Genomic DNA, 144,179 nt, shown 5'->3' with positions numbered 1-144,179 from the left:
GTAGCAATATGGTTATCACTTTGTGTCCTCACCCAAATCTCATCTTGAATTGTAATTCCCATAATCCCCACGTGTCAAGAGAGAGACCAGGTGGAGGTAATTGAATCATGGAGGTGGTTCCCCAGTGCTGCTTTCATGATAGTGAGTGAGTTCTCACAAGAGCTGATGGTTTTATAAGAGGCTCTTACCTGCTTTGCTCAGCACTTCTCCCTCCTGCCGCCTTGTGAAGAAGGTGCCTTAGTAACTTCTCCTTCTCCTTCCACCATGATTGTAAGTTTCATGAAGCCTCCTCAGCCATGTAGAATTGCGAGACAATTAGCACAAACAAATCATTATTTTCTTCTTCTTTTTTGTTTTCTTCTTTCTCCTGACTAGATGTGATTGTTTTCCTTATATAATAACTAAAATGAATTGCTGTCGCATATCTCCATGACACTTAATGATCTAGATCTCATTTTTGCTTAATTAAGTTAACATGAGTCAACTCAGGTTTTTCCCATCCAATTCATAATTTTTTTTTTGCCATTCAGCACTGTAAGTATCTCCTTTTCCTTTCTGGCTGGTATCCACTTAGGGAGTTATGAAGCATCGAGGCATCGTGATTCAGCGAAGCTGGTACTGGGTCCTTCCTGTGCTGACGTTGCTGAACTTGCATTATCTCATTACCCATGGGACCCTCTGAATCTTCTGCCTTCCCATCTGGTTTTCTGTTAGGGTGTCCACACTGACCGCTGCTATTACCTCCTTGAGGTACTTTTCAAAGCATCTTCAAGGCCACTAGCATTTTCTCTATGCTGGCATTTTCATGCCTCCTCCTTGGGTACACAGGAAATAGCTGGCTGTGCTGCTGCACCATCTGAGGACTTCTGGAAACTCCATGAGACCATCAGAGCTCCCCGGTCACACTGTCATCCTTGGTCACTTCTGCTCCACTGCTTGGCTTGATTTTCCAACTCTCTCATTTTCCCTTCAGCTTTGTCCCTTTTCTATGTAGTCCAGAGAGTGAATTTTTTCATTTTGGCAGAGAACACATTTTTCTTCATTTTCATTTTGTTTTTTAGTTTTAAGATCAAAACCTTGCAGATAGAATCAAAGCATCTGTGCCTTCCTTGCTGATCTTTCCCAATCCTTCTCCGAAGGAAAGCCTTATCCTCAAGTTGATTCATAGTTTTCCTCATGCAAAGTTTTATACCTTTAAAACATATATTTATCTACGTAAATTCTATCTACTGTGTTGCCTGTTCTAAAGCCTTTTATTTGTGGTACTGCGTCACAATGCACATAGGATTTTTCTATTAGTTTTATTCATTTAACATTATGGTTTTAAGATTATGATTATACATGTAGCTCTAATTCTTCATTAATAATAATCTACAAATATCTTCTAACAGTCAGTGGCCTTATTTTTTCTACTTTATTTGTGATATTGTTTGTTATGCAGGTGGGCTCGTAACTAAGCTCTCATCTCTTGGCTTCAAACTCACTTCACCAGCAACAGGAGATTTTACATTTAACATATCAAAAATGTCATTGTTTTCCTGTATGATTTATATTTTTGTGACTTGTCTTTTAAAAAATTTCCTATCCCAGTGTCATATTTTCCTACATTTTCTTTAAAAACTTTAAAGGTTTGTCCTTCACATTTAGTCCTTTTTTGAGTCCATCTAGAAATTATTTTTGGATATGGCATTAGGTAAGGATCTATTTTATCCTCACATGCACTATCTCTCTTCAGCCTTATTTATTGGATAACCCACCTTTCCTTTACTGATGTGTAATATTGCTGTCATGTTTCCTTTTCATGTAGCTATAGTCTGTTTCTGGGCTCTCTGTTTTGTTCCTTTGGCTAATCTGTGTGTCATTAGACAAATATCATAGTATCTTATTACTGTAGCTTTATAATGAACTTTGACATATGGTAAGTCCCCCCTCCTTAGTCTTCCTCAGAATTATCTAGAGTCCCCTTAGCCATTTACTTTTTCATATTAATTTTAAGATCAGCTTATCTCAAATTAAAAAATAACAAGAAATGCTTTGAGAGTCTAATTAAATTTATGCTGTATTTTTATTTCTCAGGGGACAAATTAGATATTTGTAAGATTATATTTTCTATACATGATCATAGTATATTTTCCCATTTTTTTCAATCTTTTCCTCCTATGTCTTTTAATAATATTTCGAATTTATTAAAATCCCAAGTAGCTGGTTTTTTGAAAAGATCAACAAAATAGACAGGCCACTAGCCAGTTTAATAAAAAAGAAAAGAGAGAATAATCAAATAGATGCAATAAAAAATGATAAAGGGGATATCACCACAGATTCCACAGAAATACAAACCACCATCAGAGATTATTACAAACAACTCTATGCACATAAACCATAGAGTTGGATAAAAAGTCAAAACCCATAGAGTTGGTTTATTAAAATCCCAAGTAGCTGGGATTATAGGCATGCGCCACCACACCTGACTAAGTTTTGTATTTTCAGTAGAGATGGGGTTTTGTCATGCTGACCAGGCTGGTCTCGAGCTCCTAACCTCAAGTAATCTGCCTGTCTCAGCCTTCCAAAGTGCTAGGATTACAGGCATGAGCCACTGCACCTGGCTTTTTTTTTTTTTTTTTTTTTTTTTTGAGACGGAGTTTCGCTCTTGTTACCCAGGCTGGAGTGCAATGGTGTGATCTCGGCTCACTGCAACCTCCGCCTCCTGGGTTCAGGCAATTCTCCTGCCTCAGCCTCCTGAGTAGCTGGGATTACAGGCACACGCCACCATGCCCAGCTAATTTTTTGTATTTTTAGTAGAGACGAGGGTTCACCATGTTGACCAGGATGGTCTCGATCTCTTGACCTCGTGATCCACCCACCTCGGCCTCCCAAAGTGCTGGGATTACAGGCGTGAGCCACCGCGCCCGGCCTTGTTCTTATTTTCTTTTATTTTTTTAGACAGGATCCCTCTGTCACCCAGGGTGAAATGCAGTGGCATGATCCTGGCTCACTGCAACCTCCACCTCCTGGGTTCAAGTGCTTCTCCTGCCTCAGCCTCCCGAGTAGCTGGGATTACAGGCATGTACATCACACCCAGCCAGTTTTGTATTTTTAGTAGAGACAGGGTTTTGCCATATTGACCAGGCTGGTCTCAGATGATCTGCCTTGGCCTGGCCTCAAGTGATCTGCCTGCCTTGGTCTTCCAAAGTGCTGGGATTATAGGCATGAGTCACTGCACCCAGTCGACTTTTATAAATTAATATAAAAGAAGTATTTTTAGAAAGATGATATGACATTTTAAAGTGATTTACAGTTGATAAGATGGATGCTGGCCTTTAATGGAAAAGTTCTGAGCTTAGGTGACTTGATACTTTAAAGACTTGGCTTTCCCACAGATCTCTTGACTTTCTTTTGCAGAATAAGTGCATATAACTTCTGATTCCTTAGTATAAGTTGGCCCATTAATTAATGGATATCAGTTTACCAATAATTCAGTAAGCCTCCAATGAAAACAGCTATAAAATTCAAAGTGGTCTCTTTTTTTTTCATGTTTTTAAAATCAAGCAAATTTTTATCCACGGGACAGGCCTAAGTCTATAATAAGATGCAAACAACTTTAGTTAGAAGAAATAATTTGTCAACCTAAAAAAGAGGCTTAGAGAGACAGACAAGATCTCTGGAAAAAAAGATTTTAATTGCAAATTGCAAAGGGTTGCAACTGGGGATATACATGCTATGAAAATCATAGGCCCACAGAAGGAAACTCAGGACAAAGAGAAGTGTTTAAAGACATGGAGAAGCCCATGCAAAGCCCTGCTATGAAACAAAGCTTGTTGGTTACAAGCTCTCATTGCAGGAGTTGCTGTTGGTCCATCAGGGGAGAAAGCCATTGCTGTGTGACTATCCTGGTCCAAGTGCACTATCTGAAATACTGCAGGCCAGAGGAAATTCCTGTGATGAGCTCTTCTTGCTCTGTTTACAAGGCAGAGCAAGCAGGGCAGGCATTTCAGAAATCACATATGACAGCCTCTTCTTCATGGCCCTCTCTGACTTCATTTTGGTTAGGGTTTTCTCATAAATGCCTCTATTTTATTACTGTTAACTTCCACATGTTGTAGGAGTGACTTCAATGAAAATGGTGGAGTAAGGACATCTACAACTCCCTCATCTATAAAAACCGGGAGAAACTGGCAAAAAATATTAGAATAAACTTTGTCAGAAGTCTGGAAATTAACAAAAGGCTCCTGGCAATCCAGAAAGCATTTATTTAAGAAAAACAACTGAATCTTAGTAAGAATAGTGAATTTGGTGACGTTTAATTTGCTCAACATTAGTCCCCCTTCATCCTATAGGACATGTTCCAAGACCCCCAGTGAATGCCTGAAGCTGCAGATAGTCTCCAATCCTATATATACAATTTTTTTCCTAATAAATTTGCCTATGATAAAGTTTAATTTGTAAATTAAGCACAGTAAGAGATTAACAACAATAATTAATAATAAAATAGAACATATAACAATATACTGTAACAAAAGTTACGTGAATGTGCTCTCTGTCTTTATCGCTTCTCTCTCTCTCTCTGTCTTTCAAAATATCTTATTGTACTGTACTCACCTATTTGCAGACCATGGTTGACCATGGAAAGTGAAACTGTGAGTAAGTGGGGGACTAGGTTTTTTTACTTACCACATGGTAAAAAACACTAGGAGCTAGGCAGCCACTGAAGGGGACAGAACAGAACAGGGTTAGAGCTCCTTCAAAGTTTAGGATCAGAGGATTGTCGTTATTTGGCTTTTCCTTTTGTTCCCTTGAAGACATCACTTGCAAAGCTCTCTTTATTTCACCTGATTCAGAAGTCATTCAGTGGAATCTCCTTTTCTTCAGGGACATTTATGGAAAAGATGAGAAGCAACTGTTAAACTATGCAGCTGCCTAATGAATAACAGTAGGACAAACAATAGGTTAACCAAAAGCATAAAAGGAAAATTGTGGAAAGAGATGTCCATATAGAGGACTTGAAAAGCTCTGACCTGTTCCTGGAAATGTAGAAGATGTGCTCTAAAGCTGTGTGCATGGCCAGGGCCATGCACATTTTAAGGGAAGACCTGTGAAAGCCCTAGGCTCTCACCTCTGTCTGACCTTGAGGCTCTGCGTGAGGGAAGTGAAGGGTAAGGCAGAATTGTCAACTGCCAGTCTGAGTGTTGAAGAGGTTCTCCACCCTTGGCAAAGTCTAGGAGACCACCAGTTCCACACATCTGAGGAAATCTCTTTCCAACCCATAACTAACAATTAAACTGACAGAACAGGGATACCACTGGCCACAGACAACAAAGAATTTAGACTAATGCAGAATAAGTTGAAAAAATTCATTAACAAACAACAACAACAACAAATAGCAGCAATAAAAAAAACACTGGGAAGGAAAATCTGATTTTCAGAGTTGCCATATTGTGCTATCTAAAATGTCCACATTTCAACAAAACATGGTAAGAAATAAAAGTATGACTCATACACTGGGAAAAATAAGGGCAATCAGTAGAAACTGTCCTTAAGGAAGCCCAGACATTGTGCTTAATAGAAAATACTTTAAATCAGTTATTTAAAATATGTTCTAAGAACCAGTTTGAGACAAGCCTGGGCAATGTAGTGAGACCCTGTCTCTACAGAAACGTGTTAAGAATTAACTGGCATGGTGGCATATATTGGTAGTCCTAACTACTTGGGAGGCTGAGGTGGGAGGATCCCTTGAGCCTGGGAGGCAGGGGTTGCAGTGAGATGAGATTGCACCACTGCACTGCAGTCTGATGACAGAGTGAGATTTGTCTCAAAAATAAATAAATAATAAATAAATAAAATATGTTCTAAGAACTAAAGGAAACCAGGTCTTTAGAAACAAAGGAAAGTGTGAGAATGATGTTTCAATAAAGAGAAAATATCAAGAAAAAGGTAGAAATTGCAAAAATGAACCAAATGGAAATTCTGGATTTAAAAAATACAATCACTGAACTGAAAAATTTATAAGAGGTTCCAAACGCAGATTTGAGCTGACGGAAGTAAGTAAGCAACAAATTCGAAGATAGGTCCGTTGAAATTATTCAGTCTGAGGAACAGAAGAAAGAAAAATGAACAGAGCCTCAAAGACATGTGTGACACTATTATGAACTGAAAGTTTGTTCCCCTCAAATTCATGGTGAAATCCTGCAACCCCCATGTGATGGTGTTGGGAGGTAGGGCCTTTAGGAGGTAATTAGGATTAGATGAAGTCATAAGGGTAGAGCTATCATATTGCCCTTACAAAAGTCACGAGAGAGCCTTCTTTCTCTCTCTGCCCTTCTGCCATGTAAGGATATAGTGAGTACACAGTTGTCTGTAAGCCCTAGGAAGTAGGCCTTCACCAGGCATCATATTTACTGGCAACTTGGTCTTGGACTTCCCAGACTCTAGAACTGTGAGAAAGAAATGTTTGTTGTTCAACCCACCCAGTTTATGGTATTTTTGTTATAGCAGCTAAATGAACTAAGACAGACACACCATCGAGTGTATCAACATACATATAATAGGAGTTACAGAGACAAAGAAGGAAAAAAAGGGAGCATAAGAATGTTTGAAGGAATGATAGCTGAAAACTTCCCAAATCTGATTAAAAACTATCTACACATCCAAAAAACTCAACAAATTCCAAATAGGTAAACTCAAAAAGATCCACACCTATACACATCATAGTCAAACTATCAAAAGCCAAAGATAAAGACAGAAAAACTACCCAGAAAGTGAAAAAACAACAAATAAAATTTTTTGCAAATTTTATGTCTGATAAAGATTATGCATCCAGAATATTTAAAGAATCCTTATAACTGACTGATAAAAAGACAAATAATCCAATTAAAAATGGCAAAGGAGCTATATGCATCTCTAAAGAAGATATATATGTATAGCCAATAAGCACATGAAAAGGTGCTTGACATCATCAGTCATTGGGGAAATGCAAATCAAACCACAAGATACCACTTCATACCCACTTGGATGACTATAATATAAAGGATAGAAAATAGCAAGTTTTGGAGAGGATGTGGAGAAATTATATTTTATATATTATATGCATTATGTATTATATATTATGTGTATCATAATATATATATTTTAATTGTATATTATATATCATGTATTACATCTTCATTTTATATATCAACAAAAAAAAATGAAAAAAGTACTGTAGTTGCCAACACAATGATAAACATACCTGTGATACAAACTTAAGCAAAAGGAGAAAGACCTAAAACTGCAAGTTCACTGCAAGTGTTGCAGTGTAGGTGGAGGGAAAAACACAGCAAAATGAGTAGTCTTCTGCTGGAGAAATTAAAGGTTTTCTGAGGTATTACTTTTTAAATAGGTGAAAATTGAAAAAGGAAGTAGGAGCACTGCTCTAATTAGTTATTTTGGCTTTCCTTGAACATTGCTACACCATAGCATAGATGCATGATAGTCTTGCATGTACCTAATATTCAGTGGGATTGATAGCCGACTCAACCTAATTACAGGCTAGGTTTGGATATCCAATGTTAACTTATCAAATTACCAGAAAACAGAAAATTGTGAAGTTAATCACTTGCAAATGATGTATTTTAAAAATTTTGATTACCCAGCACATCAGACATTTTCTTTCATATTGGACATCAGTCTTGTAATGGTCCTGAGCTATAATGGATGGATACACGCACAGTGAGAGAATAGAAGGAGAAAAGAAAGAGATGGAAAAAGAGTGTAAGTGGGGAAGATGGGAATAACTAAGAAAAGCTTGATACGACATGTAGGGGCTACTTATGTGCTTGATGAGAGTTAAATTCTGAGTAAGGGCTGTGATGAGAACCTGCCAATGGATCCCTGTGAGTTGGACTGGAGCTTTGATGTTAGGACGATTGACAGCTCTCAAATCCTACATAAAATGCAACCACTTTTCATTTCTTTTGAAGCAAAAGTAATTTACTTCCTCCCTTCTAGAACCATGTAGCCCAGATTTCCTTTCATTATAAAAATTTTCAAATATTCATAAAAACACAATAATACAATAAGCCTCTATCTACCCGATTTCAGTTATCCACATGTCAGTTTCATTTCATCTACCCATCCTTTTGTGTATTTGTTTTACGCAGGGGCAATTTAGTGCAAATCCTAACACCATAGTATTTCACACCAAATTACATCAGTAGGCATTTCTAACTGATAAGAACATTAAAAAAAAATGACCACCATGCCATTATCCCACCTTAAAAAATTAATTAAAAATTCTTCATAAATGTTCGATGAGCTTGACACTTCTCATAGCATCACATGAGTAGACACGTAGTGCCTGGTTATCCTACTTTTAGTAGTGCCAAGATGGAACAGTGGATCCAGGTGTTGTCACCCTGATTTATTCTTATAAAGTTCTTCATCGACACTTCACCCAGTGGTTTCAGCATCCATTGAGGATTGTGGCCTAAAATTACTCTAAATTATTTACTAATTGTATCCTTCCACCTGCTTTTATTAGTTGGTATCTACACAGAACTCACATCACCTGTTTGGTTACCCTGAAAAGCAGTTCATGCAACAGGGACAGGACAAATGCTTGAATCTTTCCCTTTCTTTGTCAGGATCCCTAGTAACATCGAAGATTGACCAGTAAATGTCTATTTTTTTTAAAGTATCCTTATAAACATGGATTTTTGAATCAATGGCAATTTCAGTCTACTGCATTAATTTTTCATGCTTAAATTGTTCCATTTTTAGCCAGTGGGAGGGAGGCCCTTCAAGTTGACCCCTGGCTGCCTTTGATATGACCCACTAATATTGAGTTTCTCCTCTAGTGGCACAGTCAGGACCATCTTGTACATTTCTTGCCCTGGGGGTGGAATCAGCCATTCCTCAAAGAACCCTAATTTCTTTTAGTGAGAAATAGTATTTAGAGACTACAATTCAGGCATAAAGGTCACTCATTGCTATAGGCCGTTTCAGCTAACAGATCTAAGATGCACACGTCTTTTTAGAAACAAAGAAATAACAAAGTACTGATATTTCCTATTTACTTAGGAGATTACAGGATTTTCCCATTATTTCTTTGGTTGTACAGTATCTTTTTTTTTTTTTTTTTCTTATAGCCTCATAGCTTTTTCTGCCTCCCTGAATTTGGTTGGATAGGTCCAAGACCTAACCCCACAGTGGCTTCAGATCCTTCCTTTAGTCCCCTCCCCATTTTTCCATCGGAGTACCTCCCAGCTCTGAAATGTAATGGAAATGTCTGATAGTTTCCTCACTAGAACTAACGGAGTGGAAATGAAATGAATTTGAGGGACTGTGCTGAAAATCTTCCTATTCCAGCCCGGGCCAAGGTCATGGGAGCCATTGGATCCCATAACACTAACATTTCCATACAAATACCTCACAGCTTTCCCAGGAAATCACTCCTGCCAGAAATGCCTCCCCAGCGAAATTGCAAGCAAAAGTAATTAAATGAGCTTGGTAGTCAAGAGCATATCGCCAGACAGCCCATCTCTGATAGTCCTCTGAGACAAAGCTGAGTGTTTTTCCATTCTTTCTTTCTTAAAAAAAAATGAGTCAGGTTGAATTACGTTCTATAGCAACTTCCACCAATGAAGTTGTCATGGTTACAGGTGAACTGGAAAGTAAGCAGTGACAAGCTGGGCTTGGAGTCCCTGAGCTACATGTCTTAAAGATACATCCATTTGTCTTCTTGTCCTGGCTAGAAAAGCAATGCAAATTAATAGCATTTCCCAGCAAGGTGTAGCCTATGGACAGATGCAGACCAGGGGAAGATAGAGCCATTGGGCTCTTCAAATAAATGTTCTCCTCCAGAGCCCAGGGTCACATTATTCCCCCATGCCTTCATCTGCCCATGCATGGGGGATGGGACTGAATCACTGTGTGTTTGCAGCTTTACAAATGGAGGAACCGTGAGCCACTCACAGGAATTCTCCTTAGATTAAAAATGGAGAAATAATATCTCCCTCTCATCTGTGGTAGTGCTGTCCAATAGAAATAGAATGCAAACCACAAATGCAAAACATGTATGCAATTTTGCATTTTCTAATGGTCACATTTTAAAAGGTTAAAAGAAACAGGTGAATTTTAATAATTTATATTTAACCCAATAAATCCAAAATACAATTTCAATATGTAATTAATATTAAAATGAGAAATTGTACATTCTTTTTTCATACTAAATCTTTGATTTTTGGTGTATACTTTACACTAAAGTCACTTCTCAATGTATTATAAACTCTCATGGAAATACCTGACCTATATTGAGGACTCATAACTTACAGTTGAAAAAGTTGATTCACATACTCCAGTTAATCCAAACAAACTGAAGGGTTTTAAAATAACAAACTGAGTATGTTCTAAATATTAAATTTAAATGAATTAAATTGAAATAAAATTGAAAATCTAACTCCTCCATCTCACTAGCCACATTTCAAGGACATGTGGCTGGTGACGACTCTATTGGACAGCATAGGTCTAAGGCTTTGCTACTCAAAGTGTGGTACCAGATCAGCAGCATCAGTATCATGTGGGAGCTTATTGGAAATGTGTTCTTGGGCTCCACCTCTGACCTGCTGACTCAGAATCTGCATTTTAACAAGATCCCCAGATGATCCTCATGCACACTACAGTTTAAGAAGCTCTGCTTTAAAAAAAAAAAAAAAAAATCTAAAACTCTTAATGTGGCGCTTAAGGCCCTTGATGAGCTGACCACTGGTCCATTTTCCACTCTCATTTCTCATTCTCCAAATCCATTTTCTATCTCTTCTTTCACAATTTGGTATCTCTGTTCCTACTGTGCTCCACTTATGTGGAAAGCTCTCTTTTTTTTCCCCATGGACTCTCACTTTCCTTCCAGACCCATTCAGATGTCCTTTTCTTTGAAACCTTTTCTGATCCTTGCATTCTGGCAGTGTTAAACATCATTTCTCCTCATTTTGTATGACTCTATACCTTTGCTATAGAGTCCTGTTTTTGCAGCCTGGCTTTAACACCTTTTTACTGTGACATCTTGGGCAAGTAACTCAACATCTCTGAGTTTCACTCTTTTCAGTGGAGAAATGGAAATTATAATACTTCCTTCATGAACTTGTGGGGACAATAGATGCAATAATATTTCCATGTAAAGATATCAGTAGTGTCTAAGTCATGGGGCATCTTTGGTCACCTATCACTTATGTAACATCTTGGACAGTCACTTAAGACCATCAGGCCTCAGTTTCCTCATCTGCAAATAAAGGAATGTGACTAAGTGTTAGAGTTTCAATGTGTGCTCCTCCAGAACTCAGGTTGAAATTTAATTGTTACTATGGCAGTATTGGTGAGTGGGACTTTTAAGAGGTGTTTAGGTCATGGTATTAATTAATGCCATTATTGCAGGAATGGGCTCACCCACTCTTAATCTTGTTCCCTCTCTCTTTTTGCCCTTCTGTCATTTGATGCCTTCTGCCATGGTATGGCACAGCAGGAAAATCCTCACTAGATGCCAGCAACTTAATCATGAATGTCCCAACCTCCAGAGCTATGAGCCATACATTTCCTGGTCTTTATAAATTACCCAGTCTGTGGTATTCTGTTATAGCAGCACAAAACAGACTAAGACACTGGAGTTCTGAAATTATGTTTCTGAATTACATTGTTCAGTGTGAAATTTCCTTAAAGACATTAAATGATGCTGAAATTTTTGCTCCTTTCAGATTATGTGAGCACAGTCTTTAATTTCCCAGAGTTTGCTTTTCACCCATCTCTTTGGCTCTGCTTGTGTTTGATTGACTGGTTAGAATATCAGTCTGTAATACCTATCCCCAAGAGCATAGGTGGGATAAGCAATCTTGTTAAGAAGCCATACTCTACACATTTTACATAGTCTGAAACCATTCTCATTCATAATAAGTGCATATTTGACATGTCCAATCCAATGGATATTAAAAAGGAAACATCCATGTATGATGGTGTCAAGTGCTCAAATTAGGCCAAGAATGGTTTGTTGGGATTGTTCATGAGGCCCATGGGCCAGTGAGGTCCTTTGGTGAATTCCATCACCACTACCTTCTTCAGGGGTTTCTCCCTCCAGCCCCAACTGTCATGCCCATGTTATTGCTAAGCAGCTGCCATTTTATGATATGATCCTGACTTTCCCTACTTCAAGCAGTTGCTTGCTCCTGGAGAGGCACTTAATCTCTTCCTTGAGACTTTTTAGGAATTGGGAAATAGAGTAAGTTCCTCTTTGTTGGCCTGGCATTTCCAACATAAACCTTAAGGATTATGTTTTCTACCATATGGTGGAAGTTGATCTATGGTGAAGGGAAGAAAATGAAGCCAATATCTAGAGAGAAGCTGAGACAAAAGATGGAGCACACCCATATGGCCTCACTCTTGCTCTTTCAGGATTTCACGAGCCAATAAATTCCATTTCTATCTATGTTCATTCCAGCTGGATTTCACTTACTTATGACCCAGAAACTCTGAATTCTTCTTACACATGAGATCCTGGTGTGGTTGGCTGGTTAGCCTTCTGCCCTTGCCACAGATATTGGGAGTGCTGATCAGGCTGTCCAGGGAAGGATGCCCTAGACCTAGATCATGGCCTGGCATCCCAATGGCAGCAGCATCCCTATCATGCAGCTGTTATTTCAAACCATTAGGACACAAAGCTCTTAAGCACCTGGGTTACAAAAGTAGCTCGACTTGTTCCAACTAATTCTGATGCTGACCCTGTCGGGAGAGAACATCAAGCCAGGAGACACAAGTGTCCAGGCCCCCAGCTTCTACATTTCTCCATGTAAATTGAAATTCAGATCCATGGTTTGCGGATATCAGTCTTTTGTGAGGATTATCAGGTTAAATCAATTCTCTCCAATTGACCATTTCTGGGTCAAGTGCAAGATAGTTTCTGGACTGTAAGTTTTTGACACACTGAGTCTGACAGCTTCCCAGAACAGCAGCACCCTGAGGCCTTTTGCTGTTGCTCAGCCTTCCTCTCCTGGCACCCACAGCCCCATCACATGTCTGGCTTCAATGTTCCTGCAAGCTCCTCAGCCTTGTTTGTTTATTGTTTTTAGAAGCTCATATAGTTGTCTTTTTTTTTTGAGACAGGGTCTGCCTCTGTCACCAAGGCCAGCTCACTGCAACCTCTGCCTCTTGGGCTCAAGCAATCCTCCCATCTCAGCATCCTAAGTAGCTGAGACTACAGGCACATGCCACCATGCCTGGCTACCTTTGTTGTTGTATTTTTTGTAGAGATGGGGTTTCACCATGTTGCCCAGGATGGCCTTGAACTCCTGAACTCAAGCAATCCACCTGTCTATGCCTTCCAAAGTGCTGGGATTATAGGCATGAGCCACTGCACCCAGCAGAAAAGTTCTTACAGTTTTCATATGTCAAGAAGTAGAACTTCATGAAGGAATAGATATTAACATTTTTAAACACAGAAAGAGAAAAATGTTTAGATGAAGAGGTTATCATTTCTAAGTCACAAACCTACATAAGGTATTAGGGCAACTCAAAATACTACAGCTCTGGAATCACTGTGCAGACAATACAAGATTCTAGGGGGTAATTTGATAAACTATACAATGGAATTTTTTTTTAAATCCTCTCCTCCTCCAAAATTCTTCTAGGTTGACCCCAGCTAAGAAGTGGATCTGAATGTGAGGTTTAGAGGCTCGCTTGCTATTAGGAAGAAAGGAATACAAGGGAAGGGTATGGAAAATGGATGAGAATTGTTAACAAGCAAACTTCCCTGCAACTATACCATCCATATGAATTAATTATAAACAAAAGTAGTGTGATAGCATATCCCTAAAATGGCTCCTCTGGTCTCCCTGGCATGATATTCACACTCTTGTGTAATCTCCTTCCATTGAGTGCATCCTGGACCTAGTGAATCACTTCTACCATGTAGAATATAGCAAAAGTTTTAAGATTACACTTCCCAAATTAGGTTGCAAAAAGACTGACTCTGTCTTGCTAGTCCTCTCTCACTGTCTCTCACAGCCTTTGCCCTGGAAAGCCAGCTTCCATCTGTAAGCTGCTCTATGAAGAGGCCCATGAGGCAAGGAACTAATGTCCTTGGACAACGGCTGGAGGACTCGAGGCCTCCCATCAGCCACGTGAGCAAGCATGGAAGCAAATCCTCCCCGAGTCAAGTCTTCGCATGTAACCAGTGGACCATGATCCAGACACCTTGATTATAGCCTTGTAGACACCCTGAGTCAGATAATCTTCATTCAGAGTACTGACCCATAGAAATTGTGAGATAATGAATGTTTTTTGTTTTAAGCTGGTAAGTTTTGAGGTACTCTAATACAGATGACTAATATAAATGACAATGTGAGCACCAACAGAGACCCCTACCTACTTCTCCAGCCTCACTGTTAACCACTTTTATCCTGTGCTCCAACCATAATAATTTAATTATCTTTTTTTTCTTTTTACTATTTCCTAACACTCTATTTTCTCTGGCTCATTAGTAGGTTTCTGCATACTCCATACCTTTTTTCCTGATATACTAATCTTTACCACCATCTCCCCAACTTCTTTGTCTGTCTAATTCCTACTTATTCTTCAACTCTCAGCTTAAATATAAATTCCTTTGGGAACCCCTCCCTGAGCCCCCAGGTCTAGGTTAGTACTTGTAATAGTGCCCCCATCACATTCTGTGTTGTATTAATGTTTGCTCAGAAAACTGGCTGTCCACCAACCCTAATAGGCAGTGTTTGGCACCATGGCAGAGACTGTGTCTGCCTTGCTCATCACTGCCTTGTGTCTCCTGAAGCAGGCACAGAGCCTGGCATATAATAAACTATCAATAAATATTTGTTAAACATTGTTGAGAACTAGGAAAAGAGGATTGTAAAGAAGGACGATGGACTGGAGGCTAGAGTAATTAGCACCCCCAAAAAGTAATCAAAGCAACAAAAAAGGAGACCCAAGCTTGGGATATTTCTGAGAGTAGAGCTCATGGGATAGGAGTTAGGTGGCTTAGCTGTGAGTAGGGCAGTTGCAACTGTTCTCTGAGGTTCACACAGAAAAGTGGGTTGCTTTCCATGGATGCCCGGAGATGAGAGAGAATTTAGGTGGGATGTTGTGATCAAATCTGGGAGTGAGAAAGGAGGGAGGCTGCATGGAATAACATGGCGGGGGTGGGGGACTTTAACTGGATCTTCACACCAGGAGTACCTGTCTTGTCACAATGTTGAAACACTTTCAGATCTTCTGGTTATGATATTCTCACACGGCAGAGACATTTGGAAAATGTGCAAAGCATTTCTGGGGTCTTAAGATGTGTCATTTGCCAGCTTTACCATCCAAGTCCAGTTCCATCATCTGTCTTGAACTTCAATTTTCTGACCCATAAAATAAGATGATTCAGCTAAATCATTGCTAAAGTCCCTTTAACCTCTAAAATAAATAATTTCTCTATGATCTGAAAGAGTGAGCAATTGGCTCACATTACTGGCATAAGTAGATTCTCCTCAATGGAATAAAACATACTAATTTTAAACAAAGTAAAAACATGCACCATAGCAACAAAGAAAATTAAGGGCTTATTAAGAATAGAAAATGATAATTTTACAACGTCTGCGTTCATCTCTAAAGCACTTAAAGGAAAGTGGTTTGGGCCAAGACAGATGAGTCAGCTCCCTCATTCCAGTGTATTTGTGATTACCCATGAGAATTGCTGTCACTTTCTTAAAGACTCCTTTTGCCCAGACACTTGTGATCTATGGGTAATTGAAAAAGGCAGGCTACAAAACAAGGCACACAGAATGACTTTTCTTGGCATGTTGATGTACCCACACAAAGAAAACCTTTTAGGAGGTGATATACCAAAAGGCTAACTGCAGTGCTTGCTCTCTGGATGGTTAAATTAAAGGTAATTTTAAATGATGTTGTTTTAGCTTATATGGATTTTGCTTTTGCCTATGAAGAACATATTATTACTACCCCTTCAATAAGGCAATTACAAAAGCTTTGTCAAAACTCCTTTTATTTCCAAACTTGCACATCCTGAGTAGTATGAGCCTTGCAGAAAGAAGACTGTGTCACAGACATCACTTTATCAGCAGAGCTCCAGCAATCTGCGATGTGAGCAGGCTAGAGTCCCCGGGGCCTGCATCCAGGACACTCTCCACCTACAAGCATGTCCTTGATGTGCCCTTGGAAAACAGAGGGATTATTTCCTCACTTTTTCAGAATTTTGTATATGTAGAACTTTGATTAGGCAAAGGAGGCCTTTTCCAGATTTTAATTATTATGGCATCCATAATTCTTTTTAAACACATTTTCCAAGACTCAAATAAGATGCACTATAAGTTGACTGTAGACACTTTGGAGAATATAAAAAAGTAAAAATAAAATAGAAATAATCTACAATCTTACCACTCACGAAAACATGTTTCATCCATTGAAATATGTTGGAATATATCCTATTTTTTTTTTCTTTGCACCCTCCCAAACTTACACATGCAAGTGTCTTGATGTGACCAGTCATGTCCTATTTTTTCATATAAATTTATATCTGAAGCATTCTTCCATATAGTTGTTTCTCAAAAGCATGGGTTTAAGTGGCTTCATGAGATGCTATCATATAGATGTATCATAAGATACTTACTCTTCTATTCTTGGACAGTTGGGTTGAATTCTTTCTTTCTTTCTTTTTTGGTTACTGTAAAAATAAAGTTATTGTATTTTTCTGGATTGATGTTTTTGTCATGATGAAATGCACTTCTTTGTCCCAGTGATATACTTCTTGGCCCCTTAACACGCTTTATCCTCAGTTTCTGTTTGGTTAATGCTTGCAGTGTTTGTAATGTTTTCAATCCTTGTGCTTTCTTGTAAGCAGCATATAATTGAATTTTATTTTCCTTGATCTAGTCTGACCTTCTTTGTCTTTTAACGGAATATTGAGTTCATTTACATATAAACTTGACTGCTGATATCTTAAGGGTTTAAATCTACAATATTATTATTTGCTTTATCTCTGCTATGTTCCCCTTTTCTCTTTTCTTGTCTCTAATTTAATCATCTTTGTTGTTATTTCATTTTCTCCCCTGTTAAGGTTTATTAGTTATCTGTCTTTTTAGTGGTTACCCAAGAGATTTCAACATGCATCCTTGACTTTTGGAAGCCTAATATAAATTAGTAATCTCATCATTCTTCTTCAATTTTGTAAGGTTCTTAGAAAATTATAACTCAACTTACTCCTCTTTTTTGTATAATGGTTGTCATATATTTTAATTCCATATGTTCTTTAAACCCCACAAGAGATTATCATTAAAGTGATGTTCTACAGTCAATATCCTTTCTATTTATTCACATATTTACCTCTACATTTTTTCTTCATTCTTTCATGAGTTTCCATACTTCCATTTTCGATTATATTCTTCTGCCTGAAAAACATTGTCACTATTGCTTTTATTACAGATCTGATAGTGGTAAATCATCTCAGTTATTGTTTGTCTGAAACTGTCTTTATTATCTCTGTATTTTTGAAGGTTATTTTTGCTTGGTATAGAATTCTATATTTGTAGTTATTTTCTTTCAGCATTTAGAAACATTTAAAATTTTAAATTAACATTTTATTTAATTTGAATTTTATTTTATTTTATTTTTTAGAGACAGGGTCTCCTTCTGTCACCCAGGCTGGAGTGCAGTGGTATGGTCACAGCCCACTGCAGCCTCAAATCCCTGGGCTCAAGTAATCCTCCTGCCTCGGAGTCCCAAGTAGCTAGGACTACAGGGGTGCACCACCATGCCCGGCTAATTTTTTACATTGTTTTTGTGAAGAAGAGGTCTTGTTTTGTTGCCTAAGCTACTTAAAATTTTAACAACTTAAAAATATTTTATTTTAAAAAGTTTAAATGTTTAAAGATACATTTTGATTTTCATTATTTAAGAAGTCAGTTGTCGTCCATATTATGACTTTTTAAAATACAGTGTGCTTCTCTTTTTTCTACCTTTTAAGATTTTTTCTTTATTTTTGTTTTACAGCAGTTTTACTATGATTTGCTTACGTATGATTTTCTTTGTAGTTACTTTGCTTGGATTTCATTGTGTTTCTTAATATCTTTAATCAAGTTTTATGTCTTTCATCAGTTTGGGAAAATATTTTGCTATTTTCTCTTCAAATATTACTTCTGTACCATTTCCTCTTTCCTTTACAGAGTTCTGATTACATACTTATTAAATTTTTTTTTTTTAACTATCTCCTATTTGTCTCTTAAATCTTTTCTATATATTTTTTATTTTTTCTATCTTCATGTGTTATCTGGATATTTTCTACTAACTTAGCTTCCATGTTACTAATTCTCTCTTCAGATACATCTAATCAGCTATTAAACCTATCTAATGTGTTCTTAATTTTCTGTATTATATTTCCCAATTCTTGGATTTTCTTTAAATATGTTTAAAAATAGATTCCAATTCTCTGGCCAAGTTTTTCATTTTGTCATCTGCTTTCTTAAACATATTAATAACAGTTATTTAAAAGACCATGTTTAATAATTCTAATATCTGGATCACCTCTGGATCTGTTTTTATTGTCTGATTTTTAAAATTTCTGTTGTCTCTTGATATCCTGGGAATTTTGGTTGAATGTGAAACATGTATAACATGTTGCAGAAACCTTAAATGAATGTTTAGCTTATGGCAGGCAGTTAGAGTTAGGACAGATCATTTTAATCCAATTGCAGATTGAGGGTATCAGTTTTTATGAGGTCTGATTTATTTTTAGCTAACCTTTACTCCCAGGTGTAGGTCTCTAGGGGTTCCATCTGAAAGCCTGAGTTATTTATCAGAGTCTCTCTTTTTTAGTGGGACTTCAAAACCATTTTTTATCCCCCATCTCTCTGAGGCTGGAAAATCTGTTAATCTCTTCAACCTCTTAGCTGACTCTTTCTGCTCAGTTTCTCTAAGACTTCACTGTTGATTTTGTGAATGCCTTGAGAGAATAAGCAGCTCATATCTCTGTATTGCTCTTCACAAAGCATCTCAGTCTCCAAGTCCTAGCTGTCTTAACAGCTCTGAACTCTAATTTTTGTCTCTTCAGCCCCTCTTCAGGCTGCTGACAGCTTTTCTCAGATTCTGTATCACTTAAAAGCCTCTTTTTGTTGCTTAGCGTCTTTGGCTACACAACTCATGAATCCACAGATCTTTTGTTTGTTTGAGACAGAGTCTTGCTGTATCACCCAGGCTGCAGTGCAGTGGCACAATCTTGGCTCACTGCAACCTCTGCCTCCTGGGTTCAAGCAATTCTCCTGCCTCAGCCTCCCAAGTAGCTGGGACTACAGGCACATACCACCACGCCCACCACAAATTTTTGTACTTTTGTAGAGATGGGGTTTCACCTTCCCTACAAGACCAGTCTGGGTTGGCCAGGCTGGTCTCAAACTCCTGACCTCAGGTGATCTGCCTACCTCAGCCTCGCAAAGTGCTGGAATTACAGGCATGACCCACCACACCTGGCCCAATCCACAAATCTTTTGAGGGGAAAACAGCACAGAATGTCAGATGACCTTATTTGCTGTTTCGTATATCCTGAATCTTGAATCCTCAAGTTGAGGCTGCCTTGGTAACTTTCCAATCCCAAAACAGATTTGCTTGAGTCTGGGCTTTCTAGCTGTTTTCAGTAAGAGGTTTTTTCCTGCAATAAGCTAATCTAGCATTACCCTCTTTTTTTTGCTACTCTAAATATTATTTCAATTAACGTCTTTATACATAAACCTTTATCTATATCTCTCCAAATTCCTTAAGATGGATTTGCCATAATGGAAATTTCTGAGTCAAAGAGTATACATTTTTAAGGCTTTTGATACATATTGTCAAATTTCTTTCTAGAAAGATGACATCAACTTACATTGCCAGCAGTACTGTGTGAGGTAGCCCAACCCAAACTGTTAATTGATTGCTATATCATATAGCATGCCAAGCTTTATAATAAGCAGATAGCTTCAAATGCTTGGAACCAATTTATTTTTACTCTTTAAATCGGAGTCAATTACCCAACATTTGTTGAAGAGGAAAGCAGATGTAGGTATTAAAAACCTACAATATGATTGACATGTTACATATGTTACCAAAAAAGTTCTGTTTTGTAGGTATAGTTCATTACATCAATGTCCCAATTCCTGACCTGTCTCTGTATACATGTTCTTTTCACTTTTAAGATGCATTTATTCAGAGTTCAGCAATGTGGCTTTCTTTGGCCAATGGGATTGCTGACTGACATGATACATGTGAAAAAGCATTTATACCATTGGGCCAGTGCTCTTGCAGTTTTGCCGTATCCATTAAAATGACATGGTTCCCCCAGCTTGTTGGCACCAGGACAACAGGAAGAGATGTATTGAGCAGAACCATGCCAGGTAAACTTCTCCAGCCAACCCACAGATGCATGAGCAAGCCCAGCTAGGATCAACCGAGCCAGACCCTGCTGACACACAGACACATGAGTTATAATCATAAATGATTGTTATTTTAAACCCCTGAATTTTGGGATAGTTTGTGGGGCAGCAATAGATAACTGATAAGAAGGCATCATTGCATACATTTTACGAAGGAGAAAACTGAGGCTTAGATAGATTCAAGTTTATAGCCAACCTCTGTTACATACTTACTTATTTTATGCCAGGTACCTTTCTAAGTGCAAAGCTTATGTTATCATGTTAAGTCTCCTCGTAACCTATGAAATATATTCTATTACTATTATTGCTGTGTTACAGATGAGGAAACAAGTAATTTGCCCAAGGTTATGCAATTAGTAAGTGAAGCCAGGTGCCTCTTATTCCAAATTCCCTATTTTATCCACCTCATTATGCTGCTTCTACTAAACTAAGTATAAGAGAGTGGAGGTGTAGCAAAGATAGGAGGTTAAGTTAAAAATCCTGAACCCACAGAGTTTACAACCTGGACAGGAAGACAAGGTGTATACACAAAACATTCAATAAGGTAGTGTTACAACATATCAGTGCCAAAGGCTTTTGAGGTCATGTCTCCAGCTCAGCCCACTTCATCTGAGCTCCACACATGGTGATCTGCAACTCTGTGCTTAACATCAATCTCTGTTTCCCACTCTGATACATTCTCTGCCTGACAGCTAAGTTTGTTTTTGCACATCTATCTTTTAAAACTCAAAATCTAATCATATTGAATATTGAGGACATTATGCTAAGTGAAATAAGCCAGTCACGAAAGGACAAATACTGTACGATCCCCCTTATGTGAGATACTTAGAATAGGCAAACTCATACAGACAGAAAGTAGGAGGGTGGTTTCCAGGGGTTTGGGGGAGGGAATAATGGGAAGCTTTTGTCTAATGGGTATAGAGTTTCAGTTTTACAAGTTGAAAAGAGTTATGGACATGGATGGTGGTGATGGTTGCACAACATTATGAATGCATTTAGTGTCACCAAACTGTATACTTACAAATTGCTAAGATGGTAAATTTTGTTATGAGTATTTTACCATAATAAAAAAAATTTGGAAGAAAAAAGTGAAATCACTTCCTAGCTTAACACCCTTCAATGGCTTTCACTGCTCTGAGAATAGAGACCAAAACCGTGAGTACAGCTCCCACAGCACTGCGTGCTCTGTTCCGTGCTCACCTCTTCAGTCTCGTTCAGCTCCAATTCTCCCACTTGCTGTTTACCTCTTGATCTCTAGCTTCACTACCAGGGTTCCTGGTGCTGAGGGCCTTTGCACATGTCATTCTTTCAGCATAAACTGCTTTCCAGAGTGCTCCCACCTCTATTTAGATAACTCACAACTTCTTCAAAGTAGCCCTCCATGGTTTCTCAAACAGGAGCACGATTTCCTGCCTTCCTCTTTTAGAGCTCTCAGTTCTGTTCTTTCACTTCAATTTGTCACTGGTTTTATTATATACTTTTGTGCTTATTTAATTAACTTTGGTCTTTCCTGCTAGATTTTGAGCTTCAGGATATCATGGACGGTGTCTGTCTTATTCTCCATTGCAGCTACCACAACTGGCACAGGGCTTCATATGAAGTGGTAGATTAATCAATGGATCAATGAGGCAAAGTACAGTAGATGCTGTTGGCTCCTACCACATCCCTTCAGCCCTCCTCACTCCCTCATATATTGAAGGCTTTCTAAGGAAAGTACCTGAGATTCTCCATCTGAGGGCTTTCTCTGGAATGTTCAGTCTATAGGTGTGGGGCAGAAGGAAGTACCAAGACTCTTGAAAACAGTTCCTGCCAAGACGGATGATAAAGCCACCCCACTACCCCAGGGTGGCTCTGAGGAGCACCCTACACAGTCTCCAGAGTTTCCCACTGGACTGAGCCACCACTTCCTGCAGGGGTGGATTTAGTGTTTGGCTTCCTTCCCTTCCTTGTCTCGCTTCTCACTCCCTGGTTAGCTTCTTGGTATCACCTCTCAAATAAACCAACCGAAGAGAATGTTAAAACAAATGGATGTCATGGGGAGCAGGGAGAGTTTCCTATGCAGGGGTGATTTGGACACTTTCTGTGCAGCACCTGGGATGTTAATTGGACTTTGCAAGCCTGGAATTGGAGAAGGAGCATGGATGAAGCTCTGTTTGCAAAGCTTCAAAGGAGAGGTGCAGAAAATGAGCAGGCTGTATTGGATCTCCTTCTCTGCCCAGGGAATAAGTGACTTTTCTGCTCTAACAAATTGTCTTTGTGTTGTTTTAATAATTCTTTTCCATCACCTTCTGGAACCTTCCTTTTCCAAACTGGTGAATTTTAATGTAACAGTGAGATCATTTGTTCTTTAGGTCACATTGCCAAATCAGCCCTATTACTATTTTTGCTTTTACAAAATGTCTCTTTCACAATACAGGATCAAATACTTGACAGAATTACAAAATATGGGACAGAGCAAATTAAAGAGCCTGGTGTCCAACCCTCAAAGTCAGGCCAAGGGCTGGCGATTTCTCCTGTGAACTAAGGAGGAAAGTGGTCATGGAAATCTGATCAGAGTAGGACAAATAGAAGGTTTCTTCCCCTTCACCCCAGAGTCATTTAAAATGTCTGTCAAATGATTGCCCCCATCCACCTTGGCTGTGAACCAGCAGATTAAATCAGACTAGAAGAGGTTTGTTTGTTTGTTTGTTTTGGATTTTTGGTTTGTTTTTCTTTTGTTTTTAGTTTCTTTTTTTTTTTAAATAAAGGAAGAAAAGCCAGAAAGCCTACAGCCTTCTCTTTGATGGATGTAATTCAGCCCAAATGTACATTGCAGATTCTCCAAAACGCTGATAAATATCCCAAATGATATATTGCCTGTTGAAGCAAACTGTTGAAGAATGGTGTTCCCTGTGCAGAACTAGGGACCCAAGACTCCCTCTTGATTTGGTGCAAGAGTTCCAGCAGTGGGCAAGGGAGCTCACATAGCATCTGGGTGAAAGTCAACTCACCCATAGGTGTGTCTGCGCAAGCTAACTAATCTGCAGATGTATTCTTGATAGAATTTGTGTATGATGTACAGCAGATTATTTAGGTTGTTTGAAAAAAAAAGCTGAGTCTCAGTGAGAAACTCATAACTGAGCATTCATTATTATCTTCCAAGCTTTCTAAAACATTATCCAAGGCAGAGACTTTATCTATCTTGTTATTTTCAGAGTTTTTACCTGGATATAATGTATCCTCCAGTCCTGTACCTCTTGATGATGAACAAAAATGTGTGCAGGTTGATGGAGATACACAGTGGAAACTAAGTCAGGGACTACAGATGACTCCGGACGTCTTGTGAAGAGGTGACTTGTTCAGAGTTTCAACAGGTGGAGTCAATGCTAAGTGAAGGTGGTCATTCCAGTAGAATGAAAAGACATTGAGGGAGAACTGAAATGGACCCACACTAGGGAGAAAATTAAAGGTCAACACTTTCATTAATGGGTTAGCCATCTATCTATCTATCTATCTATATCTATCTATCTATCTATCTATCTACCTATCTATCTATCATCTCTATATCTATCTCTACCTCTATCGCTATCTATCTTTACCTCTATCTCTATCTCTATCTCTATCTATCTCTATCTCTATCTCTATCTATCTCTATCTCTATCTCTCTCTATCTCTATCTATCTCTATCTCTATCTCTATCTGTCTCTATCTATCTCTATCTCTATCTCTATCTCTCTCTATCTCTATCTATCTCTATCTCTATCTCTATCTCTATCTATATCTATCTCTATCTCTATCTCTCTCTATCTCTATCTCTATCTCTATCTCTCTCTCTCTATCTCTATCTCTATCTCTATCTCTATCTCTATCTCTATCTCTATCTATCTCTATCTATCTATCTCTATCTCTATCTCTATCTCTATCTCTATCTCTATCTCTATCTCTATCTCTATCTCTATCTCTGCTCTCCTTAAGCCTTAGGTTGGAAATCCTCTCCAGCCTTGAAGGACAAACTGAAAAGATACCTCCCTATTGCCATACTAGTTAATATGTACTGAACCATCACTATATGATAGACATTGTGCCAATAGCTTCCCAGGCTTATTCTATTTAATTTTACACTGCCATATACTAAGATAAAGAAAAAAGTCTTAAAACATGGCAATAGAATTTCTCTTATGAAAGGAACTGTCTTTTGAAAGCATGAAGTATTTGATGAGTATAGGATATCACAAAGACTGGTTCACTGAGTGCTCCCTCCAATGCCCTTCCACTGTGCCCTCTATGCTGGAGGTGGAGAACTACAAACTCCATCTCCAGACTTTGTACAGCCAAGGTTCCACCTGAGACCCAGGCTCCACCAAGCAGAAGCAAGCAGACGTAACTTGGAAGAAGGAAAAGAGTTCCACAAGGTGGTACTCTGCATGGGGAAATGGCAGAGAGGAGTTTGGCTTCTCTATGGATGGTAGGGCAGGTCGCTTCCTGCTCATAGGAGGGGCAGCATGATCCTGGGGCCAGGATGGCAGCTGTTCCCTCAGCAGTTTGGTTCTCGGACACTGTGGTTGTAGGACTTGTTCCTAGAAGCCCCGTCTAGAGTCTGTTTCTTCTTCATTCCAGTGAATTTGTGAGTCACCTGACATCCCTTGATAAACCATCTTCTGCTTAAGTCAGCCAGAGTGGATTTTGTTGTCTGCAACTAAGAATGTTTCTGACAATCAAGGCAGAAGATGAAACCTCAAGAGCCTGGGTCCAGGTAGTGCTGAGGCTTTAGAGAGCAGCAGTGACTGCCCTGCATAAGGCACAGAGAAAGAATTTTGTTGAAAAAGCCAAGGGCAGGAGGAGAGAAAGGCAGACAGCACGCACAGCATGGAGGAGAGGAAGCGGCAACAGAGGCCTCCATCGTGGTTGCAGATGAAGAGCATCTAACCTGGATGTTGTTTGCTATGTGGTTCATGGCACGTGACACATCCCCAGCTCTGTCAGTTCTTTGGTAAAGTCTGTTACTCTATGACTCTCACAAATGCTTTATGTAAGTGAGGGTTTGTTGCAGGAACTAGCGAAGCAGCAAAGTTTCTTTAGACTGATACATAATAGCAACCATGATGCAAGTCCACTGAAGTCATGGGGTGGCCTTGTGACCAACCAGGCCAAGAAGCCGGAAAGATCCAAGTGTCTTTCCCTGATTCTCAAGGAGCACGAAGCTGCCAGCTGACATTTGTGCATCATGCCTGCACAGCATCATTATTTCCATTTTCTGAATGAAAAATTTGAGGCTTAAAAGGGTCATACAGTGACTAAGGTATTCATGGTTAGACCTGCCTGATTTCAAAGCCTGAGCTCCAACCATTCTCCAACAATCCCCCTCATAGTAAGCTGCCAGTTTAGCCATAAAGCCAAATTAAAGTACCAGGAAAAAGCATATGATAAATACCAAGCCAGCAAGTAGAGTATGAAAAGGTGACAAGTCCCTGTGCTATCTAGTCCCAATCTGGGGATCCCTTACTGTCTGGATGGACACTGCAGAGTTGAGGGTTCTCTCTGAGCTGCCTTCCCCTGGCCTTTGCTCTTTGTGGCTTTCTGATTTCTGATCTCACCTTCTCTTGGGTCTCAGGTGTGGGTTCCCTCGTGGTTCTTTCCAAGACCACCAGCAATGTTGTGGCCCTGGTCATACCCTTGGCTGTATTCTTTGCTCCCTAGAGTCCTTCAAAGGCAATGTTTTATCCCTCAAGAGCTTGAAAGATGGGAAAGAGAGAAATTGCCTTTCTGTCCTTTTTCAATACCCTGTCTTTATCAGTTTGCTGCATGCCTAACACTGATGGAAACCTTACTTAAACTGGATCAACCAAAAAGGAAAAAAAAAAAGAGAGAGAGAGAGAGAGAAGGGAATTGATTGGCTCATGTTTCTGAAAATCCCAGGGATTTTAGCTTCAGGTACAGTTGGATCCAGGGACTCAGAGGGTCTTTCATTCTTTTACTCTCTTTCCTTTTCTCCTTCATCGCTTTACTCTATTTCTTTTATTCTCCAGTAGAGTTTCATTTTAGGTGTCTCTTGGCATATTCCAGGCTCACATCCTTAATGACTCCTGAAGAAAGGGGCTTCTCTTTCCCAGGAGATACAACACAAGTCCTAAAACTGATGCTGAATGTCCACTTCTGAACCAAATCCTGCAGTCAGGGTATGCCGTAATGGCCAGGACTGGGTCATGTCCCACCCCTCGCACTGGGGATGAGCCCAACCTACTAAACCACGTGGACTGAGATAGAGGAATGGCTTTCCATGAGAACTCCAGGGAGCATCCCCACAAGGAGAACAGATGCTGGCTGAGCTAAACAAGAAACGTCCACTGTTCTGCCTTTACTTCCTTCTCTGCACCCAGTCTTCCCTTCTCCTTCACCATACAGTCTGTTCAGAGCATCATTCCTGGGCTCTGTTGGAATCTATCTGAATGCATCTCCTCTATTTCTCAGTGGAACTTTCCAGATCATGGCTCTGTGAGCGACATGCCCCAGCTTGCTGGCCATGCCTGCCCAGTCTTGGCTCATCTTATTCCCAGTGGTGGGCACAGTGCCTGCCACAGTTACAGTGTTTGGACAATGTCTGTGGCCTAGCTGGATGAGGCTGGGGGAGCAGAGAGGCCACTGAGCTCTTTTTCATTGCTGGGGTGGACCCAGAACAATGTCAGGGAAAGACTCCAGATTCCAGTATGACAGAGCTGTAGTGTTGGGATTTCACTTGACTCTGCTGCTTCTTTCAAGTTGCTAAATTTCTTACAATAGCGTATGCCAAATGGCTCACCATACATGAAATGTATCCCTTAGTTGAAAAGGGCCCCAGAGCCAGGTCTGGGGAAGGAGAGAAAGAAGCCAGGGTAGGTCCTGCTTGGGAGTGAGATAGAGGAAAGATGTCCCAGGGATGATGCTGTCTCCCTACCTGCTAAGGCCTGTGATGTTTTCATGGGGAGAGGGGAGGATAGAGCTGGCACCAGCTGTACTCACACACTGTTACTGACATGAATGTATAGCACAGAACAAATTGAGAATGCTTCACTGGGATGACTCTCAAATGAAAATCTCCACTCCACTGTGGCTGTTTGAACAGTGAGGGCTGTAAAAATGGTCATGTCCCCTCATCTTGATCATATCAGACCTTTGAGCCCTTCTTTTCTTTCTTTCTTTTTTTTTTTTTTTTTTTGAGGCAGAGTCTTGCTCTGTTGCCAGTTGCCAGGCTGGAGTGCAGTGGTGCAGTCTCAGCTCACTGCAACCTCCACCTCCCTGGTTCAAGCAATTCTCCTGCCTCAGCCTCCTGAGTAGCTGGAACTACAGGCATGCACCACCACACCCAGCTAATTTTTGTATTTTTAGTAGAGACGGGGTTTCACCATGTTGGCCAGAATAGTCTCGATCTCTTGACCTCGTGATCCACCCTCCTCGGCCTCCCAAAGTGCTGGGATTACAGGTGTGAGCCCTTCTTTTGCAAATGCCTCATGAGTTTGGAAAAAGTACAAAGCCGTGGTTGGATGATAACCTAGGGATTTTTCCTCCCCATAGGTGGGGCTGTTCCCATACAAATCTCCAACAATGCCCTTCCAAGGGTCCTTTTGGGATTTCATTTAGCAGGAGTAGTTGGTAAATGGAGCCACCAGGGACCTAAAGAGCCACTTGCTTTGAACTACTATATTAGTGCTGTGTCCTTACAGCCAGCCAAGCAGGGGCCCCACAGCACACAGACCCAGTGCGAGGACTGGGCAGCCCCAACTCATGAAATGCCAACTTAGTGCTACCGGCACTCCTCTGAATATGGAAAATGACTGCTGTCAACTGGGTAACAGTGATGGCCTCAGAGTGCCTGAGAATCTAGTTTAAGACAGACAATCTCCAATAAGCCGACCTAGAAAATTCCTGTCACCACTGCCCCTACACCTCTCTGGGTCTCAGTTTCTTCCCCGGAAAATGAAGGGTGGACTCCGTTGTCTCCAAGTCTTGAGTGTTAACAGCCACACACTAAGCTTTGCCTTGCCTGCTTCCTCTACCTGGAAAAGTACAAAAAGAAAACAGTTATTTACAGACCCTCGAGCAGCCCTCTTCAATCTTGGAGATGGTCTGCCTGTCCACTGACTTCCTGTTGAATACTTACTTTGGGGGTACTGCAGCTACAGGGGAAGCATTTGTGTCATCTCCTACTTTTGTGCTTTAGCTCAGAAAAGGGAGCTTCCACCCATACTTCTGCTCCCTGTCTCTTCCCACCTCCCTCTTGGGAAAGGAGTTGATAATCCAATGGATCCAAGCCTGACATTCACTGGGGCATTACACTTAGTACAAATGCATTTCCATGAGCCCTTTCCTGCTGCAAGTAACAGCTTGTAGTGTGTAAGTGCATGCACATATGTTAGAACACATCTCCAGGATAAATTCCCAGCAGAGGAATTTCCGAGTCGAGAACAAATGCATTTAAATTTTTAAATTTCTGATTGTCCTCCAAAGAGGCTGTACCTCATGGCAGAGGGTGCTAGTAATCTACCCAATGTCTATACTCCCTTAGTAATCAAAAAACTACATATCTGGGCCTCTCTTGTAAGTGAGTGGCCAATAAGATGCAAGCAGACATTTTGAGTAAGACTTTTAAGAAGGTCCCTTTGCTTCTGGACCTTCCTCCACTTTCTGTGTGGATCTCTGTCTTAATGACAGGAGCTATAGAAACCTTGTTATAACCTCAAGGATGGAAGTTGTGTACTAAGTACAGGGATAAGAAGGGCCAAGTGGGCTGGGGGCGGTGGCTCACGCTTGTAATCCTAGCACTTTGGGAGACTGAGGCGGGTGGATCACGAGGTCTGGAGTTCGAGACCAGCCTGACCTACATGGTGAAACCTCGTCTCTACTAAAAATACAAAAAAATTAGCCGGGTGTGAAGGTGTGCTCCTGTAATCCCAGCTATTCGGGAGGCTGAAGCAGGAGAATTGCTTGAAACTGGGAGGCAGAGGTTGCAGTGAGCTGAGATTGTGCCACTGCACTCCAGCCTAGGTGACAGAGCAAGACTCTGTCTCAAAAAAAAAAGAACAAAGAACAAAAAACAAATGAGCCTGGGTCCCTGAAAGCCCTTGTAGAGGCTTCAAACAGTTCTGAGCTGTTTCTCATAAGTAAGCAAACAAAGTCCTAATTGTTCTGAGCTGTCTCAGTCAGGCCTCTACTGCTAACAGCTCAGTGCAGTCCCTAACTGATTCACAGACTTTCTCACTAACAGTGTGTGAAAGCACCTTTTCCCATACACCCTCGCAAGTGCTAGGCCTTCCAATGTATGCTATACGTATATATTTATATAGATGGAGTCTCACTCTGTCATCCAGGCTGGAGTGCAGTGGCGTGATCTCGGCTCACTGTAACCTCTGCCTCCCATTTTCAAGCAATTCTCATCGCCTCAGCCTCTCACATAGCTGGGATTACAGGGGCCCAGCACTATACCCAGCTATTTTTTTTTATTTTTAGTAGAGATGGGGTTTCACCATCTCTGGTCTCTAACTTCTGACCTCAAGTGAGGCCAGGCCAGGCCTTGAAAAGAATGTGTATTCTGTTGGTGAGTGAAGTATTATGTAAATATCAATTAGATTAGGTTGGTTTTAGTGATGAGCTTTTCTGTATCCTTGCTGACTTTCTGTCTAGTGTTCTATCAGTCATTGAGAGAGGGATGCTGAAGTCTCCAATTACAATTGCAGAGTTGTCTGTTTCTAATTATAGTTCTTTCATTTGATTTATTTTAAGGCTATGTTGTTAGGTGCATCCACATTTAGAATTATGTCTTCTTGGTGAGTTGACCCTTTTATCGTTACATATAATTATCCTTTTTTGTTCCTGGCAATTTTCCTTGCTTTTGATTCTACTCTGTCTGAAAGTAATATCACTACTTCAGCCTTTCAATTTATTATCATCTAAACCACACTATTCAGCCTTTGCAGTCATTCACAATTATTAGAATTTCTTGGTTAGAGGCTTTTGACTGCATGTTTTTATAGGCTTTTGGCTGTGTGGCGAATTGCCCTGCATAAATTTACCAACTTAATACCTCAACATTTGGGCTAACTTAAAATAATTATAAATTAAAGGCAGGGCTTTCCCAATTTGATAGAGAGAAATCTTATAACTCTATGGAGGTGGAGTTGGTGGTGGTAGGTGCATCTCTAGATGACTTAAATTCAAAAACAGTCAAGAGATAATAAAAAAGAAGTCAAGGGATCTAAAATTCATAAATCGAGAAATAAGGGCATATGTATATTCGGAGAGTTCGCGGGGAATGCCAGATGCCACAGCCATAGTAGCTGCCCTTGAGGACTGGACAACCAGGACCAGACAGTGGGATAAAGTGACAGCTGGTTAATGGAATGGTGCTTTTGTATTTAAGTTCTCTGTAGCATTACAATTTTTAAAAGCATGTAGACGTATTAGTTACTTTGACTTTACGAATGACATTTGGTTGTTGTTTAAACTTGCATTTAAATTTATTATCAGAACTCCCATAATCGTGTAATCCTAACACCAAGTGAAATTCAGCCTCTCCGGGCGCAAATTGTCACTCCCAACATTCCTCAGGCTGGTGGTGGCGCACGCTGACCTCGGATGCAAACTACACCTCCCAGGATTCCGCGAGCCAAGCGGGTGGTTGTGGCTGAGGTCTGGGCTACTGAACCCGAGGTTCTGCGCACGCGCACAGTCTCCTTCCCGGGCTCGCCCTCCGGGCAAGCGCACGGCGAACACCTGCAAGCCCGGAGGCAGAGGTGGCTGTGAACCCGGCGGCGCAGCCGAGCCTGCGCCGGCTGCCTGGGCCTCCTGGGCCAGGAGCTGGCGCCGGGGGCGGCGGCGGTGTGGGAAAGCGGTGCCGCGGTGGGGCCTCCTGGATGCGTCGGCGGAGGTGGCTTCAGTCCCGTGGAGCCCGGGCTTCAGGTGAGATGCGCGCGCTCCGGGCTGGCGCGGACTCCGTCACCCGCTTGGGGCTTGGAGTGGAGAGGCAGAACCCCCGACCCCCCTGAAGGGGACGACACGGTGCCCGGCTCCGGGGTGAGGGGGAGGTTCTAGGACGCCTTCGGGAGCCAGGAGAGTTTGCAGAGCGGAGGAGTGACGTGTGAAGCTAGCTGAGGGAGGCGCGGGAGGTGGGCGGGGTGGGGGTGGACCCTCAGGGTCGGGGGCCTAGGGCCGGGGCAGCGCCCTCAGGCATGCCAGCTGGAGCCCTCAGCTCGAGGCGGGCACTGGCGTAAGGTCCTCAGGCCCTTTTGCTTGGGGAGGTGATGGGTGGTGCGCATTTGGCGCGGGTGGTGGGCAGCCACGCGAGGTGCCCACAGAGGGCTTGAGCCTCCCGAACTGCCTTGGAAGGCAGAACCCGGGCAAGCCTGCGGCTGATCCCTGAGCACGGGCCAGTAGGGCACCTGCCATGTGTGTCCGTTGGTAAGAGCCTGCCACGGCCTGCTTGGCAGTGCTAGGGTAGCCTCTGAAAAAGGAACCCAGTGAACTCCTGACTCCACATGTGTGTGTAGGAACCCACCTCCTGCTCACTGATGGGAATCCTCTGCTAAAGTATGTGACCCTGAGACCGGAGTCCTGCACCAGGTGCAGGGCGACCAGTGTCCACTTACTTTATGCCAGCCAACACTGAGACCCTACTTTTGGGAGAAACAAGGTTCTGCGTGGAAAGGGATGACTTCGGGGTTGGGGAGAACTTGGTAGGACTTAGTAGCTAAGAAATAGAGGAGGGTTCATTCACCAAATGTTTACTACAATATGTGCCCAGCCCTCAAATCCTGGTTCTCCTCTAACTAGCTGTGTGCGCTTGAGCAAGTCACTTATCCTCTCTGAGCCTCTGTTTCTTTTCTGTTAAGTGGGGGTGAAAAAGTACAGTGCCTTTATCATGAGGTTGCAGTGAGGATGAAATGAGGCAATGCCAGGCAAGTGCTCAGCCCAGTGTGTCTAACAATGAGTGTGCAGCAATTATCAGCAGTCGTGGTGACTAACGATAGAAAGTGTTAGAGGTGCTTGGAGTCCAAGTTCGTCTTTATTGGGACTAGCTGCCCTCTCTGGCTCTCATGGATCTTGCAGATCTTCCGTCTCATCCTTTGCTATTAGTGATGAGGAATCTCAGTCTCAGATGGTGGCAGAGCTAGAAAAGGGCATAGGTCTCCTCATCCTCAGGGATGGTCAGCACATTCCTTACTGAGCCTTCGGCCCCTTGGAGGAGGAGAAGAGGAGAGTGGAGATCTTCAGCAGAAAGGATGCGGTGCTGGTAGCTGGGCCCACTGTGGCCATGTAAGCATGCTAGTTGGCAAGTTCTTGCTCTAAGCCTTGCTTTAGAAAATATTTAGCAGTAAACAAAGCCCTCTAGTAAATATTGTGCTAACTAGAAAATTAAATTACCAAATCCCCCATTCTCCAAGGGTCCTTGTCAATCTCAGCTTGGTTATCAGTGGGATACTTTGCCCAGGACCTGCCAGTCAGTCATGTGATTCCTAGGGTTTCTTAAATTGGATGAAATAATGAATGTAAAAGGCAGAACCTGCAATTGTCATCATGGGCTTTGGAGTCAGCCTTGGTTTTAAGTCCTAACCCCTCCACCTAATCACTGTGAGACATTGTGCAATTCACTTAATGCCTCCAAGCATACTTCCTTAAATGTGAAAGTGAATTAATAGCACTTCAGGTTTGTAGTAGGAAATAATTGAGATAATGCATGTAAAGCAGTTAGCACTGTGCCTGGCTGAGAGTGAAAGCCACTGAACAGGAGCTGTTTTACCATTATTATGATTAATAATAATAATATAAAAATAATTGTCAGGTATGGTGCTTTGCCTATGCTGTCTCTTTGAATTCACAAAACCACGCTGTGAAGTAGGCATAGTTGTGTTTTTCAAGCCAGGAAATGAAGGCTTGGAGAGGTTAAGAATTGGCCTAAGGTCACATAGCTGCTAAGTGACAGGGATGGGAACTCATATACTGGAATCTCCAGCTCCAGACCTGGTGCTGTTTAATTTTCCTTCTCTGCTGCCCATCGTCCTTGCTTTTCTTGCATTCTTGAAGCCCAGTTAGGACCTGAGGCAGCCTCCAGTGTTGCAGCAGGGAGTCTTCTCACACCACATGGGTCAGAGGCAGGACCCTGCAGCCTGGCTATGTGTTTCCTCTTTCTGGCTGGTGTTGGATGCATGGTGAAGCTGTAGGGGATAGTTCCTGAATGAGTTCACAGGAGGAGGTGTTAGGAAGAGGCAGCCCAGGCAAGCCCTGTGGCCTCTTTAGGGTCTCGTCACTGGACGGCAGGGCTGGGTGGGACCTGGGAAACTTGTGTATGAGAAGAAATGCCCTTGTTTAGCTCCTGGCAAGTGTTCTGGGGCTGCATAATTCTCTGGGCCTGATCTCTGCTTTGCGAAGGAGAGCAGCCCTTGAGCTGTGGATGTAAGGAGAAGGAGCCCCAGACTGAGAGCAAGCATGCTGCCATTTTAATCCTGGCTGCCTGTGAAAGCTCACACTGCTTCTCAAGACCTCTTTTATGAAATAAAGAGTTGGAGGAAATCATCTCTAAGGGCTCTTGTAGCTCTAAAAAGCAGTGGTTTTGTAATTCTAAATTGATGGCTTAACCCTCTTAGCAAAGCATCAGGGCACATGGGATAATTATCACCCTAGTATATTACCTAGATTCTCCGTAGGGTGAGAGAATGACCACAGCTCCCTAAGCCACCTGCCACAGCCGGGTACTCTCTGCCTGGCTGGGTGGGGAGGAATTACAGCAAGAAGCCTTGGGTTGCTAAGTTACAGTCCAGGGCCTGTGGTTCTGCATTTCCAGGGCCATCACACCTGCTTTGCCCTTGACTAATAAAAACTCACTGCTCTACAGTCTGCTCTGCTTCTCTGCTATCGAGTGTTACTCCAGGTCTGATGACAGATGAGCACAGTACTTAAGAACAAAACCTCTGGAGTGAGAGACAGGTTCAAATCCTAGTTCCCCTTCTTGATCTTTAAGACCTTAAGCAAGGTACTTAACCCCACTAAAACTTGGTTTTCTCATGTTAAAAGAAAGTGGGATTATACTGGTACTGCTTTGGAGGGTGAGGCTTAAATGAAATAGAGCCAGAAAAGGGCTTAAGACAGCACCTCTTGCAGAGTAGGTGCTCCGTAAAGTAAGATGATGAGACCATTCATCTCTATCCCCTACCCAGAGGCCAACATCCTCTTTTTCTTAGCTAGCCTGAGCAAGGATCAATCCTTTTGTTTTCTCTGGCTTCCCGTGTCCTCACTGGTACATACTCCAGCACCTATAAGAGAATCAGATCTTTCACTCTGCCAGTGGTGACTGCCATTGGTACAATCTTATGCTACAAATTTCTCCGTTTTGTCCATTTTGAAAAGGCTAAGAGAGGGCCCCTTCTTTGCTGTGTAGTTGTTCCTCAGCCCTGAGCCAAGCCTCAGGCAGGGGTTGGGGACCTGGTCTGCTATATTGCCCAGTGTTGAAACACACCTCGGGGTCCTTTGATAGTGGAGGTTTGTGGCAGGAATCATGGCACATCCTGGAGTGGCTTCTGGAGTTGCCACAGTCATACTGGGTCCCAGAGCTTCCAAGTGAGTCACACAGTAGCCATTGTAAGGAACTGGAGAAGCTGTCCAACTTTACTCTGTTCAGGGGCTCCTTTCTCAGGGGACCTGTCTCCTCTCTGCTGGCCTACAGGTATGGCCATCTCCTTGTCCCCCACTGGTGGTTGCTTTAGACCCAGGCTCCATCCTTAGTCCATTTAGCTGTGGCTAGGAGACCTGGACTTGTTTCTTGCCACTCCCACACCACAAGTGTGGGAAGGAGTGGGAAGGAGTGGGTTGAAGTGGGTTGGGCAACTCCTTCCTTGTGTGGGAAGGAGTGGGTTGGGCAGCTTGTCTCAAAAGGGGGCTTAGAGTCTGGCAGGCTTCTCAGTCTGCCCCAGAGCTTAGGTTTGCTTATCATCTTAGCAAAATGATTCAGAAAAGAAAGATAATTTGTATACAGTTATCCTCCTCAGGCAGACCTGTTCCAAGACCCCCTACAGATAGCCAAATCCAAGGATGCTCAAGTCCCTGTTATAAAATGGTGTCATATTTGCATATAACCTATGCAAGCCACCTGTCTACTTTAAATCATCTCTAAATTCTTTATAGTACCTAATACAATGTAAATGCTATGTAAATAGTTGTTATACTATATTGTTTTTCAATTGATACTGTTTTTATTGTATTTTTTTTTTAATATTTTTAATCCACAGTTCGTTGAATCTACATATGCAGAACCTGCAGGTACAGAGGGCTGACTGTATAGAGAATGATAAAACAAAGATTGTCAAATTGGCAGTTGGTGAATCTGAGTAAGAGTTTGTCCTGTACATGCAAATTTTTTGTAAGTTTAAAATTATTTCCAGATGAAAAGAAGATCACAGACCCTGTAGCCAGCCTACCTGGGTTAGTCTTATCATTGCTTCCTGTGTAAACTTGGCTTTCTAACCTCTCTGAACTTTGATTTTACCATCTTTAAAATAAATATCATCATTGCAAAGTGAAGAACCTGGCACCTAGTGATTGGCCAGTGGATGTTAGCTATGATAATAGGAAAGCAAGGAATTGAGGGTGACACAGTGGTAATGGGACCAAAGAAAAACTCAGCCTAATCCTGTTGCCTCCTTCTGCTTGCTGATGTGGGTGTCTGGCAGGGACCACTAGTGACCAGGCCGCTATAAAGCATCACCTTGCAGAAGGCTTTGCAAGTAGCCACCTGAGCCCATAGGGCTCCACTGGTGAAACCCAGTTCTCCTGGCAGCTCTGGCACTTCTGTGCCTGCCCCGCAGCCTGGGCTCCCCGGGCTCTGCCTGTCTGGGTATGCAGTGTCCATCGAACTGCACATGGCTTTGGGCCTGACCGTCACTGCCCATGGCTTGGAGGCCTCATGGTTTGCTGGACATATGTGAGAACTAGACAGTGATGCTTGCTGTGGACAGATTTGTAGCAGTCATGAGTGATGGGGACATGTGGACACATAACAGAGATGCTCATCTTGTCCTCCGCCAGCACCAAAACACCTCCAAAACCTTGCTAAAAACTCACTAACCCTCCAGCCAGCTTCCCTGGACAATTTCCTGTTGTGCACATTTCCTCGTGTTTCTTTGTGAATGTTTTATGCTTCTTCCTGTAGTGGGTGTCTTTGGACTCTCGTGATCAATTCAACCCTCTCAAATTGGGCCTGAGGGTCCATCTGGATCTATGTACACATTGAGGTCTGAGAATTCCCTGTAAGAATTGTTTCATCTGATTTTGCAGTTTCACCTAGAATACCTGGTGTAGGCATGTTCTGCGTTACTTCTGTGAGCTGCACAAACAGGTTCCCACCGTTCTGTTCCCTGTTTGTGTCCCTGTTTATGACCTCATTGGTACACAGTGATGCCAGAGAGGACCAATACAGGCACATGTCACTTCCAGGTGACCCATTTGTGCTCAGCAAAAGCCAGATGACATGGCAGGCTGTGTTGCAAGCAAAGGTTTCTCCATTATTTGGAGGCTGAAAACTGGTGAAAGGGTTGCAGATGAGCTGGTGGAAGGCAGAACGTCCTGCCCCACACTCAAGCCTTGGTTTATCCACACTAACATCGCCTGTCTCACCGAAGTAGTACAAACTTGAATTCTGTTGGAGTTTTTTCCTCCTTTGAACAGATTCCTTTTCTGTTGATAAGGCAATATAGTCACAGTCATCAGCTATTGACAGTGGATTAATGTCTCCAGCTTTGACTTTGCTTTGCTCTTTATTCTAAAGCAAGAAGATATGACCCATGTCAAAGTTTTAATCTAAGAATGTGAACGATTAAATGTTAAATATGCCTTAATATTTAAACTTGTTAAGTTTTACAAGAACCACTCAGAGGCTGCCAAGATTTTGCCAAAGGGTAAATACCTTGGTCAGAAAACCTGATCTATAAATGCCTGAATTTATCAATAGTGTTAGGTTAATATTTAATTTAGGCACAAATGTAAGCATTATGTTATTAATACCAGTTCCATGTACTACAGACAACCAAAAACAAAAAAAAAAAAAAAGGAGAGGGAAAGAGATCATTCTGAGGATAAGCTTGAGTTAGTGAAACATGTATACTCCTTACTAATTCACAACATGTAAGACAACACAGGAATACAGGACTGAAAGCTTCCACAATCCAGCACTAGTACTTCAGGCTGCATTTAGGACAAAAATGCTTTTCAGTGACAAAATAAGAATTCTATAATTTTCAATTGGAAGTGTGAACAATCCTTAAAAGTCAAATTGCTATAAAAGTAATATAAAACCTTCTATGCTGTTGCTGACCCCTTCCTGGCCTGGGCCCTGCCTGCTCTTCTGCAGCCTGGGTCTGACAGGTGCTGGCCGTCTGGTCCCTCCACCTCTGTAACCCTTCTCATGGAGGAGTGATCGGTGAGCAGCTGGTTCTGGCAGTCATGCAACTGGGAACCCTGGCACAGGCCATGGTGAGACCAGCAGGATGGGGGATTTGCTTTAGACCAGAGCTTGCAAATGAGCGTCTGTTTTTATCAGGCAGCAGTGAGGCCAGCAGCACCAGCCTTTGGTGCATACTATCTTCACTCAATTTGAATAAGTGCCAGAAGTTACAAATTAGTACATTTCACACTTTAAATGGACTTCTTGCTTCTCTAGGTAAACAGAAGAGTATTGCTATGGACTCAATTGTGTTCCTCCCAAATTTATATGTTGAAGCCCTAACCTCCATTATGATTGTATTTAGAGATAGGTCATCCTATCTCTAGCTTAAATGAGGTCATAAGGGTGGGGCCCTAATCTGATAGAACTGATGTCCTTATAAGAAGAGGAAAAGAGATCAGAGTGTTTCTCTCTCTCTCCCCCCACCTCCTTCCCCCCACTTCCTCTCTGCTTCCCTTTCTCCCCACTCACCTGCCCATCTCTTCCCTCCACCCTACACAGAGAAGAGGCCATCTACGAGCCAGGAAGACAGGCCTCACCAGAAACCAACCCTGACAGAACTGTGAGAAAATTCTGTTGTTTAAGGCACCCTGTCTGGTATTTTGTTACGGCAGCCCAACCAGACTGATACAGATAGGTCCCAGCAGGCTGTTTTCCTGCCATTCCCTCGTCAGCTGACATTTGGTGTTCAGTCACCAGTCAGACAGCCCACCCTCAGCTTTACTTTCTCCATTGGCTCCGGCCCTAGCAGGCATGTGAGTGTGCACCTCCTACTCTGGGCCCAGAATTCCTAGGGCTTTTACTCCTTATCAAACTTTAAGGCCTTTATGGACTTTTCTGTGCCCATGTCTGGGGCCGGCCAGGACCCCAGAAGTACAGTCTGTACCCAGCACCAATGACTAGCCTCACATGGTGACCCCCCCACAGGTAAGTGGCCCTACCCCAGCTGCCCAGCTGTTACTGGGGTCTGCAAGTGCGACAGCAATATTGATGCCATCCTCTGATGCTCAGAACAGCTGGGATCCTAGAAAGGAGGATTCATAAAGTCTGGGAATCTGATAACATTTAGCTGCTCTTGGGAGCTTAGTAAAGTGGTTTGGCGGAGTGAGTTGGTGGCTTCCTCCTGTATGCCTCAGTTTCTAAAGGGATTTTCTAGGCATATTTTTAATCTCTTGTTGATTTTTTTTTCTCTTTCTTTTGAAAAAATTTTTGTTTATCATGCTTTGTCCTGGCTGAGCCACTAAGCTCTTTGTCCCCACTCCAGTTGGGCTCTAAATTTGGTGCCCAACACAGAGGAGGCAGAGGCAGATAAACATGGTGGTGTTGGAGAACCCACCCTGGTCTGTGTGGTCCTGGAATGCTGAGAAGATGAGGTCGAAATGATGCCTGGGCTGTTAGCATAAGACAGTGCTTAGAATCCATGGTCAAATCCTGCCTTCATTCTGTACACGCTAAGGAACTTGGACACATTTACTTAGCTTCTCCCAGCCTCTGTGTCCCAATCTATAAAGTGGGGTAATAGAAATAGTGTTAGTCTCTTAATATTGATTTGAAGATTGAATGAGAAAATATACATACAGTGTTCAGTACACTGGCTGGAGCATAAAGTGTTGGAGGCTGGTGGTTTTGAGTGTGTTTCAAGGTAAGAGTGGGTTCCTATTTAATAGCTGTTGGTAATCTAGGAATCAGTTTTAGGTGCTGATTGGATCCTTGGTAGCAGGATGGGACAGGAGGTACAGCACAGGAATCAGCTGCTGGTCCCGGAGCAGTGGAGGGGCCGAGTAAGAGGGTTTGAGTAAGAGGACTGATGGGAAGAGGCAGCTTTTCCTAGTTTGATTTCTTATGCTTTTCTAAAGGAAAGGAAACAAATAAAGATCAAGGTTGTCAGGTCCCCTTTGAAGCTTTTTTGTCTCCTTCAAGAGTTTCGCCACTGAGCACTGTGATCACATCTACCCAGCATTCACTCATCTTCCCTTCTCCCTGCCCCGTAGCCTGATGACTCTCAGCTGAGGCATTCCCTGGTCATTGTCATGGGTCCAGGAAGGCACTGGGCTGCAAAGCACGGTGGGATGTGTGTGCCCTTATTTGAGCTCGATCCTTCCTGATTGAGTCCTCTGAATGCCTGAGGTATTTCTCTTCTCTGCCCCTTGCCCCACTTTAATGAAGACTGAGTCTTCTGTATCTTGAGGGTGGTTTTCAACACAGTCTTTAGAGTCCAAGAACACTGGGTTAAGATCTAAGCTTCACACCTGTTGTAGCCTGGGGCAAATCACGGAACCTCCCCAACCTCTGGTTCTCCATCTAAAAATAAGGAATAATGGTACTTCATAGGGTTGGGGTGAGTACATAGTGGGACACTTTAGGGCGAGACAGCAGGAAGCACTGAAGCAGGCGGCTGTCCTGGCTTGGAGCAGGGGTAAGGCTGGAGGACCCTTTATTAGGGCACCTGTCATGTCCTTGCCCAAGCAGGAAAAGAGCTGATTTGTTTTCTTTTTCTCTGTATGGAATGGCTCATGTCAAAGACCATCTGTCTTGTACAGATCCCATCTTGTTGGAGGCTCTGTAAGTCCAGAGGGTGGTGGGGTCCTTTGCTCATCAGTGACCATTGGGCCTTCATGCCCAGAATCAGCCTCGGTTTTCATAAAGGCACTAAGAAGAGACAAAATGTATTATCCTATGTGGCCCATGCCTCTTAAGTGCCACCTCTTATCTCCTTATGACAAGACTCTGTCTGGGCAGCCCTTGTCTCTGAGAGACAGCACAGGTAGAGATGCTTGGAGTTGAATCCTGGACTGTCAACACATGGCCCAGCCGTTGAGCCTTTCTCTGGATGGAAAATGGAGACATACTGTACCACCCTGCTGAGCAGGGCTAAGGAAGGATTTAGCGAGGTTGCGTGTGCATGTGAGGGACCTAGCATACCACATAGCATAGTGTAGCAGGAGCTCAACAGGTCTGGGGTGCCAGCCAGATCTGACTGCAGACAGGGCGAGCCTGTGTGACTGCTCACAAGGGGGTTCACGGGGAGACAGGATTAAAGAGAGCAGGTGTGGGAGAGGCACATTCCAGCTCTGCTTTTGTGCTCTTAGGGTAAGTCCACAAAGGAGGGTGGGCTGCTTAAGACTGAGAGGGAGTTCCTCATCACTGCACAGTCAGATTTCTTGTGATGCTGGGATCCTGGCCCCTGCCCATTTTAGCAGAGCCAGGAGATAGATGAAGTGGGGCATGGAGGCCTGAAAGAGTAGTTACCCCTTGTCACCAGTGCCCAGGGGAGACTGTTGGTGCACAGAGCTGTCCTGAACAATTAGCCATTAGGACCAAGCAGACAGCACCAGTCAGACCAGGCTGAAGTTCTCTGGAAGACAGCGGCTTAGCTCCAAGTCTCTTCAGTCTCCAAGGCCAAAGATGGCCCCCTGGGCTCTCTCTCACTCCCCTTGCCTCCCTGCTGCTGTTCTGTTGTCAGTGAGACTGGCAGCCTCTCCAGGCTGCTGTGGCCCCACAGCAGTGAAATTGGCCTGGAGAGAGGGGAAATCGCTGGGTCTGTTGTCCAGTAAGCAACTTAGCCCAGTTATTCTTCACCATTGTGAATTTTCCTCCTAGAGAATTGTGTGTTTATTATCCAGGAACATTTCGATGTGGTGATGGGGAAAGGCCTCTTTATCTTCTTTTGGGCTGGAGATCCGATTAATGTACTCCTTGCCTCCATCTGTTATCTTTTGAAAACCTTCCTGAAGATTTTGCATGGTTCTTCAGTTTGGCTGGCTGACGCAGGCTGTTGGGAGGAGGGGCAGGTGCCACAGGCATGTGGGAAACAGACTGACAGTGTTTTGCAGTGACCACTGACTGCCCAAGTACTTGTTGGCTTCCTCCTACCATACTTGGGCTACCTACTTCACCATAGGTAGAAGTGCAAGGGTAGTTTTCCATGTCTCCACAGTGACAAAATTCAGTAATATCTATGTTTGTTAAGGTTCCCCTCTGGATTCAGGACTAGATCTGTTATTTAAAAAAAAAAAAAAAGTCTCCCTGAGACAAGGATTCAGTAGCAAGTAGATGATTTCTGTTCTGTCCCAATAGACATGTAAACATGAATGGGAGTGGGAAAGTGAGAGAGGGAAGGGAAGGCAGCCAAAAAGGATGTGCATCACGCTTGTTACCATTGTGGACAGCTGGGACTTAATCCCACCGGGGAACCCTGGGAACCAGTGTAGAACATGTCTCAAAGCTAACCTGCCTGGCGGGTATGGGAGTGGTGTATTCACCAGACAGTGGTGTAGGTTGCCTGCTCATAAGTGGTAAAGGTGGTAGAAACCCCCAGGCAATCAGAACTCCAGGACTTATGTGCTAACCACCATGCTGTTTCTAGCAATATGTTGCTCTGACCATCCCCAGCAAAACTTTCTTCCCATTTTCCCCCTGGAAGGGTAACTCAGAAACCTGAAATACCCAGTGCAAGTCCATGCAGGCCAGTCTGTCCTGCCTTCCATCAACACTATTCTGGTAGGGCCTGAGAATGGGGATAGGAGGATGGGGGTTGGGAGGGGTTAGGAATTGGGAGGTTGAGAGGACTTAGCAGCTAATTAGAAGCAGCCCCCTTGTCCCCCAGTCTCGAAGGCTGGTCTCTGCTTAGTTGCCAATTTGCCCCAAAAGGCTCTCACCCCATGTTTCCTGGTTTATGAGCTTTGCTCTAATGCCTTGATTTCAGTGCTTTGCTGAGATTGGCCACTGCATATACAGCCAGCCAGGTCCAGATGTGGACCCTAGACGTCTGCCTGTGGCCACTGCCCCATATCCCCACCTGCTGCCAAACCTGTGTAAGAGAGGGGCAGGTGGCAGAATGATCACTAGAGAGATGGTGAATACTTGGGGCTGAGATGCTCAACTTCTCATGTTGGAGGTGAGTCTTTCCTCATCTCCGTAAGGGTCTTGCTATCTGATATTCCCTGGGTTTGTCTGTTTTGGCTTTAGCTTCTGTTGGAAGCTATTCTTTGATCAGGGCAAAATGTGTATCAGCTCATAGGGTATGCGTCTGCCTCCCATCTCTCCAGAGAGGGCCTGGTTTTGTTTTTTCTGAATTTTAATTTATTTCTTGTTTTCTCTTCCGAATTCTCTTGTTATTTTATAAATGGTGATTTCTTTAATTCTCTATTGTTTCCTTTTTAACTTATTTATTATGTCAAGCAAACACAAAAGAATACAAACATATAAAGAACCCCATCATCTTCCACAGTGATCAGTATCCTACTGTCCGGTTCTGTCTGTCTACTTGCTTTGTTTGCTGGAGGATTTTAGAGCAAACTGCATTCATGTCCTTTTACATGTCACATTTATAAAGACTCATGTTCTTAGCTGGGTGTGGTGGTTCATGCCTATAATTCCAACATTTTGGGAGGTTGAGGCAGAAGTTCAATACCAGCCTGGGCAACATGGCCAGACTCCTTTCTCTACAAAAAAAAATTAAAATTAGCCAGGCTGGTGGCCCATGCCCATACTCCTAGCTACTTGGGAGGCTGAGGTGGGAGGATCACCTGAGCCCAGGAATTTGAGGTTGCACTGAACTGATATTGTGCCACTGTACTCCAACCTGGGTAAGGCAACAGTGAGACCCTGTCTCAAAAAAAAAAAAAAAAAAGGAAAGACTCATGTTTCTTATCTAATTAAAAAAAAAAAAAAGACTCATGTTTCTTAAGTTATCTAATTTATTTTAAAAATAAAAAACTTAAAATAACTTTATTTTGAATAAATTTTAGACTTACAGAAAAGTTACATAAACCATTTCTTCCCATTTCCCCTAATATTAACATCTTACAGAGCTCAGTATAATGATCAAAACCGAGAAATTCACAGAACACATTAAGCCACAGACCTTATTCAAATTCTGCCTACTGTCCCACTAATGTTCCTTTTCTGGTCCAGGATGCAAACCGGAATCCCACACTGCACTAAGTTGCTGTGTCTCCTTAGTCTCGTCCAACCCGGGGCAGCTCCTCCATCTTCCCTTGTCTTTTATGACCTTAGCTCCATAAGTAATGGCCAGGTATTTGGTAGAACATCCCCCAATTTGGGTTTAAGATTTTCTCTATTAGCTAACCTACAGACCTTATTCAGAGTTAGAACTGCAGCTAGAACCAAGGATCCCCATTTAGAAATATAGATAGAAGTTACGCATTTTGGGTAAGGAAACCACAGAAGTGTGTTCCTGTCTCAGTGCTTCATATAAAGAGGTGCGTGACGTCAATATGTTATTACAGGTGATGTTAATTTTGATTACTTGGTTCAGGGCATGTCTGCCAGGCTTCTCTACTGTAGTTTCTATTTTTACTTTTGTAATTAATATGTACTTCATGGGGAGATACTTTGAGACTATGCAAATATCCTCTCTTATACTTTTCACCTGCTAATTTTAGCATCTATCAGCAGATCTTGCCTGCAACAGTTATTACTGTGCTGTTTGCCAAATGGTGATCTTCTATTTCCATGACTGCTTCTACATTTTTAAATTGGAATTCTCTAAGGAAGATCTGTCCCTTCTCTCCTAATTATTTATTCATATCAATATTGACTCATGGATATTTTATTCTATGGGTTATAATTCATTACTATTACTTTTTAATTTTGGTACTAAAATTGTCCAAGATTTAGCTGTTGGGAGTTTTCATGCTGGCTCCTGTGCCGTTTCACTGTCTCCCCATCATTTTTTTAAAAATAGTTTTACAAAATGTTCCAAGCTCATCTTGTACTTTCCCTGCCCTAGCCCTGGAATAAACTGTTTCTCCAAGGAGCTCTGGTTCCTTTTTGTAGAGAAGGATTTTTAGAAACTGAGATCTAGGTACTGGGTATACTGATTGTTACAGCACTGCTATTGTTTCCAGGCCCTCTTGGTGAACTGAACTAGGGATGCCTGTAATTCCAGCCATTTTCTTAGCTATGACAATTATCAATAAATACTTTGCAGAGAATCAGTGTCTGAAATTAGCACCTTGCTATTTTGTGTGTACAACAAGTGTTTAAACTGCGTTTGACATAGTTCCTCTTGCAAATGGCAGTCCAGTCATTCCTTTAGGGTATACACTCACAAATATTCCCACTGTTCTTCCTGCTCGTGTTCCTCCCTGACGCCTTCCTCCCTGTCACCCCGGTGTGAGTTCCTCTTCAGTTCCCTGGCCTAGATCGGAGCTGAGGACCTCAGGGTGGTCTCCCTTCCACCCCCTGGTGAGACAGTCTCTCCTCCCTGTCTTTCCATTCTCTTCTTAGACCTTTTTGTCCTTTTTCTTATTTTCTTCTTTTTTTTTCTTCTCCTAACCTCAAATATCAATGAACTGTCTCTCTTCCTGGGCTCTTTCTAGCTCCTGGCTTCTCCTCTTTCCTCCTAGAGAGCACATGTTAGAACTCCAGCCGAGGATATGTTTCACTGGGCACACAGGTGTTCATTTTCTCTTGAGAAGAACTGTCCATACCATGCTGGTTTTTATGGCAGGACCATGGGACACTGGTCAGAAATGGTCATATCAGCACCTTAATGTGGTTCAGCACAGTAGTTCTTACCTGGTGGGGTTGTATGGAGAATGTCCAGTTGGGGGCATGCCTATTTGAAAGGGCATATGCAGTGATATAATTTTACATTGAAAAGTAAAATATAGAATAGATGTTCATATAAAATACCAACTTCAGGAAGTAAAGGTTGATGGAATCCACTGGTCTTGAGGGGCAGATGTTGCAGAGGAGAGTCTTATGAATGAGGGAGAAGAGGATGCTGAACTTTACCAGTCAGTTTGGGGCATGAGAGACAATCTCTTTATCATCAATGGGTGTGTGGGTTGGAAAAGACTGAGGAAACTCTGAGTTTAATTAGCTTTCTTAGCTTCAGGGTTTCTAGGCTCATGGAGACACTCCCCTAGAGATGAACAGGGCTGACTGGAGGTGCTATTAAAACCCAGCTAAGAAGGCAGACACAGAGCTCTGGCCTCTCACCTGTGGCTGGCCCAAAAGTTCTCAGTCTGTGTTCCACAAGAGCCTTGAAGACCTGAATGAAGTTAGGGCCCCACTACATTCTCTCTGCAGGGCCCTCAAGATAGCTGTGACTTTATGCTCTTCTCTCACCACCAAGAAGGCCCATTGAGATGTGAATGGGTGGAAGTTTTAGTAAAGGATGAGCTTTGAGTTGGTAAGAATTTATTTAAATTTAAATCATCTGCAGACTTTGGGACTTGAATTGCCATCAGGAACATGCTCCTGTGCCCCCTTCATGCAGAGTGTGACCCACCAGCTTCCTCTGCACGTTCCCTTCTAGGCCCCCCATTCTAGCACTCAGGCTCTCCTCTCCTGTACTGAATGGGGAAACGCTGAGCTTGGCAGCTCCTAATTGGCTTTTCTACCTCTGTTCTCTCAGAGAACCTCCAGGCTGCTCTGCCCCAAGACCTGTAATAGCTCCCCATTGCCTATAGAATACAGTTCAAACTCCTTGATCTGGTATAACAGCCTTAGCTGATTTTTCTAAGTTTTTCTCCACTTCTTCTTGTGAACTATCCATTCCAACCAGGCTGAACTGTGTGGTGTCCTTGGGTCACATTCCCTGGACTGCCTCCTAACCCCTGCATTTGTCCTTCAGAAAGCTCCAGGAAACAGCTATACCAGTGGACTCATTTGCTCCTCAGGAGGGGTCTGGCACTTCCTGCTGGCAGGGCTCATTGAAGCCCACCTTCTGCCTGTGCTGCCACACTTCAGTGACCCTAGTCCTCATTCCCTTCTGGTAAATGGCACCAGTGTAGAAAATTTTCGCAGATCCTCTATTTGACTGCTTTCATGTCTCAGGGGAAGAAAAGGTTTCTTAGGGAAAGGGCTTCATTTACCCAAGTTATAGAAGAGTCCAGGGGAAACTGATGCCAAATAATCCCCCTGGGCAAGAGCACAGAGCTCAAAAACAGGAGACGCAGCCAGACCCCTGCATGTTTGCCTCACACACAACACTTTGCAAACGGGTTCTTCCTCCATGCCAGTTAGAATGTTCTGGCTGTGGGAAGCCAAAATCCCAACCCACCTGGCTTCAGCAATCAGGAAAGTTACCATTTCTCACAGCGGGACATCCAGAGATGGGACTCGGAGATGTCACCGGGTCCTCTGTGTCTCTTTGGCCATGACGTCCTAGGCATTGTCTTTGCCTCAAGCTGGTTTCTGCATGGTCAGCAGATGGCAGCCAGCAGTCCTGGGACAATGCCTTCTTTTTCTGTCCCGTGGGTGAGAACATGGCATGCAACACCTTATTCCTCAGTTGGATTGGTCCCACTCAGGTAACTTGCCATGCCTGGGCCAGTAACTGGACCCAGAAGTAGGCTCTGCTGGCACCCCACCTGAGATGGAAGGTCTGGGCTTCTCCGAGCTTCGTGGGTGTCAGCAGGAGGGTGGCTCTCTGGACACACTGGGATGGTGTTAGGAAGAGGAAGAGGGCAGTGGACGCTGGGGGAAGCAACACTATCCATTACATCATCTCTCAGTGCACTTGACCTGGACACCCAAGAAGCAAAGGGTTGGTGACTAACCAGGTCCAAAGTGCTACCGATGACAGTGACAGCGTTCACTGTCTGATCTGTCTCCATCTTCCTTGGAAGGAATCTTCCCCTGCTTAGCTTTTAAAATCCTTTGTTTGAAATGACTGTGATGAAAAGTGACAATTCCTGCCTCAGTACTGATCCGTTTTTGCTTTGAGTCAGATAAAGGCGGCCAAGTGTGTCTAAAATGTTTTAAAATGCCAATGTTTTGTCTATATCCCAGTGGCCCTTTATTAACCATCTGGTGCCTTAAAACCTTTTTCTTTTCTTCTCTGCTATATACTGCACCTGTTAGGTTGAGCCTGATGGAATGAAACTGTGGTTTTTATATGTGAAAAGTGGTTGAGTATCACCATTCATGAAATTCAACTAATACATCATTTCTGACCTCCACAATCCTATAAGGTGGGTGTTGTACCCCCATTTTCGCTGATGAGGAGCTGAGTTCAGAAAGGACATGCAGTAGGTTGAGGAACTGGGGTTTGAACTGAGTCTTCTGTCTTTTTATCCTCAAACTTACCCAGACAGTGCATATCCTTTCCTGGGAGCTACCTGCAACCAGTAGTGCACTGGAAGCTCAGAGCCAGGCTGGTTTGGGAGACGATGTGATAGCTACTGATGGATCCTTTAAAATTATCTGCAGAAGAGCAAACCCACAAGTCAACTAGGGAGTTGGCTTCCCGAGACTGAGGTGTTCTGACTCCTGGATCCAGTCCCCACCCCTCAAGAGGGTTCGAGCAGCTCATCCACATCAGACTGGCCCAGGCCCTGGATGGAGCCAGGCAGGTGGATGGCAAAGCGGAGACCTAACCTCATGAGAACCTGAACACAGAAGCTGCACAGCCAGGCCTGCTGGTGACCTGCTGGCCTCCCCAGTCATCCCCACTGGGAGGCAGCACTACAGCAGGTGTGTTTTAGAGCACTTCCATTCTTAATCCTGATTTGCTGTGTGACATTGGACAAATTGCTTCTCTGAGTGAAATGAGGACTTGCTTAGTAGTAATGGAATTCCTTCTTAAGAGCACAGAACCGCTTTTTCAAATGAATTCTTATGGTCCCTATATTAGTTTTCTAGAGCTGCTGCAACAAATTGCCACACATTTGGTGGCTTAAAATGAAAGAGATTTATTCTCTCCCAGTTCTGAAAGCTAGAAGTCCAAGATTGAGGTGTCAGCAGACCATGCTCCCTCTGAAGGCTCTAGGGGAGAATCCTTCCTCGCGTCTATTTTGCTTCTAATGTTTTTGGTCATCCAGGCTGGTTCTTTGGCTTATAACTGCATCACTCCAGTCTCTGTCTTCATCTTCACATGACCTTCTGTTTCTCTCTGTGTCTTTTTCTGTTTCTTTTAAGGGTAGTCGCATTGGATTTATGACCCATCCTCATCCATTATGATCTCATTTCAAGATTTTTATCTAATTGCCTGTGCAAAGAGCCTTTTGCCAAATAAGGTCATCGTCTGAGGTTCTGGGTAGACATGATTGCCTGAATGGGAGTCACCTCTCCTTTCTTCTGAGAACAAGAAAATGAAGCCACTCCTTTGTATCCTGGCTTAGCTGTCCTTATATTTATTGCTGGCATCCTGTTTTTCACAGTTGATTGCTAAGCAGGTGAGAAGCTAAGGTCAGCATGATGCTTTATCCTGATCATCCAGGCACCCAGGAGCCAGAGAGGCATAGCAACATGTCCAGTGTCACACAGCAAAGTGACAGACCTGATCTGAAGTTCTGCAGGGTTCTGGCTGGAACATTTGGCCCCTTGTCTTTCCCCTATAATACGTGATAGGGAAGATTCACATGTATAGCATACTCCTATGGGCATATGGGTGTTGTTGAAACCCAAAAGATATTTTGTAGTGAAGTAAAGCGGAATAGTAACTCATACCAGCTGTTGCTATTAGTAAGGCATAACTAACACGTAGGCTGCTCACTGCTGCCCGCAGCTTAGGCAGTGGGTTTGTGGGTTCTTGTACCAGCTAAACAGTGATCCTCATCTTCCTGACTCAAGATGTATCAGAAAGCAACTCAGTGATGGTGATGTGATTATAAGGATAACATTGAGCCTACTCTAATTTATATACAAAAGAAATAGGAAAACATTTCCAAGCTTTTAAACTTACAAGTGGTAATGTGATTCATGGACTGCTTCTTTGGTTAAGAGCTACTTGATTTTCCTCAAATCTGTTTGTAACCCAGAATCACCTGGGAGCTTGGTTAAAAAACAAAACAAAACAAAACAAAACAAAACAGATGCCAAGGATACCTCAGGTTCTGGTCAAAATGAAGTAGACAAATTTATCCGAATTTCTCTTACTAATATAGCTAAAAACACTGGACATTATATATAAAACATTGAAAGACTGAAAGGTGGAGAAAAGAGTGGACCAACTAGGGACCCTGGAACTCACAGAACAACATAATAGTGAGTTCTCTGGGTTTTCTTCTTGCCTCCTATATATTCTACCTTGGGTGCTAGAGAAGCCCACAATCCAGGAATGCCAACGAGCCTAGAACAAAACAAAGCCCCAAGGAAGCTTGGTCTCTTTTGTCAAAGGACTGAAAGGAGGAGCCTTCTAGCAAAACATTTTTTTTTCTGTAAATATCCCATTTCTGCAAAACACCAGAGAAAATTGCCTCCCCCCTCCACCCCTCAGTTTTACTAAAGGCCAAATGGATAGTGTATTAGTCTGTTTTCATGCTGTTGATAAAGACATACCCGAGACTGGGCAATTCACAAAGAAAGAGGATTATTGGACTTGCAATTCCACATGGCTGGGGAGGCCTCACAATCATGGTGGAGGGCAAGAAGGAGCAAGCCACATCTTACATAAATGGCAGCAGGCAAAGAGAGAGCTTGTGCAGAGAAATTCCTGTTTTTAAAACTATCAGATCTAGTGAGACCCATTGACTATCGTGAGAACAGCACAGGAAAGAACCCCCCTACCCATGATTCAGTCATCTCCCACCAGGTCCCTCCCACAACATGTGGGAATTATGGGAGCTACAAGGTGAGATTTGGGTGGGGACACAGAGCCAAGTCATATCAGATAGCCTAGACTTCCTCCTTTGCCTAGTGGTAACTGGCTACCCCACACCCTCCCCGCTTGATGGGAAGCCTAGACTTTGACCACCAGGGCCTAGTAGTAGCATACGTCCTTCACCACCATAGTCCCCTTGGAGCCTAGACTTCCATCCACACCCCAGGCTGTTAGTGGAGCCCAACTGCAGAACCTGGGTTTTGACCTACACACACACACTCTGTGCTGAGTATCCCACACCCTCCCGGCCACAATGGTGTTGGTGGAGGCTAATAGAGAGCCTGGACGTCCACCTTCACCCAGCAGTAAAGAGTCAGTGCTCTCCTTTCCTCTGCCAGCACAGTTTTAGCAGAAGCTACTAAAATAGAAGATTTAAGTAAGATCCAGAGTATCATAACATTATAACCGAAATTTCCAGCAAAAAAAAGAAGTTATAAAGAACTGAATGGAACTTTTAGATAGGAAAAATAGAGTAAGCAAAATTTTTTAGTGGATGGGCGTAATCGAGAATGGAGAGGACAGAGGAAGAATCAGTGAACATGAAGCCAGAATGATAGAAATCATCCAGTCTGAACAACAGGGAGAAAAAATACTGGAAAAAAATTAACAGAGCTTCAGAGACATGTGGGACAATATAATTTTTTTTTTTAAATCTAGCATTGGTGTAATTGGAGTCCTAGGAGAGTAGTGTGGGGCTGAAAAAATTTTCAAGGAAATAATGGCTATTTCCCACATTTGGGGGAAGGCATGAGCCTACAGATTGAAGAATCTGAGCAAACCCCAAGGAGGATAAAACCAAAGAAACCCATGCCAGGGCACCTCAGAGTCAAACTTCTGAAAACTCAACATCTTAAGAGCAGCAGGAGACAATGCATCACCTCCAGGGGAAAAACAATTTGAAGGGTGGCAGTTCCTCATCAGCAGTCACAGGGGCCAGAGGAGGTGTGACAGCATCATTTTTCACATACTGAAAGAAGGAAAATCTGTACTCCAAATTGTATTCCCAGTGAAAATATCCTTTAGGAATGAAGCTAAAATCAGACATTTTGACATGAAGGAAAACTAAGAGAATGTGTTGCCAGGAGGTCCAACCCTAAAAGAATGGCGAACTAACAGAAGTTCTTCAAAGAAGGGATGGAGGAATGGAAGGAAACCTGGAACATCAGGAATGAGGAACAAACATAGAGTAAAAATATGGGTGAATATAATAGATGATCCCTTCCCTCATGAGGAAATCATACTGGACAGTTGAAGCCAAAATTACTGTCCGATGTGGTCTCATTATATGTAGAGGAAATACGTAAGACAACTATATTATAAAGGAACCTAGGTGGAGGTGAAGTTTCTACATTTATTCAAAAGGTAAAATGTCAATACCAGTAGAGAGTGATAGTATGATGCCTAGAGCAACCACTAGAATATCTATACCAAGAGATATACTCAAAAACACTACTGATAAATCAAAGTGGAATTCAGGTAATTCACAAGAAGGCAGGAAAAAAAGAAACAAATAATGCAGATGGCTGAGCCATACTCCACACCTACTAAATCAACTTCCAAGACTACTGCCTGGGAACAGGGATTTTTATTTAGCAAATACTCCTGAGGATTCCAATAATCAGCCAGGCTTGAGACTATCTGGAGTAGACCAGTATTTTTTAAATAGCAAGTTGCCAACCTCATTAGTAGGTTGGAAAGTTAATTAAGATGATTATGGGCAGCTTTTTTTTTTTTTTTAATTACCTTAGAATAAGAGTGTACTAGAAAAAAAAGGTGGTGGGAGGAAGCTAGAGTGTATTCTACCTGGTCAGGGTAATTCTCATTTCCTGAAATTTGGGATTATATATTCATATATGTGGGCCCAACCTTTGGATAAGAGTAGGCCAGAAGAGATCTCATGCCTCCGGGAATGGCCTTCAACTAAGTAATGCCCGACAGGAGTTAACAGACACACATCCCAGCTTCCATACTATACCCAGCATATGATCATGGGAGGAAGACCGTGCATGGCATTAGCTGTTCATTAATGTGCCCTGTATGTATTGGCTTTGGTCCCTTCTCTGTCTCACTTTCCCTTTCTCCTACAAACGTTTCATAGGATAATTTCTCAAAATGTTTAGATTCAAATCCTTGCCCTTGACTCTGCTTCTTAGAGAACCTAGCTGAAGATACCTTCTCTTTCTGGGCACGATTGCACTTTGATTTTTTCTATTGCAGGGAGGTGGGAATTGCCTCAGGACCTAGTCACTGACAGTGCAGTGCCTGGCAGGTGTCAGGTGTTACCTGTGCTGCTCCTGTGTCACTAAGGATGAGCTTCTTCCACTGTCTGAATAATCCTGGGTCCCAGAGCAGGCATGATACCCTTCACAATATTGAAAGAAGAAGGAGGAAATGCCCATCCCTAGCCAGGCCTCTCTCTGTTGGTGTGTGTGTGGGGGAGAGGCCATTTAAAACCCTATTGGGTTTTTTGCCTCAGTGTACAAAACATTTTTCAATGGTGACACCCAGATACAATTATCTTACCACTGAGGGGATGAGATTCTACCCTCCTAAGGGATTCTAAAACTCAGCAGGCATGATTTCTAAAGGAGCTTTAAGCAAGAGCAAAGCTTAGCTCACCTACCCGTGCTTACATGTGTGTGTCTCCCAGAGGCGGAGTACCAGAGTCTCAGTGTGCAACCTGGGAACAGAGTTCACAGGTCTCCGATGCTAGTTGTTCTCATTTAAGGAAGTCATTACCCGGCAGTCCAGGAGTGTCAGGCCCCTGCAAGGGATTTTCCTGTGGCCTGTCATCATAGATATCTCTCTTGGTTAGCTTTTGCTGCAGCAGTGCTTCAGCACAAACAGCCCCAGAATTTTAGGAATGTTTAATCAGCTGTTGGTCAGCTCAGATGTCTATGTGTTGGTTGATCTTGGCTGGGTGTGGCTGATGGTGCTGCTGCTCTTGGCTGGGCCCACACTGTCATGGAGGATCAGCTGAGCCAGACAGGATATGGCTGTATCTCACTCCTCTTAGGGCCAGCAAGTTAGCCTGAATACATTCTTCTTATGGCAGTGTCATAAAGAGGTCAAAGCCAGCCCAAACACTTTCCAAACCTTTGATTATGTTCTGCCTGCTGACATCTCAGTGGCTAAAGCATGTTAAGTGGCTAAGCCCAAAGTTAGGTGTGGGGATGAATTCTCCAACATGCAGGCAATGGGGAGGGAGTCACTATTTTAAACAGCGGTCTAATCTATGCCTACCAACATGCACACTGGCTGCAAGGATCCAGTGCTGTAGCAGGCACACAGAGCCTTGCACGGTGCCTGGCACATAGCAGGAACTTGTAATGATGCCAGGCAGACTGTGCCAACTCCTTTTTCTTTTCCTTCTCTCCTCCTGCAGGCTTTCACCAGTCCTTGGGATGCCCATAGGGATGGGTGAGGCCCGCCTGGCCTGTGGTGCTTCCCAGTGGCCATCATCTCACTAGGGCCGCACGGTGGCATTAGGATGCACCTCTCAGCAGTGTTCAATGCCCTCTTGGTGTCAGTGCTGGCGGCGGTCCTGTGGAAGCATGTGCGGCTGCGTGAGCATGCGGCCACACTGGAGGAGGAGCTGGCCCTCGGCCGACAGGCCCCAGACCCAGCGCCAACACTGAGGATTGACTACCCAAAGGCACTGCAGATCCTGATGGAGGGCGGCACACACATGGTGTGCACAGGCCGCACGCACACAGACCGCATCTGCCGCTTCAAGTGGCTCTGCTACTCCAACGAGGCTGAGGAGTTCATCTTCTTCCATGGCAACACCTCTGTCATGCTGCCCAACCTGGGCTCCCGGCGCTTCCAGCCAGCCCTGCTCGACCTGTCCACCGTGGAGGACCACAACACCCAGTACTTCAACTTCGTGGAGCTGCCTGCTGCTGCCCTGCGCTTCATGCCCAAGCCAGTGTTTGTGCCAGACGTGGCCCTCATCGCCAACCGCTTCAACCCCGACAACCTCATGCACGTCTTCCACGACGACCTGCTGCCACTCTTCTATACCCTGCGGCAGTTTCCCGGCCTGGCCCACGAGGCACGGCTCTTCTTTATGGAGGGCTGGGGCGAGGGTGCACACTTCGACCTCTACAAGCTGCTCAGCCCCAAGCAGCCTCTCCTGCGGGCACAGCTGAAGACCCTAGGCCGGCTGCTATGCTTCTCCCATGCTTTCGTGGGCCTCTCCAAGATCACCACCTGGTACCAGTATGGCTTCGTCCAGCCCCAGGGCCCGAAGGCCAACATCCTCGTCTCGGGCAATGAGATCCGGCAGTTTGCACGGTTCATGACGGAAAAGCTTAACGTGAGCCAGGCAGGAGCCCCGCTAGGTGAGGAGTACATTCTGGTCTTTAGCCGAACTCAGAACAGACTCATCCTGAATGAAGCAGAGCTGCTGCTGGCACTGGCCCAGGAGTTCCAGATGAAGACAGTGACAGTGTCCCTGGAGGACCACACCTTTGCTGATGTCGTGCGACTGGTCAGTAATGCCTCCATGCTGGTCAGCATGCATGGGGCCCAGCTGGTCACCACCCTCTTCCTGCCCCGTGGGGCAACTGTGGTGGAGCTCTTCCCATATGCCGTCAATCCCGACCACTATACTCCCTATAAGACACTGGCCATGCTGCCTGGCATGGACCTCCAATATGTAGCCTGGCGGAACATGATGCCAGAGAACACAGTCACACACCCTGAGTGGCCCTGGGACCAGGGGGGCATCACCCACCTGGACCGGGCTGAGCAAGCCCGTATCCTGCAAAGCCGCGAGGTCCCACGGCATCTCTGTTGCCGGAACCCCGAGTGGCTCTTCCGAATCTACCAGGACACCAGGGTGGACATCCCATCCCTCATTCAAACCATACGGCGCGTGGTGAAGGGCCGGCCAGGACCACGGAAGCAGAAGTGGACAGTTGGCCTGTATCCAGGCAAGGTGCGGGATGCACGGTGCCAGGCGTCAGTGCATGGCGCCTCCGAGGCCCGCCTCACCATCTCCTGGCAGATCCCATGGAACCTTAAGTACCTGAAGGTGAGGGAGGTGAAGTATGAGGTGTGGCTGCAGGAGCAGGGAGAGAACACCTACGTGCCTTACATCCTGGCCCTGCAGAATCACACCTTCACTGAGAACATCAAACCCTTCACCACCTACCTGGTGTGGGTCCGCTGCATCTTCAACAAGATCCTCCTGGGACCCTTTGCAGATGTGCTGGTGTGCAGCACGTAGTGAGTGGGCCACAGCCTGGCCTCGGGAGGGTGGCTCCTGCACTTCAGCTTCTCTGGGCTCGTTAATCCCACTGTGGAGACTTCTATTGTCTATTTATTGAGCAGGCCTGTGCCTCCCTGTCATCTTGTTACCTCTGGGGTGTGGTGTCACAGCACTTCTCTCTGCCCTGGAGATATGGGACGCAACCCCCGCCTTCTCCCATCCTGAACATTCATACCCCTGGAGAAGTTCCTTAGTAAGGAGGAGGAAGAGGAGAGGAAGGAAAGAATCACAAGGAACCTCTGGCTAGGTGATCCTGATGTTTCCTACTGAGTTTTTCTGGTATCCAGATTTCTGGAAACCAAGTAATCATGTGCTATTTGATTGGGTGGTTCATCTGCTTCCATCCCAGTGAAATTTACCCATAGCCCAGTGAAAGGTATGTTTGGAACATTCATTAAATGATTCTAAGCATCTTGGTCAAGTTTTCTTATTGGATGGGAAGAAGGGGGGCTGGTCATCAAAACCCAAGTGCCCTTTAATCCTGATTGTTAGCTAGGGAGATGTGGCAATGGGAAAGTGTCTAGAACGGTCAAGTGAGCAAGCTGGTTGGATTTCATCTTGACTAGCTGAACTAATATCACAGTTCCACCTACATGGGATGAAAGCCTAGAAGTAGGTGGGAGAGGGCTGAGGGGAGGAAGAGCTGTATCCACCATGGGTTTTTCTTAGGCTCAACTAGACATTCAGACTCGCAAGAGGACAGACCATACCTGGCATCGGAGGTGCTTAGAAGGATGGAGATAGATGCTTAGTGTGCCAGCAGGACCGTGCCAGCAGTTCCCTTCCACAGGAGCAGTCTTCACATCAGTAGTCCTGAAGGCCACCTTGGTTCAGAAGCCCATGCCCTATAGGAGTCAATGTGTTTTCAACAACCCACAATCAGAGTTCGCAGGGCCCCTCAAAGACATGCCCAGTTATGAGTTTCTGCACTTGGGGACGCCTAAGGCTATGGTTTCTTACCAGATGGTGTAGATTATTTGTCCTTCCAGTCCAGGTGTAGTTTATCAATCAGAGGTCAAAAACTCCCATGGGCAGTTTTGCCTAATACCACACCTGACATTCAGCTAACGCTTGTCTGGCTTCCATGGGAGCAGAGCTAGAAAGTTCGCCCAAGATGAAGTCTGCCCTGAAGAAAGAAGTTTTGGTCTTTTTGTTGTTAGAGAGACCTGCTGCAGGTCTGACTCCTATAAAGGGGAGAGGGAAAAAAGCCGGGGAGTGGAGGTGGAGCCTCAGTCTGTAGCTCCGTGCTTTCTATATGGCACACCTTTTAACCAGGCTGATGGGGAGTTCCTGAGCTGAAGGTGTCCATTAGATAAGTATCCCCACCACGCTAATCAGCTGGGAGCCCCAGTGGGAAATGTGGCCTCTGCATCAGTACCTTGGTGAATTCAGCACAGCAGCTGGGCCATCCCATGTTCTGTGCCACAGGAGATCTGAATGATGCATTTTCATGGTCACCATGCATCCTTATGTCATTCCTTTTACCCAGAGTATCTTTCTCCCTAACTGTAGCTTCCATCTGCCACCACCATAAAATGCCATGAGAATCCACACATCAAGACTCAGCTCAAAGCCAGAGATCTCAGACACTGCTGGGGCTGGGGGAGTGAAATGGTACAACCACTTGAAAAACCATTCGGCAGTTTGTACTAAAGCTGAGCACTTAGCTGCCCTCTCTCTCAGCAATTCCACTTCTTGATATACACCCAAGAGAAATGAGTGCTTATGTCAGCAAAAAGACATGTCTTAAAACGTCCACAGCTCTACTCTTAATAGCCAAACAGTGTAAGTGTTTCAAGTGTCCATCAACAGGTATATTCACACAATGGACACGACAATTTTAAAAAGAATGAAGTGAACTTTCAGACCACATTGAAAGAAGAAGGCAGACTCAAAAAGGCAGACATATTGTATGATTCCATTTGTATAAAGTCCTAGAACAGGAATACAAACTTACAGCGATGGAAATCAGAATGGTGGTTACCAGGAACGGGGGTAAAGACTGGAATGGACACAAGGACACTTGGGGGTTGCCAACATTGTGGTCTGGATGGTGGCTGCACCGTGGACATTGAGAAAAGTCATCATCCTGCTTACACGGTAGATTAGTACACTTCACTCACCTCCATGCTTTCTGTATCGCACACCTTGATTAAAAAAGAAGACCACTCCGCACAAGGGCCAGCTCTCTTGAAAACCCAGTATGTCACACCTACAAAGCCCTAACCCTGCTGGTCCCACCACAGTCTCCAGGGAAGCACTTACCTCTCTCTGCAAGTCATTGCTCACAGGCTGGGAGCTCAGTGAGGGTTTGTGACGTGGGTCACAGCCAGGGGAAAGCTCATGGTTCCTTGGCTCCATGAATACATGCATCTCTGCTTTTATCCAAACTGTTTTTTACAAATTGGGAATCTGCATTATGTGAAACTTTGCCCCCTTTTTTTTCTCTTTAACATTGTAACATGAACACTTTGCCTTGTCACTGATGACTATTCTTTGGAAACAAGACTTTGGTTAGCTAGAAAACATTGTGTAGAATCACTGGGAAATCAGCCTCCTTCCCCCAGGCTCTGTGGAGGAGCTGGATCTATGCCCAGCAGCCCAGGCCACCCCTTGACAGCACTGAGTAGTAGCAGCATTTTTTCTTTTACTGCTGCTGCTTTAAAAAAAAAAAATTTTTGGTGTTTATGGTGAAATAGACAGATCTTCTGTGTAGTTACATGAGTTTTGACAAATACATACATCCATGTAACACACACACACTTACATGATAGAGACCCTCTCTATCATCCCCATATTCATAGGGGGATGAATATATAAATAATTTCTTATGACTCATACATATATGTATATATATATAGATATTCGTATATAAATATACAGAAGTGATAAGAGCTTATGTAACATTAAGGGCATTTACATTTCTCTATCCTGTTTATTATAAATCTTCATCTTAGCAATTAAGAACCTAAGAGCTGAGGTCTGGGATACACAAGCAGTTACTAGGCCAAAGCCTGTCACAAGTAGCCCAGTGGGTCCCTGGGCCAGAGCTCCTCAGCCTTTGGCCTCTGCTCCTCTTCCCCCTGACCTCCACCATGAGTCAGCTCTGAAAGCATCCTGCTGGCTGCAGGTGGGGTGGCAGTAGGGAAGTGCCAGGTCTGGGCAGGGGGACCAGATGGGAACTTAAACCCACAAGGAAGGCTTCAGGTGTTCCTCAGCCCCTGACCAGCCTCCAGCTGTTCCCACTCAGCCACAGCCTGATATAGTCAGGCTGTCCAGGTGCACCAACCTCTGCACCAGGCCCTGCTGGACAGTCCGTGTGGCCCACAGCTGACGGAAGATGTAGTTAAGCCAGGGTTTCCACCCTTCAGGACAGGAGGGCAATTTCGGGCCTTGAAGTAGTCCTCTTCCAGATACAGGGAAGGACAGAAGGGAGGCAGAGATGTGCTGCCACCGTTGGTCTCTGCAGGAATGCAGCCCTGCACCCTCCCAGTCCACAGTGCTGGTGACGATGATGGTCTGGCCAGGCCCCTGCAGTCAGAACCAGAGGCAGCAAACCAGGCTGCATCGGCCTGTGGACCAGCACTGTGGGCCTCCCTTCAGGAGGGTGCAGGTTGTGGGGCCCAGATCCCATCCCAGCAGCAGCATAAAACCAGGCTCGCAGTCAGCTCTGGCCACACTGAGCCTGTGGGAAAGTGAGCGGGCAGAGTGAGTTACCTTAAAAGGACGTGGGGTCTGGGATACGCAGGCAGCTACTAGGCTGTGTCATTTCTGTTTTCATTATTTTTATATATGAATTTTTGAAAGCCAAATAAATTCCAATTAACATTTTTAAAAACACACCCCTTCCAAACAGCAGTATAGTCAGAAAGTTGTGTGGGTCCTTTAATCACAGGAGTTTCACTTCTCTTTTCAAAGAAAAAATTTCATGAAGTCACACACAGCTAATTTAGAATTTGAGATAATTCCATCCTGGATCCTGGGAATAAAAAGTATAAGAAGATGTAATCTTTGCCTCTGGGAGCTTACATCTAGTGGAAATAATCAAATGATGTGTTTTTGAGTGTTGTACTTTCAGACTTTTGACTGGTTCAAGTAGGTTAACCTTTTCCTAGGGTTGCTAAATTTAGCAAACAAAAGTAAGGTGCACCCAATTCAATTTGAATTTATGATAAACAATATTTTGAAATACTACCTTTTCCTAATGGGGGTGGGGGTGGATTACTGTATAACCATGAGGCTAACAAACCCTCAATATCCCCAAACCATTCCCATTTTCCAAGTTCAAATATAAAGACATTGGTGGCAAGGGAAGACTCAACCACACTTCCACTAAAACAAGAAATAGCAACAACACCAAATGCCAGCAAACATGCAGAACAGCTGGGTTTACATTCATTGCTGGTGAGAATGTAAAATGGTACTCTGTGAAATAGATGAGCAGTTTCTTAAGAAACTGAACATATACTTACCCTATGACTCAGAAATTGGACTCCTGGGCATTTATGCCAGAGAAATGAAAATGTTTACCCAAAAGCCTGTACACAACTGTTCCAAGCAGATTTATTTGCAATAGCCAAGAATTGAAAATGACCCAGATGTCCTTCAATGGGCAAATCATTAAACAACCCGTGGCACATCCATACCATGGAATACCACTCAGCAACAAAAAGGAGTGGGTTACTGATACATCAACAACTTCGATGGGTCTCAAAGACATTGTGCTGAGTGGAAGGAAAGCCAGCCTCCAAAGTTTACATCCTGGGTGGTTCCATTTATGTAACATTCCTCTTGAAATGATAAAATTATAAAAGTGGAGATCAGATTTGTGGTTGCCAGGGATTAGGAATGGGAGAGAGTGAAAGGGGTAGGTGTGATCTTTGTGGTGATGAAACAGTTCTTTACCTTGATTGCTGTGGTGATTGATGAATGTACATGTGATTAACAGGACTGTGGAATCACACATATTGTACCAATGTTAAGTTCTTGGTTTTAATATTATGCTACAATTAAGGAACATGTAACTATGGGGGAAACTGGGTGAAGGATACACAGGACCTCCCTGTACTATCTTTGTAACTTCTGTGAATTTATCATTTTTTTTCAAAACAGAAAGTGTTTAAGAAATCCTTGGAAGATCTGGGAGAGAGTGCTCCAGGATAGGCCTCAATTCTGTGACCACCACAATCCCGGAGGCTGCTGCTGGGGCTGTGAGCTAAAGAACCACAAATGGAGCTGGGATCTAGGGATCAGGATGCTGTCAGCAGTGTCACAGCCATCTCTCAACCATCACAAAGCTGGTGACTGGGCACTAGAATCACCGTCCAGCCCCACCCTGCCAGCCTCCCACTCTTGGGACCCAGAAAGCTGGCAAGTGGATACAGAAGCCTGCTCTAGAAAACCTCTCATCTCCACCACTTTGCCTGTGAACCGAAAATAGCTAAAAGGCACAGAAGGATGTCCACACAGGAGGACGGCCCTCCCAGGAGTACATCTGAATGGTAGAATCTAATTTGCATCCAGAGCCCAGCTGCAAGGGAGTCTGGGTAATGGAGTGTGCAGCTTTTCGGTCTCAGCAGTGCAGGAAGGCTCCATAGAAGGAAGGTGGGGTGGAGACTGGGCAATCCAATCCCTGACATTCACCATGGTCACTCACCAGAACTAGATGTGCCTTCATGTGGGCAGCAGAACTTCCATGTGGGCAGGGGAGAGAAAGGATGCATCCATTCATTCCTGACGTGAAAATCATCGAAGAGGCCTGGGATCCTACCCCACTGTTGTATTGGGTGCGTGATAACAGGACTGTGGAATCACACATATTGTACCAATGTCAAGTTCTCTTAGTTCTGATATCACACTACGATTAAGTTTTAAATGAAGCTGCAGTCATGAGAACTGGCAATCAGATGTCCAAGAAGCAGGTCACCCTTAGCATTCCCTTTAGGCACTGCTTCTTGAGTCATGCTCCCTGTACCCAAGGTGATGCCCAGTGCACCACTCACCTGACACATGAACACAGGGAGGCAAAGCCCTGTTTCCTGGTGTTATTCAGAGTCTGTGGTATACAATGATCCCATGGGAAATGTTGCTGGGAAAACACACAGAAGACTGTAAAAATCCATATCCTCATATCCATCAGCTTTAAGTGACTTTACTAATACCTACACCTTGAGGGGCACTGGGCCTCCGTTCCCGGGTGCACCAGGGACCCTCCAGAGCTCACCCACCTCAGCCTGCTCTGGGTCAGGGGGCATGCCTGTGGTGGACCTCTCACTCCACCTTCTATGCTCTCCCTGCACCTGCCTCAAAAGGCCAGATGTTCCCTAGGAGTCCTTACGAGGAGCTAGGTCCTACAGTGGAATTTTGGACACTAGCAGTAGGTCAGCAGGGTCAAGTTAGACTTTCCTAGCATTTCTCAGATCCTCACATGTGGCTCCTTCTCCATCTACAAGTAAGCCTGCTTCCTTTGTGCAGGCCAAGCCCCTTCCCATCGCCAGCACCCATCCAACCAACACCACCTCTGGGGTTCCCTGGGCCTGACTCCGCCATCTCCCTGAGAGGTGCTACCTCCTCTGCCCTACAGCCTCCCACGGTGGACACTCCTGCTGTCCAGTGCTCTCCCCTACCCAGCCTCTTCCAAGTGCACTAGACCCTTGACCCCAGTGCTATTTTCCTGCACAAACTGGGTGTTACCTCTGCTGCTGTGTGAGATGTGTTGAGTTTCCACCTAGAGACATCTTCCTCTCTGGTGACATTGCCTTGGAGACTCAGTGATTCTTCCCTGGTTGCTTGGACAAAACCACCCAATGTGCCCTGCCCAGAGGTCCCAGAGGTCCCAGAGGCTGAGCTCTCAACCACCCCAAAAGCCTTCAGCCCCTAGACCCAAATGCCATATCTCCAGACTGCCAAATGAGCACCCCCGAGCAATGCTAACCAGGACCCAAGATAGGTCAGGAGAGGCCTCAGGCACCTATGCTGGTCCAGGGTGGGGAGGGGGGCGCAACAGAGGAGGAAGAACTCCACAGTCCCTCGGAGAGATCGTAAGAAATCCCCTTGGGCTTCCTGCCCATTGAAGAGGCCTTGGGCCAGAGTAGGTGCATGTGTGAGGGGAGGAAAGACCCATGTCAGTAGCAAGGCAGGCTTCAGAGCCAAAACCTCCTGCCTGGGCAAAAGGAAGATGGGTGGTCCAGGAGGGGGATGGAGGAAGTGCACCTGAGCCAGCCAGCATGCCTCAGAGGGCCGGTGGTGGCCGTTCACTCACCCACAAGCCCAGGCCAAGGGGAACTATCTCGAGATAGTCACAGAGGTCCCTCCTGCACTTCTGTGTAGGCAGGGCTCTTCCTTTGACCCCCTTTGCCAACAGTGCTTTGTCTACACTCCCAGGCTTTCTGTGTCCTCAGTTACGGGAGACATGCTTCCCAAACACAACACCAAGACACACGCTCTGACAGCCAGACAGAATATGGAAGATTGGGCCTCTCTCCAAACACCAGAAACCTGGGGCCACCACAGCATGGCCTCTTACTCCTTCCAAAGTCTATGTTCTCTGTGGGAAATTTCCTTGATAATAATTGTTGAATAAGTGAATAAACGAATGTAAGAAGGAAGGAAGGATGCTATAGTGGTTGGGACCAATGGCTCTGGAATCAAACAGACCTGGGTTCAAATCCCAACTCCATCAGTAACCTGCTCTGTGACCTTGGGCAAGTGACCCACCCTCTCTGAGCCTTAGTTTCCTTATCTGTCAAACGGGAACAATAATGCCTACCTTGTGGAGTTGTGAGAGTTTGAGATAAGGAAGTATCTAAAGCTTTTGGCATAGCGTGAGACCACTGTAAATGTTCAGAACATGCCAGGTGGTGCTTATGGCTGTCTTAGAGCGAGCTCCTCCCCAGACAAGCTCAATGTTGCCCATTCACAAGGCAGTGCAAGGGTGACAGATGTTCCAGTCAGGGACGGAGGGACAGGCTTCTCACAAGCAGAGTGGTTTATCGTTCCCATCATACCCTTCGAAACATCATGTGACCTGCGCAATCCGTCATCCCATACCACCTGCTTCCACCACCAGCTCCACTGGGATAAGTTACAGCTCCTGGCAGCTGCCTCCCTGGAGTCACCCAGGCTCTCTTCTATTGAAGAAAAATGACCATATTTCTCTCCACCAACAGGGGGCAGCATTTTCTGTCTGAGATTTCTGCAGGGAGCAGATGTGGCTTCCCCACCCAACTCTCTTCCCTAAGTGGACCTGAAATCTTGAGACCCCCTCTGGCACTCCTCAGGGGGATCGTTCTTTCCAGCGGCTCTCCAAAGCAAAGAGCCCTGAATTATAGCATTTACCGATTTCCATAGTATAAATACTCCTACTGTGGCAGATTCCAGGCCACCAGTGTGACCACATTGAATGCGGAGTTGAAAAGAAATGCATAGCAGTGCACAATTACATGGCATTTCCACCATAAAGATAGATATACAATAGATGTAAAACCTCAAGACCATAGACGATAGCAAAATGTAGTAAAATAATTGTAAGTGGTATATTTTGAATACTTATTTTGTTTCAATGTAATTTATTTAATAGTAACTATATATAGTTTTTTTTCCTCCTTTTTAATACCCCTCAATTGGGATACGCTTTTTAAAAAAATAATGAGGTGGGACCTCGCTATATTGCTCAGTCTTGAACTCCTGAGCTCAAGCAATCCTCCTGCCTCAGCCTCCCGAGTAGCTGGAATTATAGGTATGCACTACCACTACCAGCATACAGTTTAATTTTTTAATAATGGCTGTACTTTACAACATAAGCTCTTGCAAGCCAATATGAACAGACTACAGTATTTCACTGTGGCAGGCTGAAACAATGGCCCTCCAAAGATATATTTACTTCCTCGTCCCCAGAATCTATGAACACTACCTTAAATGCAAGAGTGAATATTATTTTATTTGGCAAAAGCGATATCTAAGAATCCTGAGAGGAGGCTCTTACCCTGGATTATCCAGGTGGACCCCAACTCGAGTAACAAGTGAAGTGTCCTTGTATGAGAAAGGCAGCTGCTCCCATCTGTGTGGCCTGAGGCAAGACACCCCTCTGCTCTTCCTCCCCACTGCCTGTGCCATTGGTTCCTTATCTGTAGAGTAACGATAATAAAATTGGGGTTGTTGTAAGTCATTCATGAGATAATCTGTGTAAAGCCCTTAGCATTAGTTATTACAGGTCTGTCCAGAATCTCATACTCACACCCTGGGGGCCAGATGTGATTCAGAATTCTGACTCTTTCAGCTTGAGAAAGGGGATATGGTGCACATGCCATGCATTATGCAGTGCCCCCAGCAGAGTCCGAGGTTACACCCGATAACCAAACACATTGCTATTCCTGCAGTAAATTGTATAATTATTCACACTAAGTGGGACATGAGTTTTAGCACCAAACATATAAAAAATGCTTTTGATTTTCATGCTCTGGGGAATTGTTGGAATTGCATCTAGAAGGTTATGAACCTGTGTTACTATCATCAGCCACGCGCCCCCCCACCCCAGCTTGGAAACCATCATTTTTCTTGCAACACTTCATTCGAGGATGCAGGAGGAGCAGTTTGGACCTGGAGTGAGGTCTGTCTGGCAGCACAGAGGCTGGCAACTGTGATTGCCTCAGCAGAGCCTCTCAGGCCAATCTGCCTGAAGTGGAGCATATCCCCCATCCCACCCCACCCACGGCAGACCCATGGCAGCTCCGACCTTCACAACCTCTTCTAAGATTGGTGGGAACATCCTGATTCCTGGCTGTTTGCTTCACTTGGTACACGGTTCTCATTCCAGAGGGAACAGCTGGGCAAGCAGCAAGCACTGAGGCAAAGAGGCTTTCTTGAAAAGGATAAAAGTGGATGACATTTCCAGTTTGCAGGAAAGACACTGTTAATAGATTAGACAGAACTTTAACAAGCAAAGAGCCAGATGCATGTGAATGTGCTTGGCCAGGAGTTGCAGTATGAGTCACCCCGGTCCAGAGAACTGGCCCTGCCACATCATTGACAGACAGTTCTTCTTCTGCTAATCCTTCTGAATCCAAAGAGGAACTGTCAGGGTGGCTGGGCTGGGGAGTGTGGTGGGAGCATCTTTTAGTGGTGGTCTTGGAGGCAAGACTTGCTAACACAGTTCCTGCTGGGTTTGAAGTCTCACCCGTCTACCTACAAGCTGGGTGACCTTGGGTGACCCTATATGCCTCATCCGTAAAATGGAGATAATAACAATCACACCTCCCCATGTGGTTGTTGTGAGGCTAAAAGCTTTGATCCACATAAACCACCTAACTCAGGGAGCCTGCCCTTCTCCCACTCCCAGGGAGGAAGAGGTCAGCATTGATGAGAGTGCCCAGAAATGGTGTCCTTGCCAGGTGGGCTAAGGAGGGAGAGCTGGGCCCTGTGACACAGTGCCACAAGTGGTTGGTGTGCACTGGGCAGACCGAGAGGGGCCGCTCGATATCTGCCCACACGCCCCCCTGTCTGTGCTGAGCAGACCTGTTTATATTAGCACACAAAAGGGCTTAGTGCAAGCTGGGGCCTTGCTCACTGACAGGAAGAGTCTGGCTTGGTCTTTTCAAAGAGAAATTCTACACACACACACACACACACACACACACACTAGACAACCCTGCCAGGCAGATTGCCTCTCCTTTCTTAGGTGGCCACCCCTGCTCCATTTCAGTGTAAAGGAATCCTGCTCTCAGGATGTGGCTATTTGCCTGCCCTTCCGGGTGCCAGGCTGCTGCCTTCACCTGCATTACCAGCTAACTTTGTTTAGTCCTCACAGCCAGACAGTGTGGAAATCAACAAAAACTAGCCAAGGGAGAACAGACAGGGGCTTGCTACGGCAAGGGGGTCAGCACCATCACTTGCATTTGGCAGGGACTCCGAGGCAGGCACGGACTGGGAAAGCTTTATAGTGAGAAAGGGAAGGCTCCAGGTACACCCTGATTGGAGGCTGCTGATATGGGAGACACTGGAAGTGAGCAAAACAGAGGTAGGGCATCCTAAGTAATTGGTTAGGGGAGCATATTTGGCTTTCTCTGATTGGTCCTGAGTGAAAGTAGGGACAAAAATAAGGAAGCTGGCAGTCACTGATTAGGTGGTTGGGTCTCTGAGCTGGTTGCTACAGAGGTGGTAGCATAGAGTTTTATTATTATATGTAGTTTGGGCATTGTCCACTTGCATGTTCAGTCTCTCAATGGCAAGACAGGATGAGATCTGTTTTATCTCAAAAGGGCTGGTTAAGTCACAAAGTAGAATGAGTCTCATCCTGATGTGAGAGCCCCAACTCTGCTTTGCAATGAAATATTTCCTCATATTCCTTTCTCCTTGCCATTTTCTAGGATGACAAGTGTCTCACTCCCAACTCTGGATGAGTGTAGGTCTACCAGACAGAAGGCAAAGCAGAGGCTGTTAAACAGAAACGTTGAGACCAGGAGGAGCAGCATAACTTGATAAGGGTATCCTTGGAAAGAACTGAGAACACAGGAAGAAGAGAGGAGAAAAGACAAAAAAGTCAAAGTCAAATAAACATTGGTGACCTTAAGAGAAATGCCTGAACTCTCTAAATCCAAACTCCCTTTTTCAAGGGCCTGAGTATTGCCCAGGACACTTCTATATTTCTATCTCCACTGAGTATGCCAGGCATGTTGGTTGACTGCAGGCCCCTACTACCTATCTCCCACACTAGTCTGTAAAAGATCTAGCAAAAGGCACAGGGCCCAGATGGTTTTATGGGAGAGTTCTATAAAACTTTTGAGGAATAAATGGTTCTTATTTAAACTGTTACGAAGCATTAAAAAGATAATAAAATTCTGAACTTATTTTATGAGGTATGTTTAAATTTAATAGTAAGACAGACATGGAGTGCCTAAAAAGGAAAACCTTATGAATGTATATGCAAAGATTCTAAAAATAAAATTGGAAAGTTAAATTCTGCAGTTCCCAAAATATTAACATACCTCAAGCAAATAAGTTTATTCTGATAATATAAAGATTATTCAGCATTAGAAAATAAAGGAGAAAAACTATATTTCCAATAGATATTGAAAAGGGCATTTACTAAAATTCAATCCCCATTCTTGATTTTTGAAAAATTCTTTTAGTAAGCTAAGGATAAAAAGAAACTTCCGTAACTGGATGAAAGATATTTATCAGAAATGATTTCTTTAAACTTGATAATACTTAATAGAAACCACAGACTTGTTCCCATTAAAGTGAGGAATAAGATGTGGATGCCTACTATTGTCGCTATTATTAGTCAATTTTCCTCCAGAAAGCTCCCAACCTAAGTAATATAAATAAATGAGAAGAGTACACACACACACACACACACACACACACACACGTGAAATATAAATGTAAAACTATCATTATTTGAAAATATTATTTTCAGAGACAAAAAGAAAAAAATAAAAATAAAATATTATTTTCTACTTAAAAACTGTTAAGATATGGACCTAAAAGTCTATCTAGGAAAATCTAATCAAGAAATAGAACTCATTCTCAATAGGAATAAAAATTACAAACTCTCTTTAAAATGACTTTATTTGTTGAGGAAAACTTTAAAATGTTACTAGAGGCAGAGTGTGGTGGCTCATGCCTGTCATTCCAGCACTTTAGGAGGTTGCGATGGGCAGATGCCTTGAGCTCAAGAGTTCAATACCAGCCTGGGCAATATGGCAAAATCCCACCTCTACAAAACAATATAAAAATTAGCCGGTCATGGTGGCGCACCTGCTGTCCCAGCGACTCAGACGGCTGAGGTGGGAGGATCACTTGAGCCCAAAAGTTTTAGGCTGCAGTGAGCTGAGATCTCGCCACTGCACTCCAGCCTGGGTGACAGAGCAAGACCATGTCTCAATAAACAAAACAATGTTGCTAGAGATTATCAAAGAATAGGTGGATTGATAAACCAAGTCCCTGAATGAGCACACTCAATATTCAAATATGTCAGATTCCCATGATTTATAAATTCAATATAATCACAATCAAAACACCAACGGGATTTTGAGGATAATAGGAGAGGGGTGGCATACTTCATAGACTGACATTATCATATGAAAGACAAATGCACAAAAATAGCAAAGGAAAAAAACTAAAGTAGAATAAAAATACCTCAGCCTACCAGATAGCACAAAAAAAAAAAAAAAAAAAGGAATAAAGTAACTTTAATTAAAACACTGTCATACTAATGCAGGAACTGAAAAAAAATATCAGAACAGAGTTCACAAATGGACCTCCATGCATATGGGAACTTAGTATCTGATAAGAGTATACTTACACAGCGATAGAGAAAGAATAGACTATGGAATAATGCTACAACTAACTATCTATTTTAGGGGAAATGAAACTTGTTAGATCCATAACTCACACCATTCTCTGCTTAAAACCACATAAAATAAAGGCTTTATATATGAATTTAGAGGGAATCTATAAGAAATATATATATGAAAATATATAAGAAACACTATGTCATATATAAGAAATACTGTATAATACTAGAATAAAACACAGGAGATTATTTCAATATTCTTGAAGTGGTGACAGCCTTTCTAAGAAGGTATGAAACTCAAAAGACTTAAAGGGAAAGTTAAACGAATTTGACTCATGGAAATTAACATTTTACACTTGGCAAAAGACTTCATAAACAAAGTTAAGAGACAAATAACAGGCTGGAAGAAAACATTTACAACATGTCAACAGAGAAAAGACTGATTACACTCAATAGAGTCAAAGATTTCCAACAAATTAACAAGCAAAGGGCAAACTTCTTAAAAGAAAAGGGCAATGCAGAAAAGAAAATACAAATGTCTGGTAAATAAGTGGAAAGATGACTTCATTCATGATTAAGGAAATACAGTTTTAAAAACAGGTTTTCCTACTAAAAAGACCAAAAAACCCCAAGAAGTCTGAGAATGTCAAGTGTCACTGAGGGTGTAGAAAAATAATCAGTTCCCTATCCTCTTGGGAAAAATGTAAATTGACACGACCATTTCAGAGAGCAAGCTGGCAGTTTCTCTCAGAATACTGAATGCCCATACCCTTTGCCCTAGAAATTCTCTTATGGAAATCTAGCTCGCAGAAATACTTGCACGCCACACAACCATGTTCATGGCAGCAATGTCTCCAATTGATGAAAAACTGGAGCTACTTAAATGTTCATGATCATGGGACCAGCTAAAAAAAATATGATACATCCCTGCCTTGGAATTTCATTCAGTCACCAATAAAGATCGGGTCCATTCAGATGGTTGATACAGAATATAGTTAATAAAGTAAAAATATAGTGAGTTGACAAAGAAAGCATGACCACACTTCTATTTTTAATTTGCATATACTGTGACCATGAATAATACACACATATACACACCACTAGAGGGTTTGTGGGACTTGTGCTTTTTGTCATATGCTTGTATTATTATGAATTTGTTTTTACTGAGCATGTATTACTTTTAGACTTCCATAATTTTTTAAATTAAAGAACATAACTGAGTAAAAATTGAAAATTTAAAGTCTATAAAAACGAATGCATTATGTTTCATTTCTTAGGCCTGAGTCTACTTTCAGCCAGAGCAACTCTAGGCTGCAAGTGTAGTTCTATGAAGATGGTACCTTTATTAGGTTTGTCTCATGTATCGCATGCAGGCGTGCACACATGCCACACACACCTACACACCTCTACACCTCTACACACACACAGCGTTCTCCAGCTCTGCATATGCATGTGCGTCACACATTATTACAGTATCTTGAGCAGCTCACAGAACATTTTTTAATGTATTTGATAATATAAGGGAATAAACAGCCAGAGCCAAGAAGGCAGAAAGGAATGCATTGAGATTGAAAACCACATGCTACCTCCACCATCCCAGGCAGGTGAAATATCCTGTGACATCCTTGTGCCCCTCTGGCTTCTGGCTTTTCCTATTTGTCCTCAAGATGAGTGAGCCCAAGAAGATGTGGCCGTCAGGATGGATGCTCATTGACTCAGGGCTATGGTAAGGCTCACAGGTTCTCGTCCCTGAAGAGTGTGAGGTTGTGCTTCTGGATATGTTCTAGCAGCACCTGTCCTCGCCGCTCCAGGGTCTGGAGGACCTGCTTCAGCCCCTGGGCCCCACCTTGGCTTTCCCAGAACACAGGGTCCATCTGCAGCGACTTAAGCAGCATGTTCTGTAGACATCCTGATGTGAGAACCCTCACAGCAGACTCAGGAAACCTGGAGTGAAGGCCCCAGAGCCCCACAACAGAAAGGAAAAGCAACAGTGATCTCAGAAAGTTTCAATAACAGGCGAAGCCAGATGGCCAGAGCTTGCATAGCTGAGGAACTCCGGCAAAGTCACCCTGCAAACTCCCCAGGCCTGTGCCCACTATCTCATTAACAGAGGACCCTTTGCCTGGCTCTGCTGTGAAGGCAGGGGATAGACCTTTCAGATGGGTCCCATCCTACACAGAAGCTAGGTAAATAAATTCTGCTATCCCAGGCTCCACTTGGCAAATGCAGAGCCAGAAAAAAATCCTAGGAAGGCAGAGCTGCCTGACAAGAATGAGCAGGAATGGATAGACTCTCCCACCTGGAACACGGGAAGGGCTAGCCCTCCCACACCCCAGCGATGCAGCTAGTATTCTGCAGGCACAGGAGGGCCTCTGGATATAGGGGTAGGTCCTGCAACTGTAACCCCTGTCAGCTTTCCCAGGGCTTTCCACCACAGCCTAAAGTTCTGATCCAATAGCTTCTGTCTGATGGACCGTGACCTTCTCAGGGCCACAGTTCAAGGTCCCACGGTTTGCAGCAAGGCCATCAGGTCTCAGTCCCGTGAACTTCCACCCAACCCTTTTGACCCTCACCCATCTATGCCCTCCAGCAGCCGGAAGTTCAGCTTGTCCTCGGGGTGCTGAAGGTCGCCGGCATTATCGATGTAGACCAGGTGAGATGGATCACTGCTCCGGACCTCAGGGAAGAGGGTGGACAGAGACAGAGGTGGGTAAGGGTGCAGCTATGGCTGGCACCTATGGACTTGTTCAAGATTAAGGAGCTGAGAGCCCTGAGCTGTCAGTTCCCCAGTCCTTCCTAACAGTCCTCACAGATGAACACATACTCTATGCTGAGCACTGTGCTAAGTGCTTCCAGGCATCCCCTCAATTAATGCTTCCAGTAACCATAGGAAGCAGGTACTAGTGTAAGCTCTATTTTACAGAAATGGTGGCACCTTCTTTAAGTTAGTCAATTTGGACAAAATCACACAGCTAGTAAGTAGCTGGCCTGTTTTAAACCTGGACCCATAGGGCTAAGCCACAGCACCATTGCTAAATTGCAAGGCTGAAGGACTGATCCTGTTTTGGTGGCTGAAGGGGTGAGGAGCATGTCTGGGAATCGGCAGGTGCTGAGGTAGCTTCCTCCTCGGGTCCATTGTCTGTGTGAGGCATCGCACATGTGCTGCTCACACATGTACACACACTCACCCCTTTGTGCCACCTGTGCCTGTGCCCTGAGCATCCCCTGAGCATCAGTGAGAGCACACAGTGCTGTCTTTTATCCTCAAAAATCACTCACAATACTCTGTTTCTACAGATGAATTTAGCAGCTCCTAATCCTTTTCAAAACTAAAATCAGCACCAGAGAATTCTTTAGTACCTTAAAGAATATGGTGTGGCTGTGAATGGGAGGCAATCTCTCCTGGCTCCCACTCCCATGCACACACTCCATTCCCACATCGTCTCCGAAAGTCCATGGGCATTTCTCACAATCCTCTCCAATGGCCTAGGCTTAAGCTATGAACCTCTGTTTCCAGGACCTTAGCTTCCCCTCTCTCTGCCTCTTCTCCTTTCGCACCCTACTCCACATGTCAGGATCACCTTTTTCTCAAAGGGTGATTCTTTCCTCTGAAAACTGCCTTCCTAAAAGGTCTGTGAAAAGCCTGCTTACCAGGGGTAAACAATGGCGTTTAAAGTTTTGCCTGTCCAGGGGATGCTTACCTTTGACCAGGGAAAAGGAGAGATGGCTCTGGAGGCAGGGGAGGAGAATTCCCAGCACCACCACTAGGCAATCCTCGCATCCGGGTGATGTGGCCGGCCTGAAGCCCAGCCCTGGACACCAGGCTGACAGCTCCCCTCCAAGAGCAAAGGGAGGCTGCAAGGACACTGTGCTTCATTGCAGGACAACATAGAGAAACCCTTCCCTGGGGGAAGCACCTTGCTTCTTATGCAGGAGAAGTGGCTATTCTGCCCTCTCCAATGGCCTCAGCACATTGCTTCCCACCCTAGACTCTAGTTTTGATGGGAGCAGCACCAGCCTGTGAGCCACTGGGGTCTTGGGTTCATGCCCTAATGCTGCTACCATATGGCCCTGGAGATTCCTTTCCCTCCAGACTGCAATTCCTCATTTACTGGCACAGTGAGGATGCTGACTAGACACACCATTCTCGAACTCTACTTCCAGGAGCCCCAGTTGTTTCCTGGAGTCTCTTAGGGGCAGTGGAGACAGTGAAAACAGGGCTCCAGCCCGCACCCCACACTCCACCTCAGACTTTCTTAAAGCTCCATTTTGTCAGTTTTATATATTGCAGCCTCCTGGAAATATTCAAACAACTGGTTCTGCTGCTAAAAAGAACAAGACTGGGAAACCCCAGCATTGAATGATCTCTGAAACTTGCTAACAGCAACTTCTGCAGGAGACAGGAAGACCCAGGTCTGGGGTGACAAGGGGATGGTGTGGAGGAGACGTACCAGGATGTGGACCAGCCGCAGCTCGGCCGGGTTCCGGCACTTATCTCGGAGCCCCTCTTCCACACAGGGGTCTGAGGGCTCAGGCTCGAAGCCACAACAGTAGCGATCCAAGCGGTCGTGGACCTGTGGAGACACCCAGCCTTTGGTGGGGTGCAGCAGGGGGCCTGCCTCCACCAGGTACAGCATGGAGGCCACCTGACCTGCTGTTTCCTACATGACCCTGGGGCCACAGCAGGGGTGACCCTCAGTGGTTCTCTGTGCTGGTCATTACTAAATGGGGCTTCCACTTTCCTCCTCTGGCCAGCTCATTCTGCACACCAGGAGCTGTTTACTCATGCCTCAGGCCAGTGTAGATTTTCACCCAGTGCCCACAGCTTAACCTACACCATTGCTCTTGAGCCTAGCGTGGCACCACTGGGGCTCTGAATGCTGACTGTCTGCCTGTCTACTTTGGGAGACTCCACATCACTCTATTTTTTCTTTAAGCAGCAAATGCTACATCAGGGATTCCTCCCTTCTTTAGAGGTGTAAGTCCTTTAATGATCATCTCAGCAGCTCCAAGTGGACAGCTCTTTCACCCTGCAGCAGACCTGAATCAAGCCGGGGAAGGATGAGGGCATCCTTAATGTGGTGTGTGGTCAGTTCTGAAGAGCTTTGCCACCCTTCCCCTGCACAGACACATACAGATGACACCCACAGCATTTTGGAGTGCATCAGAGGATTCCTAGAATCATGCTTCCCACTCACTTGCTTCCAGGATGCTTTCTTCAGAAGGAAAGAGTCACAGCCTGCAAGTCAGCAATAGGAAGAATCATGGGTCTGCCCCAGCCCTGACCTACATGAGGATAGGATCCACTGTGAGCATCTAGGACAAAGAGGTTGAGGATGGAGAGACATACAAGCGGAAGTGGTAGAGTCCTCTGAGGACGGTTAGGGGAGGGCTTGCTGTGGGGAGAAAGACAGGAAAGGGAGAATAGTTGAAGTGAGGAGTTGATTTGGAGAAGGCTTGGGAGATGCTAGTAAGTAGATGAAAGATGAAGTGAGGGCAGCTGAGCAGCAGGGAATCACCAACACACACAAGATGTGTGAGCCAGGGAAAACTCATTCTCTTTTCCTTTTACAAAAGAAACTTGGTTTGATGTAATACCTTGAGGAGTGCTTAGGGTAGATGGTGAAATCCCAGGAGGTCTGGATGTGGAGGACTTGCTTTTCATGGGACAAGAAGAAAAAGTTAGTTTCTTGCTGTGGAAGGGGGAAGACAGAGGAATAGAGACAGTGAAGGGAAGCAGGAAGCAGCAGGAGGCTGGGGCTGTGAGATGTGCCCTCCCGTTAGTTCTCTATCCTTCAGTAAAGCTGCCGCTCTTGTGAAATGTTTGGTGGATACTGAGCTTTGAGCTCAGGTTTGGTGGCAAGTCAAGGTAGTGCTCATGGCACATGAAAGAGAAGGAATCCCTCCACTACTTGGGATTTGTCCAAATACTAGGAAGGGCTCCAGACTTCACAGATTATGGGACCAGGCATTTTAGTCATTTTCTTAAATCTTCCAGGTGGTGATGAAAGTCAGTGAGGAGGCCTTGAGGACTTCTGGGCTCTACCAATCAGGACAGTGAATCACATAGATACCTAACACTCAGGCTGCAAAATGTACTAAGTTCCTGAAAGAGCCTGATTTGGGGAAGACCTAGATTGGACATTCTGATCTCATCTTTGCAAAATGGCCAGTCTGAATTAGAAAGCCTGGGAACACCACTGAAAAGGAAGACATCAGCCTGGGAACCTGGAAACCCAGTACGAAGGGAGCAGAGCAGACCTCATTTCAAGAAAATTGTCATTATTTGACCCGTCTGGTGATTCCCTAGTAAATGCCACTGAAAGGCATGGCTTTTGTGGTTGCCCAGTACTAAAAAGCCTTTTCCTAAAAGGGTAGAGGACATTTGTTGAAAACATTTACTGGCAAATGTTTCAGCAGCATGGCTGTCTGAGGCAAATGGATCACAGTTGGGACAAACAATAGATTAACCAAAAGGCTTTAAAAGAAAAAGATAAGAAATGAAATGTCCAAGGGGCTGTCAAAAGCTCCAGTATGTCCCTGGAAATCTGGAAGGCCCCATACACGTGTGTAGGACTGTGCACATGTTCAGGAAAAAACTGAAAAGACCCTAAGCTCTCACCTCTGGCTGACCTTGAGACTGTACAAGCATGAGTGAAGGCAAAAGCAGATTTGTCAATTGCATAGATACGTGTTGGAGATGCCTCAATAGACAGAGAGCCCTTTGGCAAAGAGTAGGAGACTTATTGGCTTCAGAAATTCATGAAAATATCCTGCTCAGTCATCAGCTGATCACTGAACTAACTGAGCAGAAATTTCAGTGGGCATATAAAATAAAGAATGCAGATGAATATAGAATTTGTTCATAAAAACAAAACAAGCAAATCACAAAGAAAATAACTACAAACAAAAATAACTACAACAAAGAGCAACAACAAAAATCCTGGGGAAAAGAAGAATCTGATTTTCAGAGTGGCTACGTTACATTATTTAAATACTCTGTTTTCAACAACAAAAAAAATGAGACAGTCAAAGAAACAAATATGGCCAATATGCATGAAAAAAAAGCAATCCATCAAAATTGTTCCTGAGGAAGCCCAGATGCTCGAGAAAAAATTTAAATTAGCTATTTTAAATATGTTCAAAGAACTAAAGGAAACCAGGCCTAGAGAAGTAAAGTATGATAATGATACCTCACTATAAAGACTGCATCAATAATGAGATAGAAATTATAAAGAGAAACCAAATATAAATCATGGAGCTGAAAAGTACAATAACTTTTAAAAATTCACTGAGAGGATCAACAGCAATTATGAGCAGGCAGAAGAATGAATCAGACAACCTGAAGATAGGTCAACTGAGATTATTAAGTATGAGGAATAAGAAAAAAAAATTAAGAAAATAAACAATGCCTCAGAGACTCATGTAACACCATTAAGTGTATCAATATATGTATAAGAGGAGTTTTAGAGGGAAAGGAGGAGGGTATGAAAATACTATTAGAATAATTAATGTCCAAAACCTCCCCAAATTTGGTGAAAAGCATTGATCTACACATCCAAGAGGTCCAGTGAACTCCAGTAAGATAAACTGAAAGAGACCTACACCTAGTATAAAACTGTCAAAAGCCAAAGATAGAGAGAATCTTAAAAGCAGGAGGAGAGAAGTCACTCATCACATAAAAATGATTCTTTCAAAGAGTAATTTGATATCAGATTTATCAAAAACCATGGAGGCCAAAAGGCAGAGGAATAACATTAAAAGTGTTTAAATTAAATTTAAAAAAGAGAGTCTGTTAACTAAGAATTTTATATACAGCAAAACTATCCTTCAAAAATTAGGGAGAAATTAAGACATTAACAAAACAACAGCAGAGTTTATTGTCAGCAAGCCTGTTCTACAAGAAATACTGAAAGGAGGCCTTCAGGCTGAATGAAAGGAAACTAAGTAGTAACTTGAATTAATATCAAGAACTAAAAAGCTCTGTTCAAGGTAACTACATAGATAAACATAAAAGACAGTATAAATGTATTTTTTCAATCTGGACTTCTTTTTTTCCCCTCTGATTAAAAAAAAAAAAACCTACTTAAAGCAATAATTATCATCTATGCTGATGGGCAAAAAATGTATAAAGATGTAATCTGTGACAAGAATAGCCTAAAAGTGGGAGGGGGACAGATTTACATAGAAGGAAAGTCTTTTTACACTATTGAAATTAAACTGCTGGTAATCTGACCTAGATTGTTATAAACCAAGATGTTAATGGTATTCCCAGGGCAACCACGAGAAAATAACTACAGTTCTAGTCACCAAGAAACCTCACAAAACCAGATGTCAAGAAATTAGACAGCATTCAATAGTCCCAAGTACTGTCCCCAAACATTATTTTCTCTATTTTTACAGTTAAACATGGAGAATTCACACCTCAGGTCTAGACAGGCTAAGGGCATTTCTGTGAGGCCACATTAGGTAGCAGTAGACCAAATGGATTAAATACATCCACTGATTCTAGTAAAAAAGCAAGTTTAGCCCAAAGGCCAAGGCACAAAGCCCAGAAGATTGGTCCAGCTTGGCAAAGAACCACAGCCCTGTTCATGCAATGAGCCTATTAGCAAGACCTCTTGAGAAGGACTCTCTTTACTGCTTTGGGCTCCTGAATTTTGGATAACCAATACCCAATTTTCCTTCTTTCCTGTAATACCCAATTATGAAAAATTTCAAGCATATAGCAAATTTGAAATAATTTTATGGTGAATACCCATATACCCATCACCAAAAATCTACCATGAATATTTTATTATACTTTATGACATATATAACCATCTATACATCCCTATTTCCATCCATTAAGTCATCTTATGTCTTATTTTTTATGCATTTCAAAGTAAGTTGCAGACATCAGAAATTTCCTCCTAAAATTTCCCCTAAATATGTTGGGATTTGTTCAAATCCTAGGAAGGGCTCTAGACCCCACAGGTTATAAGACCACTCATTAGATTTCCTGGTTTTCCTATAAAAGAACCAATCTTCCCTACTAGATACAGTCTGGTGGCATCATCAATCCAAGTACCCTGCACGCCCAGCCATGAAGTGAGGTTGGGGTCCAAGCTTCCCTAACCATATACTCTCCATCCTTACCCTGACTCTCCAGACTTCCCAGGCTTCCCTTTTTATTCCATTCCCTGAAGTCCTTAATGTCTTATCAAATATAGATTCTTCTATTGCTCATGTTAACCAGAGTTAATCTCTGTTGCTTGGACTCAAACTCCCTCCAAGTGATGTACCCCCTGAATTTTCCTTCTTCCAGGTTAAACACACTTAGGTTTTGAAACTATGGTAGATGCTTTTGATGTCCCACACCCATGAACCTGGGATTCACCTACAGAAGGTCCCAACCATACAGTCCCCATATGTAGAGGTACTCTTGCCCATAACAGGCTTGACTCACCCATGCAACAGGCTGAAAGTGCTAGAAAATCAATGCCCCCAGGAGTAAGCTTCAACCATTGACTTATGGCAGTTAGTGTACAAATATCATAGCCCCTCACCTCCCAGTGGAATGATACCCTACAGCAGCATTCTACACAGTCTGTCAAGGGTCCTCATCTGGGTTCAGCCTCACTTGCCCATAGTGGCAGCCTGCTCTTTACTGTACTCTTCGCTGGCTTTTCTTCCTTTCCTGTTTCACTTCCCCACTTGCTCACCAGGTTTCCTAGGACCACCTCCCAAATAAATTGCTCTGTCCAAATCCTAGTCTCAGGGTCTCTTTTTGGGGAACTGAAACCTAGATAGAAACCCCTCACAGTCCCTATCGCTGTCATGTAACCAGGCTCTTGGTCAACTTTCTTGTCATACTTTAGTACCTAGCATTGGACACAACAGCTGAGAATCAAGTTATAGAGCAGCACAGAAACATCACCAGATGCTAAGACTGGATTAGCATCTTTGCCAATCTTATCATATTGTTGACATCTATTGTGTATGTCCAGACGAGCAAGTCTCTCTCTCATATGTGTCCATTCAGCCAGGGCTTCATTAACTTGCATTTATACCACTGACTCACAGGCCCTTGGTAAAAGACTTTGCATTTAACATTATTCCATTTCCTCCTTTAATCTTTCATTGCAACCAATTGAATCTTTTTTTGGATGGTTTTGCTGTCACATTCATTTGCTTTTCCTGCCCCTACCAATTTTAGGTTGTGTCCCAGCCAGATCAGTAAGCCACTATACCAATGGGAGTGTTTTCAGCCACAAGTAACAGAAAAAGCTGACTCAAAATGGCTTATGCCATAAGGAAGATTGAGATTATCTACAGCAGGAAGTCTTGAGGAAGGGCAGGCTGGTTGGATTTAGCAGCTCCATATTGTCATGATAAGGACTTCGGTTGCTTTCTGCCCTCCATGTTACCACCCACGATGTTAACAGAATCCCAATGTTGTCTTAGGATCCTTGAGGTAGTTGCTGTGGGAACATGTTTCCTTGTTCCTGTCCAGCAAGAGAGAGAAAAGAAGAGTATGAGAGAAAGAGAGAGAGAAGAAACCTCCCCCCTCAACAACCATGGAATAGAAAGCCTTCCCTTCAGCCAAATAATAGACACACATTCTTGGACCAATAGCAATCAGTGGAAGATGTTAATGCACTGCTCCAACCTCTGCCTGTTACCCATTTCCAAAGTCACTTCCACATTTTCAGGTAACTTTATAGCAGCACCCCACTCTCTGTGGTACCAATTTGTTGCATTAGTCCATTTTCATACCACTATAAACAACTGTCCAAGACTGGTTAATTTATAAAGGAAAGAGATTTGATTGACTCACAGTTCTGCATGGCTGAAGAGGCCTCAGGAAATTTACAATCGTGGAGGAAGGTGAAGGGAAAGCGAGGCACCTTCTTCACAAGGTGGCAAGAAGGAGAATGAATGCAGAAGGAACTACCAAGCACTTATAAAACCATCAGATCTCAAGAGAACTCACTATCGCAAGAACAGCATTGAGGAAACCACCCCCATGATTCAACTACCTCCACCTGGTCTCTTCCTTGACACGTGGGGATTATGGGGGTTACAATTCAAGATGAGGTTTTGGGTGCGGACACAGTCAAATCATATCACCACCATATATGAGCCTACTCCATGCTTTCATATGCACACCATCCTTAGCTAGAGCCACCAGAGGCTGCCAACACAGTGGTTTAGTGCAGAGGTCAGAAAATCTCTATGTAAAGGACCAGAGAGTATATATTTTAGGCTTGGGAGGCCATACAGTCTCTATCAAAACTACTTAAGTCTGCTACTATAGTGCATATCTTATAGATAATACATAAACAAATAGGCATGGCTATATTCCAATAAAACCTCATATGCACTGAAATTGAATTGCATATAAATGTAGGTGTCCCACAATATTGTTCTTTCAACTTTTTCAACCACTTAAAAGTGTTAAAACCATTCTGTAAACAGGTAAGGAGTGAATTTGGCTGCATTGTGGGCCATAGTTTAGTTTGTGACCCTCAGTTTGAAGTCCAGATGAATTTGGGGAGGAATCCTGCCTCCACTATGTCCTGACTATGTGACCTGAGGAAATTACTAATTTTGCTGTGCCTCAGTTTTCTCATCAACAAAATGGGGAGATGATACTGCCATGGGGCCGTGTCGAGGACCACACAGGATGTAAAGCAGGAGGAGGTTGTTGTGGAGAGTTCCCAGTAGTCTCTGGCCCTGGAAGGGACAAGTCAGCGGTTCCCTCCTAAAAAGCACTGGCCTCACCCCCTACTCACCCAGCACTACAGGTCTGAGAACAAGAGTCTGACATAAAGTAAGTTATGATGGTCTAGCATCATAACTTCCATGCACAATCCTAGTGTTTGGAGCATGGATATATATGTGAAACAGAAACCCACCATTTGAATTATCTTGGGTCAGGAGAGCAAATGTCAGGGCAGTTCTAGCAAACCTGAAAAGCAATAATTACTCTGAATTTTGCTTCACACCCATTGCATGGCCAGCCAAACCCCCTTGTTCCCACCAAACCCTGTTCCCATCTCAAGGCCATTCTGTGCAGATTTAAACTTGCAGCAGCATTCATTTCCAGAGGAAGCTATAAGAAATGCTGGCCCCCCAGAATCTACACCCATTTGAATGTTTCACAGTGAGGGCTTGGCTGGCACACTTGCCAGTTTGATTATTCTGCCACACCGTCTTGCTGGTTTTTTCTACAGAAGAGAAATTAGGTTTAAACAGTAGCAGACTAGCAGCCAAACAAGACCAAGCTTAACTTTCATTCCCATATTCCTTCAAGATTTGATTTTTTTCCCCTTTTTGAAAACATGAAGAGATACCAAGAAAAAATGATAATCCTTTACAGTTTGGATTTTCTGGCAGTGTTACATAATCAGGTGGACTGAAGTTTTTGTTTAGTTTTAGTTAATCTATTGTAGTGCCCTTACTCTGTACCAGGTACCATCCTCAGTGCTTTACATATCACAAGTCATTTGACCCCTCCTAGCAGCCAAGAGGTAGACACTGTTATGATTTCCATTTCAAAGAGGAGGCTGAGTAATGAGTCACAGAGGCTGAGTAATGTGATCCAGTCTCTTTTTATCATAACCAGAGACTTAATTGAAGGTTTTGGATGCAAGAACAAATTGAAGCTCATGACTGGCTGCCAGTACGAATGATGTAGTAGGGTCTTCACATGAGGACTGTGGTCACTGCCTCTGTGACCTCCCAAACAGGACACCTGGATGGGACGAGATACTGCAGTCTGCCAAGGAGGGATACCAGGTCCAGCTGTGGAGGCAGGAAGATCCGGGGTGAAGGCCAGCACAGAGTGTGAGAGATGGCCCAAGTCCTCCAACCAGACCTACCAGGCTCTGGGACCAAGACTTGGGTTCCTCAAGAAGTGCCTGATCTGGGTCTGGTAGAGTCCAGAAGAGCCACCTGCTGTCTCTGGTGGCCCATGACCCCAACGCAGGGACCCTTCCCCAAACTGGGAGCAGTCATAGGACTGGGGACCTCAGGGTGGAAAGGGTAGTTGCTGGCTAGCAGGCTTACTGCCTGGGGGTCAGAGAGTTGCAGCATGGTTAGAGGCAGGAGGAGAGCCAACTCCCCTTCCCATACCCCAACATCTCTCTCCTAGGAGGGCAGCAGGCTGGTCCCATACTGACTGGCTGGCTGTTGAAGAATTTGGTGAGGCTTTGGGGAGGTCAGCGTGTGGAAAAGGAGGGAGTTACTCAGCACTGACTCTCACTCTCCTCGAAGACTCACCTTGCTGTGCTCCTTGCCTTTCCACATAAATCTCATGAGAACTCTCTATCACAAGAACAGCATTGAGGAAACCACCCCCATGATTCAATTACCTCCACTTGGTCTCTTCTGGCATCTTCCCTGGAAGCCCCTGGGAAGGAACATCTAGACTGCCTCATTTTCCCCAGTCCCGAGGTCAGAAGTCTCAGCACCATCTTTGGAAGCCAGTGAATAAACCAGCTGATGGGCTTTGAGGAGCTGGATTGAGAAGGACTATAGCTTATCTAAAAAGACATCTGTAGATCCTCTTAAATATTAAACATCAACACAAAACTCAGCACCCATTAAAAGATGAATCTACCACAGCAAAGTAGCTTCTGACCAAGAAAGCTAAGATGAATCACCTTTGGAACACTGTCACAAAATGTCCCCATTTTAATAGTTTGGGGGGCAAATATGGTGACCTCTTCCACAGATACCCAAAAGGCATTTGATAAAATTACACATCCACTCCTGATAATGAAATTCTTTTTTGTTTTTGTTTTCTTTTGAGACAGGGTCTGGCTCTGTCACCCAGGCTGGAGTGCAGTGGTGTGATCATAGCTCACAGCAACCTCCACCTCCTGGGCCCAGGAGATCCTTCCCCCTCAGCCTCCTGAGTAGCTGGGACTACAGGTGCATGCCATCATGGTTGGCTAATTTTTAATTATTTTTGTAGAGACAAGGTCTCCCTCTACTGACCAGGCTGGTCTTGAGCTCAAGCAATCCTTGGGCTCAAGCAATCCTCCCACCTGGCCCACTCAAAGTTCTGGGGTTGCAGGCGTAAACCACTGCACCTTGTCTGAAAACTCTTAATAAGGTAGGAATAATGAATAGTTCATCATATCTTCAATGAAAAGCCAGCATGGTATTTAATGGTGAAACACTAGAAATTGTCCCAAATCGGTAAGAAATATGTCATGTCTCTGGGGCCAAGACTCAGGTTCCTCAAGCAGTGCCTGATCTGGGTCTGGTAGAGTCCAGAAGAGCCACCTGCTATCCCTGGTGGCCCAAGACCCCATCACAGGGACCCTTCCCCAAACTGGGAACAGCCACAGGCCTGGGGCCTTCAGGGTGGAAAGTGTTGGGATTACAGGCATATGAGCCACTACACCTGACCTGAAAACACTTAATAAACCAGGAACAATGAATAGTTCATCACTTCTTCATTCAAAAGCCAGCATGATGTTTGGGACTAGAAATTGCCACAAATCTATAAGAAATATGTCATGTCTATCATTCCATTAATATTTATCATTGCTCTGTGGCACCAGCAAATGTAATGAAGGAAGAGTAAGAAAGAAGATGAAATGGAATGACAGAATCCCATTTGTTACAGATGAAATGATGGCATGCAGGGGAAGCCCAAGAGGATAAACTAAGCAACTGTTAAAAGCAAGATGAAGTCAGAAGGTGGACAGTGGCAAAATTAATATGCAGAAGAAATAGCCTTCATATGGACAAAGAGCTACCAGCTAGAACATGTAATGAAAGAAAATATCCTATTTCCAATGGCCACAAGAAGATAAAATACCCAGGAATAACCCAACCTGAAAGTGAAGACCCAGCTGAAGAAAACATCAAAATGCTTCTGAGGAAGAGGAACAGATGGAGAGACATAACCTGTTCTTGGCTAGAGTAACTACATTTCAGGATGTAAATGCTCTCTATATTAATCCACAAAAACTTAATTTGATTTCAAGAAAATCCAAAAAGAACCCGGAAAGGGAAAGGAAGTAACAAGCTGACTCTAAGTTTCATATGAAAAAAAGTATACGAGAATATCAAGAAAATTCTAAAAAAAGAGCAGTGAGAAGGACCAAGCCCTACTAGTTATTAACATAAATATAAAGCTCAGTAATTCAAACAGCGTGACTCTGGCATATAAATAGACCCTTTCCTGGAACAGAAAAAAGTCCAGAAATAGACCTGTATACATATGGAAATTGGCTTTACTGCAAAGGTAGCCTTTCACATTGAGAGAAAGATTGATTATTCAACAAATGGCACTGTGGGACATTTGGGTTGCATTCTGAAAAAAAAATAGTTGTTTCATACCTTATCCCTTACTCCAAAATAACTTCCAGATGGATCAAAGATATATCAAAACCATGAGAGAATTTTTAAAATAACCCTGAAATGAGAATAGCCTTTTAAAATATAACACACGAACCTAGAAATCAGAGAAAAGCTTGATCATTTTAACAATGTACGTTTTTAAACTTTCTGCGCGGCAAAAAGACTATAAATAAAGCTTAATGACAATTGAATCTAAGGAAAATATTAAATACTACAATGGAAAACAAAGGGCTAAGTTCCTTAATCTATAAAAAGCTCTTAAAATCATTAGGAAAAAGACCAACAACCCAACAGAAAATGGGGCAAAGAACCTGGATGGAGCTGGAAGCCACAATCCTAAGCAAACTAACGCAAGAACAGAAAACCAAATACTGCATTTTCTCACTTGTAAGTGGGAGCTAAACATTGAGTACACATAGACACAAAGAAAGGAAGCACAGGGGCTGCACAAAGAAGGGAACATCAGTCACAGGGGCCTACTTGAAGGTGGAGGGAGAGGATCGAAAAACTGCCTGTCGAGTACTGTGCTTAGTACCTGAGTGACAAAATAATCTGTACACCAAACCCCCATGGCACACAATTCACCTGTATAACAAACCTGCATACGTACCCCTGAGCCTAAAGTCAAAGTCTAAATAAATAAAACTTACCTGGTGACAGATTGTGCTGCAAGAAAAATACATGCTTAAAAAAAGGAAAATGGGGCAAAGAATATGGATAGTATTTTTGTCTTTTGTTTTAAAAGGCTTTTAAACAGAGGCAGGACTAGGATGAGACAAAAAAAATCAAGAGGTACTCACATTTCATGTTGTGCAAATGGAGGGTCAGCACCCAAGAGTGAGCATACTCTTAATTTTTTTGCACCTGGGAAACCTCCCTTGCTTCAAGTGTTAGTTTTCTATTGCTGTGTTAAGAAATTACCATGAGCTCAGTGGCTTAAAAGAACATATGTATGATTTCACAGTTTCTGTGGGTCGGGAGTCTACCACACTATTGCTAGGTTTTCTGCTCAGGGTCTCCCCAGGCTACAGTCAAGGTATGGACCAGGGCCATCTCAGTCTAGCTCAGGGTCCTTCTCCCAAGCTATTCAGATTGCCAGCTGACACCATTCCTTGCAGTTGGAGGACTGAGGTCCTCAGGGTTGCCAGGGTCCTTCTAGATATCTCCTCTCCCCATGGTTAGTTCATAATGTGGCTGTTTGCTTTTTTCCTTGAGGCCAGGAGAAGACTCTCTCTGGGGCTTCACCTTCTTTAAAGATTAGGTCAGACCCACCCAGGATAAGCTCCAATTTGATTAACTCAAAGTTAACTGACAAAGCTAATCGCTGGAGTAATATTCCTTCATATTTGAAACTGGCCCAGTTTTCCAACCAGCTGGATGCCCATAGAATTGAAGCTTAAGAAACTTACATTTGTACAATGAAATGTATCCGCTGCTTGTCGACCCGCTCCTCTTCCTTACCCTCTCGAATTCCTGCTTTCTCCCATGTGGTTACAATGACTCTAGACCACCTGCTGCTTGTTAACCAATTCCTCTTCCTTGTGCCTCCTGTTTTCCTTCCTGGCTATATAAACTCTTAACTTTGGTCAGGGAGGAAGGATGGATTTGAGGTTTGGTGCTCTGTCTCGCTGGCTAGCATCACCTGTAGAATAATAGAGCCTTCAGCTGGGTGTGGTGGCTCACACCTGTAATCCCAGCACTTTGGGAGGCTGAGGAGGGCAGATCACCTGAGGTCGGGAGTTTGAGACCAACCTGACCAACATGGAGAAACCCCGTCTCTACTAAAAAATACAAAATTAACCAGTGTGGTGATATACACCTGTAACCCCAGCTACTCAGGAGGCTGAGGCAGGAGAATCACTTGAACCCGGGAGGCGGAGGTTGCAGTGAACCGAGATTGTGCCATTGCACTCCAGCCTGGGCAACAAGAGCGAAACTCCATCTTGAATAATAATAATAAAGCCTTCTTCTCTGGCAACACTTGTCTCAATGACTGGCTTTCTGTGAGGCAAGCAATGGGACGTAGACTGAAACCCTGGTGTTCAATAACAAAGTTTGGTTCCCTGACCAGGAACACCTTGCTTGTGGTTAGCCGCCACAGGCTGGGAGAGTTTCAGAAGCCCTCCTAACCTGCTGCCTGACTATATTTTGTATTCCTGATTGTATAGGAAGATTTTGAAAGTTGATATGTGCATCTAGACAAGTGAGTGGCTTTTGTGGGTACCAGACAGCAGGATTGGCTCCTCTCAATTTGGGAGCTGAAGAATTTCCATTTGCGGGTTGAACAAGCCCAACTGACGGAGAGAGGAAAGCATCCTGATTGTTTCAGTTTGGAAACTCTTGGGGCTTGTTGGCTGTTGCAACGGTTGAATTGTATTTTAGTGAGTGAGTGTGTGTGTGTGTGTGTGTGTCTGTCTGTCAAGGCAGTCATGGGAGGTCAAGGTTCGATGCCAGAGTGCAGCCCACTTGGGTGCACTCTTCAGGGCTGGTCTGAACGTACCTGTGAGCTGATGGAGCCAGGGAACGTCTACAGCCACAGCATCCTGAATGTGCCCGATCTCATCTGATCTCGTTAGTACATGATGTTCTTCTGTAGTGCTCTTTGGCCCCAATGTTCTCTGGAGTCAGGAGCATGGACTGCCAAAAAAACCAAGCTGCCATAGAAACTGCTTTACCCAAAATTTTGGTTCGCAGCATTGATTGTATTACCTATTGGGGCAAATAAAGTTTGGCCATGCGAACATGTTCATAATCCGGTGAGACTGTATTGCTACCTCATGGCTAAAATTCCAATGTAAAAGCTATTGGATCTTGCCAGGCGTGGTGGCTCATCCCTATAATCCCAGCACTTTGGGAGGCCAAGGCAGGCAGATTCCTTGAGCCCAAGAGTTCCAAACCAGGCTGGGCAACATTCCAAAACCCTGTCTCCACAAAAAATTTTAAAATTAGCTGGGCATGATGGCGCACACCTGTGGCCCCAGCCACTCAGGAGGCTGAGGTGGGTGGATCAATTGAGTGCAGGAGGTTGAGGCTGCAGTGAGCTGTGATCATGCCACTGCACTCCAGCCTGGGCAAGAGAGTGAGACACTGCCTCAAAACACAAAACAAGTATCAAGAAAAGCTATTGGATCTGTGTGTGTGTGTGTGCGCGCACACGCGCACACATGTTTTGACGTATTTACATATATATTTTATCCACCTAATTGGCTTATAAATAAAAGAATGCTCATAAATAAGTCCAAGTTTTTCAAGTCCACGTGACCTAAATAAATCTTTAACAAACAAATTGGCTCTATGATTATTGGTAAAATAAAAATAGAAATGGCTTTGGGATTGTCAGACTTTTGATTGATTGGGTTTTATATTTGCCTCTGTTAGATATTTTGAGGTGTCAAGGTTTAGTACAGAAGGTTATAAAACTATAATAAACCCAGCCACAACAAAATGATCTTCGTGTGAATTTTTTTTCAGCCTTGGCCCTCAGAATGAGAGCAGACCTGAACCCCACCCAGAGCTTGCAGCCCAGCTCAGTTGAACCCAACTGACCCACAGATCCTGGAGCAAGAATAAAGAGCTGGCATTTTAAAGCACTGAGTTTTGGGGAGGTTTGTTACACAGTGTTATTTCAGCAATCACTAACTAATACTGAGTGTTATATGGGACTTGTGAAGCATAGTTACGCTTTATGGGGTGTATAAGAGATGTGTATGTGTACAATGCTTGTGCTTTGTGCCTAAGTAAATGGGATGTGGTTATGCACACAGAAAAACAAGGGTTTATAAAGGATAAAACCAAACAAAGGAGCAAGCAGACCTACCCCAGAGTGAGCTGTATGCAGTTTGTACCAAAACCCGGGTCAGAAGGTTCCTGTGCAGGAAAACCCACATTCTATAGCCCTGCCTCTCTCTGACTTGCCAGTGGTTTCTAGGAAGGTGGCATTAGCCAGACAGAGGGTATTTGACTTGACTGGCATTCAGCAAACCAGGGAAGAGGTGGCATGAGCCCAGCGGAGTCATGTTTGCCCACACAACCAACCTGTGTGCCTTGGCTACAGAGACTTGTCCCCACAGCAGGGCTTGGCAGCTGAGGAAGAGTCCCACACTACAACCCTGGAAGGTGAACAGAGGGCCTCTGTGTGGAGCAGAAAGCAGCTGTGAGAACATCAGCTGGACTGGGGCTTTGCAAGGAGCTGTGCCTCAGAGATCAAGGCCCCAGGATATCCCTGCAAGCATTCCCTATTCCTGCCCTTGTTCATGGCCAACTGAATCACTCTGTGATTCAGTGAGCTCTAGAGTCAGAACATCCAGGCTGCTTCTCAGCCCACCAGCTGCCACCTTGGGCAAGTAAACTAATTTCTCTGGGCCTCAATTTCTCAACTTTAAAATAGGATTAAGTGTAGTATCTCACTCATAGATTGCCATCAAGACTGGATGAGTTAATTCCTGTAAAGTGGGATGGTACCTGGTTATTACTGAATGTGTGTCATCCGCCAGGTACTGTACTAAGTACATTACATAAATGACCTTGCATCCAGAAACTGTGCATGATCAGTGTTATTATCTGACAAAGGTCCCCAGAGGACAGACCAGAATTCAACTGAAAGCAGTTTACTTGTGAGCTAACTCCAAAAAACACGAGTGGGGAAGAGAGACAGCAATTACCACTGTGGATAACTGGGCTCCAATCCTGCTAGATTAACTGAGAAGTGTGTAGAATATGCATTCAGGGCATCTGTACACCTACTCTCCTCAGTCACGGCTGGAGGCTGCTCCTGGAGCAGCATGACCAACCTTCCTTGTTTCTCCATGACTGTCCCAGCTTCAGCACTGAAAGTCCTAGGATCTGGGAAACCCCTCCTTCCCAACCTGCATGGCTGGTCATGTTACTTGGAGGGTACTCATTCCCCAGCACTTCCAGTGCAGCAAGCAGAGCAAGCCTGCAGATGCAGGTGCCAGCAACCAGGAGCTACCATGCACTAAATGGTCAGGCTCAAGGGGATGTGGTTGGGATGCACAACCCCATTTTGGTGTGAGAAAAGTAGAGCTGAGAGAGGCTAGGTAACCTGCCCAGGGTTACACAGTGGGAAGTGGCCTGCAGGTGTGGGACGGAGGGGTAGTTTGATGCCAAGGCCCATGCTCTTGACCGTCAGGATCCATAACTCCTCCTTCCACAAAGCAGCCATAGGGATATAGATTGGAGGACCTGGGTGGATGACAGGAGATCAGCTAGTCCCATGACTGGAAACGAAGTTATCTGCAGGTAGACTGGGGTAACATTCAAGAGGCCTGGAGGATAGCAGGTGAGTGTCGGACAATAAAGAGGTAGTGTCTGTGGCCAAAAGGAGAGTATGGCAGCCTCCAAAGGGGGCAGCAGATGCTCAGCTCAGGCCACATCCTGCTGTGTGGGAACGAAGGACCCTTATTACTAAACCATCCAATTTTTCAAGGGAAGCTGGATTTTTATGGTAAATCTCTGAAGTATTACATATTATCTAAGAATTTTCTAAAATATATTATAAACCCAACCCCATGTGGATGAAACACAAGATATTGGATATTGGTCCACTCACCTCTACAGGTAACCCTAAGGACTGACGCTGAGGACCCTTTTCTTCAACAGGGGTCTCTATAGATATGGGGGCTGGTTCCATGTGCATTTGGTGCACACACCCGCCCTCACTGAGCTTTATCCATTTTTTCTTGTCTTTGTTTCTGTCTGGCCATGTTTCCATGCATGTGTATCCATGACTGACATCCAGCTTATGTGCACCAGAACAGCCACACTGGTTTTTAACAGGCCAGTTAGTAAATGGCAGGTGCCTGTAGTCCCCCAGTCAGCCCATACACCCTGACAGCCCAACCCTTTCCCTGGGATTCCCACACTACCCCTCTATCCAACAACTCCAGGGTTAACTCCTGGTAGGTCAGGGACCTCAGCTAGCGCAGTTCCTTCTCTTTCTTCAGTGCCCAAGCATCCTCCCTTTCGCTCTTTCTCTCCCATTCTCTCTGTCGCTATCTCCATCTCTCCCTCTCTCGTAAAAATTATACAACCATCTTGAATCCTTGTTGATTCAAAGATGCAAAGTTATAAACAGTGGTGTGCTGGTAAATGTTCAACAATCAGCTCTCCAGGAGTAGAGGGGAGTCCTGATTTGTAGCATTTGCTGCTTTCCATGGTGTAAATAGATATTCACACCCTGACGGATTTCAAGCCACCAACATGCCCAAATATGGGGTTGTCAGGAGATGTGCAGTGGCACACCATTGGCTACCATTTATTATATAGACATGAAGGACATCAATAACTGCAAAAGTACAGACGATAGTAAAAAATAGTAAAACAATTAGGAAATAATGCATTTGAGTAATTATTACCTTCGTTTCTAACATAATTTATTGTTTCTACAACTTAAATTTTTGATAATGCCTGTGTTTCACAACTAGGTCACAAATTTCCTGAAAATTTTAGCCATCAGTTCTTGTGAGCTGATGAGCTGGCTCTAGTAACCACTGGATAAATAAACAGAGGCAGGAAAATTACAAAAACAGGTGCTTGGTGGTGAAAAAGCCGGGACTCAGGGAAGAGTTGACATCCAACCTCAGGTGGCCAATTCAGGCCTCTCCACCCAGAACCCCCTTCCTCCGCAGCTCTCTACCCCTGCTGCCTAACCCCACCTACCTGCAACAGGAAGTCGAAGAGCGCCAGGCGTGCCCACTCTGTATGGTGGATGCCCAGGCATGAGGCCTGGCCTGGCCAGCTGCAACCGTGTGCCAGCAGGGCCTGGTACTGCAGCCAGCCCAAGGCCAGAGAGTTCTGATCCTCATCCGGGTCACCCAGGTGCTGCACATCGGGAGCCCACCAGATGACAGGCCTTGTGCCACCATCCGTGTAGCGGTAGGGCAGGAGGGGGCTGTGGAAGCGGCGGGCCACAGCAGGCAGGCTCCTGCGCAGCCCCAGCACACGATCTACATGGAAGGACAGGACCTCCGGCAGGTCCCCAGGCCTCTTGATCAGGCCACAGAGCCCTTGGGAGCAGAGTTGGCTGAGCCTGGGAGGGGACATGTCCTGAAGGGCACCCTCAGAAGAAAAGCCAACCTGTAGCACCTGCCCATGGGCGGGGACCCTGGCTTTGCCCACCACCTCCCCGTGAGCCAACAGTCGGAGCATCTGCACATCGTGGTCTGTCAGCCATGGGGGAACCTGCCCACCGGTCCTCGAGCTGCTCAACAGCCCAGGGGTCTCAGCGCCACACCATACTGACCCTTGCAGCTCCCCAACAGAGCCAGGCCACTGACGAGCCCCTGAGGCCAAGGTGGGATCCTCTGCTTGTCGCCCACCAGTCAAGGCTCTGTTCTCAGTTCCCATCAGATCCCTGCCTTCCGCTCTGTGGGGCCAGAGTGTCAGCCCAGCAGTAGTTCTCCAAGCCGGTGAAGCTGCCACATCGCTCCCTGGGAGTGGACCAACCAGGGCGACCATCTCACTCTGTGTCTCCTGGGTGGGACTGCCATGCCGGGGGTGGCCCAGGTCTTTGGCTCCTGGATCTCCGACCTCATCCTCCCTCAGGAGCACAACATGCTGAGTACGGAGTCTTGGGTGTCCTGTCAAAGTAATGTCCCTCCTGACCCTCCCTGGATGCCTGAGGTGCCCTCCTGGGGACTCTCTGCTTCTTTCCACTTTCGCTCTGCGGCCTTGTTCCTCAGCACAGACCAAGATGGAGTTCCTAGTGAAAGCACGACCTCTCCAGAAGCCCATGTTTCTTGCCCGCTGCCTTTGGCTGGAGCTCAAAGCCTGCCAGATATGGGTTGCAGGGGCGCCAGTTACCCCCTGAGGCTCCGTAGGACCAGGGTCTGGGCCAGCGGCTGGACGCTGTGGGGGAAAGTGGGTGACAGCCATCGCAGATAGGGTCATCAAGAGGCAGAATGCCATCACTGGCCGCCTCTTGCCACGCAGCCTTTTCCAGAGCCAAGATGCCTGGGGGACAGGGTAGAAAAAAAAGCTTGAGACCTGGAAAGACATCAGCTCAACCCGTAAAACAATAAGGATGATAAGCAAAGGAGACTCCCAGTTCATGAGAGACTGAGAAGAGCACAGCTCAGGTGGAGGGACAGCTGGCTGCCTTCGAGAGAGGAAATGGGCAACTCCAGCCAACTGCACTCCTGCTTCCAAGCCTGGCTTGCTTTTCCTTGTAGGGCAGCCTCTGCTGAGGCCTGCAGACCCATGCTCTTCTGCCATATTCTCCTTTTGGATAAACTGCCATTACAACACTGTCACCAGGCACCATAAGGGGCTTTTCTCACGTCTGTTCCCATCACCAAGAGCTGGCCTTCTCTTCATCTCCATGTGATCCCGTGGGCCCGTTCTGGTAGATCTCTTGGTGTCCCCACATACGTGCCCTTACCATTTTCCAGGGCACATTGCCACCCAGTTAGAGATGACTTTGCCAACCCCCTTAGCAACAGGGCATGACCACATGACCAAGTTCCTGATTATGGCATGAGAGGCAACCACTTTTGCCAGCCCCACATGCCTTAAAGGAGTTTGGCCACCCTGGCCTTTCTCTCTCGCCTTCCCTGCAAGTTGCACACAGATATGGCAGCAATAGCTCTGCACGTGTTAGCAAGGACACACCCTAGGGGAAGTGATTTCTCAACACGTGGTCCTTGGACCAGCAGCATCAGTATCACCTGGGGACTCGTCAGAAATGCAAATTCTTGGGGACCCACCCCAGAATTACTGAATCAGAAACAAGGGCTGAGCAGCCTGTGTTTTAATAAGTTCTCTGGGTAATTCTGATGCCGGCTCAAGACTGAGAGCCACTGCTCTAGGGCATCATGAGCCACAGGAGGGAAGGAGCATGGTGTCTGGAGCAGTGTGAACCACTGCAGTTGGGAGTCTCTGCACCTGTGAGCCTTTATGTGACAGACCTACAGGCAGAGCCCTGGTACATAATGGGAATCAACAGATATGCGCCTGACAAAATGAATGGAAAATCTAGTCCAAGTCACAAAAACGCTCCCCAAATTAGTTTGCTTATTAAATCCACCAGATATTCCTTAGAGATATTTGATGCTACATGCAGTGTGAGGCAATTTGCTGGAATGCACAGAAAAGGCACACAGGTAAACAGAATTTTAAAGGTGTCAAAGAAACAATGCCCACAAAACAAACCAGATTCCACTTTTTTCCCCTGCATGTGCTTGCTCTTCTGAAAAGCTCCCCTGTGAGTGTTAAAAGGGGATTATCTGGGATCTGCACTGGACACGAGGGTGAAGTCCGTCATCAATAGCCCCCTGCTTCCTCTCAAAAGTGCCACCTCTATCCCCCACAATCCACCCCAGCCATATCTGTCCAGGGACCCCAACATATGACCTAAGCTGATGGGGCCATCCTGGACCCTGACCCATGCTGGGCCAACAGAGCCTCACCCCCAACCCCACGCCTGGGAGCATGGGCTTGTGCTAAATCAGCAAGGCTGACTTGTCCTGCTCATGAAATAGAGACCAGGGCCCCATTGCCACCCAGCCAAAGATGATATCAGTGGGCCATACTCTGTTGAGAGCCAGTCTGCAAGGAGAGGAGGAAACAGTCACACAGACAAACCAGAGATGAAAACAGGAAGGAGGGCCTTCTCCAGCTTCCTGCACTGAAGCTCCAGTTCTGAGCCTGGCCCAGGAACAGCAGCAGCCACTGCCTGGGGCTCCTTAGAGCTGAGCAGCATCCACATACCTATTCTCCCTCTACAGTTTAGCTGTGGATCATGGGTGCTCCTGCTACATGCAGCCAAAAATGCCTAATTAGGATCATCTCTGAGTTCCCTTCCCTCTGCAATTAAAAGAGCCTTTGCTGACCAGGCACGGTGGCTCATGCCTATAATCCCAACACTTTGGGAGGCTGAGGCAGGTGGATCACTTGAGGTCAGGAGTTCGAGACCAGCCTGGCCAATGTGGCAAAAGCATGTCTCTATTAAAAATACAAAAATTAGCCAGGCATGGTGGTGCATGCCTGTAATCCTAGCTACTCCAGAGAATCACTTGACCCCGGCAGGATACCCAGGAAGCAGAGGTTGCAGTAAGCCAAAATCGCACCATTACACTACAGCCTGGGAGACAGCAGCAAAATTCCATCTCAAAAAAAAAAGACTTTCCTCCCCTCCTTCAGTACCCGTTTGACCTTCTCCTTCCTTCCAACCACGTGGCCTGGAGGAATGCTGCCCCTCATGAATTTCCTAATTTATCCATGTTTTCATTCCCTTCTAAGCCAGTGGCAGTTTCTGCAGGAACCGAACACATTTGTCAGCACCATGAACATCAGAAAATTATCAAAAGGAAGTGAGAAAACTCAGTTACAGCCCAGCTATAAAAAGTGCCCATGGCTGCCTCCTACCTCTAGTTCCTCTGCACTGGTTCTCTCCCTGTTCTACCCTCTTCTGCCTTCTGGACATGAGGCCAGCATCTCCCTCTTAGCGCCTCCATGAACGGTGCACTGATGTCTCTTGGCCCCACTTTTGCCAAACACCTCAGCCTCAGGGAGCCAGTGTGTGCTGGTGGAAGGAGCACTGGACAGGGGTCAGCAGGCTGAAGTCTGTGGGGACACATGACCCCACTCTCTGGACCAGCTTCCTCATCTACAAGGGGTTGGGTTGGATGAAATAGCCTTTGAGGCCTCACTTCCCCCAATACCCAGTGATTCTAGCTCTTGGTGGACAGTGGAGGCGGACTCAGCTGTGGGCTCCCCTGAGCCTCCTTCTGCCCATGACAGGCACCTGTAGCAGAGCAAAGTTGCACAAGAGGACCCACACGCCACCATTGCCCAGTAAGAGGATATGGGCCCTTAAGGGTGGCTTTCATAGAAGAGGGTTGAAATGAGGGTTTTCTGCCACTGCCCAGTCACCACCAGGAGACCCAATCACCCACCTTGGCCTGAACAGTGAGACCATGATAACCAAAGCCTCCCTTGCAGCTCTGAGCTGATTCCCCAAGACCCAGTGCGACACACCAATACAGGGTGACTCAGGGCCAACGGACACCTTCCATCCACCTGAAGCTGCTGCTGGAGGGACCACTTATGCTAACCTTCACTCCCCCATACCTGGAGGGGAGGAGATAGTAGAGAAAATCCCCTTGGCCTCTGGCACTTACATGCTAAAACATCTTCCCACTCACCTGACACCCCAGGCATTCATGCTTCTGTGAAGAAGCCAGCAGGTGAGCCTATGTTCCAGGGCCACAAATCCCCTGCTTTGACACCCTGATTAAGGTGGGGACCAGCAAACTAAATAAACAGAAAACAGGTGAGGGCAGGCTTCTGATATCCCCCCTCCCCCAACTTCAGCAGGGCCTCCAGGACCACAGGGCAGGGAGACAAAGCCTAGAGAATATTTTCCTTGTCAGTTGTGTGGTCCTCTAGACAACCTGTGCTCCCCAAACTTGGATTGCATCTGTAATCCCTTGCCTGATTACCAGAGATGGGATGGAACAATGGTTCTTAAACTTGCTCTGGGGGTTCCTTCATGTTCTACCATGGGGTAGGGGGTTAGGAGATGACTCTGTATGCTCTGCACTCGCCACTCTCACTCCACACACCCACACGCACATACACTTCCACCAAGACAGCTCTGTGTTCTTTCATTACGTGGGTTTAGCTTATTTATATTGCTTGATATGCTATGCATGTTTAGTCTTAGTTCTGTCATAATGTTTTACAGTATACATTCTGTATTGCAAACCCAAAATAAAATTCTAAGCCCCCTGACCATCTGAATGGACCCCTCCTTTCAGCCAAGGGCATTCCAAAGTTAACCTGAAAAACTGGTTTAGGCCATAATGGGAAGCGGAAGCCAGACAAGCCTCATTATGCCCTCCTTCCTTTTGAAATGTAGGCCCAGATGACCAGCATTGACATCAACACATACCTTAAGACTGATAGAACAGCCTCTTTATGTCTGATAAGAAGCATTTACGATCTGTTCCCTGAAGCCAGCTACCTAGAGGCTCCAACTACATGATAAAACCTTGGTCTCCACAAGCTCTTATCTTAACCCAGATATTCCTTTCTATTGATTCCAAGTCTTTAGACAATAACTTAACTCTTTCAGTCAATTGCCAATCAGAAAATCTTTGAATCTACCTACCACCTACAAGCCCCTGCTTCCAGTTGCCCTTCCTTTCTGGACCCAACCAATGTACATCTTAAATGTATTGATTGATGTCTTATGTCTCCCTAAAATATATAAAACCAAGTTGTAGTCTGATAACCTGTTCTCAGGATCTCCCGAGGGCTGTGTCACTGGCCATTGGTCACTCATATTTGGCTCAGAATAAAATCTCTTCAAATATTTTACAGCTTGATCTTTTCATCAACAATATCTATAATATTTGAAGTCTTGTACTCTGTTTTCTTTTCACTTACTTTTACTTGTCTTTTGCTGTATATTTCTTATAATATTTAGGAAATTTTGATTTGGGTCCTAATGATTGTATGCCCTTAGTTGACTGGTTCTTTAGACTGTAACTCTTAATCCCGTAAAAAGAACAACATTAAAATTCTTTTCTCTTCCCACTCTTCCCCTTCCCTTCCCTCTACCATTCAGTTTTCATCATCTTTTTAATTTTTGTCTTTGTATGATTAAATATGTTCACATTTCTATACGTTTCTCAGCTTTAAATAATATTCTTTAGTTGCCTGCTATTATTAATGAAGTAAACAGCATATTAATTCTTTCCTCCACCTTTTGCCTTCATCCCCCTTCCAATTGTTTATATTTGTGTCACTTCTGCATTGGTACAATAGCAAGCATATACATTCAATTCCCTCACCCTAATAGACACATTTGTTCAGATCTTAGTTATTCAGTTAAATATATTCTATGCACACACCTGTCCCCTTAGCCACAGTTTCCCATTATTTCTTGGTTGACTGAAGTTCACATGGGAACAATATTCTGATTTCTTGCATGTTCAAACTGTTTTCTACAGCATTCATATGTGAAGTAAAGTTACTTAGACATAAAATATTTGGCTCACAGTTTCTTTCTTTGAATAGCTTAGGGGTTCTGTTCCATTGTTTCATAACATTAAGGAAAATCTAAAATTAAACTGATTTTTTACCCTACCTGGCTACCCTAAGAATTCTTTCTTTTTCTTTCACATCCAGTAACATTCCTAGGATCTATCAGTGTTGACTGTTTCAGGTCAGCTTTTCTTGGCATGCAGTATGCCCTATTAGAAAAGGTAGACACAAGTCTTTTTATTTCACCAGAATTTTCTGAAACTAATTATTAAATATTTATTCCATTCCATGACTTTATTTTTACTTTCTTCTTTAGGCTCTTCATTATGTATATGTTGGATTTCCTTTATCTGCCTTATACCTTCTCTTTAATCCTATTTTCATTTCATTTTGTTCACTGTTCTTGTTTTTATACTCTATTTGAATTACTGTGTTTTATTTATTTATTCACCATTTCTGTTAGTTTCTACTTTTCCTTACTTCTTTTCAGCTCATATTTCATGTCTTTCCATCTTACTATTTTTTCTTGAATTCTTGCATTTCTGCTTTGTGGTATTTCTTCACAGAGGGTATATTAAGTTTTAAAAATTCATTGCAATAAGATTGCTCAAAATTCCACTGTTTCCAGGTAATATTTTCAGGTGATCAACCCTCATCTGTTAAGAAACATTGCTGTTCTTTGTCTCCTTTTTTATCACAGTGTCTCTGTATAGATGCTGGGTTCTTTTTATTGTATGAGTTGGAGCAGTCAATTGAAAGAGTTTCCTGTAGAACCCAGTGGAATTTGAAATCAGCTGGTTTTCATAATGCAGATACTCTCTTCTTCTGATCTACCCCATGGTCAGGCTGCATCCTGCAAATATGGCTTGTTAGCATGGCTCTTTATGTATCACAGTGTCCTCTGCTTTTCTAATCCCAATAGTCCAGCTGAATCCTCTGAGCCACTAAACTTGCCCCCATCCCATTTCCACACCCTCTTTTGCAGACAAGGGGTAGAGGGATGATGATTCTGCTCCTCAGGTGTGTCACTCACCTTCAGGTATATTTCACTGGTGCTTTCTGAAATCTGCCAACTTAGGCTCCCTCTTCTACTCTTTCTTACTTCTTCCACCACTGCTCCTGTATGAAACTGGCTGCTTCTTACACTGTTCCCAAATATTTTGGTGACTGCCTCCTAATTTAGCTGAAAAAGGAATTTGCATTTTGTCTTCCATTTTCTTTGTTGCTTTCTGCTGGTTTCCAGGACAAGGTGAGGATGCAGAGTTTATGCTGCCATGTTTATACCAGAAGTCCTCAATGGCACATTTTTAAGAAGAAAGAAGCATGCCCTTACCACATGCAGTGACTAATCAGCCCTCAGAGCAACCGCCTTTTTCCAACTTCTGTGCTCAGGAGCCACAGCACCCAAGCAGCCCTGAGAATCCCAAGAATTTTGCTCCCTCTACACATCCATCTCCAGTTTTTTTTACTGTAACAAACAATATTGCACTGAGCATCCAATACATGCAGCACTTGGAAAGAATCTAAATATTTCTATAGAAGAGATGCCAAGAGAGGAAGTTGTTGGGCCCCACTTCTTCTCATTGCCCTTACCCTTTCATCATATATAAGTTACTATCCCCTTTCATTCTCACAACAACCTAGAGAAATAGGAATTATATAATTCCTATTTTACAGCTGAGAAAGCAGAAAGGTCCAGAGTGCTATGCTAATGTGTGCCCAGGGCCACATAGCTGGCAAGAATACCAACATTTGAAATTAACACTAAAGGGGGAAATGGCCATGGACAATTTGGCTTGTTTTTTTTCTTCTTTCTTCTAAGATAAAAAACGTGTTGAATTCCTAAAGTATTGGATATCACTAGGGAAAAATAAATCATCTTTTAAAAATGTTTCAAGAAGACAGGCTGTTTTGATCCTTCTCTCAGCCTCACTTGGCTTCAGAAAACCTGGGGAAAGTTGGCAGTTGTGCAGCTGGGCAGACAGAAAGGTTCAAAATGGCCATGAGCAGATGTCCCAGTCAGGGCCACCCAAGTAAAGCTTTGGGAAAAGAAAAGCAGCTTTGATCAGACTGAAAAAAACATCATCTGAAGAGGAATATTCAGCTGAATAATAAAGAGTACATTAGAGAAAACAAGAAAGGGGAATGATACACACTCTGCTAGAAAGTTTGCCAGTGAGATTCAAACTGACCCTGTCACTGCAGACATGCTGGGGGATGGCCACACCTCTTCCCCTCAATTCTAAACATTCAAGTTACATACCCTGTCTTTTCTGCCCTGCAATGATCATGGCAGGCGGGAAGGAGAAATGGAGTTACCTTCGCTGTCTGGTTCTATAGCTACCCTATTTCTCCTTCCCCATCAAGCCCCACCTCCCACCCCTTCACCAATACTCCCCCTTAATTCCTCAGAGATGATGCCCATGAGCCTAACAGTCCTATCCACCCACAGTTGCAGAGAAGGAGCAATGAAAACAGCAGCGGGTAGCCAGAGAAATAGACACACAGGTTTCGGGGAAGACATCTCGGAGTTCTGCTTCTGCCCTTCTGAGCTGTGTTGCAATAGGCAAGTCACACAACCTCTCTGCCTCTTTTTCTCAGCTATAAAATGGGGAGAATGAGATATCTTTTCCCTCCAGGAGTTGGCACAAGAAATAAATGAGTCAAAGTATATAAAAGGCCCACTACATGGTTGGGTATATTTACATGAGTGGTGGGATCAGGGATTTTCTGTCCCCACTTCTGGATACAGACTACCTTTCAGGAATCTGAAAATACTCCTCTTCCTGGGTTTTGGCTCGTTGTAAAAGTCAGAGGAAAAGTGGGGATATTTGGGAGCATAACTGAAGGTAGAGGCAGAAAGAGAAGCTCTTTCCTTGTAAAACCACAAGCGTGGGCCAGGAGGAGTCCACCTGGGCAGTGAGAAAGTTCTCATTGTCTGCTGAAGTTGCTTCCAAAGATAACCGGGATGGAACAGGTAAGAATGTCTTGGCCTTTTAAAATCACATGGGAAGGTGAGGAGGGAAAGCATGGGAGCCAGAAGGGAGGTGTGTCAAGGGAGTTAAAGGAGAAGACAGATTCTGACAAGAGCGGGGTTGCGGCTGCCTAGCAGTTGTGGGAAGGGAAGCCAGGAGAGTTCTGCCTGAAGGAGCCCAGCCCACTGAGAAGCTGGGGAACTGTAAGAGGCAGGGTACAGGAGCCACCTCCAAACTCCCTGCCATCACCTCCACAAGGGTGAAAACTGTAGCTCTCAACAATGAAGTTCTAACCATCAAGGGCAGTGTCCTTAATGGCACTATTTGTCCACAATTCTTCCCACCTTGCCCTAGCTGCGCTCAGATGCAGTCTACTTCCCTGCCTACTCTCTTTGGCCTTGGCCATGTGACTTGTTTCACTACTGGGATGTGAGTGGGCATAACATATACCATGTCCTACTGGAGGCTTTAAATGTGCTGTGTGGTTTCGCTTGCCTCCTTGCAAATATGTCCTCACCGTGAGAAGAGCTTGCCCCAGGTCAAGCACCTGGAGCAAACCTGAACTCAACCTCCAGCCTAGAGCCAACCCAGCCATGCTGACTGGGCCCAGCCTACCCAACTCCTATAACCAAGATACAGGCATATGTTTTGGTTAGCTGTTGAGACTGTGAGACTGTTGGTTATGAAGCATTATTACAGCAAACCCCAACTAATACACACCTTTTGGTGGCATCTCTTGGGCTCAATGTGTGCCCTTGGTCAGATAACAGGAAGGCAGGTTAGCAATGAAGCCTAGCACCCCGCCCTCAGTTAAAAAGAGTGTAGTACTGTCTCTACAAATAGGGCTTAGGCTGTAATGAGGATGACGGTGCAACCCAGTCACAGATGTATCTCTTGAACCAGTTTCCCCAGTATGATGGTATGAAGGGAGTTCTTTTAAGAAGAACTTTTCTGAAAAGGTTTAATACAAATGAACTTTGCACTGAAACAGCTTGAGAAACAGGGACACTTGGAGGAAAGGACTGTGTGCTTATAGTTTATAGTTTGTACTGTAATATGCAGCAGGAGATTTTCCTCATTTCTATAAGGAAAGGAATGCTCTTCTTTGAGGAAATCAAGTCAAGATCTTTCCTGATAGTCTGGCACTAGAGCTTTACCGCGCCCCAGACTGCCTGTACACCCTGCACCACTCTACACCCTGACACCTCTACTGCTTACAAATATGACCGCAGTCGGCTGGCTGCCCAGGGACCAGCTGGCAGAGACAGAGGCTAAGTCATCTTTCCTCAACTACCAGACATCAAAAAAGGATGACAAAAATCTGCTCCTCCACCAAACTGCCATGGATGATAGGATAACGCGCTGGGCAGGAAGATGGAGAGAAGACAGAGGTCATATGTTCTTTTCCCTATCCAAACAGACAAAATCACAAAGCACTTGTAAAGTGTTTTCTTAAGAGTTTTTCTGGGTGGGAGAAGGGGTAGAGGGAAGTCATATGATGGGGGTGTGTGCGTGTGTGTGTCCGTGTGTGTGTGTGATAAAAACTGAATTTGGGTCTGGCTCTGGAGTCATCACTAAAGGTGTGACAACCCCTTAGTTTCTGTTCCCCAACCTTTGCCCCCTTCTAAACAGCCACCCTGCCTGATTCATCACTACTTAGACTCTGAGTGAAACTGGCAAAGATTTGGGAATTTGGAGTTTCTGTTCCATTTCTTAAAGTGCAGTTTGTCATAACAAAACTGTGGCTGGGGTGAAAGGGAATACATGAGCAGACTGTCAGAGAGCTAGATTAAAACCACATGTCCCAGTCCTGGGAGGAACCCAGCGGGCAACCCTGCTTTCCTTGATTTCCCAAAGTCAGACCCCAGGCAGGGAGAGCTGAACTGGCCTCTGGGACAAAGGCAACAGGCACAGCCTCCCTCTCCAGTCAGATCTGCTCGGTTCTGGGAGGCTGGGCTGTTTGCTCCACTGTGGGCGGAATAACAGGCAGCCTGTCTCCAAAGCTACCACCAGGCCAGGTTCCCTTGCTCAGCTCCATCCGAGGGCTTTGATTTTTCCTTCCACATCAGCAACTTAAGACAAGAGGAGACTTTTGCCCCTATAATTTCTGGCTCAGCCAATTCCAGGAAAAAAAAGAAAACCAAAGGAATGATAACTAACATTGATTCAGCATTCGCTGTGTGCCTGAGACTGCTTGAAAACCTTACTTCTAATTTAATCCTCACTCCCGACTCATGAGATATGTACTACTGTTATCATCCTTATTTTACAGGTGAGGAAAATAATGCATAAAGAATCAGAGAGGCCCAAGGCTTACACCGCTGGCAAGGGCAGCACCTGGGCACGAACCCAGGCAGTCTGGCTTCAGAGCTAGCTGACCTAGTTGCTGTGCCACCCTAGGAAGAAGCTGCCACCTAAGCCCCTGCTCCAGCCCTGATTCCAAAAGACTACACTAGGTCTTAGGGGTGGGCCTTGTCTCAAAGGAGGCTTATCTGTTCAGGACTGATCAGTTCATCCATAAAGTGAGGCTTGAATGAGGTCAAAGGCAGGTTGCAACCTTTTTGTATTAGGACAAATTGAGGAAAAATAAAAATGTTTTCAGGCTGAATGTTTTTCATTCAAAATGAAAACAGCTTTGTTATGTCTCTTGTCCTCTTTCATTCTTTATTTGAGAAATAGAGGAATATCAATGAGAAAATGCCACCATTTGATACACTCCAAACTGGGCGTATTTGAGAGGCAGCATCAGAGGCAGCTTTCTAATAATCCATTACCTCAAATTAGTCTAGGGCTTGGTATCGAAACCAGGCAGGTTCTATGCCTCCTGCTCATTCCGGAACCAGATGGTGCCCCAGTTCCATGTCAAGAATTCTCCAGACTATCAGCCAGGAAATTGAAAATATCTAATTTATGAGGGGATATAGCAGATCCCAATAAAAATGACCACTTACTGAGCACATACCATGTATCAGGAGCTCTCAAAACCCTCCAACAAATGTGCTAATATGATAAGGTTACAATGGTAGAAATTCAGATTAGTGGCAGGCAAGATTTAAGTTTTTCCAGTAGCCCATGTACTTTTCACTTCACACACAATGATGAGGGAAGAATCCAGAGTCTTGAGATAAAGATGTGAGTATAGGGAGGTGCTAAGCATGGGGAAGAAACCTGGGATTTTGCTGCAAATTTTGCTGTCTCGTTCAACAACTTCTTGTAACTTCACACAGCCCTTCCATGTGACTAAATACAGCCACTTTCTGTGACCTCAAAAAGCCCTTCCTGTGACTTCACACAGCCCTTCCTTTGACACCACACAGCCCCTTCCTGTGACTTTACACTGCCCCTCCCTGTGGCTTCACACTGTCTCTACCTGTGACCTCACATTGCCCCTTCCTGTGGCCTCACACAGCCTCTTCCTATGGCTTCACACAGCCCCTTTCTGTGACTTCCCACTTCCCCTCCCTGTGACTTCACACAGCCCTGCTCCTTCCTGTGACATCCCACTGCCCCTTCCTGTGGCCTCACAGGGTCTCTTCCTGTGCCTTCACAGCCTTTCTGTGACTTCCCACTGCCCTTTCCTGTGGCCTCACATGGCCCCTTCCAGTGTCTTCACACTGCCGCTTTCTGACTTCACACTGCCCCTTCCTGTAAATTCTCACTGCTCCATCCTGTGACTTCACACCATTTCTTCCTGGGACTTCACACTGCTCCTTCCTGTGGCTTCACACTGCCCCTCCCTTTGATTTCCCCTACCCCTTCCTGGAGCCTCACACAGCCCCTGCCTGTGTCCTCACAAGGCCTCCTCCTGTGACCTCACACTGCCCCTTCCTATGGCTTCACACTACCTCTTCCTGTGGCTTCACACTGCCTCTTCCTGTAAACTCACACTGCCACTTCCTGTGACCTCACATAGCCCCATCCAGTGGCTTCAGACAGCTCCTTCCTGGGACTTCATACTGCCCCTTCCTGTGGCCTCACACAGCCCCTTCCTGTGACTTCACACAATTTCTTCTTATGACAACACCCTTGCTGTTTCACACTGCTCCTTCCTGTGACTTCACATTGTCCCTTTCTGTGACTTCACACAGCCACTTCCCATGGCTTCACACTGCCTTGACTAGCTGCAGTTCAGTGTGTGCTAAATCCTAGAAGCCAGCCCTGCCTTGTTAATGGCAGCCCACATAGTGGTTTCTTACATACAGAAATTTTATTTGTAATAAAAGTCTCTTATGATCTCCTCCTAACCATTTCTTAATCTGCCTAGGCAAATGGCCTCTTGGCACATTTCAAGAAAACTGTTTTGAACAGTTAAAAGCACTACAGATATCTGACCTTAATTGATTTGTTGGGGGATGGGGAGGGGGGAATTGGGAAAGGTGGGAGGCTAAAGGTCCACGGCAGGGTATAATTTGAAATTCCTCTGAGGATCAGATATGAATCTCATTTACTCCAAGCAAATATGGTAGGAGGAGCCAGCCATGTGTCCACGGCCGTCTGCCCAGGTTTGGCTGCTTAGCTTCCATAGCATAACCTCAGGGATATTGTCATCTTATTATATGATAGAAACTTCCTTGGTGAACAAACGGCAATAGGCAGAGCTGGGGAAGGAATGAAAACCAAAAAAAGTCTTAGAAAATGATGTTTCTCAGTTGGGATGGGTGTGGGGAGGGGGTGGTACACAGGGAGACAAGAGCCAGAAAATAGCAGCTTTTAAAGCAATAAAGAAAGGAATGTCAACTTAGAGATGGAAGAAATCTATAACCCAGACGAATTCTCCACCCTCATGAAATAAGAAAAGCAATTCAAAAAGTCGTTTCAGCAAAGGCTTCAGCCAAGGTCAAAATTATTTTTCAAGAATAGTGATAGAAACTGAAAATTTAACTCTTGCAGGCCACTTTACTGCATTTCATGGGAGAAGATAAAATGATGTAATGGTGTTTCTCAAATTTGGGGATTTGAGAAAGCCTCAAGAGCAGGCTTTCTTGAAAAGCCTTGAAAGCATTAGGGTTGGACTGAAGAGTATGGCCTAGCAGGAAGAAGGCTCTGGCTGGGCAAAATCGGAGTATGCGATTTTATCCTTTTCAGACTCCCTCCTTCACCAGAGGGGTTTCCGTTATTGTAGGTATTGAGTCGCTATCTATAACTGCCTGGAACCCAACATGTGACTGGCAGACACCAGGGAGAGAAGGATCCTGGGAAAGGCATGTGGTGTTAGGCACTTTGGAGACCCTCAGGGCACCAGTGTGGGAATCCAGGGCACCCTGGGGCAGGAGGCAGCTTCCTCCAAAGGAACAGTGTAGGGCTGAGGTTGCTCCCCAGACAAATTGTGTTGCATTACAATTTTATTCTTTTATTCTGAACTCCCGTAATGCCAAGCACTTAACCAGGAAATAACGATACCAGTGTGAAGAAGGCTTGGCCCCTGCCCTCCGACGACTCACCATCTCAAGCAAAGAGGTATTGATATAATCATTTCTCCCATGCCAGTTCTGGCATATCTAGCCTTGCCCACCTTCAGGCCACTTATCTTTCCAAGCTTGTGGGACGGGGCTGGTGAAGCATGAAAAGCTGCACAGCAGCACTGGGTGCTACCACCTGAGGACTCCACCAACGTCTGATGACACCACAAGTTTGTCATGTTTTTCACTGTTACGGCTAGAAGGATGCTGCCTCCAGATACTCTCACAATGACTCTAGCAGGTAGGAGGGAAATCTCATCATACTGTTTTATGGCTGAGGAACTCGAAAAAGAGTCCTTGAACTTTGCTCAAGGTGACACACCATCTAAGTTGAAGAGCTGGGATTCCAACTCCGCCCTCCAGCTGGCAGAGACCAAGCCCTTCCCAGCACACAGGAGTCAGTTCTGGCCCTGGGGACTTGAGGGCACATGGGGAAAGGATTAACTCAGGCCATCAGGGGTTTATCCAGAAGCATTTTCAATGCTCCCAGATAACCTGGGGAATGCAGTGCTACCAGAAGGATTTTAAAGACCTCAGAAATACCTGGATCTGTCTCTTTTACATGGGCTGGCGTTCCTGACACCAGCTGAGACACAGGAGGTAATGAATTGTGTTATCCTTCAACAAATCCACTCACTTCAGAAAGGCAGTATCTGGAAGGAAGCACTGAAGGAAACACAGAGGCTGGACTCTCTAGGTCCGAACCCCAGCTTTGCCACTAATGAGCCTATAATTTCACATCAGCGTTACCATCTAAAAAATAGGTATGAAAATGGTCCTTCTCTCAAAGAGTTGCTGTGAGGATTCAACACATTTTAATATATATATATAAAGTGCTGAGAACAGAGCCTTGCACACATTTTTATAGTTATTACTTTGCATTATCATCAAATCTCATGATTATTAAATCTCCGAGGTACTTGGTAACTCCAGCACCTCCTTTAAGTTGCTGGCCCATGCCGCACTCTCTCCATCTGTGGATGGTCTAGTAACAGGTCACAGCACTCTGAACTCTGGTAAACCATGACTGAGAGGAAGGCATGTGAAGAAGTTTCAGGGACTGATGCCAAAGGTGCCTCCTCAAAACCACCAATTGCTCAAGTGACCAAATGAGTGACCTCTGACTCCCTGCTCTGCTGCTCCCAAGTGCAATTGACTTCTACAGCGTGGCTGCTCTGTATATACCTGTAGAGCCCTGGCGAGGGTAAAAGCACTCCTGGGCAGATGCCTGGCAGCAGGAGAGCAGGACTCAGCCATAAAATACCTAGAAGATTGGCACTTGAGAAGGTTAAAACAAAGCTATAATGATATCTGAGATGGAAACGTTAAATCTGTACTTTTTCCTTCAGTGAGTCCTCCCCATTCCTATCAGATGGGGAGTCTGTACACTGAATGGGAAATAAAGAGGCCCTGCAGTGGGGATGCTCATAAGACGTTTCCTGACAACCGTGGGCATACAGCTCCTTCCAGCCAGGTGACCTCTGGCTTCAGAGGACTAGGGAGGAAACAGGCAGCCACGTCTGAGGATACATGTGGCAACATGGAGGTGTGGAGGTCCTCCCTCAAGAAAATTCAGAACACTGACTATAGCCAGCATTGTTGAGCACCTCCTGTGCCAGGCCCTGTGCCAGGCACCTGACACGTAAGTTCCTCTACTCCCTACGACCTCCCTGGAAAGGAGGTATTGTCCCTCACATTGGGAATCTGAGGAAACTGAGGCACAGACAGCTTATGTCAGTCTCTTACAGCCTCATAGCTAAGTGGCAGAGTTAGATTCAAACCCAGGTCTTGCTAATTCCATCAGTTTATTAGCCGGAGTTTTGTCCCTCCTATTATAGAAGCCTCAAAGAATAAAAGTTGTTTCTCCACCTGCCTCTCTTCTCCAAGCAAGCAAGCAAACAAGCGAACCGGGAGAGCTGGAAGCCAGCCTCTTCCTTCCCCAGGAGAGAATAAAAAGGTCTTTGCTTTAAAAGCCAACCAAGGTTCCTAGAGGAAAATTGAACTGGGCTGTCTGACTGACATCAGGTCATCTGGGTGAGGACAGGCTTGGAGCCAGACAATTTGATTTAGAAAAATAATGCTGCCGTTCAGCTAAAAATGGTGGGTTAAGCACCTGCTATTCTCTTTCTTTCCTCCTGAAACTTCATGAAAGTAACAATAAAGTGTTCTTATTTTTAAAGAACAAACCCCTAAGGACAAAGAGAACAGGAAAGCAGTCAACCACAAAAGCAAAATTCAGGAAGCTGGAAAGCAAGTGAATGAGCAGCAATGGCCTTAGTGGATTCATGAAAGCTGAATCCTAAACTAGAAGACAGAAGGTCAAAACTCAACATGATTTACACCAAGGGAGCCCCCAACAGATCAAGGACTAGTGCTGCTGGGTGCCTCCAGAGGAGGCAGTAAAGATGAATAAAAAACAAAAGGACTGGCTGAAAGTCGACTTAAGAAGAAGCTAGACACCCAGGTCTGTTATTTCATTTTGTGAAGTCAGGCACCTGCCCCTCCTGCACCCAGCAAAAGACTGAGGGTTTATTCTATGGAGAGAGAAAGCCAGGGAATCTACATTCTGGGAGACACTTGGCACCGTTGAGGGCAGGGGGGACTATACTGAAAACATGAGTTTTAAGAGAACATTTGCATGCTGAATATTGAAATATTGAAAGGGCCCCCCCAAGTATCCAACACAATGGCTAATAAGTGAGACCTTAGTGGTATGGAATTCAGTTATTTGCATTTGCCTCTCACACTTGCATTTTGATGAGATCACCCACTAGCAACAGCATCATCTGTTTCCACAGTCATGGAGACAGGTTGTTGCTGCAGCCATTAAGAACAAAAGCTTCCACAGCAATGGCTGCTTGGGGCCACCTATCCTGAGCTTCACTATCTGGCCGTGCTGTGCCTCTCACCTGCTCCCCTACGACTACCAGGTGTGTGATACTGAGGGGTGCACAACCCGGAAGTGTAGGGAAATTTATGTCTAGTGGAGCAAAGCTTTGATCATTGGGAGACTGAATGCAGTGGGTAAATTCAAGTGGTCCTGAATTCAATTTATGCGGCTTCTTGGATAGGTCCATAGTATCACACAGTCAACTGCCTGTAGCATCAGCCAGCTTGAGAATGCATCGCCATATCATCTCTCCTGTTTCCCTGCTTCTCTTCGGGTGTTTCCTGAGATTGTACTCTGTACTTCCCAATAACAGCACATAAGCCTCCTGCCTCGGGCTCTGTTATTAGAGAGCCAGGTTAAGACAAACCAAGGCATATCATTGTGAAGTTTCAGAACACTGGGGAAAATGTCCTCCAATTTTCCAGAAAGAGAGGAAGAAAAAAAATAAAACAAGTTTTATACCAAGGAATTAAGACTCAGAATGGCTGTGGACCTCTTTACTACAATACCGGAGGCTAGAGCACCACTGAGCAACGCCTTCAAAATCTGACAGGAAATTATTTCTCTCTTAGAAATCTATACTCGAGCCAAACTATCAATCAAATATGATGGTAGAATGAAGGCAATTTCAGGCATGTAACATTTCAACATGGTATACCCCTCCTGTAGTCACTTTTAAGAAGTTATTAGATAAATTACTCCACTAAAATCAAGAGGTAAGCCAAGAAAGAGGAAGACACAGGATGCAGGAAATGAAGACGCAACACAAGAGATGCAAAGAGACTCATGGGATGCTGGGAAAGGAGCGTCCTAAGGCAACGGCTATACAGCAAACCAAGAAAATGACCGGTTCAGAAGGGGCAGGTTAAAAGACTTTGGGCAGGGGGTTTCCAAAGAAGGTGAAATTGATGTGTGCTTGAGTCTATTATGAGGAAGTTGACTTGTGATAAGTACATGAAGAAACTAAGGAAACAAAAAAGATGATTACTAACTGCAGAGAAACAGAAAGGTGCCCAGGAAAGGAAAAGCGATCATAATGTAATACAGCAGTCCCCCTTATCCTTGGAGGATACGTTCCAGTCCCCCCAGCAGATGCCTGAAACCTTGGACAGTACCAAACCCAACTGCCATCAATCAGAACACATTTCTTGAAGTTCATGTCTTTCATCCACAAATTGAATGCCTTTTCCATCTTAACCAAGTACTTATCACACACTGTGGCTGTAACTTTTGCCACAGTTGGAGGTGCAGCAGCAAAACTAGCACAAATTTCTCTTTCCTTCTTCAGAAGGCAGTTTCACAGACAGCAGATTCATTCTTACTGCAGATCTGGTAACCCCAGCCTACAATGTTTTTCTTAAGTCAAGAAACTTTCATTTTTTGACTTAAATGAAGCACTTGCAGCTTCTCTTTTTCACAGTCCTATTGCGGGATCACTGCTCTTGCACTTTGGGGCCATTACTTCAACATGGGCAACACAATACTCCAATAGTCATCTGATAACTGAGACAGCTACTAAGTTACTAATGGGCAGGAAGCGTGCAGCATGAATGTGCTGGACAAAGGGATGACTCATGTCCCTTTCCCTGGCAGGACAGAACGGGATGGCACAAGATTTCATCACACTACTCAGGAAAACACACAATTGAAAACATAAATTGTGTATTTCTGGAATTTTCCATTTATTATTATTATTACTTGAGATGGAGTTTCGCTCTTGTTGTCCAGGCTGGAGTACAATGGCACGATCTCAGCTCACTGCAACCTCCACCTCCCAGGTTCAAGTGGGTTCCTGCCTCAGCCTCCTAGTAGCTGGGACTACAGGCACGTGCCACCACGCCCACGTAACTTTTTGCATTTTTAGTAGAGACAGCGTTTCACTGTGTTAGCCAGGTTGGTCTTGATCACCTGACCTCGTGATCTGCCTGCCTCAGCCTCCCAAAGTGCTGGGATTACAGGCATGAGCCACCATGCTGGGCCTAATTTTGTATTTTTAGTAGAAATGGGGTTTCTCCACGTTGGTCAGGCTAGTCTTGAACTCCCAACCTCAGGTGATCCGCCCACCTCAGCCTCCCAAAGTGCTGGGATTATAGACATGAGCACCACACCCAGTCCCATTTAATATTTTCAGACTGCAGGGTTAACCTTGGGTAACTGAAACTGTGGAAAGTGAAACTTAGGATAAGGAGTACCACTGGATACCACTCAGTGATCAAGATATCCATGTCCTAATCCCCAAACCTGTGAACAAGTTACCTAACGTGGTTAGAGGTATTTGGGCGCTGTGATTAAATTAAGGGTCTTGAAATGGGAAGATTATCCCGGATCATCTGGTGGGCCCAATGTAATCACAAGTATCCTTTTAAGAGGGAAGCAAGAAGGCGGCCATGTGATGACTGAAACAGAGGGAATCAGAGTCAGTGAGAGAGAAGATGCTGCACTGGTGGCTTTGAAGATGAAGGAAGAGGCTGCAAGCCAAGGAATGCAGGTGGCCTCTAAAGGATAGAGGAGGCAAGGAAATGGATTCTCCCCCAGAGCCTTCCAGAAAGAACCAGCCCTGCCAACACCTTGATTCTAGCCCTGTAAGACTCACTTTGGACTTCTGGTCTCCAGAACTGTAAGAAAATTAATTTGTGTTGTTTTAAGCCAACAAATTCCTGGCAATTAGTTACAGCACCAATAGGAAGCTAATACAGCTGTGAATAGGTTTTAAGTAGTCATAATGTAAACACTGATCTCACCAAAATTATTACCTAATTATATTGGGAAAATGGGTGGATGAGAATGATGTGTCTGTACTGGAGGTGGGGAAACATAGTGAAAGGCCCGAATCCTCATCTTCCACAGAGGGGAGTGAATAAACAATGGTAAAACTGAAAACAGTTTGGGAAGCACTGTTCCGGTTTTCCACCCTCATTTTTGATAGATGATGAAAAGGAACTCCAGAGAAGCTGTAGCTGAGCTATCCAGTGAGTCATCTTCTCCTGAGAAGAGGGTGGGTGGGCGTGGGCTCTTATGTGACGATCACTCATAAGCTAGTTTATATTTTTTGTCTTAATTAAATAATATAAGATCTGATCAGTTAACCTAGTCATCCCCCAGTTGACCTGGGGGAACTATAGGCTAGATCTGAGATCTGCAGTGTCAACTGCTAGGTGGGAAGTCATTCATTAGCCTTCGCTCTGAGCAGCTAACCCTCTCCTTGGCCAATGGAATAGCTTTCACCTGAAGTCAACTGATTTTATTCTCCATGGCCTGACCCAGACATCCCTCCCCACTGAAGACATACTAAATACTAAAAACTCACCTTGGGAAACTCGCCTAAGGAAAAAGGCCTTCCTCACTCATTCTTCCACTCCCAAACACCTGAAGCTTGCCAAAGTTCTCCAGCCATGAGGCAGGCAGGAAAATAACAGACTCAGAATCCAGGTTCTCAGAGGGCAGGCAAATATTACCTAAACAACGACAGCTTCATAGATTCTAAACGAATGAATGAATAAATGAATGACTGAATGAATGATCAAAAGGGCCACTGATACAGCAGTGGGATTCAATTATCACTAGAAGGCAAAATCACCTTCTCTGGGCCAGTAGTCCCAAAACTATTTGGTCATATACCTTTACTGGTAAAAAATCTGAGCACATTCTTCCAATATTTACAAACCACTTTTTCCACTATTTACAAATTAGAAGCAAAAATACTACATGAATATGTTCATTATAAAACATGGACAATAAATTTAAAATCACAAAAGGATTAGGTAAAATAAACACAAACAGCAGCTCTAACATTTTCCTACTGTGCCTGGTGGATTGTCTAGTGTACCCACCGAAGTGGCCAAGCCCCACTTTGAGACCTTTGATCTAGTAGCAGACTGCCTTCACACACACGATGACTGTGGCAGGGAGTGACCTGAGTTTGAGTTTGATTCTGTCTCTCACCTATTCTTTGTTTTTTTGAGACAGATTCTCACTCTGTCACCCAGGCTGTAGTGCAGTGGTGTGATCTTGGCTACTGCAACCTCCCTCTCCCTGGTTCAAGCGATTTTCCCACCTCAGTCTCCTGAGTAGCTGGAATTACAGGCACCTGCCACCATGCCTGGCTAATATTTGTATTTTTAGTAGGGACAGGGTTTCACCATGCTGGTCAGGCTGGTCTTGAATTCCTGACCTCAGGTGATCGGCCCACCTCAGTCTCCCAAAATGCTGGGATTACAGGCGTGAGCCACTGTGCCCTGCCCATCTATTCTTTTTTAAAAATGCATATTTATCCACAGTCTACTAGACATAATCTGAAGGAATTATGGGACCAAGTAAAGTAAAGTAGCTATTTTCCTGTGTAAGTTTAGGGGATCACCAAGATTGAGATCAATGACCTAGAGATTCATTGCAGAAATAAATTAATCAAATGGAGTCCAGGTACATTTGAATAAGAAAATTAAGCCATAATGAACACCTGTCATCTTCAAACATTCAGAAATGAAGTCTGGAAACAAAGAATGTGGGACTTGTTGAGCTTGACTTTCAAGCATAAAAGAACTGAAGAATGAGATGGCTATAAAGCAATGTTTCCCTAACTCAGAGCCATCCAATAGAAATATAACGTGAACCACATAGGCAATGTCAAAGTTTCTAGTGGCCACACTTTTCAGAAAAGGAAAAGAAACAATTATAACCAATTTTAATAATATATCTTATTTAACCTGATATATAAAAATATCAGTTCAACATGCTATTGATATAAAAACTATTAACGAGATATTTTATGTTTTTTGTAATCTCTTTGATAGCCAATATATATTTCATGCAAACAGCACATCTCAACTCAGACTAGCTACATTTCAGTATGTGGCTGGTAGCTGCAATATTAAACAGCACAGCTCTAAACCAAGGCAGAGATCCTTGGAGCCCCAGGAGCCCACAGAATGTTTGAGAAATGCTATACTAAAGGATAAACAGCAGCAGATCACTCGGAGCAATAAAAACACAAAAGCCAGAATAAAAAAGATGATACAGTAGAGTCCCAACTTATGAGAGAGTCAGATTCTGAATATAGCAAATCAGGCAAAAATTAAGTCCAGATCAGAATTGCCCTTGAAAATCCCTTAAGAAAAAAATTGATATGCCATCGGTTTTTCCTCCAGCCTTAGGACACATGTTGAGTCTTTTGTCCCAACAAAATAAAACCGCAGAGTTGGAAAATTATGTCACGTACTTAGCCTCTGGGATTGTCAGTCTCGAGAAACAAACTAGACCATCTAACAAGGAGGATTCTGGGAAGAAGAATGTTTGAATGTGGACCTACCTGGCTCCACTCACATTTAAAAGGAGACCAGCGACGATTAACACCAGAATAGTAAGCTGATTTTCAATCAGCAAACTTTCTATGTTGTGTAGCTTTTAGTAATAAAAAGCATCCCAGAGGGAAGGGAGAGAATATGTGACAGTAGAAAGGGCAGGGTGCCCTGGAAGCCTTGAGGAGCCACAAATGCGGGTGGGCAAGAGAATGATTGAAGAGAGAGAGGCAGCTGGTCAGACCCCTGGAGCTTGCAGGATACGGGGAAGAGGCAAGACAAGGACCCAACTCACAGGAATCCTCCCTACTCCTCAGAAATTCTTCCTCCAAAGCAAACTTGACTGCCTCCAGAGGCCCCGATGCCAGCAGTCTAATTACACCCGCAGAGGCCCACCTGTCCCCACCTTCACCTTTACCTTCCTCGCCTCCTCTCATGCCTCACTGAGGCTCCTGGAAAAATAAAGTGTCCCTGGAAGTAAGTAGCTATAGCCCCTCACCTTGGATTTCAGTTCAAAGGGATCAAATTAATCAATATTTCCCCTCAGCTCCCTGTGTGCAGCTTCATGTTCACAAATAAATAGGCAAGCTCTGCATTCTTGTCCACATACTTGCTAGAGGCTGCACGAGCCTGCTGAGCACAGACCAATATTTCATAACATCTGGCTCCTTTTCTTTGCTCTGGCCTCCTGCCCTGTTCTGGCCAGGCCAAGTCCGTTGCAGGCTGGATGTGGCCACGTGCTGTTTGGATTTAGCTGTGTTAGAAGGAATGATCACTTTCCCGGACTGCGTATCATCCAATTCCACCGAAAAGCAGCGGCTGGAAGGGTTTTGCTCCTTCTCTTGTCATGACGTGGAATTTCTTACAGCACATGACCCGGGGCCGGCTTTCCGGACTAGGCCCACAATATCAGGGGCCTGCTCAGGGTTCTGCCGAGGTGAAGATCTGGCACTGGGTGTTCCCAACACTAAAGCATCTGGAATGATGTATCTGGTGGACAGGGCGGGGCAGGGGTGGAGGAGGGGAAGAGGAGCCAAGGAGAGAGCTCTCCTCCTAGGCAGGATAATGGGGACTTATCCTCCTCTTCCTTCCTGTGACAGGCACCCAGACTTCTCCACCAGTTCATGATGCTGCCAGAGGGTCTCAAAAGAACAAAATGTTCCCTGTCTTCAAGAAAATGTAAAATTTAGTTGAGAACATGAGTCCAGGGCCAGATTTTCAAAGACAAAACTAGCAAGCAGGAAAAACTAGTCTTCACTGTCCTCTGTGGCCCACCCAAAATACAACTACAGTGAAATTGTCCATCACCTCATCCACGTGTTGAATGACTGTACAGTTAATCCCTTGTGAGCAGCACTCTACAACAACCTAAGTAAGAAGGACAGTCTTTACAAAGTATTAACGTGATTTTCCTGTTTGCTTTCCTGAGAACCTGGGCTTGATCTTATTCATCTACTGGGAAATGTGACAGAGGAATGTTACAAAGATAATACGCAGCGTGGGCCAAGGGAGTGTTCGCCTTCCAGCGTGTGAAATAGAATTACGTGGAAATGCATGGTCTTGTAGGCATGGCTGCTGTCTTGAGAGATTTCCCAGATTCCTTCATCTCTCTCTCTAGCATCAAGGGCCAAGCCTGGAGAATCTTGCTGATTTGGCCCAGAGGCCTCCAGTTTGAGTCCCTTGTTTATGCAACCTCTAAGTTCCTTCTGCTTTTGAGACTCTGCAGCTCTCTGTCCAGAGAGGAACTTGCTGAAGGGCAAAAACCTACCTCTGGGAGTGGTAGAACACAACAGTTACTTGTTAAATATCTAGTAACTACTGATTTTTCTTGTCTTGGTAGACAAGGGTCAGAAAGCATTGGAAAGGCCACACTGGCCTCGCTCGCTCCCCAGGAGCACACAGCCCCAGCCTGACCGCTCTCACAGGAATGGGCAACTGATGATGGGTAAGAACATGTGGTCCTCAAAGCAGAGCCTGGACAACCACTGGAGTAAACTGAATACTGACTCCAAAGATGTCCAGGCCCTAATCCCTGGGACCTGGGACCTTTGCAGATGTGATGAACTTAAGGTTCTTGAGACGAAGAGACTGTCCTAGATTAGCTGGGTGGGCTCTAAATGTGATCACAAGTGTCCGTATTAGAGGCAGGTGGAGGGAGAAATGAATACAGAAGAGGAGACAACAGAGTGCTGATGAAAGCAGACTAGAATGACGGTTTCTGAAGACGGAGGAATTCCTGGCACAAGCCAGTAACATAGGCAGCTGCCAGAAGCCAGAAAAGGCAAGAAAAAGGATTCTCCCCGAGAACCTCCAGAGAAAACCAGCCCTTCCAGCAACCTGAGTTTAGTCCAGCAAAACTGGTTTTGGACTTCAGACCAGAGCCATAGAGAACATATTGTGTTGTTCTGAGCCATTCAATGTGTGTTAATTTGTTACAGCAACAATAGGAAACTAATACAACTACACTGGCTGCTGCAGAGATTGGCGGCATGGCCGCTTTAAGATGCCTTCCTACTGCAGAAGTCCCTGGGCAGCAAGGGGTCCCAGAGGGCCAGGCCCAGCAGGCCCACCTCAGGAGTCCGAGTACATCAGGGTGGGCTGCAGGAGAGCCAGCCACTGAAGCCTCAGTAGACAAGCTCCTCCCCACAGCCCTGCCCTGGGAGGAACAGGAGGGAGCCAGGCTTGGGGCTGACAGCTGGACCCAGGACAGAGGGTGCTGAGCACCTTCACCCTGGGATTTGCTACATGTGGAAGGTGACTGCCTGTTGAGGAGAAGCACCAGTGTGCACCAGCTCCATCTAGAATGCGGAGAATATATTGGCAGGGAGGAGTGGTGATTTGAAAATGAACAATGCATGCACTGCCTTCTAAACTGGCTTCTTTGCCAGCAACCTGAACCAAGTTCAATAAGGGGGACAGCTCTATTAAAACGAGAGAGGCGTTTAATCAGATTGTCACATTGTGATTGGAACCCATTAGTACAAGGGAAAGAAAAGGAAGAAAAGAGAAAAAGAAGAGAGGAAAAAATAAGCCGTAAGGATATATTATTTTATGAGACTTTAATTTGAGTTATACACACTGATATGTACAAGTGCACACACGCACACACATACAAACACATATTAGGTTACAATGTAAAATGTATTCCTATGCATATTGGTAAAAATAAAAAAAGTAGTTCAAGATAGAAACTTCAGGGATTCGATCCAAGATGGCCGCTTAGGAGGAAGTCGGGATTGCAGCTCCGAGAGAAGGTGCAGAGGGTGAGTGGACGCCACATTTCCAGACGGATTTTTACTGCCCACAGACCAGGAGATTCACAGGAGGAGAAGCCCCACAGGTCACCAGCGACGCTGGTTTGAGCGGTGTGGCCGCTCAGCCTATGCCCTGGGGCGGGGGGCAGTGGCTTATTATGCAGAGTGAGAGAGACAGAGTTCCCTCTGAGCCAGCAAGGGGAGCTGAAGCAGGGAGTCAAGCCAGGAGACCCCCGGGCAAGGGCACGCCACGAATCTCAGAGCCGCTGCTTCGGCTGATGCAGCGGCACACAGGGCAGTGGATTTTAACTGCCCACAGACCAGGAGATTCACAGGCGGAGAAGCTCCACGGGTTCCCAGCGCCGCTGGTTGGACCGGAGCAGTCGCTCGGCCTGCACCGGGGGCAGGGAGCAGTGGCTTCTTGAGCAAAGTGAACGAGACTGTGTCCCCTCTGGGCCAGCAAGGGGAGCTGAGGCAGGGAGTCAAGCCAAGAGATTCCCGGGCAAAGAGGGTGCCACTGGAAACACGGCTGAACTTGGGAAGGTCCAGCACTGTGGGGGAGGGGCATCCTCCATCGGGAAACACCCTGCAGTTCCCGGGGCAATTTGCCGTAACCAAGACAACCCACCACTACAGAGACTCCATCACTACAGGGGCGGGCCAGCATAGCGGAAGCAGTTCTAACTACACCCATATAAATAGGACTGCAGGGAAGCTCACACGGAAGCTGGGCGGAGCCCACAGCAGCTCAGCGAAGCCTCTGCAGGCTGAGTGTGACTAGACTGTCACCTTGTGGGCAGGGAAAACGGTAGCAACACAGCTGAAAAGCATAAAGCCCTAACTCCCTTGGCCAGAACACCTGGGGGGAAGAAAAGGGGGTTTATGAGTTCAACTGCTGCAGACTTAAAATTACCAAAATCAGAAAGACAGCAACTACAAAGTCAATAGGCGGATAAATCCACAAAGATGGGAAGAAACCAGCGCAAAAAGGATGAAAACACCCAAAACCAGAACACCTTTCCCCCTACAAGGCAGCATAACTCCTCACCAGCAGGGGAACAAGACTGGACGGAGAATGAGTGTGATGAAGTGACAGAATCAGCTTTCAGAAAATGGATAAAAAGAAACTTCCGTGAGCTAAAAGAACATGTTCTAACCCAATGCAAAGAAACTAAGAACCTCGAAAAAAGACTTGATGAAATGCTAACGAGAATGGACAACTTAGAGAGGAATATGAGTGAATTGATGGAGCTGAAAAACACAACACGAGAACTTCGCAAAGCATGCACAAGTTTCAACAGTCAAATTGACCAAGCAGAAGAAAGGATATCAGAAGTCGAAGATCAACTCAATGAAATAAAACGAGAAGGGAAGATTAGAGAAAACAAGGTAAAAAGGAATGAATAGAGTCAACAAGAAATATGGGACTACGTGAAAAGACCTAATCTACGTTTGATAGGTGTACCTGAATGTGACGAAGAGAATGCATCCAAGCTGGAAAATACTCTTCAGGATATTATCCAGGAAAACTTCCCCAACCTAGCAAGGCAGGCCAATATTCAAGTCCAGGAAATACAGAGAACACCACAAAGATATTCCTCCAGAAGAGCAACCCCAAGGCACATAATCATCAGATTCACCAGGGTTGAAATGAAGGAGAAAATACTAAGGGCAGCCAGAGAGAAAGGTCGGGTTACCCACAAAGGGAAACCCATCAGACTCACAGCAGATCTCTCAGCAGAAACCCTACAGGCCAGAAGAGAGTGGGGGCCGATATTCAACATCCTTAAAGAAAAGAACTTTCAACCCAGAATTTCATATCCAGCCAAACTAAGCTTCATAAGTGAAGGAAAAATAAAATCCTTTGTGAACAAGCAAGTACTCACAGATTTCATCACCACCAGACCAGCTTTACAAGAGCTCCTGAAGGAGACACTACACATAGAAAAAAACAACCAGCACCAGCCACTCCAAAAACGCACAAAATGGTAAAGAGCAGCAACACAATGAAGAATCTGCATCAACCAATGGGCAAAACAGCCAGCTAGCATCAAAATGACAGGATCAAATTCACACATAACAATATTAACCCTAAATGTAAATGGACTAAATGCCCCAATCAAAAGACACAGACTGGCAAATTGGATAAAAAGCCAAAACCCATCAGTGTGCTGTATCCAGGAAACCCATCTCACATGCAAGGATACACAAAGGCTCAAAATAAAGGGATGGAGGAAGATTTACCAAGCAAATGGAGAGCAAAAAAAAGCAGGAGTTGCAATTCTCATCTCTGATAAAATAGACTTTAAAGCAACAAAGATCAAAAGAGACAAAGAAGGACATTACATAATGGTAAAAGGATCAATGCAACAAGAAGAGCTAACGATCCTAAATATATATGCACCTAACACAGGAGCACCCAGATACATAAGGCAAGTTCTTAAACACTTGCAAAGAGACTTAGACTCCCACACATTAATAGTGGGAGACTTCAACACCCCGTTGTCAATATTAGACAGATCAACGAGACAGAAAATTAATAAGGATATCCAGGACTTGAACTCAGACCTGGAACAAGCAAACCTAATAGACATTTACAGAACTCTCCACCCCAAATCCACAGAATATACATTCTTCTCAGCACCACATCACACCTACTCTAAAATTGACCACATAATTGGAAGTAAATCACTCCTCAGCAAATGCAAAAGAACGGAAACCATAACAAACAGTCTCTCAGACCACAGTGCAATCAAGTTAGAACTCAGAATTCAGAAGCCAAGCCAGAACCGCACAGCCTCATGGAAATTGAACAACTTTCTCCTGAATGTTGACTGGATAAACACTGAAATGAAGGCAGAAATAAAGATGTTCTTCGAAACCAACGAGAACGAAGACACCACATACCAGAATCTCTGGGACACATTTAAAGCAGTCTCTAGAGGAAAATATATAGCAATAAGGGCCCACATGAGAAGAAAGGAGAGAACTAAAATTGACACCGTATCATCAAAATTGAAAGAGCTAGAGGAGCAAGATCAAAAAAACTCAAAACCTAGCAGAAGACAAGAAATAACTAAGATCAAAGCAGAATTGAAGGAGATAGAGACATGAAAAACCCTACAAAAAATCAATAAATCCAGGAGTTGGTTTTTTGAAAAGATCAACAAAATAGACAGATCACTAGCCAGACTAATAAAAAAGAAAAGAGAGAATAACCAAATAGATGCAATAAAAAATGATAAAGGGGATATCACCACAGATGCCACAGAAATTCAAACCATCATCAGAGATTATTACAAACAACTCTATGCACATAAATTTGAAAACCTGGAAGAAATGGATAAATTCCTGGACAGTTGCCTCCTCCCATGCCTAAACCAGGAAGAAGTCGAAACCCTGAATAGACCAATAACAAGGTCTGAAGTCGAGGCAGCAATTAAGAGCCTACCACCCAAAAAAAGTCCAGGCCCAGATGGTTTCACAGCCGAATTCTACCAGACATACAAAGAGGAACTGGTACCATTCCCACTGAAACTATTCCAAATAATCCAAAAAGAGGGAATCCTACCCAAATCATTTTATGAGACCAACATCATCCTAATACCAAAACCCGGCAGAGACTCAACAAGAAAAGAAAACTACAGGCCAATATCCATGATGAACATAGATGCAAAAATCTTCAATAAAATACTGGCAAGCCGATTACAACAGCACATCAAAAAGCTTATCCACCATGATCAAGTAGGATTCATCCCGGGGATGCAAGGCTAGTTCAATATAAACAAGTCTATAAATGTAATTCACCACATAAACAGAACCAAAAACAAAAACCACATGATTATCTCAATAGATGCAGAGAAGGCCTTCGACAAAATTCAACAGCCCTTTATGCTAAAAACTCTCAATAAACTAGGTATCGACGGAACGTATCTCAAAATAATAAAAGCTATTTATGACAAACCGACAGCCAATATCATACTGAATGGGCAAAAACTGGAAGCATTCCCTTTGAAATCTGGCACTAGACAAGGATGCTCTCTCTCACCACTCCTATTCAATATGGTACTGGAAGTTCTAGCCAGAGCAATCAGGCAAGAAAAAGAAATAAAGGGTATTCAATTAGGAAAGGAGGAAGTCAAATTGTCTCTATTTGCAGACGACATGATTGTATATCTAGAAGACCCTATCACTTCAGCCCAAAATCTCCTGAAACTGATAAGCAACTTCAGCAAAGTCTCAGGATACAAAATCAATGTGCAAAAATCACAAGCATTCCTATACACCAATAACAGACTTAAAGAGAGCCAAATCAAGAACGAACTGCCATTCACAATTGCTACAAAGAGAATAAAATACCTAGGAATACAACTAACAAGGAACGTAAAGGACCTCTTCAAGGAGAACTACAAATCACTGCTCAACGAAATAAGAGAGGACACAAACAGATGGAGAAACATTCCATGTTCGTGGTTAGGAAGAATTAATATCATGAAAATGGCCATACTGCCCAAAGTAATTTACAGATTCAACGCTATCCCCATCAAGCTACCAATGACCTTCCTCACAGAACTGGAAAAAACCACCTTAAACTTCATATGGAACCAAAAGAGAGCCCGCATAGCCAAGTCAATTCTAAGCAAAAAGAACAAAGCGGGAGGCACCACACTACTGGACATCAAACTATACTACAAGGCTACAGTAATCAAAACAGCATGGTACTGGTACCAAAACAGAGATATAGACCAATGGAACAGAACAGAGGCGTCGGAGGTGACACAACATATCTACAACCACCCGATCTTTGACAAACCTGAAAAAAACAAGCAATGGGGAAAGGATTCCCTGTTCAATAAGTGTTGTTGGGAAAACTGGCTAGCCATATGCAGAAAGCAGAAACTCGACCCCTTCCTGACACCTTACACTAAAATTAACTCCAGATGGATTAAAGACTTAAACATAAGGCCTAACACCATAAAAACACTAGAAGGAAACTTAGGCAAAACCATTCAGGACATAGGCGTAGGCAAGGACTTCATGACCAAAACACCAAAAGCATTGGCAACAAAAGCCAAAATAGACAAATGGGACCTAATCAAACTCCACAGCTTCTGCACGGCAAAAGAAACAGTCAGTAGAGTGAATCGGCAACCAACAGAATGGGAAAAAATTTTTGCAGCCTACCCATCTGACAAAGGGCTGATATCCAGAATTTACAATGAGCTAAAAAAGATTTACAAGAAAAAAACAAGCCCATTCAAAAATGGGCGAAGGATATGAACAGATACTTTACAAAAGAAGACAAACAAGAGGCCAACAAACATATGAAAAAATGCTCATCATCACTGGTCATTAGAGAAATGCAAATCAAAACTACATTGAGATACCATCTCACGCCAGTTAGAATGGCGATCATTAAAAAATCTGGAGAAAACAGATGCTGGAGAGGATGTGGAGAAATAGGAACACTTTTACACTGTTGGTGGGAGTGTAAATTAGTTCAACCACTGTGGAAAACAGTGTGGCGATTCCTCAAGGACCTAGAAAGAGAAATTCCATTTGACCCAGCAATCCCATTACTGGGCATATATCCAAAGGATTATAAATCGTTCTACTATAAGGACACATGCACACGAATGTTCATTGCAGCACAGTTTACAATAGCAAAGACCTGGAACCAGCCCAAATGCCCATCGATGATAGACTGGACAGGAAAAATGTGGCACATATACACCATGGAATATTATGCAGCCATTAAAAACGAAGAGTTCACGTCCTTTGTAGGGACATGGATGAACCTGGAAAACATCATTCTCAGCAAACTGACACAAGAACACAAAATCAAACACCACATGTTCTCACTCATAGGTGGGTGTTGAACAAGGAGAACACATGGACACAGGGAGGGGAGCACTATACACGGGGGTCTGTTGTGGGGGAGGGGGGACAGCGGGGGTGTGGGGAGTTGGGGAGGGATAGCATGGGGAGAAATGCCAGATATGGGTGAGGGGGAGGGAGGCAGCAAATCACACTGCCATGAATGCACCTATGCAACAACTTTGCATGTTTTTCACATGTACCCCAAAACCTAAAATGCAATTAAAAAAAAAAAAAAGTCATTTTATCCAAGTTAAAAAAAAAAAAAAAAAAAAAGTAGTTCAAAAGCCAGTAGATAAAATGAAATAGTTGTGGCAGTAAGAAACAAAAAGGCTTTTCCCACCCTGTGCATTTTGGGAAAGCTGACACTGATTAGAGAGTCCCTCCACCCAAATCTAGCCATCACCAGTAGCCATGGAGGCCAGGTCAGCACCAGTTATAACCAAAGAGGTGACAGCAGGTGAATTGGCACCAGAAGACCCCAGGTTAGCACCTAAGGTCACAGGAGTGGGCGTGAGCAGGTGGGAGGAAGAGCCGCCAAGAGGAAGGCCACCCACACAGGGCCGTCTGTCATAGCAGGAGGCAGAGGCAGAGACCCCCTCCCCTGCCCGCTGCACACTCTTGCTACGACACCTGTCCTGAGTGTCCTAGCTCTTCACTTATTTCTAAAATGGTGGAAAGCTTAGCACCTGCCTCCTAGGGTTGACGTGAGTGTTTTATGAGTTAATGTGTATAAAATTCTATAAAAGTCACAGGGCCATAGTAACTTCAAAACGTGGTCACTCCCATTATTAACATTACCCCACTAAGAAAAAGCTGCAGCAAAGGGTAAACTGGGCTAAGGAGCTGAGCTCCAGGTCCGCCCTAGACACACACATCAGCCATGAACTCTGCCAGGAGGTCCAGTCCCAAGCGCATCTCCATCACTTGCCCTGCCCCCACCACCTCTTCTTCAGCCTCTCCTGGTTCTCAGATATGAGGCCCCTAGAATATTCCACAAAATCTGACCCTTCATCCAACCAGCTCTTGGGTGGAATTCTCCCAGATGTGTCTTCTGCAGTGTTGGTGCTCATCACAACCAGTGTCCTCCGTACAGTGGACAGCAAGGCGATGTCCCAGATCATTTAAAGGACTTCACCAGTCATGTGCCTCCTGGGAAGTTAATACCCCCAGGAGCAGCCCTCGACCTATGGCAGACAGGAATCGGCGAATAAAGACCCCGTCCTCTTTACCTGTGGGGTAGAACAACTCCTAGGAGCAGCATGTTCCTCATGGTCTCCCAGAAGTCCTCAGCAGGACGGAGCCCCAGAGGTCCCCAGCAGGAACCTGCCCACTCATGCACCCTGCACTGGCTGCCTTCCCTGCCTCACTTCCTCCCTCCCTACCGCTGTCTTCTGGTGACATCTTCCAGGTAAACTGTTTGCACTGGAATCCTGGTCTCAAGGTCTCCTTCTGGAGGAAGCCAATCCCCTAAGACACAACCTTATAGGGCAATTATGCTAATTAAATGAGATAACTGTCAAATGCTTACAATTATTTTAGACCCACAATACACGCTCAATAAACATAAGCTATGAGGGGGAATAAGAGGAGGAGAATTCCTCCATCATGCAACTGTCATTCCAGGTACAGCTGAGGAAGGAAGAAGCTGTACCCAGTGAGGGCCGAAACAGCCCATGGATGAGAGGCCCTTGGGAGGTACACCTTTGAAAAAGAATGTGCATGTGCTGTTTTCCAATCTGAAGATGATTCTCTTCATCCTATGGATTCCAGATCTCTCTCTCTCTCCACATTCACCTCTCTCTCTCTCTCTCATCTTTCTCATGCATGTGAAAGTAAGTAGCTTGAACATGTAATACCTCACACTTGAAACATGGAAAGTCAGGCCAAAAGGGAGCTCCAAAGAGCAGGGAGCAGAGGCCAGAGACAGGATCAGTGAGACTTACTGAGGTCCTTCTCACCCTCAGACCCCACAACTTGACCCAGATCCCCTCACCAATCCCCAGACACTTCACACAAAACTATGTTCCTCCGACTCTCTGAAAGGGAGTTGCAGATGTCACCCCAGGTGCGGGTAGCAGAGGGTAGAGGGTGGGCAGGAAGAAAAAAATCATTCCTCTCCTGTCTCAGATGAGGAACACTGGCCAGTGGGGCTGCTCATCACGGGGCCTCTCAGCCTGGACGGGATTCCAGCCCAGGTTCCGCCTCAGCTCTGAAACTGCTCAGCCTGTGAAGGGAGCATGGGATGTGCAGTTCTGCACAGGGCCCTTAGCACATGCAGTTGCCAGCTCTCTGCTCCAGGGACAGAGTGACCTACTTGTCATCAGAAAGACAAATGGCATCTCAGAGTTTGTGCACATTCTCCAAGGAGATCACAAGTCCTGAGGCTCAGTTGGATGGCCCACAGCCCACGGGGCACAGGCTGAGCCAGGAACTGAGTATCCTCCACCCAAATGGTTACAGGGAGCACCCCTCAGTCCCTGGCCACAGGACCACGACCATTCTCAAGTCCCCAAACTATTTGACAAGTTTTATCTCTAGGCCTAGAGGAGAGATGGGCAGGTCTCTGTGGCCTTCCTGCTATCACCAGCCTAGCATAGCTGCAAATAACACATGGGCTATTGATCCCAGCCCCACTGTGTCCTTGCCGTGTGACCTTGGGCCTTGATCTACTCATCTGTACAATGGGGGTCATGATAGTACCTAGTACCTCCTCCTTCATAGGTGGTCCATTCATTAGTTCATTAAGCAGGTATTTCCTGAGCCAAGCACTGTTCCAGGCAGAAGAGATACCTCATGAACAAAACAGATAAAAGCCCTCTTATGGTGGTGACATTCTGATGTTAAAGAATGTGACTTGTCAATCGTAAAAATAAAACCGCTCTATTAACACTATGAAAGTTATATGAGGTGTTGTAGATAAAGCATTCAAAACAGAGCCAGATGCACAGTTAAGTTCTACGTTACCTGTCATTAGGATTGTTGCTATTAGCGTGATGGTAATTTTCTAGCAACGCCCATGGGATGAACTCCATGGCAGGATCCTGGCACTGTACTGACAGCAAGAGTCCCATAGGTTGGAATGTCAGCAGTGTCCCTTATGTCCCCCCGTTTGCTGGCTGCCCTGCCCCAGTCTCCACGTTGATTATACATTGGAGCTTTGCAGCCCTGCTGGCCCCAGGAGCCCTCTCCACATCCACAGCTGAATTAGCATTTTGTTCCAGCTCACAAGAGCCCCAGTGTGGGAACACCACAGGCCAGATGGAATTTGGGAGACCCTGTCATTTGTTGGAAGTTTTCTCTGGCTGACTTTGTATTAACAGCCACACATTTTGCTCTCAGAACTGGGAATGGGGCTGGGGTCAAGATGGGGTAGGAATTGCTACTGAAAAATAAAGCAAGTTTCTTTCTGGGCTGTGCCTTTCCAGCCTTAGAGATTTCTGCTCCCTGGCTGCTAAAAGGCCAAGATGCAACCTCAGGGAAGAAGGGGAGGGGAGCAGGTCTATGCCTTCCTGATGCACTTCTCCCCTCTTTTGACCAAATTTGTGACAACAGGAGGCCAAGCCAATTAGGAACTCTTCAGGACAGAATCCACCTCACTCTTCACCGGACTTACACAGGATTAGACCTAGAGGAGAGTTTGTAAACCAGGACCCACAGGCCAAACTGGCCTGAAGATGTGTTTTATTTGGCTTATAGTGTTTTAAATAAATTTGAACCAATATTTAAGACAGGATATTTCACATAAAAATTCAAATTTCCAGCTTCCCTTGAAAAAGGGGACGTTCTAGTTACACTCTGGGCCCAGGTCCCCACACGGCTGGCATAGAGTGGTACTCTCTCTCAATGATGTGCTCCCTGCAGTTCACCACAGGCCCCACCACTCCCTATTGTCTCCCAACACCAAGGAGGAAGGACAGTTGCCTTTGGCATCTCATTTGCCTTACTGTTTTTCTTATAGAAGATGAACACTTCTCTGACCACAGCTCAATTAAACCTAAGAAAAGCAAACATAGGCAGATTTGTTTTCCTTACCCCCAGCCCACTTTATTCACTTGTGCTAGCAGCCTGGCCTCCAGCTGCACTTCAGATTACATCTCTTGGTCCAGGGCTACAATGTCCCATATGAGAGCCACTAGCCACATGTGACTATTTACATTTGAATTAATTAAAATTTTAAAATTTCCATTCCTGGTTGCAGTGGACACATTTCAGGTGCTCAATGGCCACCTGCGAGTAGAGGCTACTATGTTGGACAGCGCAGGATAGAGCGTTTCCCTCATCTCAGAAGTTCTGTTGGACAACTCTGGAGATATTTAAATATAAGATGTAGGAGGCTACCAACCAACGGAAACATCTGTTGCTCATATCCTCCGCATCTACACTGTGCTGGATGCCCTGGGGGGAAATGATAAGCATTGGGGCTGCTGCCTTCCAGGAATTGGGGAGAAAGCCTAATTAGGAAGTCTCTGACTTCTCAGTCAAAACAAGAGAAGTGCCTGGCAGTGTCCGATGGACCCTCTTGGATTCAGAGAAGAGGAGCAGGTCTCTGTCCATGTCACAAAAATGCTCTGCTTGTCTACCACATGCCCTCTCAGCCCAGCCCCAAGCAGAAAACTGCATCGGAGGCTTCCAGAAATGGAGGTTCCCTCAGCGCCCTCATGGAGATGCTGCTTAGAGGATGGAGGCTGAGCCTCCACACACGTGTCTTGGAGGCTCCCCAAGCAAAATGCACAAAGAGAGTCAAATTGGGCTTCAGAGATTACCTCCCTATCAGTGCTTCCTCCCCAGCACTGGCCTTCCCCATTCCCCTATGTCCGTCTCCTGCCCCCATACCTCCCCAGGGGTTGTTCTCTGCCCAGGCCTCCCCAAACCCAGACCTAGTAGCCTCCCAGGGCCCCCTCTCTAGTCTTGCCCTTTCTTCTCCTCTATCTATACAAGATGCTCTGGGACCCAGACCCTTGGGACAATGCTTGACGCAACAAACTAATTTCCAAGGATATTTATTTTTAACAAAAAATTTCTGAAGACTAGATATCAAAATGCAAGGGCTAAGTCCAAGTGTGAGAATGTTCAGGTTGATGGAGTGGAAAAAGCATCACATTTGTGTCTGGAGGGCCCACCTGGAAGTCCTTCATCTTTATAACTGCATGACTTGGGCTTGACTCAGATTCACTGCGCTTTTGGTTTTTGATCTCTTAACTGGGTCTCGTACAACAGTCTTAACATTTAAAGGATGAGGAGTCCAGGAGATGATGACTGAAAAAGCTACAAAGTCCAATGCTTTGGGCATTGTTGTTACTGTGTTGTTATGCTACAATGACATCATATAACAGGTTGTATATACAATATGTTATTATTACTGACGGGAAACTGTCTTCCAACACCCAGCACCGTGCCTGGCACATACCAGGTTTCAATTTTGTTAAAGATTATTTTTTAATGGCTGTGGAGGAAAGGCTGGGGAAAGATGCTTTTAGGCAAAGTGGGTTTCTGGCACTCCCCCAGAAACAGATCACATTGATGAATACCTACACAGAGGCAGGGGTTATGAATCTTTTTAATACCAAAGAGCCTTCTGGCCACCTGGTGAAACTGAAGATCCTTCTCAGGATGCATTTTTTTATTGTACAGAATGAAAAATACAGGGTTACCAAGATAATCAATTACACTGAAATAATTATCCAGATCGTCTAAAAACAAATGTGTGATACAATGCTACGTATGCTTCTTTATTAACACATTAAAAACCAATATCTATTAGTATACCTAATAACAAATGCACTTTCAAAGCAGTGATGAATAAAAACTGTATTTCAAAGTATCTGCTTCTACTGTCATTACGTAAAATATCTGTGACTTTTCTTGGTGACAAAGTCACAGGTCCTGCCAACACTACTGTGGCTAATGCCTACATTCATTATCAAAGAAACACTGAATTCAGTTAGAGATTAGCGAAAATAAAGATGTAACTTTCTTTAACCTAGTGCTCTCCTGAATTTCATGTGTTAAAGCAGGTTAAATATGACCTGAGAAGGACTCCGTACTTCTGTATTTGAGTCCTTGTGGATGAACTGTAACCTAGCTTAATAGACAAAATTAAAGTCCTAACTTAATAGTATGCACCAGTAACAATGGCTGAGCTTTGGCCAATCCCAGTGGCCATACTTCAACCACTCAGACTGCCAAATGTTCAAACTGCTCAAATAAGCCAAACGCCGAGCTGTAACCAATCTCACTGTTTCTGTACCTCACTTCTGATTCCTGTACATCGCTTTACCTTTTTTGCCTAAAAATGTGTTCTGACCACAAGGCAACCCTGGAGTCTCTGTGAATCTGCTGGGATTCCGGGGGCTCCCCAACTTGCGAATCATTCATTGCTCAATTAAACTCTTTTAAATTTAATTCAGCTGAAGCTTTTCTTTTATCACATGCTTGGACCCCCGATCAAGAACTCTTGAACTAGGCATCCCTTTACCCTTCCTCTGATTCCAGTTCACTGTCATAGGGATGGATCCCCAGGGAGAATGCAAAGGCAGTCCCTCCTTGCATACATCCCAAACTCCTTCTGAGGGGAGCCAGAGTCAAAGGCATTCCCCATTCCCGGTCCTCTTGTTGCACTGAAGGATCTTCCTGACAGTTCTGGAAGCCCAGGACTTGCTGTGCCTCCAGGTCTGTCTGTTGTCCGAGGACAATGTAAACACAGCTCCCATTAACTGAGCATGGAGTATGTGCTGACGGCTATGCTTATTAAAGCATTCAGCATACGCTCCCACAAGAAGGCTCTGGTACTGCCAAGGGAAACTGAAGCTAAGAGGTGAAAGGTTTCACTGACATGCCCAAGGTGGTGACCAGGGTTTGAATTCAGTTCTGATTACAGTTCACCCTCTGAACCCTTCATGCTTTAAAATCGTAACAAGTAAGATATTACGACAATTACAGTCTAAACTCAGCCACCACCAGGGAGAGAAGTGAGTGTGAACCAGGAGCTAGAAGCCTCTTCAGACTCCCAGCGAAATGACTACACAAGGCGTCCCTGCGCAGTCAGCCTAAAGGGAGATGAGGAGATTTTAACTGGAGTTTCAGGGGAGAATGTTCTGAAAGAAAGGAATACAATAGCATCTTTGTAGTTGCAACGGGATCTTGGGCGCAGGGGTGGGGGTCGGGGGCCAGAACGTGGTGAGTAACTGTAAGAGCTGACTAGGACCAGGGCCTGCAGACAGCGGCCAGGCATACAGGGAGGCTGGGAATGAGCACCCGCGCTATCCAGGAAGCAAACCTGCCAGCAGCCAGTCCCTGAGCTGGGGTCCAGGTCCCCCAGGAGGCAGACACTGAGCCTCTGTGTGGACAGACAACAGAGCCACTCTGTCCTTGAGAAAGAAGCCTGTGTATCCCACTCACTCTCCTTCCAGCACAGGCACAGACATCCAAATGGCCCATTCACTGGCCGTTACAGCCTCCAGCCCTCAAACTGCCTGCAGCCTCCACCTCCACTGGGCCCAGGCAGCCAGGCAGCATGACCCCAGCCCCCACCACAGTCTGGGCACAGCTTGAGCCTGGTTCCACCCTGACTACTCCATCAAACACCTCTGCTTCAGAGCAGGCTCTCATGAACCCCGGCAGCACCTCTGCAGCTGCTCTTTGGCTATGCAAGTGTGTGACGGTATGTGAGTGTGTATGCGACATTATCAATGTGTGAATGAGACTTGTTTCACTGTGACACTGTGAATGTTAATGTGAGCATGTGGTTTATGTGTGAGTGTGTGAATAATGAATCTAAGTGCATGGAGTAGGTGGATATGTGTGAGTGTGTATATCTACCTGACTGTGTAGAGGGTATGAATAGCAGAGACACCAGCAAGAAAAAGACTGATTGGCCAGGTGCGGTGGTCCATGCCTGTAATCCCAACACTTTAGGAGGCTGAAAGGGGAGAATCACTTGAGGCCAGGAGTTTGAGACCAGCCCAGGCAACAAAGCGAGACTTTGTCTCTACTAAAAATACGAAAGAAAAAAGAAAGAAGAAAAAGGAGACTTAGGGAAGAGGAGCCCGCAGGAGATTCCCAAGACCTCAGATGACATCATTACAGGAACTTTCCTCAGCCAGTGGCCTGGCCTGGGCCCCACCCTCACTGCTTCCACCTAGACAGGTCCAAGGGACTTCAGGGGTCCCCAGACCTCCTCCTAACCAGCTGGGGTAAAAGAGTGAGATAATCGCACCATTATTTTCACACTTGTCCACTGTCCTCCCAGACGTAGGCCTGGGCTCATTCAGGTTTGGGTCCAGCCCCTGACCCCATTTTCCAGCCACAAGACCTCAGACAAAGCATTTGGTTCCTCTGGGCCTTAGTTTCCTCATTAATGAAAAAGAGTCACACCTAGCTGACAGGGCAACACACCTGGCCCACAGAACAACATGTCTGGAACACAGAGCAACACGCCGGGACTCAGAATATCACACCTGGGACCCTCAGAACACCACATCTGGGACCCTCAGAACATCACACCTGGGACCCTCAGAACACCACACCTGGGACCCTCAGAACACCACACCTGGGACCCTCAGAACATCACACCTGGGACCCTCAGAACATCACACCTGGGACTCTCAGAACATCACACGTGGGACCCTCAAAACATCACACCTGGGACCCTCAGAACATCACATGTGGGACTCTCAGAACACCACACCCTCAGAACACCACACCTGGGACCCTCAGAACACCAAACCCTCAGAACACCACACCTGGGACCCTCAGAACACCACACCTGGGACCCTCAGAACACCACACCTGGGACCCTCAGAACATCACACCTGGGACTCTCAGAACATCACACGTGGGACCCTCAAAACATCACACCTGGGACCCTCAGAACATCACACGTGGGACTCTCAGAACACCACACCCTCAGAACACCACACCTGGGACCCTCAGAACACCACACCTGGGACCCTCAGAACATCACACCTGGGACCCTCAGAACACCACACCTGGGACCCTCAGAACACCACACCTGGGACCCTCAGAACATCACACCTGGGACCCTCAGAACATCACACCTGGGACCCTCAGAACATCACACGTGGGACCCTCAAAACATCACACCTGGGACCCTCAGAACATCACATGTGGGACTCTCAGAACACCACACCCTCAGAACACCACACCTGGGACCCTCAGAACACCAAACCCTCAGAACACCACACCTGGGACCCTCAGAACACCACACCTGAGACCCTCAGAACACCACACCTGGGACCCTCAGAACATCACACCTGGGACTCTCAGAACATCACACGTGGGACCCTCAAAACATCACACCTGGGACCCTCAGAACATCACACGTGGGACTCTCAGAACACCACACCCTCAGAACACCACACCTGGGATCCTCAGAACACCACACCTGGGACCCTCAGAACATCACACCTGGGACCCTCAGAACACCACACCTGGGACCCTCAGAACACCACACCTGGGACCCTCAGAACACCACACCTGGGACCCTCAGAACATCACACCTGGGACCCTCAGAACATCATACCTGGGACCCTCAGAACATCACACCTGGGACCCTCAGAACACCACACCTGGGGCCCTCAGAACCTCACAACTGGGACTCAGAGCTTCACACCTGGGATGCAGGCAATGCACTTGTCATTAAGTAGACAAGTAGGCTTGCCCCCATCCTCCCCAAGACTCGGAATTCCTGAGGGCCCTGGGGTATAGGGCATGCTCATTCTCATCCCAATGCTCAAATGGAGGTTGGGCACATGGCAGGCAGATGCCTCTCTGATAAATAAATTTAGTAAATGTGGGTTTCCTTTGTCCTCCCTTCCTCCACCACAGACAAGCACCACTGCTGTCCCAGAAGCAGGCAGAGAGCAGCACTCTGAGAAGCTGGTTGGGAGTTACCCCCAAGGATGTATGCACAAGGACCCTTTTTTTTTTTTTTTGAAATGGAGTCTCACTCTATCACCCAGGCTGGAGTGCAGTGGCATGATCACAGCTTACTGCAGCCTCAGCCTCCTGAGCCCAAGCAATCCTCCCACCTCAGCCTCTCAAGTAGCTGGGACTACAGACACATACCACCATGCCCTGCCAATTCTAAAATTTTTGTAGAGACAGGGTCTCCCTATGTTGCCCAGGCTGGTCTTGAACCCCTGAACTCAAGGGATCCTTCCTCCTCGGCCTTCCAAAGTGCTGGGATTACAAGCATGAGCCACCACACCTGGCCCTGCACAGGGACTCTTGACCAGGCAGACCTCCTAGCAGGTGCAGCTGTCTATGCCGTGAGTCTAACGCCGGGAGCACCACACAGAAATTCCTCCAAAGAGACCCAAAAGCAAGCAGGATTTTCCACAATAAGCAGGTATTGCTCTTACAATTTAAAAGAGAGAGAGAGAAAACAAGAGAGTTGCAAAGCACTATCAGGCCCAAATGGAAAATCGAGGAAAATGTTCCCCTATAATTAGGTCAGGAAGAGAAGCAGTGACAATATTCAAAAGAACAAGTTTCTAAGAATCCTACCTCAACTCTACATTCACCAAAGACAAAGGTCAATAGCAACTCTAAAAGGGAAGTCCAGACAGACAGAATGGGACGCCTAGAAGAAAGAGATTGCACAGACCTGGAGACAGAAAGCACATGTGAGGACCCGTCCCATCCATGAATGCTCCTTTTTCCAGGCTCTGTAGGAAACGTGCTCCTTGCTCTTCCCCAACAGCGTCTCCCCCTCCCCACGTCTCCCGCTTTCCTTCCACCTGGCCAGGAAGGGTTATCACATCATCCCTGGGCTGCAGTTCATTCATCTCCTTTGGAGAGAAGGATGAAAGGAACTGTGGCTCCTGCACTTTTTGAAATTACAGCCCTATAATGTCACAGGTTTGACTATATTTGAGTCTTCCCTTCCCATCTCAAAGATATCACCAAGCATTTAAAAGCACTAAAGTAACTTCTTAAATCCTTGCCAGAATAGCTTGAGAATTTCCTAGTGTCCAATACATTGAAAGTCACCTCACAGCACTGCTGCAAAGCCAGTCTGGCCAGAAGCAAGACTGGCCAGTGGAACTGCTGGGTTTGTCCTGCTGATAATGCCTCCCCAGCAGGAACACAGAGCTGACACTAGGACAGCCCTGGAACATATGAAGCACAGACAGGCAGTGACAGTCAGCCCTCAGTCCATCCAGGAAAACAGCGCTGCTCTGCCAAAAAGCGACACCATTGACAAAATCCAGCTCCGAAGAGTATGTTCCATGCGGCCCGGGAGCCCCGCCTCATGGCACGCTCACAAGCTGCAAGGGGCACCTGCCTGGCCCAGCACCATGCCCACTCTTGAAAGGTTCTCCATAGAGCTGGTCTCGTTTGCCTCTGTGCCTTACTCTCTTCATCTCGCATCCCTGTGTCTCTGGCTCTGACTCTTCTCATTTTTCTCTTGTTTTCTTTCTTTTAGTCTTATCCCCTCTGATGTCCTTGACAAGTTCTTTGGCCAATGGCATTTCTGGAAAAATCCCTACCCGACTTGGCTCTTACAGAACTGTGAACCTGCTGCCCCAGCCAAGATGGGAGGATTTGAATCCTCCAGCTGGTTCTGGAAGAGGCTGTTTGCTCACTGCAAGCAAACACCCTCGAAAGCCAAACAAAAACTGCCCACAAGTAAATAGCATGTGATACAGCCCCTTCCTGCGGCCACTTAGCAGAAATCCAAGCCCATAGCAGGCGGAGAAGTTGGGCTAGGGAGGATGCAGCGGCCACAGCCCCTACCCACTCTCCAACAGTGGCAGTCAGCTGGGCTGGAGCCCAGGAGGAAGGGAGCCAGGTGTCTACACTGGCTGGAGGAAGGCGTCAGGGACCACAGGCAAGGTAGCTTGGGGAACAGAAATAACCCTGTACATGCAATTATCACTGGAATTCTCTCTAACCTGCTCTCCCCCTTTTTCTTGAGATAGAGTCTTGCTCTGTCACCAGTGGCTCGATCTCAGCTCACTGCAGGCTCCGCCTCCTGGGTTCAAGATATTCCCCTGCCTCAGCCTCCCGAGTAGCTGGAACTACAGGCATGCGCCACCATGCCTGGCTAATTTTTAGTAGAGACAGGGTTTCACCATGTTGGCCAGGCTGGTCTTGAACTCCTGACCTCAGGTGATCTGTCTGCCTCAGCCTCCCAGAGTGCTGGGATTACAGGTGTGAGCCACCACGCCCAGACTCTATCTATCCTACTCTTGTGATTATCAAGCCAATATGTACAAAATCAGTTCAGAGGATTAAAAGATAAGTATCCAACATTTCACCATTGATCTTAAGAATATAACATAATAAATGAATTTATAGAATTGAAGTGATTAGTATCATTGTTAAATACGTTACTTCTGTAATGATCATTTCTAAGTGTGACTAGAAAAGAAACACCAAAAACTAAATGAAAATGAAAATGAAGAGAAAAGAAGAAGGCCAACAGAGACCCATAAATACAGATGCCTGAACAAGAACCTGAAGTAACTCCTGACCTGCTCTCAGGCTCCGCACCTGAGATTACCAAGGGCTGGAGGCTCTCCCGCCCAAACATCCTCCTACCTGCTCCCTCCGGCCTGCTACAGAATCCATACCTCCATCCTGGCCCCTGGATCACACTCCTTCTTCTCAGCCCCCACAACTGCTCTCTAAAATGCAAACACAATCCCACCTCTCCAAGCTCAAAAGCCCTTCCATTGCCCCCTCTGCCCTAGGGACAATAACACAAACCCTTAGCTGGGTGGGGAGAGCACCCACGTCCAGGAGCCAGGCTCTGGCCCCAGCCCCATCTCCAGGAGGTTCCCCTGTGGTCCCAGCCTAGCTTCTTCCCAGTCAACTTTTAACAGCTCATTTTTGCCTCCAGGGATTTTGCAGGTGCTGTTCCTTCTGCTAGAATGCTTTTCTCTCTTTTTTTCTTTTTTTTAATTTACATACATTAAAACAGAAATTTTTCTGTATCGTTCTGACTCTTAACACATGTATAGATTTGCACGGCCACCACCATAATCAGGACACAACAGTTCCATCACTCCAGAATTCTCCTTTGTGCCGGCCCTTTGTAATCACAGCCTCTCCACCCCAACCCCTGCAACCGCTGATCTCTTTTCCATCCCAATAGTTTTGCCCTTTCCAGAATGTCACATAAAGGGAATCCCACAGTATGTAACCCTGTAGGATTGCTTTCTCCCACTCAGCATATTGCCTTTGACATCCCTCCACATTGTTGCCTGGATCGATGGTTCTTTTCTGTCGCTGAGGAGTAGTCCACGGTATGGACGTACCACATTTATCCAATCTACAGTTGAACAACATTTGGGTTGCTTCCAGTTTGGGGCAATTCTAAATAAAACTACTATAAACATTTGCATCCAGGTTTTTTTGTAGACATGTGTTTTCATTCCTCCTGCATAAATACACAGAAAGGGGATTGCTGGGTTCTATGGTAAGTGTACGTTTAACTTCAGAAAAAACTGACACTGTTTTCTACCGTGTTTCCTGCTTTAATGTATGAGAGCTCCCGCTGCTGGCATCCTGACCAGTACTCGAGGTTGTAGGGTGTTCTGTTTCACTTTTTAACTATTCTAACAGATGTATAGTGGCTTCTCTTTTCTTTACTTGACAGAATCCAGGTCCTCGTCAGATACTCCCTGTCCCGGAGCCTCCCTCTGCCCCATTCACTCCTGAGTCTATCCTTCCTCTGTATCCAGAACATTTGGCCCACAGGGCTGAAGCATTTCTTTTCGCTTCCCTCTCCCCTGAACCTACCACCTACCACCTGCTCCTGCGCCACTCCCCACCCCCAACACATACACACATACACACAGGCAGCCTCACTAGACCGTGTACTGCCCACGGGCAGGGTATGTGTTTTTGATTTTTGTATTTTATGCCCTACACAATGTCTGACCTAAAGCAGGCATTTCATAAATGAATGGATAAATGAATGAATGGCAAGGCGGCAGGGAGATGGAGGAAGCATTAACACACATTTACACATTGAACGTGAACCCTCCACTCAGGAATTCCAATGCCCCTTGAGAGTAAGGCTCAGCCCTGCCCACAGAGACAGCCATTCCTTCAGAACTCGTGAAGGCCTAGAGATCAGAGTGAGGCCCCTATAACTGAGTACCCCCATTTTTCTAAGAGAAAGATAAGAAGTTTTTTAAAAATTATTTTCTTCTCTTTCCTCCTTTTCCCTCATTCCTCACTTCCTACTTAGCTCTTTAGTAATGCAGTTAGAAGCTCTACCTTCCCTTCCCCAAACACTCCCGACAAGGCAAGCTTATCTATGTGCTTACTTAGAAGCTCCAGAGCCTGAGCTACCTTCCACCAGGAGCTTGCCTCGAGAGATGACAATTTGCAACCTAAAGTACGCCCGGCTCCAAAACTCTCTCCCACCTGGAGAGTATCTCAAGCCAACGGCCACCTCATAACCTAGCTCCGCGGTGATGGTCCTAGTTCAACTCCCGGGTAGCTAAGGCACCAAAGGGGGTCACGGAGACCCCCACCTGCTTGCTCACTCCCCTGCATGCCACTCAAGCCAAGAATTCCTTTAAAGGACCCTGCTTTCTGCACTGAAGCAAAGTGGTAACTTAAAGGCAAGAGCCTGTGCCTCTTCCTCTAAGCTGCAAAATAGTCACTTTCTTCATACCAGACCTCGCTCTTGTTAATTGGACTCTAAAGTGGTGAGTGACTGAATCTACATTTCAGTTACGCCCCTGCTGTTTCCTCATCCTTCATGTCAGCCCTCACCCTGCTTCCCTTCCACTCTTAGCCTCCTTGACCCCAGGATTCACCAGATGCTATCGTAAAGCACTTTCCATCTTCTACTCAGCTGGCAGTTCTGGAGCCACAGGCTTGACTCTGGGGAATAGGACCAGATCCCTGGCTACTCCCAAAAGTATATGTGCATGCATGAGTGTGTACATGTGTGTGTGTGCATATGTGTGTGTGTGATGTGTGAGTGTGTGTGCATTTGAGAGAGAGAGAGAGATAGGAGGGGAAATCTACATAGAGAAGGGCGGCCTGGCGTTTCCACAATCATGGCTCTTATCCTCACTCTCAAGCCAGGTGGTCCTTCAAACACAGGCCTGTGCAGACAAATCCAGAAGATGCAGGGATCACACCCCAAACTCCCCAGTCACTTTAGCAGTTATATCACAAATGATCCAAGCAAAGACAGCCCCAGGTGACTCACAGAAAACTCATGCCTCAAAGAAAACTGATGCACTCTGTGTCTCTACTAGTACCTTAGGTGGGGAGCAGACACTGGGCCTCCCACACCTACTTGGAGGGATTTGTCAGCATCTTTGATGCCAAGCTGAAGCATATTTCTCTCGCTAGTCCCTGAAACATCTAACGAACTCATTTCTTTGTGAGGCCTGTTCCCACCACCCCCTACATCCCTGTTTTTTGGAGCAACCCGTTTGGTATGGTTGGGGCCAGTGGATTGTTTAAAACACTCTGCCCCCTGCCCAGTCCTGCACAAAGCCTGGGTCAGGTATGCAGCAGGAGCTGCAGGTAAGGGCTGTACCCCCAAGAGAGAGAGGAGATCAGATTCCCCACAGGCCCCAAGAGCTGCATTTCAAGGTTCCCAGTTCTGATTCCAAAACCAGTTTAACCTCTTCTTCAGCTGAGCCTGAGAACTTCTGGGACTCATTCAGTGCAGAGGGACTCACTGAGGGGATCCCAGCATTAGACTCCAAGGGTCTGTGGCTGTTTGGGGAGCTATATTCTTATCTGGTCGGCAGCATTCTGCAGGGAGGCACATGGGGGTCAGACTGGACGAACATCTGCAGGCTGGGTTTTCCCCATGAAAAGAGAGACTTAAAGAAGCAAGAAAACTACTTGAGGATAAAATCCATCTATACCAGATCCTTACTTAGAGAAGAGTCCCAGAAGCATCCCCTTGACTGGCATTGAATGAAAGGAAGCTGTGACTTCCTTACCATTTGTTTTAGACTCTAACAAAAAGCAAACCTATTTTTGTGGGTCCTTTGTAAACCCCCCACTCTTACAGCACCTTTCAGACACCAAGTGTTTTCACCTCCATGACTCCATTTGCTCCTCACGATGACTCATTTTACAGATACGGGGCTGAGGCTCAGAGTAAGGCAGCACTTACCCAGAGCCACACGGTGACCTAGCCCAGTACAAACCCCACTCTGACTGCAAACCCTGGGCCTCTCCTCTGCCACTCCAAGCTACACCATATCCCTCAAGTCTACAATGGGGCTGAAGTGCCTGTGACAGGACTTGCATGGGAGGGGAAGAACTAGGAGACCTGGGCCCTAGCCCTGATCTAAGTGACCCTAAGGAGGCCACATCTCTTTTCCAGTCTCAGCTCCTTCTCCTCTGAGTCTTAACCTCCAGGGATTTTAGTTCTTGGTTCTCCCGAGGAAGACTGGCCCCTGTGTGGGCTCCCATGGGACTCCATTTCTCCCACTGCTGCCTGCCTGATGACCTGCCCACAGCACAGAGCGAGGACAGGCAATAGGAAACTCCTCCCACAGCACAATGGGCCCTGGGAGGGTGGTTACAGTAAAAGCTTGGATAGAGAAAGAGGCTGGGGCAATTCATTCTTATGAGTTTTTCTGATTTCCACTTAGCTGGGTACTCAGGTCCTCATTTCCATGGATAATGAGAAGCTGGCCACATGCCACCAAAAACAGTCCCAAACCTGAAATGACCTAAATGTTCACAAACGGGGAGATGATTATCAAAATCTTGGTACTGAGCATTAAATGTATGGTTACAAAAGATTTTTCTGGAGATGTAGACATGGCAACATGCTTTGATATAAACTGAAGTAAAACAAATCAGACTGCAAAACTGCATGTGTGGAAATCTCAGCTCTTTAAAATAATACTCAAAGAGAATAGGAAATACGCCAAAATGATAATCGTGGTTCCTGCAGAAGTTGTATATTTTTTTTTCAAAAATCAGGAGGAAAACATTTTTTAATTGGCAGTAATAGTTTCAACTTTCTCTATCAATATTTTTCTTTTTCAATTTTTAACCCAACACATATACATGTGATTCTATCAATATTTTTTATTTAAGTACAGAGTCCTTGGCAAACACCAAGCTTCCCACCACCATTGCAAGGAAAGAAAGTGACAGTGTTCCAATCTTAGCTTTAGAAAAAGACATACCAAGCTATGGCAATGACCCCGGACCCCTCAGGATGATCAAAAATGCCCCCACAGATGCTGCAGCTCAATGTTCTTTTAAAAAAAAAAAAAAAAAAAAAGACAATGATTCTAGACTTTTAGTTTTATACTTCTAGACCAGAGTTTCCCAACATATGTACCTTGGATCAATAACAGGTTGGTAGTGGGGTACTACTGAATAAGGATACCACATTCAAACAAGCTGGGCAAGTTCACATTTCAATGTAATGAATTAAAAGAGGATACTTTATGAACAGAGCCTCAAAGAGATATAGCATATGATATATGTGATAGCATATCATGGGAAATGATATAGCATGTATCATTTCCCAAAAACTAGTTTAGGATATCTCAAAGAATGACTATTGTATGGAGATAGGGATATCTTGGGAAGCACAGCTTTGAGCCCCAGCTTCCACCCCTCCCATCCCCCCATGCCACCCCGTTCTCTCAGCCTTCTTGCCCTGTGGTTCTCAGCCCTGGCAGCAAACTGGGATCACTTGCAGAGCCTGAAAACATCTTCTGGTCTGGGTGTCATCTGGATTTGGGCTGGCGAGGGGGACAGCCCGAGTCAGGGCTAAGAAGCACCTCTTCCTCATACCTTTTTAGTTGTTCATGTTAAGGATAGCTCAACACTAGGATTGAGATCCAATCTCAAAATTACTCACACATCACCCAGTTTTGGAGCTAAATGGCACCTTGGATAACTTCTAGCCCAATCTCTCATTTTACAGAAGAGGAAACTAAGGTCCCCAAGGGATTCCTAGCCCCGTCTCTTCCCATGCTGCTTCTAGCCAGTGCCAGGCTGCCCTGTGGTCTCTGGACCTCAGGACCCTTCATTCAGAGGCAGAAGCAAAGGAGAGGCTTCAGATCTCCGAGGCCATTTCACTGCCAGAGGATGCCCATCAGGCCCCTCTCTCCGCAAGTGAACTAGGACCTGTAAAATGTTGACGTAAGTCCTCTTCCTAACACAATACCAAAACCCAGAGCCAGAGACGTGGAGCTGGGAAGCTGCGCTGACTCATAGAACAGGAAGCTTGCGCTGGCAGTGGGGCAAACACACCAGTGTTCCCCGAGGCAGCCTGAGCAGAAGGCAGGTACCATCTCTCCTCCGGGCACTCTGCTTCAGCCACAGACCACAGAGCCTCTGCCACAGCTGCCTTTGAAGCCAGGAGACTCCAGCACACTGCTAAGCCCCTCCGAGTGGATGGCTGTGGCCTCAGTTCTTCTGGCAACACTCTTGCTCCTAAACAGGGAATGTGTAATAGGATATCTCCACGCTTTTCAGTTTCACATCCTACACCCCCAATCAATCCCCCTTTTGAAGCTTAAGATTCCACTATTTCCTTCTCTTAACAGCTTTGAGAAAAAACCTGAAGCTGGATAGATGTTAGGAGGGTGAAAGATACACACACCCCTAGTCTCAAAAGTACCCTTCCCTCAGGGCTCCTGATGACCAGCCCTCCACCTCTGCTCCATCCACCTGCCAGGACCCCTTGCACGCAAAGGAGCTGTTCTCAGAGCCTCTCCATCCTACAGTGCAGTCTCTAGACAGCCTTCTAAACTCCAGGCCCAGAGAAACTCCCCACCAAGCATCTCCACGAAGCATCTCCGGTGGTCTCCAATCTGCCCTCCGTGAGCTTGGAAAAGAAGGGAAGAGGCGGTGGGGCACAGAAGCAGACAGGGGAGCCAAGTGAAGTGCAGGAGCCCAGTTGGGGTTTCAGGGGGTTCCTGCTGCGGGAAAAGCAGAGCAACTAACCAGCGGCCGGGCCTCAGGGACGCCCCTTTCCTAGGGTTGCATATGTGCTTTAGCTAAGCCGCCTGGACCACATTCTCAACGGGTTTTTCTTTTCTGCCTGTTAGTGTCTGTGAGGTTGATCCATGGAAGGGCCACGTCCACAGGTCCCTGGTTTCATTGTGACATCCCAGACCCACCAGTGCTTCCACATCTGCCCAATAGTCCTCCTGTCAGGGACTTAGAGGGAGGCGGATTGGAATCTCACTAGAGCCAATTTAACTCAATGTTAATAAACGTTAGGACATTATTTTTAATATCAATACTTAGCTAAGCTAGAGAAGATAGTACAAAATTCACATATACTTTGGAGAGTATTAAAATGACAAGCGTCTCATCAGAGACTGTCATGGATGGGCTCCCCAGGGAACGCTCCCCTCTCCCTGCCCTGTGGATCGCATGAAGTTTGAGCAGAGCTGCGAGTGAGTTACGGTTCGGTCAAGGTGTGCGGATTCGTAATTAAAAAAAAAAAAAAAAAAAAAACACCCTATTACGGTCCTCCCAGCCAAGAGCGGCAGTAAAGCCGATTGCCCCAGTTCTGGCGCAGAAATGAAAGCCGCCGCCGCCCCAAGCAACTTTCGGGGAACAACTCCAGCCTCGGGAGGCGCGAGAGCCGCTGCGCGCTGCCTGCAGCCACCTGTCTCGGTGATCACCCCACCCTCCGCTGGCGCGTTCCTTCCCGCGAGTCCTACCATGTCCCTGACGGTGGCCGGGCCCGCTCCTCGGCGCGCTCAGCCGGCCCGCAGACTCATCCCGCCTCCCCTTGGCCGCCCCCGGGGCCGTGGCTCGCCAGGCTCCCCGGGACGCGCGGCTACTCGGCTGGAACGGGTTTCCTGGACTGAAGGTCCACACCTTCCCAGCACCCAAGTGTCCCCGCGCCAACTCCCGTGAGATCGCTGCGCGCCGGAATGCTCCGCGGGTGGGGAATGCACGCCGGAACAGCCGGGATCTGCGGGGATCTGCGGGGATCTGCGGGAGCCTACCCGCGGCCGCGAGCCTCTGCGGTCTACTGGGGACGTTAGCCTAGTTTGCAAAGTCCCTGCCGCGCGTCGCGGCCCAGCCTCCCCATTCCTCCGAAAGCACGGGAGGAGGAGCTCCTTTCACAATAAAAGCCCTGCCGGGGGCTCGGCCAGCCGCAGTCTTCTGGAGTAGGGGCCAGGTGCTAGGAAGGAAAGGTCCCCGCTCGTCCTGCCCTCCTGCCCGGTGAGGCGCCGAGGCTGGGCGGTGAGGGGCGCCTCTAAGGTGTGAGGGTGCTCGGTGAGCCCACTGCAACTCGGCGATATAGCTGACTGTTGTCCAAACTGCCACCCTCTCCTGCCAAGCCTCAGAAAGGCAAGTCTTTTTTTACTGTCACTTCTTCGCTTTGTTTGGGTTCCGTCCCCAAGGGGATTTGGAAGGAAAATCCGTTGACCACTAAGTTCATTAACAATGAAGAGTTTTTGTCCTTGAGAACTAATCACTGTTAGAGTCACTGAAGTAAGTGGCTGATTCTGCCTCTCCGCTTCAGATGCACACAGTGCCTTTGTTCCCCTGATCACCTACTGCCAACAGTGGCACAGTCAGAGCAGGACCTGAGAGTCTATATGCTCATCGTTGGGGAGTGTCCTGGGCTTAGGGGGTCTGTAGTCCCAAAATCAGGGCTGGCCCCATTATTAACAGCTGGGTCAGCGTAGACCAGTCCCCACACATTTTTATAACTTGTGTCCTTCAGTAGCAACGTTTGCACCCCAGGATTCTTAAGAGCCTGTAGGCAATGGAGGCAGAGTCAGCAGTAGGGTGCCCTGAGAGAATCTGGGGGCCAGGCTGAAAAAGCCTCCAACATTGAAACTAACAGGAAGCATCATTAGCTAGATGAAGACAGACATCTTCCCAGCAGTCACCTGCTCAGAATGATTTGAGGTTATCACTGATGGAAGTGTTTCCTAAGGGAAGCAAAGATCCAGAGGGTCCCCTTAAATTGTGTATGTGTGTATGGGCAGGAGGAACAGATGAAGGGAAAATATTCAGTCCTTAACATTCCAGATGCTTTCTGTATGTTATTTCATTTAATCATCACAAATGATCCTAAAAGG

At 45.1% G+C, this 144,179-nt stretch overlaps 2 protein-coding genes across 7 annotated transcripts; one reads left to right on the top strand and one right to left on the bottom strand.

Moving 5' to 3' along the window:
- The first annotated feature begins 31,098 nt into the window (after positions 1 to 31,098).
- POMGNT2 (protein O-linked mannose N-acetylglucosaminyltransferase 2 (beta 1,4-)) lies at positions 31,099 to 56,130 on the top strand. 2 transcript variants are annotated; one of them, XM_012470711.2, is made up of 2 exons: positions 31,099 to 31,334; positions 53,829 to 56,130. In XM_012470711.2, exon 2 carries the CDS (start codon positions 53,934 to 53,936, stop codon positions 55,674 to 55,676), a length of 1,743 nt encoding a protein of 580 aa, XP_012326134.2. In that variant the 5' UTR covers positions 31,099 to 31,334; positions 53,829 to 53,933; the 3' UTR covers positions 55,677 to 56,130. The 2 variants fall into 2 exon arrangements, with proteins under 2 accessions (XP_012326134.2, XP_064223041.1); XM_064366971.1 differs by lacking the exon at positions 31,099 to 31,334 and adding an exon at positions 47,327 to 47,813.
- A 12,808-nt stretch (positions 56,131 to 68,938) lies between these two features.
- GASK1A (golgi associated kinase 1A) lies at positions 68,939 to 143,144 on the bottom strand. Of its 5 annotated transcripts, none has more exons than XM_012470710.2 (5): positions 142,800 to 143,144; positions 91,054 to 92,346; positions 73,464 to 73,586; positions 71,586 to 71,689; positions 68,940 to 70,956 (listed from the first exon to the last, which is right to left on the bottom strand). In XM_012470710.2, the coding sequence occupies exons 1-5, from the start codon at positions 142,800 to 142,802 to the stop codon at positions 70,746 to 70,748; spliced, it is 1,734 nt and encodes a 577-aa protein (XP_012326133.2). In that variant the 5' UTR covers positions 142,803 to 143,144; the 3' UTR covers positions 68,940 to 70,745. The 5 variants fall into 5 exon arrangements, with proteins under 5 accessions (XP_012326131.2, XP_012326133.2, XP_064223040.1 ...); XM_064366970.1 differs by lacking the exon at positions 142,800 to 143,144 and adding an exon at positions 133,763 to 134,125; XM_012470708.2 differs by lacking the exon at positions 142,800 to 143,144 and having other exon boundaries at positions 68,939 to 70,956; positions 91,054 to 92,880.
- Positions 143,145 to 144,179: the final 1,035 nt, after the last annotated feature.

The sequence above is a fragment of the Aotus nancymaae genome, unplaced genomic scaffold, assembly GCF_030222135.1.
Source record: "Aotus nancymaae isolate 86718 unplaced genomic scaffold, 86718_ANA_hifiasm-v0.15.2.pri h1tg000067l, whole genome shotgun sequence".
Classification (NCBI taxonomy): domain Eukaryota; kingdom Metazoa; phylum Chordata; class Mammalia; order Primates; family Aotidae; genus Aotus; species Aotus nancymaae.
Note: the sequence above shows the minus strand (reverse complement) of the source record. Positions and strands in the feature narration are given on the sequence as shown.

Bases quoted from the DNA above. Each gene is read 5' to 3' on its own strand.
- POMGNT2 (XM_012470711.2), top strand. From the start codon at position 53,934: ATGCACCTCTCAGCAGTGTTCAATGCCCTCTTGGTGTCAGTGCTGGCG.
- GASK1A (XM_012470708.2), bottom strand. From the start codon at position 92,607: ATGGCAGAAGAGCATGGGTCTGCAGGCCTCAGCAGAGGCTGCCCTACA. The intron at 73,587-91,053 runs GTAGGTGGGGTT...GTGTCTCCACAG, and splicing joins TCTTCGACTTCCTGTTGCAG to GTCCACGACCGCTTGGATCG. The intron at 71,690-73,463 runs GTACGTCTCCTC...CTCTTCCCTGAG, and splicing joins TGCGGCTGGTCCACATCCTG to GTCCGGAGCAGTGATCCATC.